At 36.9% G+C, this 144179-nt stretch overlaps 3 protein-coding genes across 17 annotated transcripts; all 3 read left to right on the forward strand.

Moving 5' to 3' along the window:
* Nucleotides 1-19097: 19097 nt before the first annotated feature.
* Nucleotides 19098-107240, forward strand: LOC126699718 (silicon efflux transporter LSI2-like). Of its 13 annotated transcripts, none has more exons than XM_050397678.1 (5): nt 19100-19400; nt 83298-84583; nt 84734-84923; nt 85047-85078; nt 106746-106818. In XM_050397678.1, the coding sequence occupies exons 2-4, from the start codon at nt 83393-83395 to the stop codon at nt 85067-85069; spliced, it is 1404 nt and encodes a 467-aa protein (XP_050253635.1). In that variant the 5' UTR covers nt 19100-19400; nt 83298-83392; the 3' UTR covers nt 85070-85078; nt 106746-106818. The 13 variants fall into 13 exon arrangements, with proteins under 13 accessions (XP_050253636.1, XP_050253635.1, XP_050253634.1 ...); XM_050397675.1 differs by lacking the exons at nt 83298-84583; nt 84734-84923; nt 85047-85078; nt 106746-106818 and adding exons at nt 19555-19747; nt 20550-21718; nt 21832-22021; nt 23366-23862 and having other exon boundaries at nt 19108-19400; XM_050397677.1 differs by lacking the exon at nt 106746-106818 and having other exon boundaries at nt 85047-85430.
* On the forward strand, nt 95996-100230 carry LOC126699722 (uncharacterized). Of its 3 annotated transcripts, XR_007646872.1 has the most exons (4): nt 96013-96270; nt 97549-97610; nt 98831-98901; nt 99634-99774. XR_007646872.1 is itself a non-coding variant. In XM_050397686.1 (3 exons), the coding sequence occupies exon 3, from the start codon at nt 99394-99396 to the stop codon at nt 100093-100095; it is 702 nt and encodes a 233-aa protein (XP_050253643.1). In that variant the 5' UTR covers nt 95996-96270; nt 97549-97610; nt 97873-99393; the 3' UTR covers nt 100096-100230. The 3 variants fall into 3 exon arrangements, 2 of the variants coding, with proteins under 2 accessions (XP_050253643.1, XP_050253642.1); XM_050397686.1 differs by having other exon boundaries at nt 95996-96270; nt 97873-100230; XM_050397685.1 differs by having other exon boundaries at nt 95999-96270; nt 98831-100230.
* A 15103-nt stretch (nt 107241-122343) lies between the features above and the next one.
* LOC126700746 (uncharacterized) lies at nt 122344-123381 on the forward strand. The gene is made up of 2 exons (XM_050398937.1): nt 122344-123093; nt 123148-123381. Exons 1-2 carry the CDS (start codon nt 122344-122346, stop codon nt 123379-123381), a joined length of 984 nt encoding a protein of 327 aa, XP_050254894.1.
* Nucleotides 123382-144179: the final 20798 nt, after the last annotated feature.

The following is a 144179-nucleotide window of genomic DNA, read 5'->3' on the forward strand; positions in this document are numbered from 1 at the left end:
TATTTTCCATTAATTTTATCAAAAGGGCCACAAGCATTTAGGTGAGAGTTTGTACTTGGAAAGGTAGGCTTGTTTGGTTGTGTTGTTTAAACAACACAACACATATTTCCACAATACTTAAAACCTTACTAGAACAATATTACAAACGGGCCTACTGGTATCAATGGTGAAGTCCAGATTTCAATTCGAGGAAGGTAAGATTTAAAAACAAGATTGGAAGAAAAAGAAAGTTGTAATACTAATATAATATAAATTTAAATTGTAATATATCTTTCTAATACTTGGTTAAATTTACTCTAGGGGTATCCACCGGAACCCAAAAACCAACCCACCCACCCACCCAAACCGATTGAGCCGACCCAAAAACCAGCTGACCCGACGCCGGTGACGGTCGGAGATGGGTCTTCGTCGACTTAAGGCGGGTCGAATTGCGAGTTTTCTTCTTCAAAACCCGATATACCCGATCTGATCGACAAAACCCATGAAAGAAGGCTAGATTTACCTAGATCTTTTCAGATTCATCGATATTTTAGTGAAGGTTTGGTAGTTTTTGGTTAGATCTAGTGAAGATCTAGGTTTTCTTACTTAGATCCGATGGTGAGATGAAGATTTTGCTCAAATTTAGGCTTGATGTGGTGCTTTTGCTTTGATTTTTACTTAGATCCGAGGATGAGATGAAGTTTTTGCTCAAATCTGGGCTTGATGTGGTGGTTTTGATCTTCGATCTGGCAAAGATCTGGTGGTTGTAACTCAGTACCAAGGCCGATCGACCCCACCATTGTCCATCAAAGATCGATCTAACTTAACCCGAGGTCGTCGACAATCAGTCGTTCAATCGTCCACCTGATGTAAGCGGGACGGTTGCGGGTTGGGCATAAACCCAACCCGTGGACAACCCTAATTTACTCAATTGCCCTTGACAATTTTTCATTTTTGCAACAATTTTTTTCCATATCTGATAATTTGATTATTCAAAATAATAATAAGGAAATGTTAATGAATGTCTAAGAGAATTGGTTTATGAACTATTTTTAAAAATATTTTATGAAAAAATGATAAAATAATTTACTTTTTTGACAGCTTTTTATATTTCTCATAAAAGTGGTATTAAAAACTTTTCTAATGTAGTTTATTAACAATTTAGGGCACCCGTTAACATGACCCATAATAATATACTTGGAGAATTGTCTACTTAGTGCCTTAATTGCTTTTAAAAAATTACATAGATTTCAATCTTTCTTTCTATATTCTTTTAATTATTTAACATATTTAATTTTATAACAAAAACCTAGAGTTTGAACTTTAAATAGTGAAAGATTCAGGAGATTGATCAAAAAAATATTAATGTAGAGATAGAGTCATTGGAGAATTATTGTTGTGAGAAAATAATATACAAATAGTGGACATTTTAAATTATTTTGAATATAAAATATAGGATTTGATTTAAACAAAAATGATGTCATGATATGGGATATAACACATTGAGTTTCAATTCCAGTAAAAGACTACTATTTCTATGGTAATTTTTTTTTTTTGTCACATGGCAAAGAAATAATCCCATTTTTAAAATAAGGAATACAAATACCACAAGAGAAATGCCAACTACTTCCACAATGTCTACTTCCGGATAATGTCAAAAATAGTTGTGGTAATAGCCTTCCTCAATCCTCACTCAATTAAGCTAATAATAGGCACAACTTTTTTTTTTTCTTTACAATATTTGGGTACAATTTTTTTTTTTTTTAGATTTCATTTTATACCTTAGTTTTTTATATTTAAATTCAACCATATAATTTTGTTGATCTAAATTCAACCATATTAATTTCAATGATAGTTAAATTTAAGGTTAAATTACAAATTGCACCCTTTAAGTTTACATAAAATTCAATCCAACTTTTTCACTTTATATTTGTTCAATTCAATCATTTAAGTTTCAGTTTTATTTAATTCAATCTCCTATTAGTTTCTGTAAAAATTGTGCCTCAAAACAACATAGTTTTAAATTTTTAATTAATAAATAAAAAATATTTGTTTCGAAAAAAATATAAAAAATTAAATTTATTTTATTTTCAACTCTTTAAAGGAAGAGAGAGACAAAGAGAGAGAAATATTTAATTTTGTTTTGCACATGATTAAATAACATAAACATCACTTTTTTTTTTTTTTTTTGGTAAGTGAGGAAAAGACGGGTATTAGGAAAGAAAAGAAAACAAAATTGAGAATGATGTTTGTTCTTCTCCAACCCAACCATGCGATAACAAGTTATTTCAACGCAGAAATCTTAAGTGGGTGTTTGGTGTGGGTGTTTGGTATGGTTGTTTAAACAAACGTTTTCAGTATTTAAATAACATTACACGTATTTTCACACACTTTTTCACCTATACATATTTTCACAAAACAACAACAATATTGCTAGAAATCTCTTTCCAAACAAGCCTTAATACAATAACTAAACAACGTGCTCCATTTCAACAAAAAAAATCACATAAGTAGATAAAGCAACCTCATCAATTCAAAATTCTGAGCTTGAATTATTCTTGGCTTTCGAAATCTTCACAAGCACCGCTTGTGCCTATGCTATGCCTATGGCCAATAGAGTAGGCCCAGACCTGAAAGACTAGCTTGATTGAGAGAGTACTGAGATAAATTTTGGAGCTAGTTTTGATATTTTTTTCCCTTCAAAATTTTATTAAATTAATTTTGGTAAAATAATATTTTGGTCTTGAATTTCACTAAGAATTTGTTTTTCTTTAAAAAGTTTTTTTTTTTTTTTTAACCCTAAACTTTATTTGCAAAGAGTTTCTTTAATAGTTTAGAAACAAAAAATAAATAAAAATTAAAAATTAAAAAAAAATTCGATAGTTTAAGGATAAAAACAAACTTTTGCTAAAGTTTAAGAACATAAATAAAACATTTTTAATAGTTTAGGAATGAAAAATGAAATTTTTAATAGTTTAGGGATGAAAAATGAGCTTCTTAAAGTTTAGAGATGAAATACAAACATTTGGTAAAGTTTAGAGACTAAAATATATTTTACCCAAATAAGTTATGTGGGGGCCGGTTAATCATTGAATTATTAAAATCGTGTTAACTGGGCCTGTGGCCCATGCGAAGACGTAAAACTATCTGAGGAGGCCCATATCAGGTTATAAGGGTAACCAAATGAAAAGAAGAGTAAATATCACGTGAAGTGAGTTCAGTATTCGTCCAAGGACAAAATCCTTCTCGGTAGTATGAGTCCGAGGACAACCTGAACGCCACATTGTTGCAAACACACCTCAGAGCTACATTACCACTGAAGGTGGGACATGGGACCAAGGATAAGAAAGAAAAGGTAAACAAATATCTTTAACAACAGCTGCCTCCGCATTAATTGCCTCTCAACCAACTCTCTGGCCGCATTAATGTGGAGGTGATGCCTAAACAATGATGAGGCAGCCTTACAGCTGCTGGTTGGAGGTTCCAGGAGGTGTTGGATGGGACAGGAAGGGATCCCCCGAACCCAACCTACATATGTGTGGTGAAGATGACACCAAGAGGGCAGTATATAACATGGAAGAATGCATTGAGAAAAAAGATCGGAACTTCTATACAAAGAGTACTTAGAAGAAAACCTTATGAAATAAAGAACTGAACTTGTTTCAAGGAGAAATTGATCCTTATATTAGTGCTAATCCATCTATAAACGTTAAGTTTAATCCATCTATTGTTGTAGACTTTTTCTCTCCATACACGGCTATTATGGACAGACTTTGGCTTCATACCCTGGGAGCACTCTCATCTACTCTACATCAGAAAGTGAAGTACCCATCTGGAGGCCAAGTATTGGAGATAGTAGGAAGCCAGGTTGCAGCTCGGCAGTGCCTGGTAGCGGCTATACAACATCGGCCAGAGGCAGAGACCTCGGCTATCGCCGATAATGGATTATAGCAATTAAAACCCCCAACATTACCCTTAGATGGACCAGCCGACGAGGTAAAATGTGAAGATTTGGAGAGGGTAATTGTTGCTGATGATCCGGAAAGATTCTTCCAGGTTGGGGCTAAACTGCCTTTGCAAAAGAAGGAGCGATTGCTGGAATTCCTCAGAGCAAATGTGGATGTGTTCGCATGGAGCCCATATGAAGCCCCAGGTATAGATCCAAATTTCATTTGTCATTGACTCAATGTGAATCCTTCCGTAATTCCCAAAAGACAACCACCTCGGCGACCATCAAAAGAGCATGCTGAAGCTGTCAGAAGTGAGGTGACCAAGCTCAAGCAGGCTGGGGCTATCAAAGAAGTTTTTTATCCTGAATGGTTGGCCAATACGGTGGTGGTAAAGAAGAAGACAGGAAAGTGGCGAGTGTGCGTGGACTTCACGGACCTTAATAAGGCTTGTCCCAAGGATCCATTTCCCATGCCGAAGATAGACCAGTTGGTGGATGCAACCGTTGGTCATCCTAGGATGAGTTTCTTGGATGCCTTCCAAGGATATCACCAAATACTGCTAGCATTGGACGATCAAGAGAAGACTGCTTTTGTCACCCCTATAACTATCATTACAAAGTGATGCCCTTTGGTTTGAAAAATGCAGGATCTACCTATCAACGGATGATGACTAAAATGTTCGAACCGCAACTGGGCAGAAACATTGAAATCTATATTGATGACATGGTAGTGAAGAGTAAGGTGGTGTCCGAGCATGTGGAAGATCTCACAAACATCTTCGGAATACTGAGAAAGCATAAGCTACGCCTGAATGCTTCAAAGTGTTCCTTTGGTGTAGCCTCCGGGAGGTTCCTGGGATACATGGTGACTCATAGAGGAATTGAAGTGAACCCAGATTAGATTAAGGCCATCAACGATTTACAAGCACCTCGGAATCCAAAAGAGGTGCAGAAACTGACTGGAATGACTGCTGCTTTGAACCGATTTTTCTCCAGATCGGCCGAGAGGTATCGTCCCTTTTTCCTTCTACTGCATAAGTGGAAAGGATTTGAATGGACCGAGGAGTGTGCTGTGGCATTTCGGCAGTTGAAGGAGTACCTGTCCAAGCCGCTTATTATGTCTAGTCCTGAGGTAGATGAGGTGCTGTTTGCTTATCTGGCAGTTGCCCCTCATGCAGTTAGTTTTGTCTTAATACGAGAGGACAGCGGCGTACAAAGACCAGTTTATTACGTAAGCAAGTCCCTTCATGAAGCCGAGGTGAGATACTTATCATTGGAAAAGGCCATCTTGGTGGTGGTCCATGCAACACGTAAACTTCCACATTACTTTCAAGCCCACACAGTGGTTGTCTTGACTCAATTACCTCTCAAGTCCATACTTAGAAGTGCAGATTACACTGGGAGAATTGCTAAGTAGGGCACAATCCTAGGTGCTTTTGACATCAAGTATATGCCTCGCATCTTTGTGAAAGGCCAGGTCCTTGCTAATCTGGTCGCTGAGTTCGCCGAGTGTCCAAAAGAAGCTAATATGAAGCAAAGTGACATGGATGAAAAATCGGTTGGTCTAATATCCACACAAGGTGGTTCCTCCTAGAGGGTATATGTGGACGGAGCAGCAAACCAATAGGGGGCAGGATTGGGGCTAGTTTTGATATCCCCTGAAGAGATCATCATTGAGAAATCCTTGAGGTTAGGATTCTCGGCTACTAACAACGAAGCAAAATACGAAGCTTTATTGATGGGAATGAGTATGGTCCAGAAAATGGGTGGAAAGATAGCAGAATTATTCTTGGATTCAAGATTGGTAGTCAGCCAAGTGAAAGGAGAACTGGAAGCCCGAGATCCAAGAATGCAGGGGTATTAGAGTCAAGTTAGGCGTATGCAAATGAAATTTGAATCTTTCGTCTTGTCGCACATCCCCCGAGGTGAAAATACCCATGCCAACTCCTTGGCAACCCTTGCCATCTCTTCAACACGGAATTTTCCTCGGGTGATAATCATCGAAGATCTGTATACACCCACTTCACCAGAAAAGGACGTACGTCAGGTTCATCAAGTTAATCTAGCACCGAGATAGATGGATCCCATATTGAAATTCCTCGAAAGTGACATCTTGCCCGAAGAGAAAATAGAAGCTGATAAAATACGGAAGAAAGCTCCTCAGTTTTGGTTATCCGAGGACAAAAAGCTATATAAACGGTCCTTTTCTGGGCCGTACCTACTTTGTGTACATCCCAAGATGTCAGAGTCACTCCTAGAGGAGCTACATGAAGGTATTTGTGGAAGTCATACAGGAAGAAGGTCCCTATCACACCGGGCCATTACTCAAGGATATTGGTGGCCGCATATGCAAAAGGAAGCGCAGGATTATGTCAGAAAATGCGACCAGTGTCAAAGGTTCGCCCCAAACATCCACCAGCCTGGAGGAATTCTTAACCCTTTGTCCAGCCCTTGGCCTTTTGCTCAATGGGGGCTAGATATTGTCGGTCATTTTTCTAAAGCCTTAGGAAACAAAAAGTATCTGCTAGTCGGCACGGATTACTTTACTAAATGGGTCGAAGCTGAATCCTTGGCTAACATCAGAGACGTAGATGTTAAGAGGTTTATTTGGAAGAATATTGTTGTGCAATTTGGAACTCCGCGCACTCTTGTCTCGGATAATGGCCTTCAATTTGATAGTAAGGCTTTCAGGCAATACTGTTCAGACTTAGGTATAAAAAATAGATATTCCACTCCGGCTTATCCTCAAGGGAATGGGCAAGCTAAAGCTGTTAACAAAGTAATAGTCAATGGACTTAAGAAGAGACTGGATGATGCAAAAGGAAAATGGGTAGAGGAATTGCCACATGTTCTCTGGACCTATCGAACAACGCCTCGACGATTAACAGTGGAAACTTCTTTTTCCATGACTTACGGAGCCGAGGCCGTCATCCCTCTGGAAACTGAATTCCCAACGTTAAGAACTAGTACATTTTCCTCGGACAGTAACGATGGGCTGTTGGGGAAAAGTTTAGACTTGATTGAAGAGCAAAGGGAGAGTGCAATGGTCCAATTGGCTTACTACCAGCATAAACTCAAGCAAGGCTATGAAGGCAATCATGGGAATAACCACTTCCCCTGTTTGTCTAGCGTCGGCCCATTCCCCTTGGGCTGCGTACCTCATACCCACCGTAGAGGGAATCCTATACTTAGAGCGGAAATCTCTCATACTTTCCTCGGACTCAACTAGACATCGAAACTTACCCTCCTTTTTCCCCATTTTCCTAAAGGATTTAGTAGAGAAATTAACGAGTTTAAGATGAAAGCGGTAAAGGTTTTAAGAAACTTACAGGTTTGAAAGAGGGTCCTCGGACAAGATTTAAGTATTTGTAGATGCCAGGAAAACGACGAAAAAGAGGAAAGACAGGTTCAGTGTATGAGCTCTAGAATTGTGTGATCGCTGAAGGTAAGAAAGAGAATTGATTTGAGAATTCCTTTATAGTCGTGCAGAAGTTATGAGCGGGAAAGTTCCCGCTCGCAAAACGAGATAGTTCCCGCTCGCAAAACGAGATAGACTCCCTACCGTTCGATTTACATCTTATCGCTGAACGTGGGAGACAGGGGCATCACTAAAATTTAATGCTGCCACGCTCGGGATGTTGAAGCATCAGGAGCATGCCCAAAACATAAAAGGGTATGGGCTTTGGCCCATCCGAGGACGTAAAACTATCCGAGGAGGCCCATATCAGGTTATAAGGGTAACCAAATGAAAAGGAGAGTAGATATCACGTGAGGTGAGTTCAGTATTCGTCCGATGACAAAATCCTTCTCGGCAGTATGAGTCCGAGGACGACCTGAACGCCACATTGTTGCCAACACACCTCAGAGCTACATTACCACTGAAGGTGGGACATGGGACCAAGGATAAGAAAGAAAAGGTAAACAAATATCTTTAATAACAGCTACCTCCGCATTAATTGCCTCTCAACCAACTCTCTAGCCGCATTAATGTGGAGGTGATGCCTGAACGGTGATGAGGCAGCCTTACAGCTGCTGGTTGGAGGTTCCAGGAGGTGTTGGATGGGACAGGAAGGGATCCCCCGAACCCAACCTACACGTGTGTGGTGAAGATGACACTAAGAGGGCAGTATATAACATGGAAGAATGCATTGAGAAAAAAGATCGGAACTTCTATACAAAGAGTACTTAGAAGAAAACCTTATGAAATAAAGAACTGAACTTGTTTCAAGGAGAAATTGATCCTTATATTAGTGCTAATCCATCTATAAACGTTAAGTTTAATCGTTTTTCTTTTGGAGTTAACCTAGTTCTTTGACATCCACGCTCTACAAATTTATTGTTTGGGCCTTTAACGTTCGAACCCAATACGAATTTGAGATCATTACAAATTGAGTCCTTACAAGTTATTTTAGGAAAAAAAATTTTTTTTTAAAAACAAAAAAAAAAAAAAAAAAAAAAAAATCAAAACTAGATCGTTTTGTAGTAACTAACAACACAAATATAAAGAAGACTAAAGAGTGGATTGAAATGAACAACGTAAAACTATATGATTGAATTAAATTTAATAATGTTCTCATTTAGTTAATTTAATTAAACATCTAAGATACAATAATTAAACATCTAAGATACAATAATTAAACAATTATACCTAAATTTGATCATTTCCATAATTATTTATTATTATTGCGGAGGGCAAGTTATTAATAGTTTAATACAATAATTATATATATATATATATATATATATATAATCAAAATCTCTAAAACTCTCACAATTTTTCAGGTCAACATAATATTTAAATAAAATTATTTTTGTTTAATCCAAACTTAACAGTGAGTGAAACTCTATCTCTCTAACAAGCCAACTTAAACTCAAACTCTTCATTATCATTTTTTTAAACAAAATTATTTTTGTTTAATCCAAACCTAACAATGAGTGAAATTCTATCTCTCTAATAAGTCCAACTTAAACTCAAAAATTGACAATTTATCTCTAAATTTGCTAGGTTAATCATGAATACTATAAAAGCAAAGCAAACCCCAATATTTTTTTTTTTTTAAAACCGAGTAGAGGTATGAGTTATTCTTATGTTATTTTCTTCTCCTCTACTTAATTTGTTATATATATATATATATATATATATATATATATATATATTGGTTTTCCATATATTTTTTGGTTTTCCATGTATTTTTTAAAAAGTAATTTTTGTACATGAACCACCAAACTTTCTTTAGCCGTTTTTTACAAGATAAAAAAGTTTGCAATAATTAAAATTATTCTTTCGAATGTAACCCATATTTCTCTCATATTTATCTATTGTTTAGTCATATATATATATATATATATATATATATATTTATATTTATATATATTTGTTTCAATAATTTCTAAGCAGTGAATCATCTGATTTTTTAATATTTTTTGGTCTTTCAAAAGTTTTAATATCTGAATTTTTGAGTTATTTTTTTGCAGTATCTGAAATTGTCTGACAAATTTTTTGTAAATCATTGCACATTTAAGCAATGACTTATTCATCAAATTATAACACAAGTTGAAGTCATATAAGAGCAAATCATACAATGATGTAATTTCTTAAATTTTTTATAAAATTATTTTAGTCTACCTCACAAATACGTAAGTTTCCGTGCATAATACAGGTTAGCGACTAGTTAAGAATAATAATGAACAATAAAAAAAATGAATAATAATTTTAGGAGCTCAATGTCACCACCAATAGTAAAAATATTTGTCCTTGGCATTACCATGAGAGCAATGCTAGGAACATAAAAAATTTCACAACTTTTGCCACAAATTGTCTTGTAATGAGTTATGAGTAATGGAGGTGTAGACCCACCATTTGACTTCTACCATTCACAACTTGCCATGTGACAAGTTATGACAATAATTGTGGAGTTTTTTTGGAGTTGTGTTAGGACCACCAAAAATGGCACAACTTTGTGCCACAACTCACCACGTGGTGAGTTGTGACTAGTGAAGAAGTGTTTGTTGGCCATGTGGGGACACTCCTTCACTAGTCACAACTCACCACATGGCGAGTTGTGGCACAAAGTTGTGTCATTTTCGGTGGTCCCAACAGTGGCAACTTTAAGAATTTTGTTTATGGAGGTCATTAAAAAAATTTTAATAAAAAAAGAACCTGAATACACTACAACAAAATGTATTTTTAGCGACGAAAATTAGTGAGGAAAATTTTTTTTTTGTCACTAAAAGTACAGCTTTAGCGACGAAATATGAATTTCAATGAAAAAAAATTATAACATACTATATGGTTTGAAATAACCTTACTTTTAAGGATAATCATTAACCTTTTTTTTTTTTTGGAAAAAAGGATAATCATTAACCCCACCATAACCAATCAAATTAATTCAACTAAAAAAAAAAATGAAAGAAATTAAATCTTCCTATAGTACACATATATCTTATGTTCTTTATCTATTTGCATCCGTCTGTCTCTTGTCATAAATTTTCGTGTCATTTTATTCCTACTTTACTCCTTTTATCCTTTTCCTATCGATTGGACGCTCAACTGGCTGTGCCCATGATCAAACCCATGAATGTGGACCATTGCTAATCGTGTGGCCCACCAAGGTGTGCTTAGTTTTTGGTCCTAAATAGTTGCAAAAGTCAATAATTACCAACCAGTGGTCCATCACAGCTTCTTTCATGGGCCCTTTCCTAGTAGGACTAGCATTCTAATGGTCTTTATAGTACTTCTCTTTGGAATTTGGACTTGTGCTTCTGACCAGAAAGAACTCTGCAAGTTAAAATTGTTGTCTTTTTACTGTCTATGGATATTGTTTTTTGGGCCTTTCTTTGTTAATGGATTTGTGTCATACAGGATTTTTAATTCCATTTTCGATTTGATGGGTTTTTTATTTATTTTTACAGGCATGGATCTCAATTGTGGATCATACTTGAAAGAACATACAAAGCAAGCTGTAGAGCAAAAAAAAAATTACCTGTGTCTGAAACAGACAGAGCCCTTTGTAACATTTTCTCCATTAGATTGAGATTAGGACTGTTTGATGGCAATCCAGCTAAACTGCCTTATGGCAACATTGGTCCAGACCAAGTGTGTTCCAAAAAGCACCAAGATCTAGCCTTGAAGCCGCTTAAAATGGCATTGTCTTATTAAAGAACCCTGATAGATTACTCCCATTGCCGAAATCAAAAACCTTGTCCCTTGCTGTAATAGGCCCCAATGCCAATGCACCACAAAGACTTCTAGGTAACTATGCAGGCGTTCCATGCAAATCTATTAGCCCACTTCAAGCATTGCAGAGTTGTGTTAAGAACACGATCTACCATCCGTGTTGTGATAATGTGGAATGTGCTTCAGCTACAATTGATGAAGCAGTCAAGATAGCAAAGGATGTGGATTATGTGGTTTTAATTATGGGACTGGACCAAACTCAAGAGAGGGAATCGCATGATCGAGTGCACTTAGAGCTTCCTGGGAAGCAACAGGAACTCTTAACTAATGTTGCAAGAGCAGCTAAGAAACCAGTTGTTTTCATTCTCCTTTCTGGATGTCCAATTGATATATCTTCAGCCCAAGGATGACAAAACCATTGGTAGCATCTTGTGGGCTGGTTATCCTGGTGAAGCTGGAGGAATTGCCCTTGCAAATATTAGCTATGGCGAACACAATCCAGGCGGACATTTACTTTATTATATACGCATTTACAAATTGATGTACTATCAATCACACCAAAAAAAAAAAAAAAAAAAAAATCCCTTAAAAACATTAAAAAATTTTAATTTTATGTTATTGAAGTAACACTAATCACATTATTTTCACACCAGTTTTTAAGCCTTTTGTAATAAAGTCGGTAGTAATTTTACTATTTTCCTTTACACATGCAGTTTATAAAAGAAATTCCACTAATTATAGAAAAATTATTCATTTCCTTCAAGTGCAGCTTTCATAGTGTACTTCATTTTACAATGCAGTTGGAAGATTGCCTGTGACTTGATATCCGCAAGAAAACTTCAGGCAAACATAGATGCGGGACAAAGGCACTTGCTGTTAGGGTTGATGAAGAGGTGTGTGTTTTTTCATTTTCTTAAACCTTAGAATATTATATGTTGTAACTAATTAACTATATCTATCTAACACTTAAATGTTAATTAATCAGAAAAATAATAATGACGGTCAAATTCCTGAATTGGCAAAAATCTTCAAAGATGTTCATTTCAATCCCAATACAAATATGCGGATACACCATGAGGATGAAGCGACATATGTATGTGTATCTTTTCATCCCTATCATGTTTGTAAAGCTATAACATATGTAGCATTAATGTTGTGATTGTCTGTTTCTTTCTCTCTTTCAAATGATAGGAAAATATTCTCAAAGTGCAAGAGAATCATTGTCAAAATCCTAATGCAATTCTTCTTACACAAGAGGAGATCTCAAACTTGGTTTTTAAGAAGAAGTCTGGTATTGTAAAAGGACTTGGCATGAGACTTTCCTCTTCTCTAGTAACCACCGCCTCATTTAATTCTTCGGTGGAGTATATCCAACGGCTAGAAAATGAGATAATTAAGCTCAAAGAGGCAAGAGCTAGGGACCAAGAGGAGCGAACTAGGGATCAAGAGGCACGAGCTAAGCAAGAAGAGATCCAAAAGAATATTATTATTGCATACAACATATTACCCTTTTATTGCATTAAACACACCAAACATGATGCTTGTCAACAGCACAAGAAAAGACTAAGTAATGCTACTTTCATGTATCAAATATATACAGTATTCTTTTTATAGTTCATAGAACTCATAATTATGCGGAATTCATATACTATAAGAGAGAGAATACATATGTATCTTATGCTTTGTTTGTTTCAGCGATGATGTGTTCTAGAAAATTAATTATTTTTCAAAAAGTATTTTCTATAAAGCTATTTGATTTTCTTATATTTTCTTAAATGAGTTAAAAAAAAAAAAAAAAAAAAAAAAAAAAAAAAAAAAACTTCTAACTTCCCTTATTTAGCTTGCTATGATATAGAGTTATTTTTCAAAAAAAAATTTAATAGAAAAAAAATCTCTAAAAATAAGTCATACTTTTTATGTTGACTAAAAATAATTTTCATTTGACTCATTTTTATTATGCTACCAAACACTAAAAAAAATAAGAAAAACTATCTTTACACCAGATTTTCCACTCAAAAGAAACAAAGCATTATTAAAATGAGATATATCTTCATCTTTCTTGTGTTGTACATAGAATAGGAAAGACTCCAAACAAGCCATCGCATGCCTAGGTCTGCCTATATATATATAAGCCTAGTAAATTTTTGAATGGGCTCGGCCTATAATAGTCAATACAATCGGAATTCAAATTCAACTATCAAATTAAAATTTCACATAGATTCATTTACCATAATAAAGATATAATAAAATTCAAATCTATCATCTTCCATATTCTAAAAATAATAATCTTTCACCCCCTGCCCCGAAAGGAATATATATAACTGAAGAAGTTAGAGTAAGTGTGTTTTAAGAGTCCCTATAATCTTTCCTCTTGATCCCTATAATCGATCATAATGTAACTCCAATTATATTAATGGTGCCATTTGTATTTATGGATCTATAGTTTTATGAAAATATTGATTGAAATTAATACCAAAACAAATCAAAATATTTTATTTGGAACAATATTGAATACAATTCTAAACTACTATTGTCTATTATGATTTGAATTTTTAATATAATTTTTTAAAAAAGTTTTTGATGTTTCAATCGTTTAAGTGCCCAAATTTTCAAATGATAAATGTTTGTTGTTTCCCTTCATTTTTCTAAGAATGAAGTTGACTTTGCTATGTAGTTTTCATTTTATACTAGGTTTTCAAAAAAAAAAAAAAAACTATAATCGAAATTTTCAGTTAAAAATTTGTGAAAAACCTTCTTTTTGACAACATTATGTTACAACAATAGAAGTCACCAAAACCGACATAAAGGTTTTCATTATTAAATATTATAGATATAGATTACATTCAATTTTCTTATAGAAACTCTACCAAGCCAATTCCCTACACGTATTGTAAAGCATTTGAAAAACAATCATGATTCTTAGAAAGCATTTGAAAAAACATTAGCAAGTGAATAATGTCGTTTAATGCAAGACCTACGTATTGTAAAGCATTTGAAAAACATATATACTACGTGTGGAAAAGCAAAGATTGAGTCTCATAATAATCTCCTTCTTGAAAGTTGGGTATTATTATAATTAATATATTACAACATATATACTACGTGTCTGGACCAAAAGCTTAAACTGATAGAAAATGATAAATTTAATTACTTAATTATTATTCTAACACTTCCTCCTTGTGAAGTAGGAAATTAATCCATTCCATGCTCCTCTTCCTTGGCTCAAGTGGTGAAAAGAGGAAACCATGCTAGGATCTCTTGATTTATCTGCTTGGAAAGAAGGATGCAGTAGTGGGAGTATTGGTTGCTTGGATTTGCTGGGACGTGAAATTTGGAAAAAAAAAAAAAGGACTGCAAATGTGACAGATATAAATCAAATCAAGTATCTTCCCTTCATTTTACAAAAATAGCTCCAACAAAGTAATTTCAAGATTCCAATACATTTCAACTTCTTTTATTTGACAAATTTATCAACATGAATGACATCTACCCAAATGGATCCTAAATCTGAATATTACATAGAGATAAGTATACGAGCATTAACAATAAACCTTACCCTAATTAATGAGGTTCTCTTAAGTCTAACATCATAATTAATGAGGCAAAAGACAAACCTTGGTAACAAACGAAAGCTCCTCATAGGTCGCTTTTAGGCTTTTTTCAAGCTCCTGCAACTAGCTTAGTGACTGACATAGGATCCACAACAACCAAAATAGCATTAAAAATCAAAAACAAGTTGGAGAGAGGGGTAGTTTTGTTCACTAATACCCAAAATCGTAATGCTAAACCAAAAATCAAAACATAAGTTTTTAAAAAAACTTACAGTTAGGGAGATTGAGAGAGAGGTTGTTTTGTTCCTGCAAGAAAACAACAAAATATCAAAATCCCATGAAGGAAATCCCTCAAAATCGAAACCCTGAACCTAAAATCGAAACCCTAAAACAAAAATCGAAACAAACAATTTAAAAAACTTACTATTAGTTGGCCTTGTGAGAGTGTCTTGAGTGAGATTGAGAATTGGAGAGAGAGAGGGAGAGACCTAAGGCAGCACCGGTGATGGAGAACTGGGCTTTGTTGGCGCTGGTAAGTAGGATCGGTGGTAGAAAGGGCATGAACAGCTAGGAGTCGCAAATTGGGTCTAACCACAGCTTAGGGTGTTCGAAAGGCTTAGATAGAGAGTGGCTTAGAGTGTTCGAAGAACTCAGGGGTATTTTTTTTTTTTTTATTTATACTGGGTCCTATAGCCGCATTTACATAAACACAGCATAGACATGCTTGAAGTCGCGTTTATATAAACACAACTTTAGGGGTGCCTATGGCAGCGTTTTAATCTTAAATGCAGCTTTAGGACATACTTAAAAAAAAAAAAAAAAAAAAAAAAAAAAAAAAAAAAAAAAAAAAAAATCAAATAGATAGCCTCATTTTTAAAACCCAGCTTAAGCCCAACCCAACAAAATGTAGCTGAATTTCCCAATAAACGCGACTACAGAGCTGATCTTGGGCTGCATTCAGTGCACGCGACTGTACTTCTGGTGCTGTAGTTGCGTTTGTGTGAAACGCGGCTCAAACACACTCTATAACTGCGTTTTTGTGAACGCAGCTAAAAAACACGTTTTTTGTAGTGTAGGTATAAATGTATTAGGTAATTTATACTCCAGTTGTGCCAATTAACTAAATCATTAAACCTAGATTATTTAATCTAATTATCAATATGGTTATGGTTAAACAACACAGCCAAACAGGCTAACCTTTCCAAGTACAAACTCTCAACTAAATGCCTGTGGCCCTTTAGATCAAATTAATGGAAAATAACATTGACTAAAATTGACCTTAGGACGCTTTAAGCATTTAACATTTATTTTGGGAAGTCAATCAATGTGCTAATGCACTTACCAACTTGGGTTCTATGCAATTCTAATATAATTATTTTGTAAGATATTTTACTGTCAATGGTGACTAACTCATTATCTTTTGACAAAGTTGAGAACTCTTTTATAGTAGAACAACATATGTTTAATATTATTCCTCTCGTTACCCAAAAAAAAAAAAAAAAACATTGATTGAAATGATGAGTCATAGTGCAATAAGATGTTTAGTAAGTGTCCTATAAAAAAATAGAAAGATATATAGTAACATTTATAACTGAAATGAGGAATCATTGTGCGATAAGATATAGTAACTTAGTCTAAGTGGTATGGCTAAGATATATAGTAACTTAGAAAGTGTTATGGCAAGTGGTAGTAATGCCCTATCGTGGGTTAATATCATATTTTGACTCTCTTTTTTAAACAATAAAATTTGGAATTTGGAGCATGTATTGTACAATTGCAATGTCTTGTTCTTTATATTAAAAAAAGCAAGATTTGAAATTTTGAATACATTATCTACATTGCTTTATTATATATATATATATATATATATATATATATTCCTATTAAGATACAATAGAATTTAAAACCTATGACACACATTTCTTAATTATTACTAAATTTATTAACAGATTAAGATGCTAATAAGTTTTTTTTAGGTATAAATGTGTTAGGTAATTTATACTCCAGTTACGCCAATTAACTAAATCATTAAACCTAGATTATTTAATCTAATTATCAATATGGCTATGGTTAATGCAGTTAAACACAAAATTGCATAATTAAATAAAAGTGTAAATAAAATTACACGCAATATGGTATCACTGGGAAAACCAATTGGAAAAATTCCGAATTAAAACTCTAATGAGGGCTTAACCTCCGACTCAAAGGAAAACATATCCACTATATAGAATTGAGTTTAATATATCGAGTTACTGACCAAAAAATAATAATAATAATACATAAAGTTTTACAATTTCCTTCTATAAGTATTCAAATTTTGAATTGTTATATGATATTTCATTATAAGTATCTATTGCCAATGTGGGTAGCTATGAGCCTATAATTATTTTATTTTGTTAAGTTTATCTAACATTTTTATTTTTATACAGTTTTTATTATCTATTTGTTATTGTTTTTATAAAAATATTTTAAACTAAATGACTAAACTAAACTCATTGGCTTTGTATTAATTATTGGTGCACACAACCACACTCATTCATACATAAAATTATACATTAGTGTCTACTTAACCAATCAAATGATTGGACAATCACTAACTTTACGTTTTTTTTTTCTTGAATTTTACTAACTTTATAACAAAAAGTTATTATAACATGATAACAAAATACACACATGTAACAAACCATATCTATTTCCTAATTATTAAATTATATATATTTATATTATAATGTACACACAAACATTCACATACATCATAATTCACACAAATAATATTATAACAAAAAGTAATACACACAATCTGTAAAGTTGTGATTTACAACTATGTTGTATGTTGTAATTATGTTCAATCTTTTATACCTTGTATTTCATGTGGGATTTATTTGTAAGGGATGTGTGTGAGAAAAAGAGTGTGAAGACTCAAGGCATTGAAGACTGAAGTGTTTTCGTAGGTAGCTCACGACTTAGCATTCCGCTAAGTAATGCATGTGCCCTTCATATGACTGGAATGCGAAGAGTCAGGACAGGATGGCGACAACTGGTTTTTGCGAGTGTCTCGCGGGAAGGAGTATCTTGCGAGTAAGGCCTTCCCGCGAGACAATTGCGAAACATTCTATTTTGCTAGACTGTCATTTCTAATACACACTTTTTGTGCCTACACTATTTATACTCATATTACCCACAGATATTGAGGAGTGCTTTAGAGAGAAAGCCTTAGCCACAAATCTTGAGAGTTAGAGATTGTTATACTCACAATTCTTTACACAATTACTTGTGAATTTTCCTCAACTCCTACCTCTCCATTTCCATACCATTGAGAGGTTAATAGCCCAAACACTTACCACACACTTTTAGAGTGTTCAGTGAGGTTTTGGTGCTGCTAGAAAGTATTGGAAGAACCCAGGTTTTGGCGGATGCAATCGAGCGTATTGCGGGATCCGGAGAGCTAGACAAGACACGGTTCCAAAAAGCCTTATTGGAGTAGGAGCTTAGAGGGCTTAAGTACATCGGGTAGATTAGGCTTGGAGGGTCTCTTGCTAACCCATGTATCCCAGCTGATTGTCTAGTGGATTGATTACCGCTTGGAGGGCGGCGGAGAGGTTTTACGCCGATTACTTCGATTTCCTCTTCGATAACACATCGGCGTGTTATCTTGTATTTGCATTCTTCTTCCCTACTCTTTTAACTTTCATATTACTGCTGTATTATATTGAATATGGCTTAGAGTAGTTTGTTTTTTTATACACTCGCATTTACTCTATTCCGTACTTAACATAAGTTAGAGTAAAATCTATCGAGCCATAATTTTTATTTGGGAGTCTTCTTGTGTTTTTAACACATTTTCGAGATTTCACAATCAATATTAAACACACTCACACACATAATATAAATTTATAAAAAATAGTAACATTTACAATTCACCAACACTTATCTTTTTATTCTTAGAATTAGAAATATAGTATTAAACTAACCAAAAAAAAAAAAAAATTTATATTTTGGCTAAGATCAAATGTGTAGCAGGATTTTTTTAAAAATAACAAAATCCTTCAAACTATTTTATTAGTAAGGAAACGTTTCAAACTATTTTCGTTTTTAGCAATTCGAGTCCAGCGAACTCGATTTTGCCATTTGAAAATGCATTTGGAAATCGAGTGTGAGACACTCGATTTTCAAACTCGAGTTTCTCACACTCGATTTTCAAGTACATTTTCAAATGACAAAATCGAATTCGCTGGACTCAAATTGCTAAAAACGAAAATAGTTTGAAACGTTACCTTACTAATAATATTGTTTTGGATTTATAGTTATTTTTTAAGAAAATCCTGTGTAGCACCGCCAAATACTTTACTCGGCCTTTTGACTAAGATCAAGTGTAGCCGCCCATGGGTCCCAGCACTTTCCATTTTTTTGTGGCCCTGACATTTTCCTTATCATGACGCCAAGACGTGTTGCTGTCACATGACATTCAGTGAAAAGAGAAGTACTAAGCTCCACTTTTATGTATCCTTGGAAGCTCCCAGTTTTTATATATGTCAGTCCGTTTGATGATTTGATCTCATTCTGTTCCGCTTCTTTTGGAAAACATGCATACAATCCATACATGCCACTGAATCTAATCCATTCCAAATGTTCAAGAAAAGATTTTTAACTTTTACATGCAAATAAGACCCGGTCCAAATTTGGAACTTGCAGTTTCCGTTGACTTCGTCTTGGTCCAGAAGTAGAGAACATACCTCTTTTTCAGGTTAGAAATTGTTTGTTTTTACACTTTTTTTCGTTTTCAGAGAGAGTTTTGGTATCTGGGTATTGCATATTTGGTTGAGATTTAGCTTAGAAATTGACTGAAATGGCTGTTCAAGAATCAAGTTGCATGCGATATAAATTGTGGGGTCATGCAGAGAATTTGTGAATTTCTGGTTTTTCGAGATTTACCTTGGAATCTGTTAAGAAGCTTGGTCAGAAGAGTAAAGGTGAAGCAGTGGTGAAGAAAGAAGGCAAGACTTGTGTAAGGAAGACGCAAAAGAAGGCAATGAGTCAAAACGACAGAAGCTTTTGTATTTTACTGAGAAAGCTACTTGTAGTATTAAAAGGGTAAGTGAAGCATGTGAGTTTTACATGAGAGAGTTGGCTGTTGGTTAGTTATTAGTGGACAGGTGTCTAATTCTTATTGGAGGCGTGTAATTAGGAAAGTTGTTATAGGCAGTTAGTTATCTTCCTGCTCTGTTGCCTTCTGTTAGAGTAGAAATCCATAGTATAAATGTAAGGTAGTGCAGTGTAATTCTTTCACTTCTTGTAATCACAGTAATTGAGCAATAAGAATTTTCTCTCTTACTCAGAAAATTCTCTCTCTGTTTCTCTCTGTTTCTTGTAGTTTCTTTGATGTTTTTTGCTTGATTTGAATACTCTGTTTAGCTTCTGATCTTTAACAGAATCTTACTGAGATGGTTATGGAAGTGACATTTCTTGGAAATAGTCGAATAATTCCTTCTGTTAATATCAATATTTATGGGAATTGCAATAGATACAAAGTATCATATTTAGCTAGATTCTGCTTTCTATTTGAATTCTGGCTTCTTCTCTTAAGAAGTTCTAGAAAGATAAGAACAAAGGAGGAAAAAAAAAGTCTATATTTTAGTTAGTATTAGTTGAACTCCCCAATCCCTTACATTTCTTGATTTTGAATGTTCTGTTACTTTATTATGCCTTATAATCTATTAATAGCTGCAACAACTTTACTTGCTTATCTTCCTAGTACTTGTTATACGCTTACTATTTGCCTTCTACCTGTTTAATTTTGCTATCTTGTAGCTTAAGTATCATGATATTGCATTGAATGAATGATAACTTCAGAAACACAGTTTAAATTAATAAATTGGTTTTTTCTTGCATGTAGATGTTGCAATAATATGACATCAGCTAAGGAATTTCATTAACATGGAGCCCTTGGAATAGTATATCAACAAGATTTTCTCTTGCTGGGCAGCAAAAATGGCTTTGGCTTCTCCTGTAAAAGTGGTTCTAGGCTCAATCGCTTTTGTAATCTTCTGGGTATTGGCGGTTTTCCCAGCTGTTCCTTTTCTACCAGTTGGGAGGACTGCAGGGTCCCTCCTGGGGGGCATGCTAATGGTCATATTTCAAGTCATAACTGCAGATCAAGCATATGCTGCAATTGATCTTCAAATCCTTGGTCTTCTCTTTGGGACCATGGTTGTCAGTGTATATCTTGAAAGGGCAGATATGTTCAAGTACTTGGGAAAGTTGCTCTCATGGAAGAGTAGAGGGCCAAAAGATTTAATTTGTCGAGTCTGCCTGATTTCTGCCATTTCAAGTGCTTTTTTTACTAATGATACCTCTTGTGTAGTTTTGACTGAATTTGTCTTGAAAATTGCAAGGCAGCATAATCTCCCACCTCATCCTTTCCTTCTTGCCCTGGCCTCTAGTGCAAATATTGGGTCGGCAGCAACTCCAATTGGCAACCCCCAAAACTTGGTTATAGCCGTTCAGAGCAAGATATCTTTTGGAAATTTTCTAAAAGGAATTCTCCCTGCAATGATCATGGGTGTAATTGTCAATGCCCTATTTCTTCTATGTATGTACTGGAAGTTGTTATCTATTGAAAAGGTTGAGGAAGATGTAGATTTAGAAGTTCTTGCAGAGGAGGAACTGAATTCTCATCGTTTTTCACCAGCCACAATGACACATTTTACACCCTTGAATTCTCCTGGACATGTTGAGAACCTTAGGAACCGATCAGTTCTGAGTGCAAATGAAATCCAAGGGGTTCCAAGTGGCACATTGGAGTCTGCAAGAAATTCTAATGCATCAAAAGAGGCAGCAAATGATGTATCTTCTCAGGTAAAGGAGGAAACAATCCCTTCAGAAGGAAAAGATGATTTGACCACGAGATGGAAAAAAATATTGTGGAAATCATGTGTTTACCTTGTTACTATAGGAATGTTGATTGCTTTGCTTCTGGATCTAAATATGTCGTGGACTGCAATTACTGCTGCGCTTGCTCTTATGGTTCTTGATTTCAAGGATGCTAGGCCAAGCCTTGAAAAGGTATAATCTGCAAGCACGTTTCTTTCTACCTTTAAATTATTTTTTCCCTATCAAAAAACTGTAAATCATAACTTTTTGGTGATTATGTCAAGTTTATTTCTCTTCTTTGCCAGGTCTCCTATTCTCTGTTAGTCTTCTTTTGTGGAATGTTTATCACAGTTGAAGGCTTTAACAAAACTGGAATCCCAAGTACTCTATGGGACTTTATGGAGCCCTATTCAAAAATCGACCGTGTTAGTGGGATAGCAATTCTCGCCATTATCATACTTGTCATGTCAAATTTGGTTTCAAATGTACCAACTGGTATGTTGATGGATTTCTTCCATATATATATATATATATATATATAATTTTTTTTTTCTTCTATTATCTGTTTCATAATTTTATTTATTTATTTATTTATTTTGGATATGTCAGATGAAATTAGCTTTTTGGACTACACTTGTTTGTAAGTCCGTTTTAAACAACTTTTTTCCTTATTGAATAAACGAGTTTGCCAAGCTTTCTTGTTAGAATTTCAAGCTGAACAGAGACTAATTCAACGTTGGGATGCATATAAGTTTGTTGCGCTGTCTTTAGATTTCTGGGGAATATGTTAGTGTATAATTTGGACTTTGCATACAGATTATCTCTTCGGGATATCATAGTATTCCCAGTTTTTATTTTTTAATTGCATATTTCTGGTTTTCACTTCTTCTCAAGATCCTTTCTCTACTTGAGACAAACTGACATTAACCTTTCTCAAGATTCTTCCCAATTTCACTTCTCAAAAAAAATACTTGAGACAACTGACATTAACCTTTCTCATGCATGTTCAAATCTTACTCAAGCTGATAGTACACCGCCATTTTACCGAACAGGTCTTTCAGTCTAAGAAGTGTCTTTCACTTCACTTTGTACACAAACTGGCACCCTCTGGGTCATTTCTCAAAGTCTCGGGATAATTGCAATGACAACAGCATTTCTCACCAAGTTGTTGTTTTCAATTGACATTTTGTAAAACCATAAACAATTTTTGGATATGCTTACCCCCTCAGAATTCTGCCATAGCATTCAATTAAACAACAAACATTCTGCAGTTTGTGCTAAAAGGAAAATTTCCTTTCAGTAACAAATGGATTTTTATACCAGTAATGATAACTGTGAGTTGACAAGGCTTTCAGTTAGCCATGGCCCTTGTGTACATAATATAGGGAGCAAGGGATGCTCTTGCACTGAATCTGTGAGACTGTTTTTCATAAATGAGCTGGTAGCCTGGTACTGTGGTTTAATCTTTCTTTCTGCATCTCTGATTAAGAATTGTTTTTCTTTCATGTACAACAACAAGAACAACGAACAAAGCCTTAGTCCCAAAATTTTGGGGTCACCTATGGATCCTTAATAGACTAGTTAGGTTTTTCTTTCATATATATAAAAAGTATCTAATGATTTTGGTGATACATCTCTAAGTTGATGCTGTATTCTGTTTGTTATGAACATTCTTGAGGTTCATGTTAATGTTCATTTCTTTCATTTCGTTTTTTTCCCCAACATTTTGTTGATTTATGATAAATTGTTTGTCTGCTGTAAGCCATTATTCGGCATCATAAAGGCCATTTTAAAACTATTTACACGAGAGTTCCTATAACTCATGTTAATATTGTGTAGTTCTCTTGCTTGGAGCACGAGTGGCAGCATTGGCAGCTGCAATTTCTGCAGCTGATGAGAAGAAGGCATGGCTAATCTTAGCTTGGGTCAGCACAGTAGCTGGGAACCTCTCATTATTGGGATCAGCTGCCAACATAATCGTGTGTGAGCAGGCTCGCCGAGCTCCCGAACATGGGTACACTTTATCCTTTTGGAGCCATCTCAAATTTGGAGTCCCCTCAACTCTTATAGTCACTGCCATTGGTTTGACACTTATAAGATGATGTTGATGCTCTTACACATGACACACAATGTTTTTATGTAATAAATTTTGTAGAGGAAGATTGTTTCAACATTTGAGTAGTTCAAAGCTGACAAATGTTGTTTTTCTCTTAATCTCTATTTAATCATAACGTTTTTCAATAGTTGCTAAGTGATTATTTCAGATAGACATCCAGAGAACAATGGGGTAAACTGTGCATCACTTGCCTATTTATACTATTAGTTTGACCAGGTCAGTGTTTGTTCAATTCTTCCTTTTCTTTTATTGCAAAAGAATTCTACATTTTTTTTTTTTTTTCAGTCTACCAAAATAAGGATGTACATCTCATAAATAGACATATGCATGTTTGCCGGAAATGAAAAACGAAATAAATATATCAAACAGGTCAAAGTTTAGAAAGAAGAAGCCTTTCTGAATTCAAACTACTATAATTATATATTCAAATCCCAATTCGATCTACTAATACTAGTCCGGCCTTAGTCACTTATATTTTGTGAAATCCAAACAAATTATAGTTTGTTTATTTTATAGTACTTAATTATATGAGGTCAATTTGAAATGTTCATTGTTGTAAGATAACATTTAACCGTATTCAAGAACTGATAGCCTAGAGTCCTATGGTTTATAACTCAACTAGTACTTCTTATTGTTTTTAATGAATGTATTCATTGTTTAAATCTCACTTTCCCCGTTGGACTATCAAATTGTAAAAAATAAATTTAAAATTGATAAACACAGTTAACATTAGTCATTCAATTTGTTTAAAACTTTAGTATACCAACAATGTGTGTACCAATTACTATTGTTTAGGATTTAGCATTGGCAACTTCTATATGAAAAATTATGTGTCAGGAGAGTTGAATATAATGTTATTAAGTTATTTATTTAATTCTTTTTTTTTTTTTTTTTTTTTTTTTTTTTTTAGAATCTAGTTAGGTAAGAGTTTGTCTAATGAATTGCATCAAGGAGTTAAAGTTCCTGAGGCCTGCACAAGCAAAGTTAGGACTCGATTGAGCAATCGTTGAAGTCAGGCAGAAATTTACATGATTCTCATTTAACCATCGCTCAAGTAAATTACATAGCTATTAGTCTTTAACTTGACTCAAAAACTGATTGAAGTGATGGTTCTTAACCTACCTTTAAATGCCCTTTGAGACACAAATTTTAAGATAAGATATTTGCTATACAAAGTAGATCTAAAGACTAAATTAATGTGCCTTTCTTCTTATTCTAAACAAAAAAACTTCCCATGTTGGTTCAATGTTAAGAACCCAACTTGTGAGCCTGAATTGATTCTTTGAAACCATAGAAATTGTCACCCTCTACTAGAGTTCATAATTGGTGTGGACGAGTTCTTTTGTGTAGAAGAAGTCTAGAGTTCAAATCCTAATGCTACTTTATTCTTTATTTTAATGGGTTTAGATTGTGGTGACATATTTGTGATTGCTTCATTATTGTGGTAGCAAACTATTATTGTTTGATTCTATATACAAGTGAGAGTCAATCCACTAATTAGAACACTTAAAGAGTCAAAATCAGTTTTTTCAATTGTCACCACTAATATATGTATTGATTAAGTATCACTAATAGTATTAATAACATTTAAATTATTTACATTGCAATGACTATTTTAATCTAATATTAAGGATAAGAAAGAAACAGTAAAGTTTATAGAATACATATGGTTTTTGTTAGATTATTAATATTAGAGGAAAGACTTTGGTGCGATGGTCACTCTAAAAGTATAAATGTTTTTCACATACATATACACTTAGATTATGCTAGAATATAAATTCTATCTTGTATCAAAAAAGTTAATAATCAATAAATTTTCAACATGAGGTTGTGTCATGTGACACAATTCTTTTATATTTTTTTTATGAACAAAAAAATGGATAGGGTGTGAACTGACATAAAAGAAATCATTTTTAGTTGCATTTATAATAATAAATTTACAATATGACATTCTTCCTCATATTTTGTTGCTTTAATAACAATTGACACAAAAGCTATAAAAATTAAATATTTATGAATTTACTAAAATTAATCTTAACCGTTTAAATGTTCTAACTTCCTTTTGTAATTAGAAAAATTACTAATAAAATAAATATGTTTATTTTATTATATTAATTATTTTAAATATAATGAAATTTTAATATCATTTTTCTAAGATTTATATGTGAAACAATTGATTTTTTTTTTATGTGAGAAAAAATTAATTTGAAATATATGGTATTCTTGATCAAATTTAGTTGTTTTTGCAACAATTGAAACAATGTCCAACAAAAAGGGGGGGAAAAAAAACAGTAACACAGAACAAAAAAATGTAAAATATATATATTTTAAGGATATTTTCATTTTTAGTAGGCATGAAACATGCCTATCTATATTAACTGCTATATCATGCAATTTTCAATTCGTAAAAAGAACACACACACACACACACACTTTTTTACAAGGAAAATTATTGAATTTTTTTTATTGTCTATTTTTTATATATCGATAGTTAGGGGTGAGGATTTGAACCCTTGATTTCTATGTTGGAAACACAATAAGGTATCAATTAGTTAAACTACAAGATTCTTGACAAAAATTATTGAAATATTGGAGAAAACTGATAATAAATTACACCACATTGTGCAAGAATTTAGCTAAGTTATATAATCAAATAAAACTGAAGTTTCCAAAAGGTTAAAACTCGAAATTTATTTGTGCTCCAATAGAATCCAATTTATAAAAACAAAAGCAGAAATTCATAAGGAAAATAACAATAGATAGCAATAGAATATATCATAAAGATTCTATACTAGAGTAACTTTGGAAAATATCGATTGGTGATGAGGAATAGTCTGACTAATAAGTTATGATATTCCTGATTCATCATTTTCTTGATTCAAAGAGCAAATGAAGCTCAATAATGCGAATAATGAGACTCAAATACTTGGAGTCTATTTGAATACCGCTTATTACTAAAAATTGAAAACTGAAAACACTGTAGCAAAATAATTTTTAAATGTGTGAATAGTACCATGGGACCTAATTTTAAAGCTATATTTGCTAAATTCTATACTTGCGGGTCCCGTGAACAGTGCATGGATCCACAAAAAAAAAATGCAGATGCGCAAAGCAACGCAAACACGTTGCTATCAAAACCCAGTCTTGATACCAAAATGATGTAACATGGTAAAATCATAAAAATTTTAAGGAGCCAAGTTAAATATATCAATAATTTTTATCTTCACAAAATAAAATAAATGTATAATTTATACATAAAGTAAGTCTTAATGTGATTTTATTATTATTATTATTGTAAGGACACAAAAATTAAACAGCCCAAGCCTACTTAGAGTAGTGAGGTTTGTACAGCTCAACTAGGCCCAAACAATAAATATTTGTAAGAGAGTGGGTTAAACAAAATGAGGGGCTTAGCCCGAAGATAAGGATAGTGTAAGAATGACTATAAATCAAAGTTTGAGTATATATAAGGCTTATTACAAGCTTGCCCGAGGAGGAAAATCTCTTTTCTCTATGTTCTTGTTCTAGATTCTGTTCTTTTTCTTCTCTTTTCTCTGAATCCCCTTCATCTGGAATTTTTCTTCCCCTTATATACTTCTCAACACTTCATATTTTGGCCCCTCATCTCCACCTACCCCTATTCTCATCATGACACCTGTCCCCTTAAACTTCTGATGAAGGTGGTAGAAGGAGTTGCTTAGCTGTGATCTCCACTGTTCAGGTTACTTCCTAATCAATGCAGCTGATAAAGTTGTTGCCAGTCATTTAATGCGAAGGCAGTAAGCTACTTCTCACTGGAAACTTCCCTTACCCTCCATGATTCTCTCTCCACAACCTGTCCTTCCCAACTGGAACTCCCAAAAGTTTTTTGTCTCTTCTCCTTCTCGGGTGGATTCCCTCGTTGGGCTTATGATGCCTTAATAATAATGATAATAGCTCAACGATCCCTTCCTCGATCCTCGAGCGCCCACAATAGCCCCCTAAAACCTTACTATTAACTTTGAGGTAAAAAGTAAGGTTTTAGTCATATATCCCACTTGATACGTGCCAAACGCGTTCCCATATGGTAACATCTTTTCACTTGTTATCAGCATGTTCTTGACACTTCTGTATCCATAATCCTGTATTTATTGTGTCAAGCGGCTACTTGTTCCCCCACGTTCTACAATGCGATGATGATCCTACAGTCTTTATTTACCTGCATTTATGAGCAAGAATTTTACCATTCATTTTTCACCCCTATATAAGGAGAGGTTAAGGCTAATTTGGCCTCATTTACTCATTTGGAAAATTTTCATTGAAGCAGTAGCCCGAGGAGAGACTCTACTATTGCTTGTAAGTGTGTTTGGATTCATATTCTTTTGCATATAGATTTTTTATTTCCTACACCATAAATCTCCATGGGTAGATTTGCTAGGCTAGTAGATACCCTTGAAGGCATGGCTGCCTTTAGAGCTCGATATAGGATCACTAACGGTGTTGAACTTCAACACTGTGAATTGGGCGAATGGCTGGTTATGAACAGACTTGCTAGCTCAATAGTGATTTCGATGATCGCCTTCATAGAAGGCGGGATAAAAATTCCTATGGAAAGAGTCACTAGAGACTTCTTGATAAACTACAGGCTGACCCCCACACAATACTCCCCCTACGTTTTTAGGGTCCTCGGCAACGTAGATATGATAAACCAAAAAATGGGGACTAACCTCACATGGCATGATATGAATTGAGTATACAACTGCCAAAAGGGGAAGGAAACCAAATACTACATCAAGTGTAGGGTCCCAACCGTTAGGTTAATACTCTATATGCCTGAGTCAAACAAGGAGATGGATGAGAACTTCCTTATCGTCTCAGGTGACTAGCATCATGGGTTGCACTGTCCCACCCAGGAAGGGGAACCAGGTAGGGTTCCCACAAATCTTAGATGCACGTAGGATTTTTATATTTACATAAAGAAAAATTTTTACAAGGTTTTTTCTCTAACCTGTGACTTATGTTACTTCTTTTTTGGCAGATGAATACCACATCGCCTCGAACAAGAACCTCGTGAATTTTCCCGAACTAAACCGGATCCTTAGGTCAGAAATTTTTCTACATAAAGACGGCTAACTCTTAGCGGTGCATATAATCCTCGGGTTTGAACCCATCTTTAAACGTTTCCAAAGCTCGAAGAGCGTAATTAAAGCTAAATAAAAGCGGTTAGCCTTAATTAACGTAGCAGTCCCCGGTTTTCTGCTAACAGATCCTCCTCCACCTAGAACGCAAGATGCCCAACTTCCAGCCCCGCTGGTAACGAAACTCCTTTATTCTCATGAGTAGCCTATATCCTCAGACGACAAGGATTCAGAGTGCACTTCTGAACCCACCCAAGAGGTGACAGACAAGGATTTCAAGGTCTTCTACCATAAAGAGGACCTTGAAGATTCCCCCAGCCCCTTCTAACGTCATTTACCTCCTGCCTAAGTCAGCACTAGCTAGGAGGAAGCTAACATACCTGAAAGGTTGGTGTTTCGAAGAAAAGACCCCAGACTTGCTGGCATTGCTTATAGCCCACACTGGGGGTGCCTCCCCAGCAGTTTCCATAGTTCCCCAACCACCCACTCCTGCCCCCACACGTGCGTTCTCTAGTGACGCCATAGACAAGAAAAGAAAAAGGGGCCAAGGGATTTGAGGATGTTGAAGAGGGAGAAGTCACACGTCCCTCAAAGCAGCCCTTATCCAAGGAGCCCCCAAAATCTAGGGCTCAGTAGAAAAAGAACTTCCCTTCTAGGACGTCCAAAGGCATAGAGAGAGAACAACAGCCGAAAGCTTCGGCCTAGAGGCCTTCGTTTGTGCTAAGCTTAGGGAGCCCTGTCATGGATGATGCCAATCTTAGGGATTCCCAGAAAGGAAGATCGGGCATTTTGGCAAAATGTATGGAAAAGGCTCTCCCTCTACCTGAAGATTTGTAAGAGCTTCGATCTTTTCGGAAACATAAGGTCTTCCTTTCATTAAAGAGAGACATTTCCAAGGTATATACTCACTCTCTTCTTTTCATAAGTTAATATAACACATGCAAAAATACTAATCCATATCAATTTTCTAGTTTGTGCAAGCAGCCTTTGTGGTTGAGGAATGGGTGGATCACACTGTAGACATCAAAATTTTATGATGAATTCATAACCGTCCGATTGTTCATAATAAAATATTTGTGATCAAATTAATTTTTAATTGATGATGTGGACGATCAGCAAATGAAATCAAGCGACGTGGCAACATCAAATGAAGAAAGCCATATGGCAGCGTCAGAAGAAAAGACCTATATGGAAAGTTCTTATTAAATGAAATACCAAATTAAATTCATATATAATTCAACTCTCAATAAATGCTGAGAGAAAATTCCAAATTAAATACCATTGAGTTGCCTATAAATAGAGGTTTCTCATATGAGAAAAGGGGAGAACACTTAGAGGGAAAACACTACCAACACTCTGCCAAAATAGAGAGTCATCTCTAAAGTTCACAAGAATTCCATTGCTCATCAAGGCCTATTCCTACTTCTTCAAATCAAAGTGGGGATTCTCCTTTAACCTAGTTCGAGACCAAGCCAGCGGCCCTCGCATCAAATCAAGCACATTCAACTATTCATTCAACTTGGAAACATCAAATCACGATTCAAGATCAAGCTTCATAGCCCCTTCGGATCATAACGTTTCTTGAAGATCGAATCAGAGGAGTTTTATTGTATTCTTTTATCGTAAAGAGTCATACAGAAGATTGTACTCACACATATACAAATCAATACAATTGATAATTTGTTACACTATTTCGTGATCGTGTGATTTATCTTTTACGAAAATCGTGTGTACAAATTTCTGGCACGCCCGGTGGGACCTCTCTGCCTCTCATCTCTTTCTCCATCCTAGAAATCTTCAAGTCTCCAATCTACCAAGATCAATGGCCTCAAAGAAGTCTCAGATGCCCAAGAATGCTACCCAGAGCATTGGAGGGTCAACAAGCAGCAGTACTTCCATAGGTCCCATGACTCGAAACAAAGCCAAGGCAATAAGGCTCCTCACATCACAAGAAGTTGAGGGAAAGGCTCCTATGATGAAACTCATAAGTGCTCCAGCCCAAGCAAAGACTATCATCTCCTTGAACACTTTAAGGACAAGAAAGCATACTTCCTCTAGAAGGGGAGATTCAACATTCGCTCCAGAGGACTCAACAATAGGGAGCGAATATCACTATTCTGCATCAGATGCTGGGTCGAGTACCCCTTCACAGGCAGGTTCTTCCCAAGGATCCCCCGAGAAGTCACTTCATCTATCTTCTCAGAGAATTCTTCTCATACAATAGCTATGGCGGCCATGATGACGGAGACTACCACCATTGACGAATAGATTGCTGAAATGGGACATGCCATAGCTAAGCTTACCAAGACCGTGGAGGAGAAAGACCTTCAAATTGCCATGCTTATGAACAAGCTCGAGGGTCAGAATCGAGGGGAGTCCAGCAAAGGTTATTCTCACACGCATCAGCATACATCCCAAGGATTTCATACATCTTCTCCAAAGAAGGTTAATGGTCCATAAGGGAGCTCCACCTCAATTTCATCTTTATCGGTCCAGCAACTATAGGACATGATAACGAACACCATTTGAGCTCAATATGGTGGGGCACCACAAAGCTCTCTGATGTATTCAAAACCATACACCAAGAGGATTGACATTTTACAAATGCCTGCGGGTTACCAACCTCCTAAGTTTCAGCAATTCGACAAAAGAGGGAATCCAAAGCAACATATCGCTCATTTCATCGAGACTATCAATAACGCTGGTACGGATGGGGACTTGCTCACTAAGCAATTCGTGCGTACTCTTCGAGGAAATGCCTTTGAATGGTACATGGATCTTGAGCCTAAGTCCATTGATAGTTGGGAGCAAATGGAAAGGGAATTCTTGAATCGTTTCTACAGTACCCAACGTACTGTAAGCATGTTGGAATTAACCAACACAAAGCAATGGAAGGATGAACATCAATCGTTGGTGCTCATTGAGTCTCGACTGCAAAGATCGCCTTTCTGAGTCTTCAGGAGTGGCGATGTGCATCCAAGGTATGCAGTGGGGGTTGCTTTATATCCTCCAAGGAATCAAACCTCACACCTTTGAAGAGCTTGCTACCCGAGCCCATGACATGGAGTTTAGTCTGTCTAGCCATGGAGAAAAGGGCTTGCCTGTTGACCAGCAACGTAAAGAGAAGAAAGATACGAGGAGGGGGGATAAGTCTTCCAGACCCATGGTTAAGGAATCTATGGCCATTGCTGTGGAGCCTGTGAAGATCTCCAGTAAAGAGAATAAGAGAATGGAGAAAAGGGCCGGTTTGATGCAAGAACGGGAGAAGCGTCGATTGACTTTGAAGGAGATGGAAGAAAAGACGTATCCATTTCCAGATGCCGACGTTCAAGGCATGCTCGAGGACTTATTAGAGAAGAATGTGATCAAGCTTCTAGAATGCAAGTGTCTAGAGGAAATGGGGCGTACCAACGACCCAAAATACTGCGTATACCATCGAGTTGTAAGTCACCCTGTGGAAAAATGTTTTGTTTTGAAGGACCTTATCTTAAGGCTTGCAAAGGAGGGTAAAATTCTTTTAGACCTAGATGAAACTGCTAAGGCGAATCATGCTACGTTCGCTATTGGATCCCCAATTTCTGTGAAGTCACCAACTCCAACGGAAGTGCAATCCACCTTGCCATCAACATTAAGGGCATATTGCAAGCACATCCAATTCGGAACACTTGAGCCTATGCATACGTTATGCTTCAACCCTCAAGATGATGATAGAACTGACGACAAATTGGCGAGTGACAAAGAGGGCTGGACTTTTGTGACTTACAAGAGATTCCGGAAGCAACGTAACCCAAAACCCCATATTCTTTACAAGAAAAAGGAACTCCAAGCAAGCAATTCAAAAGTTGCTCCCAAGGGAAAGGAGACAAATGGTTTGAAGAAACAAGGAGAGGGAGCTCGTTTGAATGAGTTATTGCAAAAGGAAGGCCCCCTGTCGGTCGCGCTGCGTGAGTTTTTCCTTAAAGGCTTTCTTACAGAGGGCCTAATGACAACCATTTACATGGTCTCTTGCCATGATGTTGATGATCAAGAAGACCTCACCGAAAAGGAGGAAAAAGTGAACCTTGAAGAAACCAAAGTAACCAAGGAAGGGGGAAGTGAAACCCATGCCTCGGAAGAAGCAATTGCTTTATGTGCTCACTGCCGTGACAAGATGACGTTCGCCGATGAGGATCTCCTATTGGGCTCCAAACCACACAATCAACCACTTTTTGTCTCAGGTTACACACGAGGGGAAAGAGTAAGCCGCATCCTCATAGATGACGGGCCTGCCGTCAACATAAAGCCCAAAGGAACAATGAGACGCCTAGGCATATCTGTGGAAGAGTTATCAAAAAGTCGACTCGTCATCCAAGGCTTCAACCAAGAAGGTCAAAGGGCAATCGGCACGATTCGGTAAGATGTGACTATCAATGAGTTGAAAGCAAGACCACTCTTCCATGTAATCGATTCGAAGACTTCTTATAACTTGTTGTTGGGACGACCGTGGATTCATGGGAATGGTGTTGTACCTTCCACATTACATCAATGCTTCAAGTATTGCGATGGAAAGCAAATAAAAGTGGTGACAGCAGATTTACAACCATTTACAGCAGCAGAATCTCACTTTGCAGACATCAAGTTTTACTTGGACTACGACACAACTTCCGATGTACCACAAGAAGAGTTTGCAGAAAAGAAGAAGGTAAAACGTAAGGAAGGAGGCGAGCCCCTCACGGAAGGTCCCCAACCTGACTCTGAAGTGAGACAGAAGTTTTGTGAAGAAAAGAAAGAGGTACCCCTGGTCTTACGATATGTGCCTGCGTCTAAACGGAAGGAAGGGCAATCCCCATTCGGGTTGATGATGGAGACTAAGGATAAGCACAAAAAACCTCTTCAAGAGGAAGATATCACTATCCTTAAAAGTGATCTCACCTTGCCATTACCAAAGTTAGACCAAGTGGCTTCAACAAAACCCCCACTCAAGGGTTTCACTAGAGCCACATGTAGCCTTGTTGAAGAAGATTCATTGCCAGTCAAAAGAACAGAAGAGGGTTTTGACCCTAAAGCGTATAAACTTTTGGCAAAATCAGGCTATGATTTCAAAAATCCTCCGCAATTGGGGCAACTTTACTCAGATTATGTGGAAGAGAAGTCTCATGGGCTTAACTCGACCCAAAGCAAATTGAAGCAACAAGGCTATGCAATCGAGATTCCTAGAACCGGGCTGGGGTATTCATCACAAAAGCCAGTTTGAATCTCGGCCAAAGGAAAAGGAAAAATGGCAACGTCTCAACACATCACCTTTGAAGTTGAGGAGGAGGGGAAGCCGAAGCCCGTGTCAAGATCTTCTGTATTTGACCGTCTAGGAACATCTGCTCCTCGAGAGTCAGTATTTAATAGATTAAGCATTCCTTTCCCTACAAAGGAAGGAACCTCACGTACACGTAGGTCGGCATTTGATAGGCTTAGGTCTACGAGTAGCTCAACTGACACCCCATGACCCAAGGAAGGGAAAAGTGATCTACAAAAGAGAAATGGCACCAAAGCTTACAGCCTTGTCCCTTCACGCATGAAACGTGAGTTGATTGTAGAAGTTAGTACAGGAAACTCCCTTAAAGTAAAGCGGCGAACTATTGTGCATACACAAGAGCTCGAGAAGCAAGTTGACGATGGGGAGGAGGACCACGAGACACTAGTCCTTCCTTCTTGCCACGTGACAGTGGAAACCGATTCCGAATCAGATGCATTAGATGATGAATCGAATGAAGCCCCTCAGGCAATAGAAGATGGGGGGCAAGCAACTGTAGATAAGCTCAAAGAATTAAACTTAGGGACTGATGAGGAACCTCGCCCAATCTACGTGAGTTTGCTTTTGACGCTGGAGGAAGAAAGTAAATACTTTGAGCTTTTAATGGAGTACAAAGATGTGTCCGCCTGGACGTACAAGGAGATGCCAGGTTTAGACCCAACAATTGCAGTTCACCGGTTGGCAATAAAGTAAGGAGTGCGCCCAATCAAGCAGGCCCAACGTCGGTTTCGACCCGAACTCCTCCCACAAATTAAGGCAGAAGTTAACAAACTCGAGCAGGCAGGATTCATCCGAGAGGTACAATTCCCGAAGTGGATTGCAAACATTGTCCTTGTCAAAAAGAAGAATGGACAAATTCAAGTTTGTGTTGATTTTTGAGACTTGAATAAAGTGTGCCCAAAGGATGACTTCCCACTCCCAAATACAGAGCTCATGGTTGATGCAACTATTGGTCATGAAGCATTATCATTCATGGATGGCTCATCAGGATACAACCAAATTTGAATGGCACCCGAAGATAAAGAGGTCACCGCTTTTCGAACTCCAAAGGCGATCTACTGTTATAAGATGATGCCTTTTGGGCTCAAGAATGTTGGCACGACATATCAACGGGCAATGCAACGAATTTTTGATGCCATACTCCACAAAATTGTGCAATGTTATGTTGACGATTTAGTTGTTAAGACAAAGAAAATAGGGGATCATTTACGGGACTTGCGCATCGTATTTAATCGACTAAGGAAATATCAACTCAAAATGAATCCTCTCAAATGCGCGTTTGGCGTCACGTTTGGGAAGTTTCTAGGCTTTATTGTTCGACAAATAGGTATTGAAGTGGACCAATCTAAAATAGATGCTATCCAAAGGATGCCCGAACCAAAGAACCTACGAGAGCTTCGAAGCTTACAAGGCCATCTTGCATACATTCAACGTTCCATATCGAATCTAGCAGGACGGTGTCAACCATTCAGTCGATTGATGAGGAAAGATGCCACCTTTGAATGGGATGAGGCTTGCAGGAATGCATTTGAAAGCATTAAAAGGTATTTGCTTAACCCACCTGTCTTAGGAGTGCCTATACCAAGAAAACCTCTAGTGATCTACATTGCTACACAGAACAATCACTTGGGGCCCTCTTAGCTCAGAAAAAATTAAGAAGAGAAAGAGAAAGCATTGTATTACCTTAGTCGAAAGCTAACTGGGGTAGAATTGAGGTATTCTCCAATAGAGAAGATGTGTCTTGCGCTTTTCTTCTCCATTCAAAAAGTAAGGCATTACATGCAAGCACACGTAATACATTTGGTTGCAAAGATAGATCCAGTACAATACGTCTTGTCTAGGGCAATCATGTCTGGTCGGTTGGCAAAATGGGTTGTGGCCTTTCAAGAGTTTGAAATCACATATGTGCCCCAAAAAGCCATCAAGGGGCAAGCACTAGCAAATTTCCTTATTGATCATCCTATTCCTGCTGATTGGGAGCTCTCAGATGACTTTCCAGATGAAGATGTATTGTACACTGAAGTCCTCCCACCTTGGATTATGTTCTTCGATGGGGCCGCACGACGAGAAGAATCCGGTGCTAGAGTTGTTTTCGTGTCGCCATAGAAACAAGTGTTACCATTCGCCTTTATGCTTAGTGAATCATGTTCAAACAACGTTGCTGAGTATCAAGCCCTCATTGCTGGCCTCCAAATGGTCCTTGATATGAAGATCTCATACTTAGAAGTCTACGGTGATTCCAAGTTGGTAATCTATCAACTTTTGACACACTACGAAGTTAAACATGAAGGGTTGATTCCTTACTTCTAGATGGCTACACGGCTAATTGAGAAGTTCGACAAAGTTTCCTTGGAGCATATCCCCAGAAACGAGAATAGGATGGCAGATGCTCTAGCCAACCTAGCCACCACGTTGGCTCTGTCGAAGGGTGAAAAGGCAAATGTCCTTGTTTGCAACCGTTGGGTGCTCTCTTACACGGAAGAATACTTGAGTGCAACGAACGCCATATCAATATCTATAGTGGAGGATGAGGATTGGCGCCAACCCCTGATTGATTACTTGGAACATGGTAAGCTACCTGAAGATCCCTGCCACAAGATTGAGGTACGGTGAAGGGCGCCTCATTTTATACACTACAAGGGCACATTTTACAGGAGATCTTTTGACGGTCTAATCTTACGATGTCTTGGCAAGGAAGAAGGTGATCAAGCCATGGAAGAAGCTCATTCGGGAGTGTGTGGTGCCTATCAGTCTGGCCCCAAACTGTATCATCGGATAAAACGAATGGGTTATTATTGGCCCACTATAGTCACAGATTGTATGGACTATGCAAAGACATGTGAAGCATGCCAACTCCATGCGAATTACATCCATCAGCTACCGGAGCCCCTGCACCCTATGGTCGCATCCTGGCCTTTCGATGCATGGGGACTCGATGTTGTAGGGCCATTGCCTAAGTCATCAAGGGGTCACCTGTACATATTAGCTACGACCAACTATTTTTCTAAATGGGTGGAAGCCGTACCCCTCAGGGAAGTAAAAAAGGAAAATGTTGTGAACTTCATCCGGACCCATTTGATCTATCAATATGGTGTCCCTCGCTATATCATCACGGATAAGGGTAAGCCATTCTACAATAGTTTGGTGACTCAACTATGCGAGAAGTTCAAGTTCAAGCAATACAAGTCGTCCATGTATAACGCGCCAGCCAACGATCTTGCTGAGGCTTTCAACAAGACACTTTGCAATTTGTTGAAAAAGGTAGTAGAGCGCTCAAAGAGGGATTGGCATGAAAAGATTGGAGAAACTTTATGGGCATATCGAACAACATAAAGGACACCCACACAAGCCACTCCATATTCATTAGTATATGGTGTCAAAGCAGTCCTACCTTTGGAGCGACAAATTCCATCACTTCGAATTGCCATCCAAGAAGGGCTCACAAATGAAGAAAATGCGTGATTAAGACTCGAAGAGTTGGAAGCACTTGATGAAAAGAGATTGGAAGCTCAACAACGTCTTTAATGCTACCAAGCGCGGCTTTCGCAAGCGTTCAACAAGAGAGTCTGACCTCAATCTTTCCAAGTAGGGGACCTAGTACTTGCAATACGAAGACCCATCAACACCTCTCACAAGACTGGGAACAAGTTCACATCAAAATGGGATGGCCCCTATGTTGTGCAGGAGATCTACACTAATGGTGCTTACAAGATAGTCAACAGAGATGGCCTGAGGGTAGGTCCCATAAATGCAAAGTTCCTGAAGCGATACTATGCATGAAGTTTTGAAGTTGCTCCTCGGTAAGAGCTTAAACTGCCCATTAAAATAAATAAATAAAATAAAATAAAAAATCCCGCTAAGTTGAAAACCTTGAAAGAGGCGACCTAGGCAAAAGTTAGGGACAAAAAAAAAAGGAAAAAAAATCCCACTAGGTTGAAAACCTTGAAAGAGGCGACCTAGGCAAAAGTTAGGGACAAAAAAAAAAAAAAGGAAAAAAAATCCCGCTAGGTTGAAAACCTTGAAAGAGGTGACCTAGGCAAAAGTTAGGGACAAAAAAAAAAGGAAAAAAAAAATCCCGCTAGGTTGAAAACCTTGAAAGAGGCGGCCTAGGCAAAAGTTAAGGAAAAAAAAAAGGGTCCTTTGAACTACGTTATGACTTGATCCCTTTTGGGTACATAGGCAACTTGGTATTCATTACTAAGTTCAGTCACATATGTACTTTAAAAAAAAAAGTCCTTTGAACTACGTTATGACTTGATCCCTTTTGGGTACGTAGGCAGCTTGGTATTTGTAACTAAGTTCAGTCACATATGTACTTAAAATAAAAAAAAATTAAAAAAAAAAAAAAAAAAAAGAAGGAGCAAGGAAGAAGTAAACATTGATCTTGAGATAAATGAATTTTTATTAATAAAGAGATAGGTGTCGTTACATTGTAATGACTACATCAATGAAAAAAAAAAAAGATTAACCTATCCAATCTAAATGCCTCAACTCCTCTTTACTAGTCTCTAGTAACTCTTGTAGCCCTCTAAGTTTTGCATCATCAGAAGCTTCTAAAGTTGGAGTAGCCTCAATCTTGGAAACCTCCCCCTTGATTTGAGAAATGATCACTTGTTGCTGGGCTAGCTCTGAATCACAGCGGGTGCTCGACGCTATAAACTCTGCCTTTTGCATTGAAAGCAACTCAAGTTCCTTCTTCAATTCAACCTCTCTAGCTAAGGCCTTGTCTAAGTTCTCCTTGATTGCAACTTTTTGATTGATCTTAATGGCTTCCGAGTCGAGGGCAAGAGTGAGACGATGTCGAGTGTCGGTGAGCTTCTATTCCTTATCTTCAAGCGTGATGCCTTATGAAAGAGCATGATGGAGGGAAGAATATCGGTCTGCATCATCCATATATTTTGAAATACGCTCTCTTAAAGGCGTTGCATCCACAACTTTTATTTGTGCGATAACTTGGAGAATCTTCTCGACTCCATCCCTAAGTGAAGTCATCAAAGTAAAAGGGGTTTTGATGACCTTCTCAATTAGGTCCCCTCCTAATGTTTTTGCACGCTGTCAATCGGCCTTCAAAATCAAATCATTGGGTTCAAACTTTGTGACAGTTGAAGTGGCTGGGATGCTCGAACTACACATAATGGATTTATTTCGAGTCACGTCCCTTGAAGGCATGTGAATAGGGTCGAAAGAAGGAGCGGCATTAGTCTTCCCCGAACGCGATGGGTCAATTGCCTTAGTAGCCAAATCGAAGGCTGTTGGACTTTGAATGGAAAACTCGCTCGTAGAAGGGCTAGTGGCAACTGGTGTACACTTCTCTCCTGCTCTTTTCAAAGGATAATTGTCATCCTGCATTGGAAGAATACCAAGACTGTCATTCTCAAAAAGTTCTTGGATACCAGAAATAGCTTCAAGGTCATCGTGAAGGTAACAAAGGTCTTTAATGGGTTCAAGATCAAAATCATCAAAAAAAGAATTAAAACTCACTTGTGCACTGCCACTAGAAGTGTTGGGAAGCAAATCCATGTCAACACCATGGTCAGTTGCCTAGGTGACCCCCTCATGATCCAAATTCTTGCTGGGATTGTCCCCCTGCCTTTTGTGTCTCCAGTTGGAATTTGAATTGCCACTGTTCCACTCAGAATCTGACGCATCCTTACCCTTGGTCACCTCCACGTCTTGAGGTGTTGAGACTATGCAAGAAGGCCCACGCTTAGGAGAATGTGCCTTGTCCACGCACGCCCCTCCTAAAGACTCATCGGTAGCCTCCGAAATCCCAAAAGAGGGCTTCCCATTGCTTCGGCGCTTCACGAGCTGAACTACTTCATTGGGCTGTTTTATTTTGAGTCTTATCTTGCTTGGGTTTACATTCCCAATCGGTTGCTCAGCCCTACTTGAAAAGAAACCATCAGATCTTCTAGCCCACCAATTCATATAGTCCTTCGTGCACGGAGCCCCATGCTCAGATGGGTAAGCAGGGATCAAGAACTTTGAATTGGTAACAAGACGAAGACATTGGCACCAGAAGCATACCACTTGCTCTAAGGTGACAGTGTGAAAGTCCTCATTAAGCTCCCCAGGGATGTGTTGATTGAAACCGAACTGTTGACCAAAGCGGTGAAGGCTATATGGTTTAACTATACATATACTTCTGCGACGAGAGGCCAAGTAGCTGGAGCATTGGCTAATGAAGTAATCTGCATAAGAGCTAGGTAGCTTGTCATCATCCACCAAAATATCTCAATGGCCTTTAAAAAGGCCCAAACGATGAAAATTGAAGCTACCAACGGCATGAAATAGCTTACAGGCCGTAACCTCGTCGTAATGCTTGGCTGCACCTTCTTCGGAGTATCTAAACATGTGCGGAACAGCCTTGGAGCGATACCCTTCAAGTTCAAAGTGAGTGTCGAAGTATTCGGCCAACCAAGCATTCAAGTAGTGTGCAGGAAAAGTGGCATCACATTTACTTGGAGTCTTAGAAGACACAATTTCATTTAAGCCCCTATAAATGTTGGCCAGGACTAGGACTGCAAGACAGTATCTCTTACCACGAGCCGTCACACTTGCGCTCTTGAAAACACCAAGCCTGATTAAGTTTGATCCCCCGTCGGGAAGAGCGAACTCACACAGCCAACATGAGATCAAAGCAGCTAACCAAGTCTCTTCTATAAGCCTTCTCTCCACTTTGAGCACATTGAAGGGAGCCTCATCTTCTTTAGTCAGAATTCTGGGGGCATCAATCTTACCAGAGGGGTTATGAGATTGCTTGCCTTTTGCTTTCCTCTGTATTGATCTTCTAGTCGGTGGCTTCTGATATTTAGACTCACCACGAAACCAAAACTTCACCCATGCAGCCGTAGTGACCAAGTGCGAACCACCCAGCTCAAGACTCAGGTGATGAAAGGCAGCAAATAGATGACGATAGCATGAGGGGAGCGATGATATGTCTTTCGAGTTTGGAACGACCTCTTCGTAGAATGAGCCGTACACGGGAAGCCCACCGATCGAATGTAGGTCCCATAAGCTAATGGAGACATCTCCTACAGACGTGTGTAACATGTTTGTAGCCGCACACCAACACTCTAGGAAGGCTTGCAGGACATGGGTGTTCTGATCATATGTGAATAATGATGCAAGCAGCGACTCGTAAAGATTGGCATCACTCAAGACTTTAGCAGTGCGGCTCAATATGTCTTCTAGCCACTGCCAATATTTAGGGAGGTAGGAAAACTCACCCCTATATTGGAGTGGAGGGGTCTTGGAAGAAGGTAGGGCCCATTGCACTTCTCCCGCACTTATCTGACGACCAAGGAGAGGAAATGGATCGACATGGTCTGTAGCTGAGTGAAGGTTGGAGGCCAAAGTAAACGTCCTCGAAAAGACATGCGAACCCTTTCTAGTCGGGTCGTGTAGTTCGTGAGATGCTTCGACCCACCATTGAGTTAGACTAGGAGGACGAGGAATGGTAGTAGACGAAGATGAAGGTACACTGCTACCAAGTGGATGCACTTTCAAGACAACGCCTTTCTCTAGGGGTTCGTTCGTAAAGCGCAAGAGAGTGATAGATTGATCATTGAGAGTCCTCGATGAGTCGTAAAGATGACCATGATGAAGCACACTTGATGGCAGCCACTTGGAGAAGAAGAAGCTCTTAGAGGTCACGACTTGAGCAAATGTAGAAGAGTCACAAGTCGAGCAAAGGGTTGGCAAGCCTGAATCACCTGACAGCAAACCAAAGAAAAGGATGAATAACTTATTCATTCAAATGCCCTTTACTAATAAATTTATAAAAATAAAATAATAATAATAATAATTAAAAAAAAAAAAAAAGGAGCACGTGCGGTCATGGCTTATTAGAACAGAGGGCATGTGGCATTGAGACTAAAAACCACAAGCAAGCTATATTAACATTCAAGCACCTAAAGCTATATTAACATACAAGTGGAAGTTTGCATGTTGTATACTAAGTCTAAAGGTAATGTGTACCGTGGCTTATTAACCATTAAATATAGTATTCAAGTTCAAAACCACAAAGAAGCCATCATGCTTCTCGTGAAATTGAAGTGTGGGGCGTGTCAATAATATGGCATGGGCTATTACATGCAAAACTATGGAAATCACGAAAGTGGGGCCTTCTCCCTTATAGAAGTGGGGCCGATGAACAAGCAAGTATTTCTTGGTACTAAGTGGGACACACAGAACTAGTGCATGTTCGTTGCTTACGGGAGCGTCAAAAAACATTGCGACAGTTTAAGCTCGGCAAATACAGGGAGTTGGAGTACCTAAAGTCAAAAGGGTCAGTGTCACGGCTTAAAGAGGACAGCTGATAGTTGCAAGACGAAGGCAGCGAGGATGTGCAGACGGAACTCTCGCGCCGTTGGTTGCAAGACGAAGGCAATGGCAAAGGCAGTCAGAAGGATGCACTGATGATGCTCTCGCACTGATGAAAGGATGCGCCGACGAAGCTCTTGCACTGATGATCACGGGACAAAGGCAGTGGCAAAGGGAGTCAGAAGGGTGCACCGATGATGCTCTCATACTGATGAAAGAATGCGCCGACAAAGCTCTTGCACTGATGATCACGGGATGAAGGCAGTGGCGAAGGGAGTCAAAAGGATGCACCAGCGAAGCTCTTGCAGTGATGAAAGGATGCACCGACAAAACTCTCGCACTGATGGCCGCAAGACGAAGGCAGTAAGAAGGTTGCGTAGATGAAGCACTCACACCAGCAGTGATGGAAAGATGCGCCGACAAAGCTCTCGCACTGATGACTACAAGACTAAGGTAGTGAGAAGGTTGCATAGATGAAGCACTCACACCAATCGTCTCGCACCAATGATGCTCTCGCTCTGATGGAAGGATGCACCGATGAAGTTCTTGCACTGATGATTGTGGGACGAAGGCAGTGGCAAAGGCAGTCAGAAGGATGCACCGATGAAGTTCTTGCGCTAATGGAAGGATGCGCCGACGAAGCTCTCGTGCTAGTGGCCGCAAGACGAAGGCAGTGAGAAGGTTGCGTAAATGAAGCACTCACACCGATGGTCGCGAGACAAGGGGCAGTGGAATGGATGCGCTGATGAAGCTTACAAACTCGGAGGTGACAAGAAGACCGCTGTTGCTCGAATCCGTCGGACGCCGAGACAAGAAGGACATGAGGCTAACTCGCTTGAAATTGATGCTCGGCTCACGCAGTGCCACTTCTATGACCTGCACAGAGTAAATCAAGTCGTTCAACACAAAATAATAATAAAGAAAATACAAAGACAAGCACAAAAAAGAATGGAAAAAGAGGAAGAATGCCTGCTACAACTGAAGAAAAGAAAAGAAAAAATAACTCAAGAAAAAAAAAAAAAAAAAAAAAAAACGGCGCTCAATTGCCTCTAACCCATGAAACATCACCCCCTTTTATAGAGGTGGCACTCGCAAGAAGCCCTAGTGTTTCGCAAGAGTGCAGCTAAAGAAAAGATATGCTTGCTGGGCAAGACAATTACGGCACTGACTTGCCTAACAAAACTAAGGTGGGCTTGCACTCCAAAGAGGATGTCCCTTGTGTGTGATCAGGCCCGCAAAGGTGAAAGTCCATTGTAAAAAAAAAAAAAAAAAAAAAAAAAAAGTTGCCACCAAAAGACATCTTGGATGGCAAAGCTGTAATATACAACATTGGGATGAAAAAAGCCCATACTTCACTTAGATGAAAGCCCTGTGTATCCGTAAAACCAAGTCCATTGTAAAAATAAATAAATAAAAATAAAAATAAAATAAAATGAAAGAATACTTCAAGACTCATCTTACTTGCATCAGAAAGACGCAAAGCCGAATCTTGAAATGGGGGCATTTGTAGACATCAAAATTTTATGATGAATTCACAACCGTCTGATTGTTCATAATAAAATATCTGTGATCAAATTAATTTCTAATTGATGATGTGAACGATCAGCAAATAAAATCAAGTCACGTGGCAACATCAAATGAAGAAAGCCATATGGCAGCGTTAGAAGAAAAGACCTATATGGAAAGTTCTTATTAAATGAAATACCAAATTAAATTCATATATAATTCAACTCTCAATAAATGCTAAGAGAAAATTCCAAATTAAATACCATTGAGTTGCCTATAAATAGAGGTTTCTCATATGAGAAAAGGGGAAAATACTTAGAGAGAAAACACTACCGACACTGCCAAAATAGAGAGTCATCTCTAAAGTTCACAAGAATTTCATTGCTCATCAAGGCCTATTCCTATTTCTTCAAATCAAAGTGGGGATTCTCCTTTAACCTAGTTCGAGACCAAGCCAGCGGCCCTCGCATCAAATCAAGCACATTCAACTATTCATTCAACTTGGAGACATCAAATCACGATTCAAGATCAAGCTTCATAGCCCCTTCGGATCGTAACGTTTCTTGGAAATCGAATCAGAGGAGTTTTATTGTATTCTTTCATTGTAAAGAGTCATACAGAAGATTGTACTTACATATATACAAATCAATACAATTGATAATTTGTTAAACTATTTCGTGATCGTGTGATTTATGTTTTACGAAAATTGTGTGTACACACGCCCTAGGCCAAGCTCATGAGGCTGAGGGCAAACTTAAAGGCCACTAAGAAGGCCCATGCCAAGACTAAGAAAAGGCTGAAGGACACTTTCTTCCAATCGGCCGAGGTAGAAAAATCAAGAAAAAAATGCTGAGTCTTCCTTGGCTTGGTTTGAGAAACAGGTAGAGGAGGCAAGGGCTTCTCAGAAGAAGGCTGAAAGTCAACTGGCCTTGGCCACGGTGAAGGCCAAACAACAACAAAAGCAGTTGGAGGCTAACGATCCTGAAAGGGCTAAGGCCGAGTAGGATGCCTATGATGCGGGCATGACTAAGACTGCTTAAAGTCTTACAACCTAGCTTAGGGATGTTGCTTGGGCCTTTTGCCTGGAGGTTTGTGGTGAAGCCCTGAACGCAGCTGGGGTTAGTGTTGAATCAGAGCTCCGAGCCCCTAATAAGGTATACTATCCCCCAACCTTACGTTCTGCAGAAAGGAGGGGACAAATAACACTGTAGCGGTACTGTAGCAGTACTATTTATGGGACCCACAACCACTTTATTCATAAAAAATATTAAAAATGGGTCCCACGGTACTATTTATACATTTAAAAATTATTTTGCTACAGTGTTTTCAGTTTTCAGTTTTCAATTTTCAGTTTCAGCAACAATAAGTTCAATCCAAACGGACTCTATATAGTTGATCATTTTTCAAAAGCAGCAATTTAGTCAGCAATTATTTGCATGTAAGGGGTTTTCAACTCCTCAAATTATCATTTCAAACAACAATTCTTTGCACATAACTTTTTCCTTTTTTGGTAATAATCCTCTTCACACATTATTATTGATTAATGCATAGAATAACATAATAATAATTACCCATTGAAACCCCATTTTCCTCTAGCAGTCAAGGACAAGAGATTGAAGTCGGCACAGGCTGGGACCCCATTGACACAGTTATAGGCACACATCATTCCACCAGCTTTCCCCCTACTGTACACAACTCTGGAAAGGAGGTTGGTATGTGTCTGCTAAATCTTGCAATGAGACCTGAAACCCAGATAAATAAGTAGCTAAAAAGCTTAATGTAATTGCTGTTACAGTGTTGTAGATAAAGATTTTGTACAGAAAATCTATTGAAGTGAGACTAACTTGACTTAAACACAAAAGAAAATGTTAAATAGATAATTTTAATACAATGTTTGTTGGTAATATATGAAGGCATCCGGTTAATGTAATCTATTTTATAAATTTTTTATTAAAAAAATTGTCAACCAAAATTAGTTTTCTATAAAAAAATTCTTAAAATCATTTACTAACACAGATCTTAAGGGCGTGGGTTAGTAAAAACCAAATATGAATGATGTGATAGTGATTATAATTTGATACCAATAGTATAATAAATAAACATTTTTAATTATTATTTATTTTATCTTATACTCAAAGTTCATATAATTGTTTTATTTAAAAAAAAAAAAAAATTCAAGTTCATACCATGGTACATTGGAGTAGTGCCCATAGTATCACTCAGGTCGGTAGTGTAGTCTAGTGAGTATTAAAGACAACACTGTCAGTCTGTCATAGGTTAATTATAATTATATACATGTTTATTGGAAATATCTATTTTGTCCCAAATGCATAGTTTTAAAAACCGAATCAGACTGGTTGGTCCGACCGGTTCAATCGAGAACTGGCCTTCAATCCGGTCCAGTTATGGCGTAAAACCGAAAATGGCCTAAAAATCGATAAATAGTAAAAACCAACCGGTTCAACTTGAGAACTGGAAACCGATGCGAACGAACTGGTTACTGACCGGTTTGTCCTTTCCCCACCTAAAACTACGTTGGTTTGTCATTTTTCACTCTCAGTGTTCTCTCACGCCTCTCAACTCTCAAGTCTCACCGTTTCACAAGTGGTGGAGCGGCTAGTGACAAGGCCTTTACCGAAGCAGAGACACCTAGTGACGCCGTTAAGCACCGTTTGGCTTATCAGTAACAGCCCAAATGCCGACAACCCATACAATGTCGACGCGTCCAAGGCGTACACGCAGTACATTCTCTCATCGTACTCATCAGGAACAACCTTAGCTTGTTCACACAGTACAGTACAATAGTCAAGTGTATGTGTTAGCTTAGCTAGCTTCAACTACATAGAGAGAGAGAGAGAGAGAGAGAGAGAGAGAGAGAGAGAGAGAGAGAGAGAGAGAGAGTTACCGTGCTACGACATCGTTCAGCGCCAATGGCAAAGATGAAAGCGATGAGGTGGAGAGAGATGATGATGGCTAAGATCGACACTGAGACAACCATTTCCACTATTATGCTTCTCTCTCAACTCACTCAATTTTTTTGGAACTGTTTGTGTTTCTTTCTCTTTTCTATTTTACTTGTATTTCTCTCTCTCTCTCTCTCTCTCTCTTCTCTCTCTTTACTTTGACTTTTTTTTTTTGGGTGACAAATTTTCAGCTTTTGATGATAATAAGCAATTATTGCTTATTTTAGTTTTGTGGTTGCTTTTTTGGATTCTTGTGAACAAATGGGAAAATGTTAATGTTGGGAAATTTAAACACCGGTTGATAGAATTAACAAGTTTTAAACCCAAGTTGTTAATTAGATTTATTATGAATAAAACTTGTTAAAACAAAAAAAAAAAAACATCAATATCATGTCAAAATCATGCACAGGGAAAATTAAATAAGATAAGATATGATGACCCAGGAAAACCAATGAAATAAACTAGTTTCACAGTAAAAAAACCTGGGGGGAAACCTTCCCGAAAAGCAATCCACTATAGTAAAGAGAAGTTTCAGATCTAGTACAAAACCTTTGTCCCTAGACTCTACAATCCCCGTAGATGAACTTACAACAAAACCCTTCTACTGCTTCAGAACCTTTGAACTCGTCAATATATGAACGCCACCCTTTTTGCACGGATCCTAGTACGTGACTAACCAATGATACATGGCTCCCAGTACGTGACTAACACACCAACTTGAAGAAGATTTTGGCTGCAAAGTTCTTCACTTCATCAACAATAAAGATCGAGAAGCACTTGGTTACAAAACCCTAAAGCGCAAAGACATAGTAGCTTTTTTCAGAAAGAATAAGGCATTGGTCACTTTTTGCATATGTTCTCCTTGTATTCTCTTATGTGACGGTCTCTAAAATAAGCTTTATATATGTCTAGGGTTGTGAGAAAAGAAACCCTACACAAATACATAAGCATGGGCCGAAAATCTGAATTCTCGTAACCTCGATAGATACCTCGATAGATAGTATCTGTCGAGCCTTATTAAACCTCGATAGATAGTATCTGTCAAGCCTTATTAAACCTCGATAGATAGCTATCTGTCGAGCAGGTAACGATCTATCTGTCTGCAGGTGTCGAGCTATCTATCCAGCTTTAGTAAACAGCTTTTCTTTACTTGTTTAATGGTCCAATCTTCATGGCTTTAATACTAGATTTGAACAACATGTTTCTTGAAGTATTAAACACATCCTAGATCTACCCAAATATAAGTAAAGTGCGTTTTGTCAAAAGATTAACCAATTACATAAAATAGTGACATATGTTCCTAACAAGTAAATCACATATGTCCTAACAGTTAAAGATTTAGAGCACTATAATTTTTGCTACTATTTGCTCACATATTTTTATCATAATGCTAATTGTGAAAGATAAAGTAAAAATGATGGGTTCACAATGACACCGCTCACAATTTATTTGTTATTTGCCATTTGGATGTAAATGTAATGACTAATGAACTTATTTATCTGGTTTTGTTGAAAGTTTATTATGTTAAGGATGATTGTTTTGTAATGTTATTATGTTAAATTCTTTAAAAAGATGTTATATACTTATATACTTGTTTTTTTTTAAAAGAAACATATTTATTACTATTAGTTTGTTAGTTTTAGTATATTAAAAATATTAATTATTTATATAATTTAAATAATTAATAATTAAATTATTTATGACGTCACCGATTCGACCATCGGTTGGACTCTGGTCCGGCTATAAAACCAATAATTAACTCCTTTTTCGGTTCTTTCACCGTACTAGTTTTTAAAACCCAAATGTACTACAACTTTTGTAAAAAAAGAATCCCATTTCTCTAGTGGCTTGCTTTTCTTTCACTAGTTTTCTTTTGAAGCTGCTTTTTTACCCCCAAACAGACGCAAAACTCAAAAGATAAACCGATGAAAAACAATTATTTATGTCATTAACTAAGAATCAATAAAACAAAACCCACAAATCATGAGCAAAAAACGCCATGAAACAATAAAAGCCCATCCACCAATCCAATTTGCATTAAATTCATTTTAAAACAAAAAAAAAAATAAGTAACGCACTTGTACCAAGGAGGAATCATTGAAACAAAAACAGAAACAAAAACAAGAGAGAGCAACCAAAAAAAAAAAAAAAACATTCTTGAAAAAGTAGAAATACTTACTTGAGCATCAAAATGAAACCGGTCCACACCATTCCAATCGTCCAAATCATAAGCAGTAAAATGCTTGCAACAAGCCGAAGCTTGAAGATGCTGATCAGGGTTTCCTTACTCACCATTTTTAGAGTCTCCTTGAACACCTCTCAATTTAAAACAAAGTGACTTCATATTGTTAACTAGGAAAAAAACTAAAAATAAATAATTGATGCAAACCAAACATTCAAAGCAATTACATGAATAACAATTAACTCAAAAAATTCAAAGCAATTACAATCACGCCAAAAAGATTCAAAGAATTAAAATAAAATTAAAAGAATTTTGAAAAAAAAGAAAAAGAAAAAGAAAAAAAGATGAACAGTGTGATTATGATGATGGAGGTGAAGAGGTAGAGAAGAGTACGGTGGTAGAGACGACAAGGAAGGTCACACAAACACGGAGGCGAGATCGCCGTTGGAGAGGAGACAATGGGTCGCTGAAGTTGCAAGAATCGAGACGCTGGGTCGCTCCGGGTGGAGATTCCAAGATTGTCGAACTGGTGGGAAGGTGAAGGGACGGCGAACCTATGGGAGGCGGCGTGGGTTAAATGAGCAAGGAGAATGGGTATCGACAGCGTGGGCAAGGAAAGTGTGCTCAGACTTTGGGGAAGTTATGAAGAAATAAAAGGGGGACATATATAGTCAGGTCTTTAGTGACGAAGTCCATTTTGTTCCAATAGGTATCAAGGTTTAAATGTTTTTAGCGACGAAATCCATTTCGTCGCTATAGCATACTTTTAGTGACGACTTGTGATTTCGTCGCTAAAACAATGGAATGTAAAACCACGATTACTTTTAGCGACGATTATTTTCTGTCGCTAAATCTTTTCATCGCTGATACTATCCACAACAATACCTACAATGATGAAATATTTTATCACAAAAAATTTCAACTTTTAGCTACGGAATATTTTGTCGCTATAGATTAATTAAGTTCGCACCAAAGTTTTCACTGCTGGCACCCATTTTTTAGATCACAATAGCGACGAAAATTATGTTTCGTCACTAAATGTTATAGTTTTTTTTTCATTATTAGTGACGAAATTCATATTTCATCGCTAAAGCTGTAATTTTAGTGACAAAAAACATTTCCTCACTAATTTTCATAGCTAAAAATACATTTTGTTGTAGTAAGAGGAGAATAGATGATATATATGAGCTGAAGAAGGGGGACCTTATTTGGATGTTTTAAAAATTAAGTAGGGAGAGGAGAATAGATACTCCTCCTCTTTATTTAGATGTTTTACAAATAAAAAATGGGAATAAAATGAAATGGTAAGACATCATTTAAATTACAATTATACCCCTCTTTTTATTCCATTTAATGAAATAGATATAAATTGTCAATATAATGGTAAATTTGAAAATTTATTTATTTTTAAATATAAGTTGAACTACAAATTTCCTCAATTTGGGGGAATTTAAAATGATAAACCTCCAAATCCCCTCTAATGCCTTCTCTATTCCTTTTAAAACACATCCAAACAAGGTTAATTAACACCACTCTTCCCCTTAAGGACAGACCCAAGATTTCAAGCTATTAGGGGGGCCGAAGATAAGGGAAAAATTTAAAAAAAAAAAAAAATTCAAATACACATCCATATAGTATTAAGAAACTTTCAACCAAAAAAAATACACAAAAATCATTGTTTCTTAATATATTAAAATGCAATCATCTACCAACAAAAACAAAAGACGCAAAACACTATTATTTCTTAATACACAAAACACTATTGTTTCTTTACATTTTTAAAAAAAAAAAAAAGATTTACATGCATGGGCTAGGTTAATGATTCATGATTTTGGAGGAGGGGACCAAGCTACAAAGTAAAGGGGCCCAAGTCTAAATTTTTTATTTTTTACTGAAAAATAAACTACTAAAAAAAAAATTTGGCCCAGGGGGTCCGGGCCCCCACTTGGGTCCGACCTTGCTCCCGCTCCTCTTAACTTCTTTCTCCTCCCCCTCCATCAAACACACTATTAGGCAATTGGCTAAGATCATAAATAAGGAAAAAATATCTTATGAAACGATCTCATAAGTCCTCTTTTGGACAACATGTGGATCCTACACACACACAAACGAGAAGTCTATATACATTTTCACTATTTTTCTCATCAACTTAAATAAACCTATTTGCCTTATTCCCCCCCCCCCCCAAAAAAAACTCTCTCTCTCTCTCTCTCTCTCTCTCTCTCTCTCTCTCTCTCTCTCATTTACTAAAAAAAAAAGTCATGAACAACCCACTTTTCTATTATCTCTAAACCTATTTTCACAGTTTACATTAAGATAAATAAGTTTATTTATTTTTATATATAATTAATGAGAAATTTTTTGAAATTCCATTTTTGATTGTGAATGTTGAGGTTATGAGATGAATGAAATGAAGTTGCAAAGAAAATAGCTTCTTTTGTTCTACATTTTTAAATTTACTTATGGAAAATATTATTCTCTTATTTATAAATACTTTCAAATTTAAATTTCTACATGAACATATTCTTTTATTTATAAATACTTTTAATTTTAAATTTCTACATGAACATATGATTCTAGTGTTGAGAAAATAAAACGCACCCAAATGACCCAATTACTACAACAAAATGTATTTTTAGTGACGAAAATTAGTGAGGAAATATTTTTCGTCACTAAAAATACAGCTTTAGTGACGAAATATGAATTTCGTCACTAATAATAAAAAAATTATAACATTTAGCAACGAAAAATAAATTTCGTCGCTATTATGATCTGAAAAATGGGTGCCATTGGAGGGAAACTTTGGCGCGAGCTTAATTAATCTATAGTGATGAAATATTTTGTCACTAAAAGTTGAAATTTTTAGTGAAGAAATATTTAGTAACTGTAGGTATTGCTATGGATAGTATTAGTGACGAAAATCCTTTCGTCGCTATAAGGAAGAATTAGCGACAAAAAATAGTCGTCACTAAAAATAATAATAGTTTTGCACTTCATTGTTTTAGTGACGAAATCACATTTCGTCACTAAAAGTATGCTATAATGACGAAATATGAATTTCGTCTCTAAAAATCTTTACAAAACCTAGGTTCTTTAGTGACGAAATTGACCTTCGTCACTAAAAACTTAAAAGCCTAATACTTTTTGCGACGAAGAGGAAGCAATAGCAACGAAACATTTTGTCGCTAAAGACTTCACTATAAATACCCCACCCCTGTTTTATTTCACTCTTCAGCTCCTAAATAACACAGCTCCCAAGTACACGGTTTTCTCTTACCAGCGCCACTCCCAAAAGATCCCAACTGACGCTAGTAAGAGAAAACCGTCGCCGATAAGAGCCCATTCACGACGGTAAGAGAAAACCGTTGCCAATAAGAGCCCATTCGCGATGGTAAGAGAAAACCGTCGTCGATCATCGCCGATTTGAGAGCATTCCGCTGTCGATTCTCTTTCCGAGCTCCGACCCTTTGCATTCCCCAATCTCCGACCCTTTGCCTTCCCCGATCTTTGACCCTTCGTCTTTTGACTCCAACCCTTCGCCTTCCCCGAGCTCTAACCCTTCGCATTCCTCGATCTCCGACCCTTCGCCTTCCCCGAGCTTCGACCCTTCGCCTTCCCCGAGTTCGAGCTCCGCCCCTTCGCCGATCCAGCTTCTGAGCTCCTGCCGAGTGTACCAAGTTTGTCTTGGTGAGTGATTCTTCAATCCTATCCTTTTTTTCTTTTTTTTTTCAATTTAACTTGATAGTATTCTATGGTTGATTTTGATCTTTGTGGCATTCATAGCGATTGCATTGATTTTTTTAATTTATAATTTATAATTTTCAATTTTTTTATTGTTCAATTTTGTGAAAATTTGATCTTGGTTGAGTATGGAATTAAATTGATTTTGTGATTATTTTGTGCTTATATGCTTGTTGTTACTGTGCTTTAATAAAAAGAATGGTTTTTTTTTTTTTTTTGGTATGTTTAAGTTCTTGGCTTTTGTGAGGTTGATGTATAAAAGATTTAATTTTTTTTATGTTTCTGAGTTTTGTTTGGTTGCAAAGAAAATGTGGGAGCTGGGTTTTTATGTTTAAGTGGTTACCTTTTGTGAAAGACTATGGCTATCAATTCATGTAACTTTGATGTGTTAGAGTTTTTTTTTTTTTTTTTTTTTTGTTTTCATTTATGTTTTGGTATGGATTAAAATTGAGAATTAATGCTTGAATGGTTTTCTTTTGGTTTGGTGTGTGAATGTTAGAGAGATTGGACGCGGACACTAGTGGAATACTGAGTACAATTTGTGATCATTCGTTTCAGTGTCCCTGCATTTCTAAATGGACTTACTTATCTTGCCAGGTGAGCTAATTCTTGATTCCACAAACATTTCCTCCTTTGTATTTTAAGTTCTTTATTGGAGAACTTGGTTGTTGAATATAAAGTTATCGTTAGTGTCAATGCACAAGAAAGTCCTTCATGAGCATGTCGTGCTTAAGACTTGTTCAATCCAATTTCTTGAATTTGGGGGTTCTCAAATGGCTCTATGCATACAATGATGGTGATGTTGGTACAAAGTAGTGCCATCCTGTTATCATCCCACCTGGTGTATTGTTGGTGCTTTAACGCCCTTTTTGTGTGGAATCTTATTTGCTTGGCCTTTTTGTTTTTATCTTGAAGCTCCAATTTCATTATATTATTTTGAATATTGTGAAACCCACATAATAATAAATAAATAAAAAGGTTTGTTCTTTAAGATTTAATTTCCTGGTTAAAATGTATTTGTTAAAAAAGTAAGTTAGTTTGCGTGTGTCTTTTGAGACATGTGGAGCTTATGAGGGGAAGGTAGAAAGTGGAAACGTAAAGTGCATTAGAAAGGTAAGAGTGCTTCGTTTTTTTTTTGACAATTGGAACCTACAATGTGTCACTTTTTGCAATAGAAGTGCAACTCATTCAGGCTTTTCTCCTCATCACTTTTCTGATTGTAGTAAACACTACCTGTATTACATGTGTACGCTATGAGTGTGTTTAGTAATTTATGAGAGGATCATTTTCAAGACTGAAGTACTTATAAATTTAACTTTTCTTTTGCAGGCTAAATACACATTATTTGTAATAACTTTGGATTTTTTCTGGAAGTTGTAAGCTTAACTTGAGCAAAGTAAGTAAATTTTAGTTAAAAACCTTATAAAACTCTATACTTGTGATGTTAGAAATTGGATTTGTGGTGGTATGTTGTGCTGGAGCAAGCAGGTGGCTTGCATGGTGTTATAAGGTGGTTTAAATACATATTGAGAGTGTTTTTCAATTCTTGCAAATGTGAATAAGCATTGTTGATTAGATGTGATGAATAGTATTTTATTTGATTTAAATACTTGTAAAACTCTATACTTGTGATGTTGGAAATTGATTTTGTGGTGAGTTGTTGTATTGGAGCAAGCGGGTGACTTGCATGGTATTATAAGGTGGTTTAAACTAATATTGGGAGTGTTTTTCATTTCTTGCAAATATGAATAAGTATTGTTGATTAGATGTGATGAATAGTATTTTATTTCATTTAAATACTTGTAAGCATTATAGTTGTGATGTTTGTGATTGTTTTTGTGGTGGTATGTTGTGTTGGAGCAAGTGGGTGACTTGCATGGTGTTATAAGGTGGTTTAAACTAATATTGGGAGTGTTTTTCATATCTTGCAAATGTTAATGAGTATTGTTGATTAGATGTGATGAATAGTACTTTAATTGATTTCAATACTTGTAAAAACTCTATACTTGTGATGTTTGTGATTGGCTTTGTGGTGGGTTTTTGATGTATTATTTGAAACTAATTGTATTATATTACACTTGAAAATTTATATTTGCTTTCTACAACTTATACATTAGGAGTTGTGATTTTAATTCATTGGTGTGGCTACTCTTAATGCATTGTTATAAATGTTTCTTATAAAATAGTTAATGTTTTTACTTTGCAATTTTAATGTAGTATTGTTTTTATATTTGGACAGATTTCTTATTGGTGGCTTTAGGGGATTTACTTTTGGCATTACTTGAAGACATATAAAGACATCTTCTGTTGGTTCTAATTATATTATGCTACACTTTTTGTATTGTTATAAAACATCTTAAGTTATTGTATGTGTTGTGAACAATTATTGTATGGAAGGAGTTTGAATTGGATACTTATTTTATTTTTTACTTGTGGAATGTATGGATCTTTTTTTATAAATGTGTTGTTGAAATAAATGTGTTATTCAAATGTGAGGTTTTAATAATGTAATGACAGGTTACAGGTTAATATCAAAGCTATAAAAAAAAATAAAAACAAAAAATAAGTTTTAGTGATGAATTTTTTCGTTGCTAAATATAGCAAAATTTTGTAAGAAATGGTTTTAGTAACGAAAATTTTTGTCGCTATATGTGCCTGAATTTTCTTAAAAATAGTTTTAGTGACGAAATAATTTCGTCACTAAATAGTGTTTTTAGTAAGGAAAGCATTTAGTGACGAAATGTTTTCGTCACTAAAAGTTTTTTTTTTTTTTTAAATCAAATTGGACTTTTAGTGACGAAATTTTTCGTCACCAGGACTTTTAGTGACAGGGCTACAGTGACGAAATGAGTTTCGTCACTAAAAGTCCAATTTCGTCACTAAAGGTCCTTAGTGATGAAAAACTGGACTTTTAGTGACAAATTTTTTCGTCATTGAAAATACATTTTGTTGTAGTGCAACATTGAGAGAGAGAGAGAGAGTGATGAAAAACTGGACTTTTAGTGACAAATTTTTTCGTCATTGAAAATACATTTTGTTGTAGTGCAACATTGAGAGAGAGAGAGAGAGAGAGAGAGGTAAGTGAGCCTCATAAAAGAATTTTTTGGAAATTTTTTTATTAACAATAAAAATATAACATACTTAATTAGTAATTTTTTTTTTTCAAAAATTAAGAAGAATAGATTTTAAATAAAAACTATAATCTAAATAATTAAATAAATATTACTTATTACTTATTTTTCTTTGAGAAATACTTATTACTGTTTATATATAATAAAATATCTCGCTTAAATTTATTATCTCAGACATCAAATTATATTGAACCAATCCTTGAAAACAACTTTAATTTTGGGGATCACAAGTTGACAAGATTATGGTCTCGTAAGCTAACTCGATTAGGATTGCGATTGAACCATGGATATATAAATCTAATCCAACAAAAGTTTTTCCCCTAGAATTTTCTTTAGTTTGAAATTTGAACAGAAAATTTTGAAAAGTTCTTTGAATGTATGGTATCAATTATTTTAATTTATTTTATGTATACTTATTGCAAATGTTCAAAGTTGTGATCTCAAAGTGAGGATTGGAGTGCTTCACAATTGCATTTTTGTCAAAGAAAACAGAAAATTCTTGTTTTGTACACTAACTAAAAAGGGCCAAAAGAGATTATTGAAACCATTAGTTGTTGAATTCTTAAGTATTAGGTTTCAAATAAATTATAGTAAATATTGGAGGGAAGACGATTTCCTCCCCATTCCCCCAAGAACATACAAATGCATGGTCCAAGAAGAATGAAAGGAAGAAAATCTACCTCACAGTTTGTAATGGCAAGGCACGTCTTACCAAGGAAATGGTCATGTTTTCCACAAGTTTTACTGTCATCCGTTAGCATTGAGCAACAATTCCAACAATCCCAGTTTCTCTTGGGTAAGCCTCAAGCAATTACAATTAATCCTTTGCATGCCTTTGACCACTACCACGTGTTGCCACTTGCCAAGTCATATTTGAGTGTTGACACATTTCAATATTTTCATATTAATGAAAAAGAACATTATTTTTTGTTAAGGGGGGACCAAGATTTTATTTTAAATTGAAGGTTGACCAAAATTTTAATTCTTTGTCCCAGCCGTCCATGCATGTAAAGAACCACTTATCAACGTTTAATTCGTTTCCTTATCATGAATATTGATTGTAAAACTAATTCACAATTTTCACTACTTTTGATGGTGCTGAAAAATACTAAGTACAAATAAAATGAGCCTATTTTACCTTGGAATTGGATTACTCAAGTATGCCATTTGAAGTTTTGAACATACTGATGAATTCTATTACAAATGTTTACAAAAAAAAAAAAAAAGAGCTCTATAACAAATTAATAATACATATTCAGATATTCTACTTGTAAAAGTAATATGATGCCATGGAGGGTGAGAGATATTAGTAGTTTAAAACCCTATTATATGCCTAAAATTAAAAAATAAATAAATTCCACATCCCGTGGACTACCTACCCTACTAGGAGAAATTCCATATTTTAGTTTCTGCCTTTTACTTTTTCCAGTTCTAGTGTTAAATTTGTGCAAGAAATTTGATACCATAAAAAAAAAAAAAAAAAAAAAAAAAAAAAAAAAAACTCCTTATAAAATGTAAGAGAAAAATCGTTACACAGTCTTATTGAGGGGATTCTAGCCTTTTGCCCCTATTGGGCAAAATATTTGGCAATATGCCCCCTATTTCCAAACTATATAAGGGCGTGCCCCTATTTCGATACTCGACCACCCAATAATTGAGTTACTTTAATAACTCGACTATTATAAAGACGAGTTATGGGCAGGTTCTTGCCACGATGGCGATCCAGCGTGGCTTTTGAGCAATAAAATATTTCCGCATAACTATTTAGAACTCGGCAATGTATAACTATTTAGAACTTGGAATTTTGAATATAACGTCTCCAAAACAGTTTGTCTCCCTCCCTCAGTCTAATCAGTAGCCATCCTCAATCCATTCTGTCTCCCACCCTCAATCCGTTTTGTCCCTCCCTCAATCCGTTCAGAGTAGACCTTTTCCAAGTTCACAGCTTCATGTTCTCTTATTTCTACTCGTAGGTCAAAGCTCAATGCAAACCCACACCCCAAACCCACACCCAAAACTCTCACCATAGCCGAAGGTCAACCCAATCCATCTTTAGAGTTAAAGGATTAGAAACGTATTAAGGTAATTTGTAAATGCTGAGTTCAATTTTTTTTTCCCTTTGCATGTAATTTGAGATAAGTGTGGCTTGTGCATGTACTCTAATTTGAGTGTGGCTTCTTAAGTTTTTCTCTATTTCTCTATTCATTATTATTGTTGCCATTTTAGCTTTGTTGGGTTTGGTTTTGAACTGGGTTTTGATGCATAACTAGGGCACAAATTCATGTAAAATACAGTTGTCATGACAATGGTGTTCATTATTAGGGAAAATTGCTTTTTAATTCATATAATTTGAAACTGTATCAAATCAAACTCTATAATTTCAACAGAAAGTTTAAAAAAAAAAAAAAAAATCTAATCTAATTAATCTTTACCCTGGAACTATATTGTATTTGGGTTTTAACATGGATTGTGGGTCTAATTTGTTCTCTTAAAGTAGGAGCTTTAAAATATAATTTTTCCAAATACTTCTAATAAATTGACTAGAGTTCAACTACATGTGATTGTATTGATTATTGTAGAAAAAATAGTATTATCTTTTCCAATAATAATTCAATCATGTCACTGATTGGTCAATGCAAACAAATGATTAAATTTAATTTGTGAAATTAAGGTTGAACAACTTCAGATTTGTATCTAAGTTTACCTATAAAATGTCCAGGAATTTGATATAGATTCTATTACAAAATGAACGAGTAGGTCAGTAGCTAACCAGAGCACCAAACATACATAACATTCAACTTTATTAGCTAACAAGTTCATGTATACCTTTCCTACCACCAACTTTATTAATTAGTACTTATACTACTAGTATTTACTATCACATATATTGAACACTATATTAAACTCAAAAGACTTTCTTTCTATCCTCTCCAACCCTAATAGCTACTGGTAGGTTGAATTGCTGCACACTGTCTGTCCACAACCTCGATCAGCTTGTTGGCTATAGCAATTGCATACACAGAAGACCCTTCATATATTTGACAAATTAAACCAAAAAAACAAATGCAAACATAAATTTATAATGTTAAACTGAACCAAATTTTATGGCACACCGAGAACTATTGACGAGGACATTTATGTAGACATACATAGTATATTGGTTACTAATTACCTTGGTGTTGAATAAGAAGCTATAGAAATCACCAATGTGGCCTCCAGCAACATGGTGAAGATCAAGCTGAAGGTCGTCGAGGACTTTAGACACAAATAGCAAGCAATTGTTCTTACGCTGAACTAGCTTGATGGTAACCTCATCATCGATAATACGAACATCAACCTCAGTGTCTTTGGATTTTCTTTGAAGCCATGAGCTTCTCAAAGATCCATTGTAGGACTAGTCAGGGTCACCACTGATGATGCCAAAAAAGTCACCAGTGAGCCACATGGTTCTTACACACTCGAAACGACACCTGCACAACAAAAAGAGAAGACCTAGCAGAGAGCACCAATGTGGTGTCGGCCAAATACCCTCTAAAGGTCAAGTTAGAACTTCTCACAACTCTAAAGTGCTAGAACGGGGTCAATTATGCGTACCTTGGTTTGCGAGAGTATTGGTGCTTTTATAGTAGTAAAAGATTGACCTCTCTTCCTTGGTTTAGAAGTCTTTTCCTTATAGGAGTCTCTTTGGGCATATTTGGCTAAATCCTTTCCTTATAGGAATCCCTTTGAGTAGCACCAAACATGAAGGGCAAGACTTTTCCTTATATATGCAATCGTGGGTAGCAAGCAAACCGCTATCAGGACCATCAGCTTATTGCACTCCCTTCAGCTTTATAGGTGTCGGCTTATTGATGGCGTCAGCCTTTTGGTGCGACTTGCTGACTCCCTTTACTACCCCTATTAGATCTCCTCTTGTCGACAACTACCAATGGAAGCTGACAGTTTTACCTGTAATCGTCAGCTTGCAATGGAAGCTAATGGTTTTACTTGTAATCGTTAGCTTATGCCTGCTTATGCCTTAATATGATTAAGCACTATTTTTATCCATATCAGCTGCCCCCTACTCCATATCCTCGTCGCTTTTAACTGACGGGTTATGGAGTTAAGTTTTTCATTAGTTAATTGTCTTTTGGTCAAGGGGGCGAAAGTCATTTATGGGCGACTCCTCGAGCAGCCATCATTAAATGCTCAGACACGTGTCGCATCTCGGTTGGCTCCGCTTCTGGACAAGGACATCGCTTCGTCTTCCATGCATTTCCCCCTTATATATAACTCACCTCCTCCCCTCATTTCTCCTATTTCATACTTGTTGATTTCTGGAGAGAGAAAACCCGTCACTTTTACCCCGTTGATTTACTGACTCTGTTGCCTATGCTATTACCGTCACTTTCGGAATCATCTCCTGCTCAGAAGACATACTTGTAAGTTCTCTTTCTTCCTTGTATTTTATTCCAACCGATTAACTTCCTAGTGAGGTCATCATCTTAGGTTCTTAGAATTGATCTATCACTTGTAGGTAGTCAGATGTCGAGTGACGAGAAGAGTGAACAGTCATCAGTCCGCGATGGAGCGAGATATGACGACATCTTTGGTTTAGACAATGAGTCCGAGGGCTTCTCACATTTGTCAGAGAGGGAAACGTCAGTCCAATCTCCTGACGACAATGTCGAGAGTTATATTGAGGAAAATGAGGAAGTAGTGGATGAAGGGGAGGATGAGGTAGAAGAGGGAGAAAGAGAGAGTGGAAGTGACGGGAGCGAAGATGAAGGTGATGAGGAATCCTGTGAAGGGACCTCAGAGGGTCCTGGAGATAATCGTCCCTTCATTCTCCCTGAGGATTGGGCCGTCAACAAATTTCTACCTATGATGAGTGATAGGGTTTTTAAGGAGTTGCGTCCTCGTTACTAGATCCCAGACCATATCCCAATTTGTCTCCCTAGGGAAAACGAAAGGTGCTATTCAAGGAGGGCCGCAGACGTCGGCATGTACGATGCCATGTTTACTGCAGGGCTTAAACTACCACTAACGGCTTTGCACCGTCAGCTGGCTGATTTTTTGGGTCTATCTGTCAGCTAGATTGCCTCGAATGCCTGGAGGATCTTTATAAGTGCTGAGATCTTATGGGGTCGTCTGAGCAGAGGGAACCGTTAGCTTTCCCTGGACGAGTTCTTTTACTGCTACAGACCTCAGCACATCGTGTCTTCTAAAGGGACTTATCATTTTACCACCCAGGAGAAGGGTTTGAAACTAGTGTCTGATATGCCAGACTCTAACAAAAATTGGAAAAGTAGATATTTCTTTATCAAAGGGACGGATTGGGTGTGTCATCAGGAAGAATGGGAGACGATGCCCCGTGGTTATTTTGACAACACTTGGGCTTTCATCAAGGATTCAAGTTAATTCCGTCTACTCTTCTTCCTTTGTTTTGTTCTAATGCTTCTAACACCATCTATTCCCTTGTTTTCAACTAGTACTCGTCCTCACATAACTGACGAGCAGGAGGAATTCATTCATCGGGTTCTTGATATTCCTTTTGTGCAACGAAAGTGTAAGGACTTAATCACCCTTGACACTCTTCATTTGTACTACGGGGGCCTGGACCCGACACCTAAAGCTCGCAGATTGGACGAACTCATCGTCGTAAGTAGATTTTCTATCATTCTTGTCAGTTTTGTTCTTACTGTCTACTTTCATAATACATGTCAGTTGTCTTTTGCAGAAATGGATGTAGCTAAGCAAAGGGTAAGGGCGGTTGCTGCCTGTAAGAAAGAAGAAGAGAGAAAGGCTAAGGGAAAAAAGGGGTCGTCCTCGTCAGTCCCCAAGGCCATCTCTAAAGGTTTGGCCAAAGGAAGACTAACGGGGAGAATGACCATCTGCCTAAAAAGGTAGCTGTCACTCCTGGGGATGCGCACTCCAAGAAGTTGCCTCCCAAGCCAGGTCCTGGTACGGGTAAGGAGATGATGACTTCAACTGGTCCCGTTATTGAGGGACCCTTTTACCTTCTCACTCATAAGGACAACGCTGTCGAGGAAGTGAAGACCCTTATAAAGCCGACAGATGTGGATCCTTGTGTTGAGCTAGGCACAGAGGAGCTGGGGGAGTCAGCTCTTTTTGACCTTACCCGAGTAAGCCCACTTCCCTGGTTGATTTTATCATGTCTTTTTCTGTTTTTTTTTTTTTTTTTTTACTGACGACTATACCTTTCTTCAGGCCTTGGTGCGTGTTAAGGCACTTCAAGACCAGTGTGTCGCCAAGGAAGGGATCGTTACCAGGGTCAGGAAGCACAATTCCAACTTATTGGACCAACAGAAGCAGTATAAGGAGGTCGTCCATACTCTGAACGCTGAGTTGGAGGCGACAAGGGAGAAGTTGGAAGGGGCAGGTAGTCGAAACAATGAGCTAGAGGAAGAGTTGACGACCTTACACAAGTAGGTGGAAAAGGATGGAGCTGACGCTATTCAAGAATTCAAAACGTCGCAATCATACATCGATTCTTGGGTTGATTATTATGGCACTGGGTTTGATGATTGCCTCAAGCAAGTCCTATTAGCCTTCCCAGAGTTGGACCTATCCAGGATCACTATGTAAGAGTTTGTGCCGACAACACCTGCTGGCAACACCGTCGCTGATGAGGGTGACGACCCTAAAGATGATAGCGTCGTTTTGGCTCAACCTACTGCAAATCCTCATGTTCCTACTTCCAACCCATCAATTGAGCTTTTTGACGTAGAAAATCCTCCTACTCGGGATAAAGAAGATGGGATTTCCACTGATACCCTTGCCGCTTAGTCCTATCCTTATTCTATCTAATTTGTGGACAATGTATTTAAGTGCCCTTTTTGTTTTTTGGGCTTTTATTTGTAAACGATTTACTCTTATTTGTGGTACTTTGTACCCGTTGCTTTTATCTATTGATATGTTATGTGTTGAATGCCCAAAAATGAATTCGTCGGTCTATAGTCCCTACTATCTTTGCAAACTTGTCCACTTCATGGATTAATGATGGACTTTTCCTTTTTAAGGCTATGATGAGCCCGTCAATTTATAGGCTCGTCTATCTTATGGGCAATCAACTTATATTCTTTGTAATTTTGAGCTCGTCTATCTTATCTATTGAGTTTGATAAACTCGTCGATTTCATGAGTTCGGCTATGGACTTTGATTTATTTTGATAACTTTTATGATCTTGTCCACTCTTATGACGAACTCGCCATTCTTTGTAATTTCGTTAACTTTATAGCTTTGTCTACTTGATGAACTCATCGGCTTTGTAGTCTTGTCCATGTTTAGGACTTGAAGAACTCATCGTTTTTTCTATGGATTTGTCCATATTTGGACTTGGTTCTTGCTCATTCGAGGGATTTTAACCATGCTTCATCCTCTTGGGATGAGTCCGTCCACCTTATGGACTTAGAGTCATCCACTTTTTGTGGACTTAAGGTCGTCCACTTTAAGGACTTAGAGACTTGTCCATTTCATGGACTTCATGAATTTTTTTATTCTTTTTAGGGTGAAGCCGTCTACTTTTTGGACTTGAGGTCATCCACTTTATGAACTTAAAGTCATCCACTTAAAAGTCGTCCACTTTCAACCATGCTTCATCCTTTTTGGATGAGTCCATCCACCTTATGGACTTAGAGTCGTCCACTTTTTGTGAACTTAAGGTCGTCCACTTTAAGGACTTAGAGACTTGTCCATTTCATGGACTTTATGAATTTTTTATGAATTTTAGGATGAAGCCATCTACTTTGTGGGCTTGAGGTCGTCCACTTTTATGAACTTAAAGTCGTCCATTTGTTGTGAACTAAAAGTCGTCCACTTGTTGTGGACTAAAAGTTGTCCACTTGTTGTGAACTAAAAACTTGTAGATAGAAACTCCAGCCATTTTTAAATAAACTCCTCTTATTGCCATGCATTTGTAGAGAAAATAGTTCTTAAAAAGAAAAAGTCCTGCCCTTTGGGCTTAAAAATGGTGTCGTAGCAAAAATTAAAGTAAATGATAAAACTGAGGAGTATAACTAAATTTAACTACGATGAACTGTAAATAAAAGGGGGCGTCGTCATCTCTATTTGTAGTACTTCCATAAGTACTCGGTGTTCCATGGATGTGGCAGCTTCCATCCGTTTAACGTCTCTAGGTGGTAAGTGTCTTTCCTCTGCCATGACGTGATTCGGTAAGGTCCTTCCCAATTGGGGTCGAGCGTCCCTTGGGTAGGGTCTCTAATAGCGCCCATAACTTTCCTTAGAACGAGATCTCTAACCCGAAAGTCTCTGTGTTGGACCCGGGAGTTGTAATGCTTAGCCATGTGGTCCTGGTACCGTGCAAGCCTTTGTTCTGTCGTTGCCCTGATTTCGTCTACTAGATCAAGCTGTAGTCGTATGGCCTCATCGTTCTTACTCTCATCATGGTTGTGTACCCTATAATTTGTGAGTCCGACTTCGGCCGGGATGACTGCTTAGCTCCCGTATGTTAGCTGGAATGGTGTCTCTCCTGTAGGCATTCTTGCCGTTGTCCTGTATGCCCATAGTATGCTTGGTAACTCTTCAGGCCATATACCCTTTGCCCCCCTCAAACCGAGTCTTGATAATCTTGAGCAAGGATCAGTTCGTGACTTCTACCAGTCCGTTAGCTTGAGGGTGAGCGGGGGAGGAGAAGTGGTTTCTTATCCCTAACTGCGAGCAAAAGTCCCGGAAGGAGTCATTGTCGAATTGCTTCCTGTTATCTAAGATTAAGAATCTACGGATCCCAAACCTACATACGATGCATCTCCAAATGAAATTCCATATGTTCTTCTCCGTAATGTTGGCCAAGGCTTCAACTTCCACCCACTTTGTAAAGTAGTCAATGCCCACTACCAGGAACTTCAACTGTCGTACTGCTGTAGGGAATGGTCCCATGATGTCTAGTCCCCACTGAGCAAACGGCCATGGGGCCATCATCGTGGTCAACTCTTCGGTTGGTTGTCTAATGATATTGCTGAACCTTTGGCACTTGTCGCAGGTCTTGACATAAGCCTCGGTGTCCTTCTGCATGGTGGGCCAATAGTACCCTGCTCACACTAGCTTGTGCACTAATGATCTTGACCTCGAATGGTTTCCGCAAACTCCCTCGTGTACCTCTCTCATGACGTAATCTGCCTCTTCAGCACCCAAGCACCTCAGATATGGACGGGAGAAGCCTCTTTTGTACAAGACATCTTTTATCAAGATGAACCGCGCTGCTTAGACCTTCAGCTTTCTTACGGCCTCCCTCCCGTCTGGCAAGACGCTATTCTTCAAATACGAAGCTATCGGTGTGGTCCAGTTACTTTCAGTATCTATCTCCTGCACGTCGTCTGAATCTATTAGTGGGGAAAGTTGAACAAAAGAGAGTACATTATCAAAGGTGATCATATTTTCTGTTGAAGCGGCTTTGGCAAGGCGGTCGGCTTGCTTATTCTCTCCACTGGGGATTTGGATGATTTTGGCCATCAGGTCGTCTACTCTTTTTCTTACTTAATCCAGATACCTCTTCATCCTTTCGCCCTTGCACTCATAGTCCCCATTCACTTGATTAGTAACGACCTGAGAGTCGCAGTAAATGACTACATTCGTGGCTCCTATTGCTTTGGCAAGATCGAGTCCTGCTACTAGTGCTTCGTATTCTGCTTCATTATTGGTGGTGGGGAAGTCGAGATGGACCATACATTCAACCATGTCCCCTTCGGGTGACAGTAGTACAATGCCAGCCCCCCTGGCCTGTTTATTGGATGATCCGTCCGTATGTATGCTCCACAGAGGAGACTCTTTTGCCCCCTTGTCCTCATCGCTGGTAAATTCTGCTATGAAGTCCACGACGATCTGTCCTTTAATGGCAGTTCGTGGGCAATACTGGATGTCAAACTCGCTCAACTCTATGGCCCATAACGCCAATCGACCAGCGGCTTCAGGGTTGCTCATCGCCCACCTCAAGGGCTTGTCGGTCAGGACAATCACCGTGTGGTCTTGAAAGCACAATTTGAATTTGTGGGCTACCGTAACCAATGCAAAGGCAAGTTTCTCCATGGGCGGATATCTTTCTTCGGCATCGCGAAGCGCCCGGCTGGCGTAATACACAGGCTTTTGCACTCTTTCTTCTTCTTTGACCAAGGCAACGCTGACGATGGCAGGGGAGACGGCCAGGTAGAGGAAAAGCTCTTCACCTGATTGCGAAGGACTTAGCAGCGGTGGGGATGAAAGATAAGCTTTTAATTCCTCGAATGCTTGCTGACACTCGGCAGTCTATTCGAAAGATTTCTTCAACGTGCGAAAGAAGGGTAAACATTTGTCCGTTGCCCTCGACACGAATCTATTCAGCGCTGCTATTTTGCCGTTGAGGCTTTATACTTCCTTCACATTTCTTGGGGGCGCCATCTCCATTATGGCCCGGATCTTGTCCGAGTTGGCCTCAATGCCCCTTTAAGACACCATGAATCCTAGTCCTAGGAATTTTCCTGCCGTCACTCCAAAGGTGCACTTTCCTGGATTGCGCTTCATGTTGTAAGAGCGAAGGGTGTTGAATGTTTCCCTGAGGTCTTCTAAGTGATCTTCCTCCCTTCGGGTTTTTACTAGCATGTCATCAACGTAGACTTGGACATTTCTCCGATTTGCTACGCGATCGTCTTGTTCATAAGCCTCTAATATGTCGTACCTGCGTTTTTTAGGCCGAATGGCATCACTTTATAACAGAAGAGGCCTTGGCTAGTCACGAACGAAGTTTTCTCCTAATCATCTTCGTGCATTCGGATTTAGTTGTAACCTGAGAAAGCGTCCATAAAGCTTAACAGTTGATGCTGAGCCGTAGAGTCCACTAGAATGTCGACCCGCAGAAGAGGATAGCTGTCTTTGGGGCATGCTTTGTTTAGGTTGGTGAAGTTCACACACATCCTCCACTTTCCACTAGCTTTCTTAACCATCACTACGTTTGCCAATCAGTCGAGGTAGTAAACCACCCTAATGAAGCTCGCCTCCTGTAGTTTACGGACCTCTTCTACTATGGCCTAATCTCGCTCTAGGGCGAACACCTGCTTCTTCTATCGGATGGGTGGAAAGGAGGGCGACACATTCAGCCTTTGTTCTATGACTGAAGGGTCTATCCCCGGCATGTCTTCGTGGCTCCAGGCGAATACGTCCCGATTATTTCTAAGAAAAGTTGTAAGCGCTTGGCGGACCGCGGGATTAGCGAGGGTTCCAATTTTGGTCGTTCGGTCAAGATTGGAGTCATCAAGAAGTATCTTTTCAAGCTTCTCTACGGGCTCCGTAGCCATCCGGTGTTCTTCTATGTTCATGGTTTGGAAGTGGTCATCCATTTCCATCATGGCCACGTAGCACTCGCGTGCGGCCACCTGATTTCCGCGTAGCTCTCCCACTCTATAGTTGGTAGGGAACTTAATCATTAGATGGTAGGTTGAGGTTACAGCCTTCCACGAATTGAGGGTGGGTCGTCTGAGGATAACATTGTAAGCGGACGAGCAGTCGACCACTAGGAATGTTACGTCCTTGGTGATCTGCTGAGGGTAGTCGTCTACCATTACAAATAATGTGACCACGCCTAGGGGGAACACCTTTGTTCCTCCAAAACCAACGAGCGGGGCATTCGTCGGAATCAATCTTTCCTTGTCAATCCTCATCTACTAGAACGTCGGGTAGTATAGGATATCTACCGAGCTGCCATTGTCGACCAACACCCAGTGCATGTTGTAGTCTCCTACTCGTATGCTGATAACAAGCGTGTTGTCGTGCGGGTGGTGAAGAAGTCACGCATCTTCTTCCAAGAACTCGATAATGGGGCCTTCTCTCTGTGCTATCTTTGGTACGGAGCCCGTCAGCTGAACATTCTGAACCATCCTAAGGTAAGTTTTGCGGGCCTTTTTGGATGACCCAGTAGTCGCTGTTCCTCTTATGATCATCCTTATGTCCCCTATAGGGGGTCTAGGACGTTCATTATCCCGTCAGGGGTGTTGCTCTTGAAGGGGTGGATCTGCTCTCTCCTTGCTGAGGAACTTCGTCAATTTCCCTTGTCTAATAAGGACCTTAATCTGCTACTTTAAGTCATAGCAATCGGCTGTGTCATGACCGTGGTCACGGTGGAAGCGGCAATATTTGTTTCTAGATTGCTTGTTGGGGTCTCCCTTCAACTTTCTGGGGAATGTCAGAGCCCTCTCATCCTTGATTTGCATTAGGACTTGATCTATCAGGGTGGTTAATGGAGTGAAGCTTGTAAACCTTCCTCCTAGGGGTTTAGAGCGCCTTTCATCCCTCTAGTCCCCTGTTCTTGCCTTCTTCCGCCCTTGGTCCTGCCGTGTGTCTTCCTGTCTCTCCCTTTTCCTGGGTTTTTCCTCCCGAGCCAGCAGCACGTCTTCAGCATTCATGTACTTGGTGGCCCTATAGAGTACTTCCGACATGGTCTTTGGGTCGTTCTTGTACAAGGAGAACAAAAACTTACCCTTTAGTAATCCATTCATGAAGGCTGCTACAAGTATTTTGTCGCCGACTTCATCGATCGAGAGTGCTTCCTTATTGAAGTAAGTTATGTAGGATCTCAGTGTCTCGTCCTCTCGCTGTTTGATGCTCATCAAGCATGCTGTGGACTTCTTATACCTATATCCCCCGATGAAGTGCATAGTAAACTGAACGCTCAGCTCCTTGAAAATGCTGATGGAGTTGGGCGTCAGTCGGCTGAACCACACCCTTGCAGGGCCCTTTCAGCGTCGTAGGGAAGGCCTTACACATGATTTCATCTGCTACTCCTTGAAGGTGCATCAAGGTCTTGAAGGTCTCTAGGTGATCTAAAGGGTCCTTGACTCCGTCATAACTATCTGTGGCATGCGAAACTTATGCGGTAGGGGGAAGGAATTGATGGAGGCAGTGAACGGTGAGTCAGTTCGGTTAACAAGATCGTCAAGATCACTGGACACTCACCCCTTGAGGGCATTCATCATAACCTCCATCAGTTCCTTTATTGCCTGCATCTCCACAACAATATGTGGTGGAGCCGTATCCATGAGGGATGGGAGGCTCATATTTTGTCGCTCCGGTTTGCTTAGAGTGTTGCTACCTTCCGGTCTCTCTCGGTCTCGTCATTCAACGCTAGTACCTTCTTGGTCTTCTTCCTAGGTGCCATGTCCCGCATTCCTTTGGCGTAACTGCTCTTCCAAATCGTGGTTCTATTTAGTGAGGCATTCCACGGCCGCGGCAAGGGTCTGCACTTGTCTCTCAAGGGCCGTCGCATGTGGTTCGTCTCCCTGAACGTTGTTGGTGGTCGCCATCAATCGAGTAAGTACCATGCAACTCTTTGTCCGAGAAGTGTTTGCTATGACTTACGAATCTACTATGATGTTGGTTTCCCACAGACGACGCCAACTAATGATGCCGAATAAGTCACCAGTGAGCCACACGATTCTTACACACTCAAAACGACACCTGCACAATAAAAAGAGAAGACCTAGCAGAGAGCACCGGTGTAGCGCCGGCCAAATACCCTCCGAAGGTCAAGTTAGAACTTCTCATAACTCTAAAGTGCTAGAGTGGGGTCAATTATGCGTACCTTGATTTGCGAGGGTATTGGTGCTTTTATAATAGTAGGGGATTGACCTCTCTTCCTTGGTTTAGAAGTCTTTTCCTTATAGGAGTTTCTTTGGACATATTTGGCGGAATCCTTTCCTTATAAGAATCCCTTTGAGTAACACCAAACATGAAGGGCGAGACTTTTCCTTATATATGCAATCGTGGGTGGCAAGCAAACCGCTATTAGGACCGTCAGCTTATTGCACTCCCTTCAACTTTATAGGTGTCAGTTTATTGATTGCGTCAACCTTTTGGTGCGACCTGCCGACTCCCTTCACTATCCCTATCAGATCTCCTCTTGTCGACAAGTACCAATGGAAGCTTACAGTTTTACCTATAATTGTCAACTTACAATAGAAGCTGAAGGTTTTACCTGTAATCGTCAACTTATGCCTGCTTATGCCTTAATATGATTAAACACTATTTTTATCCATATCAACCACCAAGTAGCTTCATGCTACAGCTCTCCGAATCCCCAGACCTGTACTTAGATTCGGTCTTTTGCATTGACCCATCAGACACATGGATTGTGTCTCAATTACGTTTCTTGATTTCTCTAACAAAAGGAATAGCTAGCCTAAATTTTACAATTTAAAAAATAATATTCATCTTGAAAGCTAGCTAGAGACTTCACTTTCATGACTCGACTGTGTGGATGCTATTGGTAATGGGATTACATTTTAGATAGTATGTACTCCACACTCCATCCAAGTTTCTTATTATGAATCTTGAAAGAGTTAAGGTTCGAATTTTCTCAATAAAAAGAGTTAAGGTTCGAATTTTCCTTCACTTGTTGTAAGAGGAAAAAAAAAAAAAAACTAATTATTTAGTTATAAAATTGATGATTTTTTTTTTCTAACTAATTTGAAGAATAAGAGAAATAGAAAAGATTCATTATCCATAATCTCAAAATTGTTAACTCTTGGGACTGTATTCATAAAAATAAATAATAATAATAAAAAATTCAAAAGAAAAGAAAGCAAAGCTCTTGGACTGTTATGGTCACCAATTCAATGTTCATTTGACACATAACTATGCACACACCATCATTTGATGGTATAGGTCTCACAATTGTTTAATCCATTTAATTAAGCTCAATATTAATTTGATTATTATTAGTTGCCTCCAAAGCTGTGCTTGTGACTGAGATGTCCATTACACTAGAGTCTTTAATGGCACCTTTACCTACTTCCATGTTTGTCTCCCCCTTTTTTCTTGAAAAAACTCCTCATAGCCACTAACTTACTATGAACCCTTTTCACTTCTTACTTTATGAAATAAAATTTCTTTTAGAATGTGATGTCAAGTACGGAGGTACTTAAAGATTAGGGGGAAAAGTAAAAGGAAAGAACTTTACACTTTGTTTAAAGAAGGGACATTCTACTTCTGAGGTGTTCAATGAAATAATGAAGACTGATAGGTGGCATGGCTTGTTTAGAGGTAATTTGGTTAATAAGGTATTGATCCTATTTGGGTACCTTTTAATTCTAGAGCTATGTTTTAGTGTTTTACAATGGTGTTTTTTGTGGTGCTTGATTGGTTCTTTGGTTTGCATTTTGCTGTGTTTATTTGTTGGTTTACTTAGTTGATTTAGACATTGATTCTCATGTTGGTTGGTTAGGTTGCTTATACATTCTTCAACTGTGTCCTTTTTGTTTATGCCTTGTAGCCATGAACTTTAGGATGAAGTTAGGCATATATGCTCAGGCTAGGTGTTTTATATTTTACTGTTTTACTTTAACTCTTTATTGATATGATTAAATGGATTGAAAATCAGTGTATATATAGATGCATGATGTATAATTCAGTTGAGCAATTATATCTTTGAAGATTTTCTGTCAAATCTCTCTCTCACTCTATTTTTGTGAGTTTGTTCTAGATCCCTGGGGTAGCACAGCTGGGTGGGGACAGGGTCATTAGTTTGAGTCCCTCCTTTTCCCTTTTCCCCCTTCCCTTGGGACCAAAACTTACTAAAAAATTAATTAAAAAAAGCTTTACGTTCCCACCATTTTGTATTTTTTTAAATATCTTTATCTTTTCAAAAGTTGTTTTCTGTCTAAAGTTGCATGTTAGTTGTTATGATACTTTCATAGTTAATATGCAAGTTCTATGTTTTTTGCAAGCTGCATGTTAGTTGTTATGATACTTTCATAGTTAATATGCAAATTCTATGTTTCTGTCTAAAGCTGCATGACTATGTTGGAAATTATGAATGTTTATAATTGCAAGTCCTAGTTGTATTGTTAATGTCTGCCTGCTATCAATGGTTTATTAACATGATTGCATGCGTGTTAGATATGCAGCAATTGCCAAATATGGATCTTGGATCTGCGGTTGGTACACAGTTGACGCAACAGCCAGCTCATCGATCCACGACGTTGTGGGAGACACCTACCGTCGGTCAGGTACGTAGTTGTACTGAACTTAGGACATGTCGAAATCATTTCTTTTTCTTTCTGTAGGGTTCTTTGATTATTTGTAAATAGATGTTGGAAGCAGAATTTTAGGTAGGGTTCTTTTGGTTTAGGCAAAATTTTATTTAATCCAAAGAAAAAATGGTATGAAGCAGAAATAATCGTGAATTTAAAATGATGATTTCATTAACAGCATCAAGTCTTATTTCCAGATATATTGAAACTACTAATGCTACAAAAAATATTAAACATCAGTAGTGGCTAATGAAAAGGTATATTCAAAGTCAGTAGATCTCATTTAAAAGTTATAGTAATCAATTAAAAAGAATCCGCTACCATTATTTTTCCAAATGTGCACACACAAATAGGCATGGCTACACATAAGACAACTAACTTTGATTCCTGATTCCCTACTCCATTTGGCATAGTGAGTCACTTTGTTCATTCATTTCAAAACATAATGCCCATCACTTTAGTGCTAATTTTAAACAATGTCATTGATCTTAAATTGATCCTATCTGCTATTAAGGTAGAGTGAATAACCAGTTAACATCATAACTAACATATTGCAAAATGTTCGTAACTAACTAGTTAACCTACTGTTTCTTGCATATTATTATTATGTAGCATTCTTATAGTTATTTTGTGTGTGGGTAGTGCCAGGTGTGCTAAAGTGCAGGCGCCAATCTTGCTAGTAACCCTGGCATGGGCTAGACCCACAGATTGCCCATTACATAGCTGAGGCGGGTTTTGAAGGGTTATTTAAGGTTCCAAACATGGAAGTTGATCACGCATTGATCACAACACTGGTTGAGTGTTGGCGTTTGGAGACACACACATTCCACTTATCGCATGGAGAGATGGGTATCACCTTACAAGACATTGAGGTGATGCTAGGGGTTCCTGTTGATGGGTTGTCAGTGACTAGGAGTGTGAAGCTGGAGTGGCCTGCATTGTGTCGTGATTTACTAGGTCATCTTCCTCTAGACCCAGTACCGCATCCCCATGAAAACATGTTTATCCATGCTAGGGCGAGGTTAAGAGTTAGTTGGTTAAAGGAACAGTTTAGAGGTCCCCTACCTGCAGATGCTACTAATGAGGTAGTGCAGCAACATGCGCGCTATCACATGCTGGTGTGGTTGGCATCCATTCTGTTTATGGATAAGTCGGTAGACCGGGTGTCGGTGATACCTCTACAGTTCCTAAACCCAATTAGTAATGCGAAGAGGTACAGTTGGGGTAGTGGAGCATTAGCCTAGCTATACAGGCACCTATGCAAGCCATCAGAGATGAAGGTGAAGCAGATTGGAGAAGCACTGATGTTGGTGCAACTGTGGGGGTATTCGAGGTTCCCAGTTATATGCCCTGTTACGAGACCACCACAACTGCCGGTGGAGGTAGGTCTCCTCACCAGGAGGTATGTTATTTGATTAATTACTTTGATACATTTGTCATGCCATTTGTCATTCACCATGCATGTGTATCAAAACAACATAAATAATTCAAGCTTTTTATTTTTTTTTATTTGTTTCTTCTTGTCTTTTCCCATTGTACTAATAATAAAAGATATTTGTTTTTTCTTCTTTCGGTGCTGTAACAAAATTAATGAGGAATAGGTATGAGAATAGACTCTTGTCTAGCAATTGATACAAGTTCTTGCAGTAAAGCAAGTGATATGGACAATGAGTAGAAAATTACATAAGTATTTGAAAAGTATAAGAATAGAATTATCGAAACACAGAAACTTTTAAGGGGAAAAAGGCAGAGCTACACATACCATATTTCTCAATATTGTCAAAGAGCTTCACTATATCATTCTTCAATGTAACAATCTGCTAATGATAACCATATGTAAGATATGGAATATTGAAGTATACACAGGTAGATGACACATCCACATTACAAGCAACAAACATTAGCAAAGACAACTATAGATAAGAGTAAGATTTCATACAAATATTACATATATACACATGTAGGTATACACTCTTTTGTATTATATGCAAGTGCACCAGGATACCAGCAAACAGTAAAGGCATGAACAAAATGGAAGTATATATAGGGTCTGTTTGGATAGAACTTATTTTACTGAAACTGAAAACTGAAAACACTGTAGCAAAATAAATTTTAAATGTGTGAATAGTACTGTGGGACCCATTTTTAATGAAAAAGTTGATAAAAAGTGGAGTTTGTGAGTCCGTGAACAGTGCACTTATGCACTGTTCACAGTTGAAAAGTCAACAAAACCGGCTCTAAAAAAAAAAAAAAAATCTGAAAACGCGCAAAGTTGAAAACGTGAACGTAGACGTGCTATCCAAACTGCACCATAATGGAAAATTAGAGCCCCATTTATGAGCAGTCTTCCAGCCTTAGTTGCTGTAACGAGTCATTTAAGTTCAGCTTGGATGAGGAATAGGGCATGGATGGGTACTACAGGGGGATCAATTAAAATTTACCCCCGCAGGCAGTGGTAGTATTGTCCCTCAATTCACCCAAAAAGGCTATTAAATTCTTCTCAACACCAACATTATTAAAATAGGGGGGAAAAGAAAAAAGTATACAAACCTAAAAAAGGTTCCATTTAGAATTTTCAAATTCAAGAACATAAGCACTGATTAAAATCAGTACGCACAGTATTTGTTAAGAACATGGCTGCAACTAACAATATAGGGAAAATTGCCAAATTAGTTGAAGCTAGTAGTTTTTTTATTGGAAGTTGGAACTAATACTTTCAAATAGGGTCATTACCATTGCTGGTCCCACTGAAGTAATACTTTCAAATAATCATTGAGAAATGATAACTTCAAACTACACTACCATTCTGTTAAGAACACATGAGAAGAATCACCATGTAACTACCTAAGCACCATGGAAATAATCAAATGCCAGTTTTATGAATTTTGGTAAAGCACCATCTTATCAAAATTTCACGGACATACTTATAAACATTTCCCTACACATAATGATGTTGACTTCATTGGAAGATGACTACTAGATTTATAAAAGTTGTGGCAGATAAAATACCTCATGGAATAGCAATCTAGAAACTTTTAAAAGCAACACCTTGATGCAGCACAAAATACTCTGAAAAAAAACATTTTGCAAAAAAACAAAGAACCTAAGAATCAACACCAAGCAGGATAGAAACCTAAAAATCATCAACTAGGGTGCCTAGAATCAATACTAAGGTATCAGAAAATTTCCAATAGAAATTTAATTATCAATAACTTGTCACCATAGGAGTACAATAGCTCTATAGACTACTAGGATAAATCCTAACTCAAATTGATGTGGGCCAAAATCCAATCTTTGAATTTTTTTAAGAAAAAAATAATCATGACTCTAGGAAATTAATTAAAATATTAATAACTTAGATAGCTAAAAAAGACGTAAAATAAAATCCAATGGACTAATGGTAAAATACAATTGACACTTAAAATTAAATAAAACTTATTACAATAAAGTTTTATTGACTCTGAGTCACAACTACTCCCGGAGGTAAGTAAACACAAAAAGACTTGATCAACAATAAATAGTACAATATTAGATTGTTGACTCAGAGCAGTGGCGTCAGAATTGAAACTGATACACGTGAAAGGCTAGAAACAAAGCAATCATCAATCACACAGTCTACACACATGACTCTACACCATGTCCAGTCAAACAAAAATTCAAATTTCACAAATATCCTAATATAATTTAATTTAATTAAACCCATCACTACTGTCAAGCATCAAATCAACTTTATCACATGCTTAGAAAATATCTAAGACTCGGAGCAAACACTAACAAATATGACAAACGTCCTAATCTAATAAAATAATCAAGAAGGAAAGGTCAACAATAAAACAGTATATACAAACCAAATTCTGCAGCCAAACACGAAATTCAACGTTTTCAAATAAAGTTCACAGTTTTAACCGATACCATTAAACACAAACCCAGTTTTGCCAAAACTTTGCGCCTAGTAAAAGCAATTGCCGATAAAGTGTTTTTAACCATCACAAAATTCTTTTCACCGTCAATCATAAATGTAAATTAAAATATATAAAATTTACTTTAGGATTATTAGATATATTTCAAAATTTTACTTTTGTGGTAATGTAAAATGAACCATACACAAATCTAAAAATAAGCAATATTAACACAAAATAAGTAATAGGCAATACAATAAATATACACTGCATATATAAAAGAAATCTACAATATAATTAAAATTCAAAGATCAAATGCGTGAAGAATGAATTATTCAGATCAAGTCTTGTGTTTGACACAATCTCCTTAAAGCAGATTTCATCCCTCACACAATCACTATAGTGCTTTGAAACTCACGGACGTCTGTCTTCTAAGATAAAATGATCTATAGTACGAAAATGAAGCACATAAGGTTGTGCTCTACAAACTACTCAATGTCTCTTTCTCTCTCTTTGACACAAAATGAATGACCAAAAGTTCTCACTTTTTTTGAGTTTTTTTTTTTTATTTGAGTTTTTTGTTTTTTTTAAAAAAAAATCTTTTTCATGAATGAGGAACAATAAAATTATATGTAACTTAAAATTGAAACAATGTTTCAAAGATAACTACGGTATATAGACTTACTAACTCAAAATAAAATAATAAAATATTATTATAAATTGGATAAGTGGGCCTAGTCCACACATGTCTAAACCCCAACTTAATATCCAGCCCAAACTCATATTCTCTATCATTTCCAATGTGAGACTCAAGGATTTTCATCACTTATAATAATATCTTCAAGTGAATATAGAAAATATCAATTTCTTATTCGCTCCATACTATTTTTCCAACATTGGGTAAGTGAGGAAAAGACAAGTATTAGGAAAGAAAAGAAAACAAAATTGAGAATGATGTTTGTTCTCCTCAACCCAACCATGAGATGGCATGTTATTTCAACGCAGGAATCTTAAGTGGGTGTTTGGTATTGTTGTTTAAACAACTGTTTTCAGTATTTAAATAACATTACACTTATTTTCACACACTTTTTCACCTATACATATTTTCACAAAACAACAACAATATTGCTAGAAATCTCTTTCTAAACAGGCCTTAATACAATAATTGAACAATGTGCTCCATTTCAACCCAAAAAAAAAATCACATAAGTGGATAGAACAACCTCATCAATTTAGAATTCTGAGCCCGAATTCTTCTTGGCTTTCGAAACCTTCACAAGCGGCGCTTGTGCCTATGCTATGCCTATGGCCTATAGAGTAGGCCCAGACCTAAAAGACTAGCTTGATTGAGAGAGTACTAAGATAAATTTTGGAGCTAGTTTTGATTTTTTTTTTCCCTTCAAAATTTTATTAAAATAATTTTGGTAAAATAAAATTTTGGTCTTGAATTTCACTAAGAATTTGTTTTTCTTTAAAAATCTTTTTTTTTCACCCCTAAACTTTGTTTGTAAAGAGTTTCTTTAATAGTTTTTTAAAAAATAAAGATTAAAAAAAAGGCGAAAAACACATTTTAGTCCCTACATTTTCAGGCGATTCTCATTTTAGTCCCTAAATTTTATTTTTACCGTTTTTAGTCCCTATCCTGAAAAACACTTTTTATTTTGGTCCCTGCCGTTACATCAGAAACGGAAATTGCATAGCTGGTAAACGACATGCACTGTTGGCCTGACGTGGCCATTAAAATAATAATAAAAAATGTCATGTCAGCATTTAAATTAAAAAATTAATTTATTAATTTTAACTAAATAAAAAAAATTAAAAACATAATTAAAAACTAAAAATCATATGAATTGAGATCTAAATGTGTCTTGAACAAGAACAACAAGAACACAAACCCAAAAATTAAAAAAACAAACAAAAAAAAGAAGAAGGTATTTTTCACTATTTATCCACCTGACACTTCTTCTATTAACTAAAACTAGAACCGGATAATAAAAAAACTCTCCTTCCCCGAAAACTCATCTCTCAAAAACGTTAGTCCCCAAAAACCATCTCCCCTAACACTATTGAAAAAACAATCATTAGCGTAAAAGAAAAACCCAAACTGAAAAACCCTTTTGAACCCATAGCTAACGCATCAATTTCTGGGTTTGGATCGTCAAATCCGTAGATCTCAGTCTCTCTATCCTTCCTCATTCTCGAATCGAAGCTTAGATTTTTTTTATTTTTTTATTTTTTGTGGAGAACCAAACGATCCTCACTCTCAGATCGGCATGGAGCTTAGATCAGTATGGATTGTGAGATATCTCCATTGAGTGAAACGAAAAATAAATCAGTAAGTTATGGTTTGGGTAAGTGATTGTTCTGATTTGGTATTTGTTGGGTGGTGGATTTCTGGGTTGATCTGAGCATGACCGGAGCTGGGTGTGTGCTGTGATGTGTGCGTGGGTTTGGATCGGTGGGTTTCTCAGTAGGATTCTAGGTTGATCTGGGCGTGACCGAAATTGGGTGTGTGCTGTGATGTGTGTGTGGGTTTGGATCGGCGGAGATCGGAGTGGGTTTGAACTAATGCTTTGATGAGTTTTTTTTTTTTTTTTTTTTTTTTAATTTCTGGGTTTGTGTTCTTGGATTTGAGCTTGTGTTCTTGTTGTTCTTGTTCAAGATATACTTAGATCTTAATTCATATAATTTTTAGTTTTAAATTCTGTTTTTTAATTTTTTTTATTTAGTTAAAATTAATAAATTAATTTTTTTAATCTAAATGCTGAGGCATTTTTTATTATTATTTTAATGGTCACGTCAGGCCAACAGTGCATGCCATTTGCCAGCTATGCAATTTCCGTTTCTGATGTAACAGCAGGGACCAAAATAAAAAGTGTTTTTCAGGATAGGGACTAAAAACGGTAAAAATAAAATTTAGGGACTAAAATGGGAATCTCCTGAAAATGTAGGGACTAAAATGTGTTTTTCGCCTAAAAAAAATCGATAGTTTAGGGATAAAAAAACTTTTGCTAAAGTTTAAGAACATAAATAAAACATTTTTAATAGTTTAGGGATAAAAATAAAATTTTTAATAGTTTAGGGATGAAAAATGAGCTTCTTAAAGTTTAGAAATGAAATACAAATATTTGGTAAAGTTTAGAGACTAAAATAGTATTTTACCCAAATAAGTTATTTTAGGAAAAACTTTTTGTTAAAAAAAAGACAAAAAAAAAAAAAAAAAATCAAAACTAGATCGTTTTGTAGTAACTAACAACACAAATATAACGAAGACTAAAGAGAGGATTGAAATGAACAACGTAAAACTATATGAATGAATTAAATTTAATAATGTGCTCATTTAGTTAATTTAATTAAACATCTAAGATACAATAATTAAACAATTATACCTGAATTTGATCATTTCCATAATTATTTATTATTATTGAGGAGGGCAAGTTATTAATAGTTTAATACAGTAATTATATATATATATATATATATATATATATATATATATATTTATATATATAACTGAAACCTTTGAAACTCTCACAATTTTTCACGTTAGCACAATATTTAAATAAAATTATTTTTGTTTAGTCCAAACTTATTAACAAAGAGTGAAACTCTATCTCTCTAACAAATCTAACTTAAACTTTAACTCTTCATTATCATTTTTTTAAACAAAATTATTTTTGTTTAATCCAAACTTAACAACGAGTGAAACTCTATCTCTCTAATAAGTCTAACTTAAACTCAAACTCAAAAATTGATGATTTATCTCTAAATTTGCTAGGTTAATCATGAATACTATAAAAGCAGAGCAAACTCCAATATATTTTTTTTAAAAGCTGAGTAGAGATATGAGCTATTCTTATGTTATTTTCTTCTCCTCTACTTAATTTGTTATATATATATATATATATATATATATATTTATGGTTTTTCATGTATTTTTAAAAAAGTAATTTTTGTACATGAACCACCAACTCTGTTTAGCCGTTTTTTACAAGATAAAAAAGCTTGCAATAATTGAAATTATTCTTTCGAATGTAACTCATATTTCTCTTATATTTATCTATTGTTCAATCATATATATTTTGTTTTGTTTCAATAATTTCTAAGCAATGAATCATCTGATTTTTTAATATTTTTTAGTCTTTCAAAAGTTTTAATATATGAATTTTTGAGTTATTTTTTTACAGTATCTGAAATTGTATGACAATTTTTTTTTAAGTCATTGCACGTTCAAGCAATGACTTCTTCATCAAATTATAACTCAAATTTAAGTCATACAAGAGCAAATCATGTAATGGTGTAATTTCTTAAATTTTTTATAAAATTATTTTAGTCTACCTCACAAATAGGTAAGTTTCCGTGTATAGTACGGGTTAGTGACTAGTTAAGAATAATAATGAATAATAAAAAAAAGAATAATAATTTTACAAGCTCAAGTCACCACCAATAGTAAAAATATTTGCCCTTGACATTACCATGAGAGCAATGCTAGAGACACAAAAAAATTTCACAACTTTTGCTACAACTAACTATCATGTGACTAGTTATGAGTAGTGGAGGTGTGGACCTACCATTTGACATCTATCATTCACAATTTGCCATGTGACAAGTTGTGACAATAATTGTGGAATTTTTTTGGAGTTGTGCTAGGACCACCAAAAATGGCACAACTTTGTGCCACAACTCGCCACATGGCGAGTTGTGACTGGTGAAGAAGTGTCTATGGGTCATGTGAGGATATTTCTTCACTAGTCAAAACTCGCCACATGGCGAGTTGTGGCACAAGGTTATGCCATTTTCGGTGGTCCCAGTAGGGCTTTAAGAATTTGTTTAAGAAAGTCATTAAAAAATTTTAATAAAAAAAAAAAACTTGAATATATCGAGTTACCGATCAAAAAAAAAAAAAAAAAATTTAATACATGAAATTTTACAATTTCCTTCTACAAGTATTCAAATTTTAAATTGTTATATGATAGTTCATTATAAGTATCTATTGCCAATGTGGGTAGCTATGAGCCTGTAATCATTTTATTTTGTTAAGTTTATCTAACATTTTTATTTTTATTCAGTTTTTATTATCTATTTGTTATTATTTTTATGAAAATATTTTAAACTAAATGACTAAACTAAACTCATTGGTTTTGTATTAATTATTGGCATACACAACCACACTCATTCATATATAAAATTATACACTAGTGTCTACTTAACCAATCAAATGCTTGGACAATCACTAACTTAATGTTTTTTTTTCTTGAATTTTACTAACTTAATAACAAAAAAGTTATCATAACATGATAACAATATACACACATGTAACAAACCATATCTATTTCCTAATTATTAAATTATATATATATTTATATTATAATATACACACAAACATTCTTATACATCATAATTCACATAAATAATATTATAACAAAAAGTAATGCACGCAATCAATATTAGATATACTTACACATATAATATAAGTTTATAAAAAAATAGTGACACTTACAATTTACAAACACTTACTTTTTATTCTTAAAATGGAAAATACTTATAATAAGAGTGCGTAAAATTTAAGTTAAGGTGTGCATATATATTTTTAAGGAAAAAATTATAATATTAAACTAAAAAAAAAATTTATATATAATTTTTTTTTTTTTTGGTGCGAAATAATGAAACGCCTAGAATAGTGTAGGCTACACTGTGTAGCGCCATTCAACCAAAAAAAAAAAGAAAAAAAAGAAAAAGAATAGTGTAGCGCCGCCTATGGGTCCCAGCAGTTTCGATTTTTTTTGTCCTGACATTTTCCTTACCATGAGGCCATGACGTCTTACTGTTACACGACATTCCGGTGTAGTCAGTTTCGTATCGTACGGCCGATATTTTCCGTACCGATGGCTGAAACAGTACAGAAAAATCCTCACTCCGTACGGATTTAAATCTCGACAGTACCGGAAGCGTTCCGGCTGTACCGGCCGAAATACCGGATTTCGGCCGGAAAATAGATCCTGGCCCAAACAGAAACGCAGATTTCTTTGTAGTTTTTCACTCACCTAAGATAATTTCCCAACAAATTTCATGATCTGATGCATCTTTCATGTATCTCGGTCTCTTTCTACTTAGCTTTCCATTTTTCTTCGTTGTCACTGCTTCCTTTGATGTTCTTCTTCTTCTTCGGTTTTTTATTTTTTATTTTTTTATTTTTTATTTTATTATTATTATTTTTTTTATGTCTTTACTGTTTTTCAAAGATTTTGAGTTTTGCTTTGGGTGCCCATGTGTTGACTGACCAAAGGTAAGGAGTTGACTGACTTTTTGAAATTTGAAATTAGATGAGACTCAGTGGAGGTAAACATGTGGAGGAGATAAAATGAAGGTAAAAATAAAGGAGGATAAATTGCAAAAGTAAAAAAAGGATGAGTGGGGGTGAAGAAAAAAAAAGGTTACGTATCGAAATATACTTGAGACAACTGACATTATCTTAACATTCAGTGAAAAGAGAAGTACTAAGCTCCACTTTTATGTATCCTTGGAAGCTCCCAGTTTTTATATATGTCAGTCCGTTTGATGATTTGATCTTATTCTGTTCCACTTCTTTTGGAAAACATACATACAATACATACATGCCACTGAATCTAATCCATTCCAAATGTTCAAGAAAAGATTTTTAACTTTTACATGCAAATAAGACCCGCTCCAAATTTGGAACTTGCAGTTTCCGTTGACTTCTTCTTGGTCCAGAAGTAGAGAACATACCTCTTTTTCAGATTAGAAATTGTTTGTTTTTACATTTTTTTTTTTTTCGTTTTCAGAGAGAGTTTTGGTATCTGGGTATTGCATATTTGGTTGAGATTTAGCTTAGAAATTGACTGAAATGGCTGTTCAAGAATCAAGTTGCATGCGATATAAATTGTGGGGTCATGCACAAAGTCAGTCTGACATTTTTGCATTTGATCATACGTGTGGCGCTTTATTAGATTCATATCAATGTATGCTTTTACAGTTCTTTGCACTGAGAATTTGTGAATTTCTGGTTTTTCGAGGTTTACCTTGGAATCTTACTGAGATGGTTATGGAAGTGACATTTCTTGAAAATAGTCGAATAATTTCTTCTGTTAATATCAAGATTTATGAGTATTGCAATAGATACAAAGTATCATATTTGGCTAGATTCTGCTTTCTATTTGAATTCTGGCTTCTTCTCTTAAGAAGTTCTAGAAAAATAAGAACAAAGGAGGAAAAAAAGAGTCTTTATTGTTAGTTAGTATTAGTTGAACTCCCCAACCCTTACATTTCTTGATTTTGAATGTTCTGTTACTTTATTATGCCTTATAATCTATTTATAGCTGCAACAACTTTATTTGCTTATCTCCCTAGCACTTGTTATACGCTTACTATTTGTATCATGATATTGCATTGAATGAATGATAACTTCAGAAACACAGTTTAAATTAATTAATTGGTTTTTTCTAACCAGGGTATTTCTTTTCTTGCATCTAGATGTTGCAATAATATGGCATCAGCTAGGGAATTTCATTAACATAGAGCCCTTGGAAAAGTATAACAACAAGATTTTCTCTTGCTGAGCAGCAAAAATGGCTTTGGCTTCTCCTGTAAAAGTGGGTCTAGGCTCAATTGCTTTTGCAATCTTCTGGGTATTGGCGGTTTGCTCAGCTGTTCCATTTCTACCGGTTGGGAGGACTGAAGGGTCCCTCCTGGGGGGCATGCTAATGGTCATATTTCAAGTCATAACTGCAGATCAAGCATATGATGCAATTGATCTTCAAATCCTTGGTCTTCTATTTGGGACCATGGTTGTCAGTGTATATCTTGAAAGGGCAGATATGTTCAAGTACTTGGGAAAGTTGCTCTCATGGAAGAGTAGAGGGGCAAAGGATTTAATATGTCGAGTCTGCCTGATTTCTGCCATTTCAAGTGCTTTTTTTACTAATGATACCTCTTGTGTAGTTTTGACTGAATTTGTCTTGAAAATTGCAAGGCAGCATAATCTCCCACCTCATCCTTTCCTTCTTGCCCTGGCCTCTAGTGCAAATATTGGGTCGGCAGCAACTCCAATTGGCAACCCCCAAAACTTGGTTATAGCCGTTCAGAGCAAGATATCTTTTAGGCATTTTCTAAAAGGAATTCTCCCTGCAATGATCATGGGTGTAATTGTCAATGCCCTACTTCTTCTATGTATGTACTGGAAGTTGTTATCTATTGAAAAGGATGAGGAAGATGCAGCTGTAGAACTTCTTGCAGAGGAGGAAGTGAATTCTCATCGTTTTTCACCAGCCACAATGTCACATTTTAAATCCTTCAATTCTCCGGAATGGAACTCTAGATGGGAAGTTATGGCTGTGCAAAGCTCTCCTGGCATGAGTGTTCCGATGGGACAGGTTGAGAACCTTAGGAACCGATCAATTCCAAGTGCGAATGAAATCCAAGGGGTTCCTAGTGGCACATTGGAGTCTGCAAGAAATTCTAATGCACCAAAAGAGGCAGCAAATGATGTATCTTCTCAGGTAAAGGAGGAAACAATCCCTTCAAAGGGAGTGGCATCATTGGATAGACTAAGAGATGTACTTTCTGGACTGTCTTCAGAAGGAAAAGATAATTTGACCACGAGATGGAAAAAAATATTGTGGAAATCAGGTGTTTACCTCGTTACTATAGGAATGTTGATTGCTTTGCTTCTGGATCTAAATATGTCGTGGACTGCAATTACTGCTGCGCTAGCTCTTATGGTTCTTGATTTCAGGGATGTTAGGACAAGCCTTGAAAAGGTATAATTTGCAAGCACGTTGCTTTCTACCTTTAAATTATTTTTTTTTCCCTATCAAAAAACTGTAAATCATAACTTGTAGGTGATTATGACCATTGATTGCATGTTGGAGAGTTTACCATATGTCAAGTTTATCTCTCTTCTTTGCCAGGTCTCCTATTCTCTGTTAGTTTTCTTTTGTGGAATGTTTATCACAGTTGAAGGCTTTAACAAAACTGGAATCCCAAGTACTCTATGGGACTTTATGGAGCCCTATTCAAAAATCGATCATGTTAGTGGGATAGCAATTCTCGCCATTGTCATACTTGTCATGTCAAATTTGGCTTCAAATGTACCAACTGGTATGTTGATGGATTTCTTCCATATATATATATAGATATATATATATATATATATATATATATATTTTTTTTTTTTTCCTTCTATTATCTGTTTCATAATTTTTTTTTTTTTGGATATGTCAGATGAAATTAGCTTTTTGGACTAACACTTGTTTGTAAGTCCGTTTTAAACAACTTTTTTCCTTATTGAATAAAACGAGTTTCCCAAGCTTTCTTGTTAGAATTTCAAGCTGTACAGAGACTAATTCAACATTGGGATGCATATAAGTTTGTTGCGCTGTCTTTAGATTTCTGGGGAATATGTTACTGTATAATTTGGACTTTGCATACAGATTATCTCTTCGGGATATCATAGTATTCCCAGTTTTTATTTTTTAATTGCATATTTCTGGTTTTCACTTCTTCTCAAGATCCTTTCTCTACTTGAGACAAACTGACATTAACCTTTCTCAAGATTCTTCCCAATTTCACTTCTCAAAAAAAATACTTGAGACAACTGACATTAACCTTTCTCATGCATGTTAAAATCTTACTCAAGCTAATAGTACACCACCATTTTACTGAACAGGTCTTTCAGTCTAAGAAGTGTCTTTCACTTCACTTTGTACACAAAGTGGCACCCTTCTGGGTCATTTCTCAAAGTCTCGGGATAATTGCAACGACAACAGCATTTCTCACCATGTTGTTGTTTTCAATTGAAATTTTGTAAAACCATAAACAATTTTTGGATATGCTTAACCCCTCAGAATTCTGCCATAGCATTCAATTAAACAACAAACATTCTGCAGTTTGTGCTAGAAGGAAAGTTTCCTTTCAGTAACAAGGGATTTTTATACCAGTAATGATAACTGTGAGTTGACAAGGCTCTCAGTTATCCATGGCCCTTGTGTACATAATATAGGAACAAGGGATGCTCTTGCACTGAATCTGTGAGATTGTTTTTCATAAATGAGCTGGTAGTCTGGTACTGTGGTTTAATCTTTCTTTCTGCATCTCTGATTAAGAATTGTTTTTCTTTCATGTACAACAACAAGAACAACGAACAAAGCCTTAGTCCCAAAATTTTGGGGTCACCTATGGATCCTTAATAGACTAGTTAGGTTTTTCTTTTATATAAAAAGTATCTAATGATTTTGGGGAAACATCTCTAAGTTGATGTTGTATTCCGTTTGTTATGAACATTCTTGAGGTTCATGTCAATGTTCATTTCTTTCATTTCGTTTTTTTCCCCGACATTTTGTTGATTTATGATAAATTGTTTGTCTGCTGTAAGCCATTATTCGGCATCATAAAGGCCATTTTAAAACTATTTACATGAGAGTTCCTATAACGCATGTTAATATTGTGTAGTTCTCTTTCTTGGAGCACGAGTGGCAGCATCGGCAGCTGCAGTTTCTGCAGCTGATGAGAAGAAGGCATGGCTAATCTTAGCTTGGGTCAGCACAGTAGCTGGGAACCTCTCATTATTGGGATCAGCTGCCAACATAATCGTGTGTGAGCAGGCTCGCCGAGCTCCCCAACTTGAGTACAATTTATCCTTTTGGAGCCATCTCAAATTTGGAGTCCCCTCGACTCTTATAGTCACTGCCATTGGTTTGACACTTATAAGATGATGTTGATGCTCTTACACATGACACACAATGTTTTTATGTAATAAATTTTGTAGAGGAAGATTGTTTCAACATTTGAGCAGTTCAAAGTTGACAAATGTTGTTTTTCTCTTAATCTCTATTTAATCATAACGTTTTTCAATAGTTGCTGAGTGATTATTTCAAATAGACATCCACAGAACAATGGGGTGAACTGTGCATCACTTGCCTGTTTATACTATTAGTTTGACCAGCTCATGTTTGTTCAATTCTTCCTTTTCTTTTATTGCAAAAGAATTCTACTCTCTCTCTCTCTCTCTCTCTCTCTCTCTCTTTTTTAGTCTACCAAAATAAGGATGTACATCTCATAAATAGACATGCATGTTTGTCGGAAATGAAAAACAAAATAAATATATCAAACAGGTCAGAGTTTAGAAAGAAGAAGCCTTTCTGAATTCAAACTACTATAATTATATATTCAAATCCCAATTCGATCTACTAATACTATTCAAGCCTTAGTCACTTATATTTTGAGAAATCTAGACAAATTATAGTTTGTTTATTTTATAGTACCTAATTATATGATGTCAATTTGAAATGTTCATTGTTGTAAGATAACATTTAACCATATTCAAGAATTGATAGCCTAGAGTCCTATAGTTTATAGCTCAACTAGTACTTTTTAATGTTTTTAATGAATGTATTCAGTGTTTAAATCTCACTTGCCCGTTGGACTATCAAATTATAAAAAATAAATTTAAAATTGATAAACACAGTTAACATTAGTCATTCAATTTGTTTAAAACTTTAGTATACCAACAATGTGTGTACCAATTACTATTGTTTAGGATTTAGTATTGGCAACTTCTATATGAAAAATTATGTGTCAAAAGAGTTGAATTTAATGTTATTAAGTTTTTTTTTGGCAACTATAGTTTGTTTATTTTATAGTACCTAATTATATGAGGTCAATTTGAAATGTTCATTGTTGTAAGATAACATTTAACCATATTCAAGAATTGATAGCCTAGAGTCCTATAGTTTATAGCTCAACTAGTACTTTTTAATGTTTTTAATGAATGTATTCAGTGTTTAAATCTCACTTGCCCGTTGGACTATCAAATTATAAAAAATAAATTTAAAATTGATAAACACAGTTAACATTAGTCATTCAATTTGTTTAAAACTTTAGTATACCAACAATGTGTGTACCAATTACTATTGTTTAGGATTTAGTATTGGCAACTTCTATATGAAAAATTATGTGTCAAAAGAGTTGAATTTAATGTTATTAAGTTATTTGTTTAATTCTTTTTTTTTTTTTTTTTTTTTTTTTTTTTTTTTTTTGAGAATCTAGTTAGGTAAGAGTTTGTGTAATGAATTGCATCAAGGAGTTAAAGTTCTTGAGGCCTTCACAAGCAAAGTTAGGACTCGATTGAGCAATCGTTGAAGTCAGGCAAAAATTTACATGATTTTCATTTAACCATCGCTCAAGTAAATTACATAGCTATTAGTCTTTAACTTGACTCAAAAATTGATTGAAGTGATGATTCTTAACCTACCTTTAAATGCCCTCTGAGACACTAATTTTAAGATAAGATATTTGCTATACAAAGTAGATCTAAAGACTAAATGTGCCTTTCTTCTTCTTCTAAACAAAAAACTTCCCATGTTGGTTCAATGTTAAGAACCCAACTTGTGAGCCTGAATTGATTCCATTGAAACCATAGAAATTGTCACCCTCTATTAGTAAGCTCTCGGACCTACTATAGTTCATAATTGGTGTGGACGAGTTCGTTTGTGTAGAAGAAGTCTAGAGTTCAAATCCTCATGCTACTTTATTCTTTATTTTAATGGGTTTAGATTGTGGTGACATATTTGTGATTGCTTCATTATTGTGGTAGCAAACTATTATTGTTTGATTCTGTATATAGGTGAGAGTCAATCCACTAATTAGAACACTAAAAGAGTCAAAATCAGTTTTTTCAACTGTCACCACTAATATATGTATTGGTTAAGTATCACTGATAGTACTAATAACATTTAAATTATTTACATCGCAGTGACTGTTTTAATCTAATATTAAGGATAAGAAAGAAATAGTAAAGTTTATAGAATACATATGGCTTTTGTTAGATTATTAATATTAGAGGAAAGGCTTTGGTGTGGTGGTCACTTCACAAGTATAACTGTTTGTGGGGTGTGGGAGGCAAGGGTCGGAGTTCGAGTCTCCAGGAGGGAGTTTCACATACATATACACTTAGATTAGGTTAGAGTAGAAATTATATCTTGTATAAAAAAAGTTAATAATCAATAAATTTTCAACATGAAGTTGTGTCACGTGACACAATTCTTTTATATTTTTTTTATGAACAAAAAAATGGATAGGGTGTGAACTGACATAAAATAAATCATTTTTAGTTGCAATTATAATAATAAATTTAGAATATGACATTCTTCCTCATATTTTGTTGCTTTAATAACAATTGACACAAAAACCATAAAAATTAAATATTTTTGAATTTACTAAAATTAATCTTAACCATTTAAATGTTCTAACTCCCTTATGTAATTAGAAAAATTACTAATAAAATAAATATTTTTATTTTATTATATTAATTATTTTAAGCATAATGAAATTTTAATATCAATTTTCTATGATTTATATGTGAAACAATTGATTTTTTTTTTTTTGTGAGAAAAAATTAATTTGAAATATAGTATTCTTGATCAAATTTAGTTGTTTTTGAAACAATTGAAATAGTGTCCAACAAAAAAAAAAAAAAAAAAAAAAAAAAAAAAAAAAAAAAAAAAAACAGTAACACACAACAAAAAAATGTAAAAAAAAAAAAAAAATATATATATATATATATATATATATTAAGGATATTTTCATTTTTAGTAAGCATGAAACATGCCTATCTATATTAACTGCTATATCATGTAATTTTCAATTCGTAAAAACACACACTTTTTTACAAGGAAAATTATTGATTTTTTTTTTTATTTTTTTTATATCAATAGTTAGGGGTGAGGATTTGAACCCTCGATTTCTATGTTGGAAACACAATAAGGTATCAATCAATTAAACTACAAAATTCTTGGCGAAAATTATTGAAATATTGGAGAAAACTGATAATAAATTACACCACATTGTGCAAGAATTTAGCTAATTTATATAATCAGATAGAACTGAAGTTTCCCAAAGGTTAAAACTTGAAATTTATTTGTGCTCCAATAGAATCCAATTTATAAACACAAAAGAAGAAATTCATAAGGAAAATAACAATAGATAGTAGTAGAATATATCATAAAGCTAGATTCTATACTAGAGTAACTTTGTAAAATATCGATTGGTGATGAGGAATAGTCCGACTGATAAGTTATAATATTCCTGATTCATCATTTTCTTGATTCAAAGAGCAAATGAAGCTCAATATTGCAAACAATGAGATTCGGATACTTGGGGTCTATTTGGATACAGCTTATTGCTGAAAATTGAAAACACTGTAGCAAAATAATTTTTAAATGTGTGAATAGTACCGTGGGACTCAGTTTTAAAATTATATTTGCTAAATTCTATACTTGTGGGTTTGCGGGTCCCTTGAACATGGGACCCACAAAAAAATTGCAGACGCGCAAAGCAATGCAAACGCATTGCTATCAAAACCCAGTCTTGATACGAAAATGATGTAACATGGTAAAATCATAGAATTTTTAAGGAGCCAAGTTAAATATATCAATAATTTTTATCTTCACAAAATAAAACAAATGTATAATTTATACATAAAGTAAGTCTTAATGTGATTTATTATTATTATTATTATTATTATTATTATTATTATTATTGTAAGGACACAAAAATTAAACAGCCCAAGCCTACTTAGAGTAGTGAGGTTTATGCAGCTCAACTAGGCCCAAATCAATAGATATTTGTAAGAGAGTGGGTTAAACAAAAAATCAATAGATATTTGTAAGAGAGTGGGTTAAACAAAATGAGGGGCATAGCCCGAGGACAAGGATAGGGTAAGAATGACTATAAATCAAAGTTTGAGTATATATAAGGCTTATTACAAGCTTGCCTGAGAAGGAAAATCTCTTCTCTCTATGTTCTTGTTCTAGATTCTGTTCTTTTTCTTTTCTTTTCTCCAGATCCCCTTCATCTGGAATTTTTCTTCCCCTTATATACTTCTCAGCACTTCATATCTTGGCCCTTCATCTTCACCTACCCATATTCTCATCATGACACCTGTCCCCTTAAACTTCTGATGAAGGTGGTAGAAGGAGTTGCTTGCTGTGATCTCCACTATTCAGGTCACTTCCTCATCAATGCAGCTGATAAAGTTGTTGCTAGTCATTTAATGCAGAGGCAGTAAGCTACTTCTCACTAGAGACTTCCCTTACCCTCTATGATTCTCTCTCCACAACCTGTCCTTCCCAACTAGAACTCCCAAAAGTCTTTTGTCTCTTCTCCTCCTCGGGTGGATTCCCTTGTTGGTTTTATGATGCCTTAATAATAATGATAACAGCTTAACGATTCCTTCCTCGGTCCTCGAGCGCCCATAATAGCCCCTTAAAACCTTACTATTAACTTTGAGGTAAAAAGTAAGGTTTTAGTCATATATCCCACTTGATACGTGCCAAACGCATTCCCACGTGGTAACGTCTTTTCACTTGTTATCAGCACGTTCCTGATGCTTCGGTATTCACGATCCCATATTTATTGTGTCAAGCAGCTGCTTGTTCCCCCACGTTCTACAATGTGATGATGATCCTACGGTCCTTATTTACCTGCATTTATGAGTAGGAATTTTACCACTCATTTTTCACCCCCATATAAGGAGAGGTTGAGGCTGATTTGGCCTCATTTACTCATTTGGCAAATTTTTGTTGAAGCAGCAGCTCGAGGAGAGACTTTTCTATTGCTTGTAGGTGTGTTTGGATTCATATTCTTTTGCACGTAGATTTTTTATTTCCTACACCATAAATCTCCATGGGTAGATTTGCTAAGCTAGTAGATACCCTTGAAGGCATGGCTGCCTTTAGGGCTCGATATAGGATCCCTAACGGTGTTGAACTTCAATACTGTGAACTGGGCGAATGGATGGTTATGAACAGACCTGCTGGCTCAATAGTGATTCCAATGATCGCCTTCATAGAAGGCGGGATAGAAATTCCTATGGGAAGGGTCACTAATGACTTCTTGATGAACTACAGGCTGACCCCCACACAATGCTCCCCTTACATTTTTAGGGTCCTCAGCAGCGTAGATATGATAAACCAAAAAATGGGGACTAACCTCACATGGCATGATGTGAATTGGGTATACAACTGCCAAAAAGGAAAGGAAACCAAATACTACATCAAATGTAGAGTCCTAGTCGTTAGGTTAATATCTTGTATGCATGAGTCAAACAAGGGGATGGATGAGAACTTCCTTATCGTCTCGGGTGACTGGCATCATGGGTTGCACTATCCCACCCAAGAAGGGGAACCAGGTAGGGTTCCCACAAATCTTAGATGCGTGTAGGATTTTTATATTTACATAAAGAAAAATTTTTACAAGGTTTTTTCTCTAACCTGTGACTTATATTACTTCTTTTTTGGTAGATGAATACCTCATCGCCTCGAACAAGAACCTCGTGAATTTTCCCAACCTAAATCGGATCCTTAGGTCAGAAATTTTTCTACATAAAGACTGCCAACTCTTGGCAGTGCATATAATCCTCGGGTTTGAACACATCTTTAAATGCTTCTAAAGCCCGAAGAACGTAATTAAAGCTAAAGAAAAGCGGTTAGCCTTAATTGACGTAGTAGTCCCCAATTTTCTACTAACAGATCCTCCTCCACCTAGAATGCAAGACGCCATACCCTCAGATAACGAGGATACAGAGTGCACTCCCGAACCCACCCAAGAGGTGATAGACAAGGATTTCGAGGTCTTCTACCATCAAGAGGACCCCAAAGAATTCCCCGGTCCCTCCTAACGTCATTTACCTCCTGCCCAAGTCAGCACTAGCCAGGAGGAAGCTAACATACCTGAAGGGTTGGTGTTTCGAAGAAAAGACCCCAGACTTACTGGCATTGCTCATAGCCCACGCTAGGGGTGCCTCCCCAGTAGTTTCCATAGTGCCTCAACCACCCACTCCTGCCCTCACGCGTGCATTCTCTGCTGATGCCATAGACAAGAAAAGAAAAAGGGGCCAAAGGGGTAAGGGATCTAAGGATGTTGAAGAGGGAGAAGTCATACATCCCTCAAAGTAGCCTTCATCCAAGGAGCCCCTAAAATCTAGGGCTTAGCAGAAAAAGAACGTCCCTTCTGGGACGTCCAAAGGCTTAAAGAGAGAACAATAGTCGAAAGCCTCGGCATGGAGGCCTTCATTTGTGCTAAGCTTAGGAAGCCCTGTCATGGATGATGCCAATCTCAGGGATCCCCAGAAAGGAAGATCAGGCATTTTGGCAAAATGTATGGAAAAGGCTCTCCCTCTACCTGAAAACATGCAGGAGCTTCGATCTTTTTGGAAACGTGAAGTCTTCCTTTCATTAAAGAGAGACATTGCCAAGGTATATACTCACTCTCTTCTTTTCATAAGTTAATATAACACGTGCAAGGATACTAACCTATAGCAATTTTCTAGTTTGTGCAAGCAGCCTTTGTGGCTGAGGAATAGGTGAACCACGCCCTGGGCCAAGCTCGTGAGGTTGGGGGCAAACTCGAGGCCACTGAGAAGGCCCATGCCAAGACTGAGAAGAGGCTGGAGGACACTTTCTTCCACCTAGCTGAGGTAGAAAAATCAAGAAAAAATACTGAGTTTGCCTTGGCTTGGTTTGAGAAACAGGTAGAGGAGGCAAGGGCTTCTCAAAAGAAGGCCGAAAGTCAGCTGGCCTTGGCCATGGTGAAGGCCAAACAACAACAGAAGTAGCTAGAGGCTAAGGATGCTGAAAGGGCTAAGGCCGAGTAGGATGCCTATGATGCAAGCATGACTAAGACTGCATAAAGTCTTACAGCTAAGCTTAGGGATGTTGCTTAGGCCTTTTGCCTAGAGGTCTGGGGTGAAGCCCTAAACGCAGCTGGGGTTAGTGTTGAATCAGAGTTTCGAGCCCCTAATAAGGCATACTATCCCCCAACCTTACATTTTGCTCCTAGTCTTCCTCAATCCCCAGTTAATCCCGACCCTGCCTCTACCTCGGATCAACCTACCTCCACATTAGCTGCCACACCTTCTACAAAGCAAGGGCACGATTAACCAACTCCAATAGCTATTGTGGATGTGGAATCTGAGGAGGTAATTGAAGTTAAGCAACTAAAGAGGAAGAAGAAGGAGAAGGAGAAAGAAAAAGAGAAAGAGAAAGAGAAAGAAAAAGAGGCAACAACCTAACTTAGTTATAGGTTGAGCTTTTTAGCCAATTTTGTAATCAGGCTTAAGTGTAGTTAACGTCTCATCCTTCTCTTATTGTAGTCCAACTCCTGAACTTTAATAAAAATATTTGATTTTCACTTTGCACTTTTTCATCTATTTAAGTTTAATTAGTGTCTCTAGCATTAGTGTTTTTTTGGATTTTCTAATAGTGGATATTCTATAATTCAAAGTTCTATAGAAATTAGAATTTTGCTTTCTTTTTAGCAAGAGATAGTCTCTGGAACCATTTTGGGCATATCTTTTAATGATACATCTTTGTGGTTTTTGTGGTCAATTCTCTTTTTTCATTGCAAAGCTCAATCGGGGTTCTTCTCTATATATCTAAAAGTCATTCTAGAAACAATTTTCAGACTATTTGTTATCTTGGTCGTAAAGTCCAATGATTGATTAACTGTTTTTGTTTTTTGCCCCTATCTCACATTGGATTTAGAAATCTTACTCTTTTGAAAAGTAAAATGTGATTAGCCAGTCCTTGGCATTTAAAATTGCATGGAACATTGGGATGGTGCAGGGACCACTCTATTGGCAACACATTGTAGATTTACGAAGCACATTGCCATGCATTTACCAATATTACGTTGTTTTAGTTGATAAAGCCAGATATTTTTATGTACAAATTAATATGTGCTAATCAGGATTGCTTCTTAGTTACCATGTTATTATTGGGTTAAACTGATTAGTTTTTGAGTTTTTAGAGTGATATTATGTTCATGAGTTTTTTTAATTAGCTATAGATTTTTATTGTTTGTGTTTTAAAAAATAAACAGAGACAAAAATGAGATGAATTCTCCTATTGCATAACAACTACGTCAACATTTGGTATTAACAAGTTCTGCAAAGATCTACGAATTGAAGTTATTGCAAATATTAGTTATTCTCTAAAAAATTACTTCACAACAAAGAAAAATCAAGAGCAATCACAACCTTCTAGTAAAGAGATACATGTAGTGGTTTCAAAGGTGTCTAGACTCACTTGGCTTGAAATATTCAAAATAATTAAAAAGCTAATACATGGAAGTGTAGAGGAAGTATTTAAAAAGTCCTTCAAATGATGACGATAAGGACTAGACACAACTTCTGCTTAGTCCCCCATTAGTTATAATCTCGAGTGTTAGATTTTTCTTTTAGATGTTATGTAAAAGACACATATACTTTATTTGTTTATCTTGATATAGAACTTTTTAGCTGTGAAGAACTTCAAACCAATTTTTTTAGTTTGAGATTTTGAATGTTGTGAAAAAACTCGTGTTTGGGGCTCTCTCTTTCTCTCTAGAACATTTTAGTTGACAAGACATTTTTTTAGATGGTTATGATGGAAGATATATAGTCATCATCTTGTCAATTGGCTATGTAGAAGGTTTAAAAATAATAATAACTCAAACACAACCTTATAAAGGAGTTCATGGATTTGGAGCTACTGTCAGTAAGTTCTACATGAAGTAGCAAATTAAAATAGAATTCTTCTATTTGTAAACTCCAATTCTATATAGTGGATATGTTTTCCTTTGTGTCAGTGGTTAAGCCCTCATGAGAGTTTTAATTCGGAATTTTTCCAATTGGTTTTTCCAGCGAGACCATATTGCATGTAATTTTATTTACGCTTTTATTTAATTATGCAATTTTGTGTTTGACTGCATTAACCATAGCTGTAACACCCCGACTCAATTTTTATAATTAAACTATGAGTTTAAGTGGTTAAGTATTATTAATATTTTAAGCCACTTACTTACCAAAATTAATATAAGAGTATTTAATAAACATATTATTTTATAATGTCATTGAATAAGAATTGTAAAGATTATAAATAATTGAAATGACTATTTGTATTATAAATATATACTTAGCATGTACAAAACTATATTAAGTGTGTTAAGTTATTACATACATAGTTGGTATTTTAATTAAGCATGATGCATGAGATAGTATAGTGGAAATTCCACCCACATGCAACCAATTGAAATTCAACACATAATGCCAAAGTTTCATGCATGTGAACAAACGCAAAGACCAAGACTTGGACATGCAATCACCAAGCTCCACCTCACCTCTTCCTTGACTTTCTCAAAAAAATAGAACATCCAAGAAGCCATCTTCCTCTCTAGTTTCTACGGGTAAACACACAAATCTGAAATTTCAGCTCACTTTGCTCTCTTTTTCTCTCAAGGAAAGTGCTAGGAAGCTCTCTTGAGTCTTCCCTCAAGTCCACAGGTTCACACACCAAAAGAAAACTCATTTCTTCATATTCTCTCAAAGGAACCAGAAAACTCTCTCAAGCTCTCTACCATTCTTTCAGGAGTGGTTCTATGTCTATTTTTCCCCTTAAGAACCATAAACTTGGTAAGGGTTCTAGCTACTCTCCTCTTAGAATCCATGTTTTCCTTTAAATAATTTTAGTAATGGTATTTGTAAGTCTATATATATATATATATATATATATATATGCTGTTTTAAGAAGCTTTGAAATTGTGTTGGTGATTTGTTGAAGGTAGGTTAGGGTTTTTACTAATTAATGATTTTATAGGATTAAGGAAGTAAGAAAAAGTTAGGATGAGTATTTTGATGCTGCTGCTGGGATTTTTGGTTGTGTGTATTTTGCTCTAAATGGTTAAGTGACTGTATGTAAGTGTTTTATAACATGTCTAATGAGCGTATAAAAATCCCCATATGAAAATACCATCGTTTGATAATTGTTTGTGAATTTACAATAAAACGTTGCAAAGCTGTCACTGTGACAGATTCTGTGTTCATGCATGGTAAATTATGTATTAAATTGTATATAGTGAATTTGGATGCTAGGGATAATTCCTATGAAACCTAAGACACTTGAGGTTGTTAGTGAATTGGTCTCACAGCATTTGGATTAATATAAAAATAATGGTTTAATTTATAAGTTGCATGAAATTCTGTCAAGACAGATTTGAGTATTCTGTCTTACGTGATTTTTAGTAAATCATGGGTTTATGTTTTGACTCCGAAATTTTTATGGTATATACTGGACATATATTGGAGTGGTTATGTAAAATTTCATGACAATTGGATATGTGTGGAAAGCCCATTTATATTTTACAAATGGAGCATACACTGCTGAAATGAGCAGTGAACAACATATGCTACACCTGACTTTGAGGATTTAATTCCAAAGTTAGGGTGAATGTTTTGAGCTATAATTTAATATGCTTATTTTTTGGTATGTCTTGATCATATATTAATTTTGTGTAACTTTTTTTGAGGTTTAGTACTCAAAGGAGGGGTTCTAAACCATGCGACGGTTGTATTTATGAAGCTGTTTTTTCCGACGTGTTGTATGTTACTATATGAATGTATATAGTTACATGACCATGCTTAAAGGATTTTATATTCATGCATGCATTATTGCCCTAATCTCAAAGCACCTTTTGAAATAAGGTTGGCTCTTCTAGAGATATGGGATTAATATAAGAATGTTGGTTTCTCTAGGATTTTGTACCTGTTGTTTAATGAATGTATTTTTGTTTGTGGGAACCTCATTGAGGTGGGATTAGGATTTCCTTGATTCTAAGAGATAGGCTTTGAGATGAATGTGTAAGTTTATGTTAAAGAATAATGGATGGTAATAAGCTTTGATATTTGGTTTAGGTGTTACCAATATCCAAGTCTAAGCTCCTTCAACTGTAGGCTCTCGGTTCCTTTGCTTTCAGGTAAGAGATAAGTTATATGGGTATTTGGTAAGTCATGAGGTTATTTTGAAGTATATTATGCATTAAAAGGTTTTTTATTAGAGATATGGCATATAATCATTATTCTGACAAAGATATATTCATGAGCTTTCGAAAACTTATGTATATGATTTAAGCATATTGATGCTATTACTGATTCCACGAACATGATGTGTGCTATTATTATGAAATGTTATGCAAAATAAGAAATTTCAGTATGATGTAAAGTATGAAATGTTTTCAGGTTATGTCCTCTGGTGATCTAAACTCGGCTAGTAGGGGTTAATTACTGGCTTTCCATGGAAAAATGTTATCTGTTTGGCCATTTAAAGTAGAGGAAATGGGGTTGCCCGTAACTCTAGGCCATTTAAAGTAGAGGAAATGGAGTTGCTTGTAACTCTAATCTGAACAAGGCCTTCTCCCCAATGTCTACGGACGGCGGGGAGGAATAAAACCTTGAGGAGATATGCCATCAGGCCTCTCAAAGAGGACAATATCATGCACACGAGGTCACCCAAATGTGATGAGGCCTTCTCTGTACAGACTTATCAGATATGGACTAACAAATATGTTATGAATAGCTATGTTATGTTATTAATCATGAGAGAATTATTTTGTTAAAATGCTGTGAAAAGTAAAAGCTCTCATGGCAAGAAGAAGTTTCTAATGAAAAGAAAAGCTGTTCATCAAAGATAAAAGTTTCTGAAGTTCTGTTATGCTATAAAGATAAAGTTTCTGATGAAAGTACAAGTTATGTTTAAAAGTTATCAGCTACCTGTTCTTTATGAAATGTTAAGTTTTATGACTATAAAATTTATAATATTTTTCAGGAAAAGGTTTATAAAGAAAGGTTTTCTTATTGAGTCAAGATGTTTCTAGTTTAATACAAAGTTGCCGATTATCTTATTTAAGTTAAAATGATTATTTTGTAATGAGAATATACATATGGTGACTTTGTAGGAAATGAAAAAAGTTTAATTCAAAAGGTTTTGGTAATATTAATCTGATAAGAAAAATGAGAACAATTATTTTCTATGAAGAGCGTATAGGTTATTTTTATGAATAGTATAAAATACTATGCATGAAAAGATGTTCTCCTAATATTCATAGAAAGAAATGATCTGATTTACATGCATTCTTATTAAATTTTCATATATCTTACCTTTACTGAGTTGTGTAGCTCACCCCTTCCACTTTTTCAGTTAACAGGTTTTATTTTGGAGCAGAGGGAGCCTTAGTCGAGTTTTGGAAGGAGCTAGTTTTAGTTTTATATGTATAGATCCTAAATTTAGCAATATGATGTTTAGATTTGTAGCATTGTGTATTTTAGGATCAAATGAAAGTTGTGTACCTTAAAGTATTAAGAGATGTATTATATAAAAGTATATAAATTAAATGACTAGTGGATTATGTTATATTTTGAGTACGGTGTAGATGCTATGACTATTAAGTAAAAAAATTATATCAAGAAGTAAATAAACAAGTATGAAAAGAAAAAGAGAAGCTTTTGGAAAAGTTTTGTAAAAGTTAAGTTGGTTCTTGTTAATATCAGGTTTAAGCTTGATATTAGCATGCCATTCATGGTCATAAATCCGGGTATCGGGTTTAGGGCGTGACAATAGCCATATTGATAATTAGATTAAATAATCTAGGTTTAATGATTTCGTTAATTGGCACAACCGGAGTATAAATTACCTAACACATTTATACCTAAAAAAACTTATTAGCATCTTAATTTGATAATAAATTTAGTAATAATTAAGAAATGTGTGTCATAGGTTTTAAATTCTATTGTATCTTAATAGGAAAAATATTTATATATATATTGAAAAGGATCATGGGTGTAATTGTCAATGACCTACTTCTTCTATGTATGTACTGGAAGTTGTTATCTATTGAAAAGGATGAGGAAGATGTAGCTATAGAACTTCTTGCAGAGGAGGAACTGAATTCTCATCGTTTTTCACCAGCCACAATGACACATTTTACACCCTTGAATTCTCAGGAATGGAACTCTAGATTGGAAGTTATGGTTGTGCAAAGCTCTCCTGGCATGAGTGTTCCCATGGGACATGTTGAGAACCTTAGGAGCCGATCAATTCCGAGCGAGAATGAAATCCATGGGGTTCCTAGTGGTACATTGGAGTCTGCAAGAAATTCTAATGCATCAAAAGAGGCAGCAAATGATGTATCTTCTCAGGTAAAGGAGGAAACAATCCCTTCAAAGAGAGTTGCATCATTGGATAGACTAAGGGATGTACTTTCTGTACTGTCTTCAGAAGGAAAAGATGATTTGACCACGAGATGGAAAAAAATATTGTGGAAATCATGTGTTTACCTTGTTACTACAGGAATGTTGATTGCTTTGCTTCTGGGTCTAAATATGTCATGGATTGCAATTACTACTGCGTTTGCTCTTTTAGGTCTTGATTTCAGGGATGCTAGGACAAGCCTTGAAAAGTTATAATCTACAAGCACGTTGCTTTCTACCTTTAAATTATTTTTTCCCTATCAAAAAATTGTAAATCATAACTTGTTGGTGATTATGACCATTGATTGCTTGTTGGAGAGTTTACTATATGTCAAGTTTATTTCTCTTCTTTGCCAGGTCTCCTATTCTCTGTTAGTTTTCTTTTGTGGAATGTTTATCACAGTTGAAGGCTTTAACAAAACTGGAATCCCAAGTACTCTATGGGACTTTATGGAGCCCTATTCAAAAATCGATCATGTTAGTGGGATAGCAATTCTCGCCATTGTCATACTTGTCATGTCAAATTTGGCTTCAAATGTACCAACTGGTATGTTGATGGATTTCTTCCATATATATATATATATATATATATATTTTTTTTTTCTTCTATTATCTGTTTCATAATTTTTTTTTTTTGGATATGTCAGATGAAATTAACTTTTTGGACTAACACTTGTTTGTAAGTCCGTTTTAAACAACTTTTTTCCTTATTGAATAAATCGAGTTTGCCAAGCTTTCTTGTTAGAATTTCAAGCTGTGCAGAGACTAATTCAACATTGGGATGCATATAAGTTTGTTGCGCTATCTTTAGATTTCTGGGGAATATGTTAGTGTATAATTTGGACTTTGCATACAGATTATCTCTTCAGGATATCATAGTATTCCCAGTTTTTATTTTTTAATTGCATATTTCTAGTTTTCACTTCTTCTCAAGATCCTTTCTCTAGTTGAGACAAACTGACATTAACCTTTCTCAAGATTCTTCCCAATTTCACTTCTCAAAAAAAATACTTGAGACAACTGACATTAACCTTTCTCATGCATGTTCAAATCTTACTCAAGCTGATAGTACACCACCATTTTACTGAACAGGTCTTTCAGTCTAAGAAGTGTCTTTCACTTCCCTTTGTACACAAACTGGCACCCTTTTGGGTCATTTCTCAGATCTCGAGATAATTGCAACGACAACAGCATTTCTCACCAAGTTGTTGTTTTCAATTGACATTTTGTAAAACCATAAACAATTTTTGGATATGCTTACCCCCTCAGAATTCTGCCATAGCATTCAATTAAACAACAAACATTTTGCAGTTTGTGCTAGAAGGAAAATTTCCTTTCAGTAACAAAGGGATTTTTATACTAGTAATTGTAGGGAATTTAACCAAAATCCCAACCTGTGAGAAACAAAAAAAAAAAAAAAAAATAGAGAAAACACACGCCAAAGAAAACAATCACACGCACAAGACAATATTGACGTGGTTCGACAATTTACCTACGTTCACGGAGTTACAGGGATTTCACTATTATCAGGGAAAAGTACATTACAATGTGCGGCTACAATATTTTTCACTCTATATAAACACGGCAACCGACTCACAATAATAACCCTAATCACCAAAGTCGGTTCCACAATGGGCTAAACGGGCCAAAAAAAATTTTTTGGGGGGCGTTGCCCCTGGACCCCCAGGAGGCTTGTACATGAGCGCTCCGACTTGGGCCTATCGGCCCAAGCCTCCGCTTCATGGACTAAGCCTCAGTAAATCTCCCATTAAAAACCACGCAATATTATTTGGGTCGGGTCGGGTCGAGTCGTAGAACCGGATCAAACAAAACTAGGCACCACAAAGCCCAATAAATCTCCCACTTGGAGACTAGTTCAATCACCAACATCAACCGCAATCTTCCAAAAACACAATCCCCTCATCCCTGCAACTCATTCTCCTGTTCTCAAGCTAGAAGGCCAACTGAAGCTGCACACAGCTTCAACTTCTCAATAGTGGCACCCTTAGTCAACATGTCTGCCGGGTTCTTAGATCCACAAATCTTCTCAAGTATTACCAACTTATCTTCAACAAGGTAACAGATAAAGTGGTATTTTGTCTGTATATGCTTCGACTTTGATTGAAAAGCCGAATTTTTAACAAGAAAAATTGCACTCTGACTGTCACTGTGTAGAATGCCCATCTCCTGCTTCTTACCCAATTCATCTAAGAAACCATGTAGCCAAATCATCTCCTTTCCAGCTTCAGTTGCTGCAACATACTCAGCTTCTGTAGTAGACAAAGTAACAATCTTCTGTAGATTTGAAGCCCATGATATAGTTGTACCACCCAGAGTAAAAACAAACCCAGTTGTACTCTTTCTACTATCAATATCACCAACAAAATCAGCATCTACATAACCCTGTAGTTTCAAACTTGCACCTGTGAAGCAAAGACATGTATCTGATGAACCCTTCAAATATCTCAAAATCCACTTGACTGCCTCCCAATGCTGCTTTCTAGGCCTACTCATGAATCTACTCACAACTCCCACTGCATGTGCAATGTCTGGCCTTGTACACACCATAGCATACATCAAGCTACCAATGGCTGAGGCATAGGGCACCTTGCTCATATGGTCCCTTTCTTCTTCTGTCTTCGGTGACTGTTCTTTGCTTAGTTTGAAATGACTACCCAAGGGTGTGCTCACTGGTTTAGCTTCATTTATGTTGAACCTACTGAGAACTTTCTTCACATACTCTGGCTGTGAAAGTTTCAATGTACCATTAGCCCTGTCTCTAATGATTCTCATACCAAGAATTTGTTTTGCAGCTCCCAAATCCTTCATTGCAAACTATTTGGACAATTTCTTCTTTAAATTATTAATCTCCTTAATGCTAGACCCTGCAATAAGCATATCATCCACATACAATAGTAATATGATGTAAGAATTGTCAAAAGATTTAACATAGCAACAATGATCAACTTCACATCTGTTGAACCCAATTCTATGTATAAAACTGTCAAATTTCTTGTACCACTGTCCAGGAGCTTGTTTTAGGCCATACAAGCTCTTTCTCAGTTTGCAAACTAGATTCTCTTGTCCCTGAACAATGAACCCTTTTGGCTGAATCATGTAAAGGTCTTCCTCCAAGTCACCATGAAGGAATGTCGTCTTCACATCTAACTACTCAAGATGTAAATTTTCTGCAGCCACTATTCCCAGTACCAGTCTAATTGTTGACATCTTCACAACTGGAGAAAATATCTCTGTGTAGTCAATGCCTTCCTTTTGCTGGAACCCTTTAACAACTAATCTGGCCTTGTAACATTTGCTACCATTATGCTCATTCTTTATTCTGTATACCCACTCATTGTGCAAAGCCTTCTTTCCTACTGGCAATTCATTCAGTTCCCATGTCTGATTCCCTAACAAGGAATCCATCTCATCCTTCATGGCTAACTCCCACTTGCTTGAATTCTCATCTTGCAAGGCTTCATCATAACACTCTGGCTCACCACCATCAGTCAACAAGAGATAATTTAAAATAGGTGAATAACACTGTGGAGGTCTAATGTTCCTGGAAGATTTGCGAACTTCAGCTACAAGTGTACTCAGATCTACCTGTGAATTTATATTTTCCTTATCTTCTTCACCCCTTTTCTAGACAGTATTTTCAGTTAATTCATCTAAGTTGACAAACTCAGATTTCTTTTGATCTATCTCTGTAACATCTAACACTACAGTTGATCTATCCTTATACATAACATGTTCATTAAATATCACATTTCTACTTCTAATGATTTTCCTGTTTTGTTCATCCCAAAACCTATAGCCAAATTTCTCATCACCATAGCCAATGAAAAAACATATTTTAGACTTTGCATTAAGTTTACTACGAGCATCAGAATCAATATGAACATAAGAAACACAACCAAACACTTTTAAGTGTGAAAACTTTACCTCTTTACCGCTCCAAACCTCCTCAAGAAGTCTGAACTCCATGGGAACTGATGGTCCTCAGTTTATCAAGTAAGCTGCAGTGCTAACAGCATTAGCCTAGAAAGTATTTGGTAGTCCAGCATGCAACATCATATTCCTAGCATGCTCATTGAGAGTTCTGTTCATGCGCTCAACCACACCATTTTGCTGTGGTGTCCCAGGAATGGTCTTCTCCATCCTAATTCCTTGTGCAGCACAATACTCACTGAACCCTCCATCTATGTACTCTCCTCCATTATCTGACCTCAAACATTTTACTTTCAAACTTGTTTCTGTCTCAACCATGGCCTCCACTTCTTAAAAGTTTCAAATACATCAAATTTATTTTTCAGAAAATAAACTCATACCTTTCTGCTTGAGTCATCAATAAAAGTGATGTAGTACCTTGAACCTCCGAGGGATGCAATCGGAGAAGGCCCCTACAAATCAGTGTGTACTAGTTCCGATTTTTCAGCTTTCGGTGTCCTGCCAGTTTTCAAGAAGCTCACCTTTTTTTGCTTTCCTAAGATGCAACTTTCACACATGTCAAAATCAATGGACTTCAATTTTGGTAGTTTTCCTTTTAACAGCAGCATCTTCATCCCTTTCTCACTCATGTGACCAAGTCTGCGGTGCCATAGGCTTGTATCAGTACTTGCATCAGCAACTGCAATTGTGTCTCTTGGACATGAGGTCATATATAGAGTACCAGTCTTCTTTCCACGAGCCAATACCCTAACTCCCTTTGTAACCTTCCAAGTACCACCAATAAATAGTATTGCATGTCCTTCATCATCAAGTTGTCCAACAGAAATTAGATTCCTCCTCAAGTCAGGAATATGTCGAACCTTCTCCAGTAACCAAACAAATCCATTGGGCAACAATATCCGAACGTCTCCCATACCTACAACATCCAAGGCTGAACCATCAGCCAAATGCACCTTACCAAAATCACCTGCAACATAATTTTGTATGATTTCTCGGTGTGGAGTGGTATGAAACGAAGCTCCTGAATCCAAAACCCAATCATCAAGTGGACTATCTACAGCAATAAGTAATGCATCATGTACCTCTTCTGTTACAGCATTAGCAGAATCATCTTCATTCTTCTTTTTAGGACTTTTGCATTGCCTCCTAAAGTGACCTGTTTTCCCATAGTTCCAGCATTATACTTGTCGGCCTGATTTAGATTTGCTTTTGCTTCGATTAAAATTTTTGGATTTTGATCTACCCCGGTCTGAATTTCTGTCATTACCTCTGCCTCTTGTCTCAAGGTTTAGGACAGAACCAGATCCTGAGGTTTCGCTTGCATCTCTTCTGCGAATCTCCTCAGCCAAAATTAAATCTCGTATATCATTGTACTTGAGCTTTTCCTTTCCTATAGAATTGCTTACTGCCATCCTCATTGCCACCCAACTGTTTGGCAAAGAAGCCAAGACGATCAGAGCACGAATCTCATCATCATAATCAATTTCTACAGACGACAATTGATTTGTGATAGTGTGAAATTCGTTCAAATGTTGTGCTACTGATGCATTCTCTGCCATCTTCAAATTGAACAATTTCCTCATCAGATGCACTTTGTTGTTTGCAAATGGCTTTTCATACATACCGGAAAAAGCCTTCATCAGATCTGTTGTGGTCTTCTCCTTTACAACATTGTGTGCAACAGACCTAGACAGAGTTAACCTAATAACTCCCAAAACCTGTCTGTCAAGAAGCGCCCATTCTTCAACCTTCATAGCCTTAGGTTTTGTCCCCAAAAGAGGCAAATGCAATTTCCTCCCATAGAGATAATCTTCAATCTGCATCCTCCAATACGTGAAGTTTGTGCCATCAAACTTTTCTATTCCAGACGCCTTTCTTGCTTCCTCTGCCATTACTCCCACTCAAACCTAACCCTAAGCTCTGATACCAATTGTAGGGAATTAGGCCGAATTCCCAATCTGTGAGAAACAATAAAATAAAATAAAAAAATAGAGAAAACACATGCCAAAGAAAACAATCACACACACAAGACAATATTTACGTGGTTCGGCAATTTGCCTACGTCTACGGAGTTGCAAGGATTTCACTATTATCAAGGAAAAGTACAATACAATGTGCAGCTACAATATTTTTCACTCTATATAAACACAACAACCGACTCACAATAATAACCCTAATCACCAAAGTCAGTTCCACAATGGGCTAAACGGGCCAAAAAAAAATTTTTGGGGGGCGTTGCCCCCAGACCCCCAGGAGGCTTGTCCATGAGCGCTGAGGCTTAGGCCTATCGACTCAAGCCTCCGCTCCATGGACTAAGCTTCAGTAAATCTCCCATTAAAAACCACACAATATTATTCGGGTCGGGTCGTAGAACCAGATAAAAAAAAACTAGGCTCCACATAGTAATGATAACTGTGAATTGACAAGGCTCTCAGTTATCCATGGCCCTTGTGTACATAATATAGGAAACAAGGGAAGCTCTTGCACTGAATCTGTGAGATTTTTTTTCATAAATGACCTGGTAGCCTAGTACTATGGTTTAATCTTTCTTTTTGCATCTCTGATTAAGAATTGTTTTTCTTTCATGTACAACAACAAGAACAACGAACAAAGCCTTAGTCCCAAAATTTTGGGGTCACCTATGGATCCTTAATAGACTAATTAGGTTTTTCTTTCATATAAAAAGTATCTAATGATTTTGGTGAAACATCTCTAAGTTGATGCTGTATTCTGTTTGTTATGAACATTCTTGAGGTTCATGTTAATGTTCATTTCTTTCATTTTGTTTTTTTCCCCAACATTTTGTTGATTTATGATAAATTGTTTGTTTGATGTAAGCCATTATTCGGCATCATAAAGGCCGTTTTAAAACTATTTACACGAGAGTTCCTATAACTCATGTTAATATTGTGTAGTTCTCTTGCTTGGAGCACGAGTGGCAGCATTGGCAGCTGCAGTTTCTGCAGCTGATGAGAAGAAGGCATGGCTAATCTTAGCTTGGGTCAGCACAGTAGCTGGGAACCTCTCATTATTGGGATCAGCTGCCAACATAATCGTGTGTGAGCAGGCTCGCCGAGCTCCCGAACTTGGGTACACTTTATCCTTTTGGAGCCATCTCAAATTTGGAGTCCCCTCAACTCTTATAGTCACTGCCATTGGTTTGACACTTATAAGATGATGTTGATGCTCTTACACATGACACAATGTTTTTATGTAATAAATTTTGTAGAGGAAGATTGTTTCAACATTTGAGCAGTTCAAAGCTGACAAATGTTGTTTTTCTCTTAATCTCTATTTAATTATAACGTTTTTCAATAGTTGCTGAGTGATTATTTCAGATAGACATCCACTGAACAATGGGGTGAACTGTGCATCACTTGCCTATTTATACTATTAGTTTGACCAGCTCAGTGTTTGTTCAATTCTTCCTTTTCTTTTATTGCAAAAGAATTCTACTTTTTTTTCCTCTCTCCTATATTTTTTATTTTTTATTTTTTCAATCTACCAAAATAAGGATGTAAATCTCATAAATAGACATATGCATGTTTGTCAAAAATGAAAAACGAAATAAAAATATCAAACAGGTCAGAGTTTAGAAAGAAGAAGCCTTTCTAAATTCAAACTACTATAATTATATATTCAAATCCCAATTCGATCTTGTAATACTAATTCTGGCCTTAGTCACTTATATTTTGAGAAATCCAAACAAATTATAGTTTGTTTATTTTATAGTACTTAATTATATGAGGTCAATTTGGAATGTTCATTGTTGTAAGATAACATTTAACCATATTCAAGAATTGATAGCCTAAAGTCCTATAGTTTTTAGCTCAACTAGTACTTATTAATGTTTCTAATAAATGTATTCAATGTTTAAATCTCACTTTCCCCGTTGGACTATCAAATTATAAAAAATTAATTTAAAATTGATAAACACAGTTAGCATTAGTTAGTCAATTTGTTTAAAACTTTAGTATACCAACAATGTGTGTACCAATTACTATTGTTTAGGATTTAGTACTGGCAACTTCTATATGAAAAATTTTGTGTCAGGATAGTTGAATTTAATGTTATTAAGTTATTTATTTAATTCTTTTTCTTTTTTCCTTTTTTTTTTTAAGAATCTAGTTAGGCAGGAGTTTGTGTAATGAATTGCATCAAGGAGTTAAAGTTCCTGAGGCCTGCACAAGAAAAGTTAGGACTCGATTGAGCAATTGTTGAAGTCAGGCAGAAATTTACATGATTCTCATTTAACCATCGCTCAAGTAAATTACATAGCTATTAGTCTTTAACTTGACTCAAAAACTTATTGAAGTGATGATTCTTAACCTACCTTTAAATGCCCTCTGAGACACAAATTTTAAGATAAGATATTTGTTATACAAAGTAGATCTAAAGACTAAATGTGCCTTTCTTATTATTCTAAAAAAAAAAAACTTCCCATGTTGGTTCAATGTTAAGAACCCAACTTGTGAGCCTGAATCTATTCCATTGAAACCATAGAAATTGTCACCCTCTATTAGTAACCTCACAGACCTACTAGAGTTCATAATTGGTGTGGACGAGTTCGTTTGTGTAGAAGAAGTCTAGAGTTCATATCCTAATGCTACTTTATTCTTTATTTTAATGAGTTTAGATTGTGGTGACATATTTGTGATTGCTTCATTATTGTGGTCGCAAACTATTATTGTTTGATTCTGTATACAAGTGAGAGTCAATCCACTAATTAGAACACTTAAAGAGTCAAAATCGGTTTTTTCAACTGTCACCACTAATATATGTATTGGTTAAGTATCACTGATAGTATTAATAACATTTAAATTATTTACATTGCAATGACTGTTTTAATCTAATATAAAGGATAAGAAAGAAACAGTAAAGTTAATAGAATACATATTTCTTTTGTTAGATTATTAATATTAGAGGAAAGGCTTTGGTGCAGTGGTTACTCCACAAGTATAAATGTTTCTGAGGTGTGGGGGGCAAGGGTCGGGGTTCGAGTCTCTAGAAGGGAGTTTCATAGACATATATACTTAGATTAGGCTAGTTTTTTTTTTTTTTTTTTTTTTTTTTTAATATACCTTGAAAAATTTTGAGTTTTAAATTAATATGGATTTTTTAACCACCCTAGAAAAAAACTTGACCATCCTTAAAAAAAAAAAAATAAATAAAAAAAACTTGAACACCTTTAATAACAATTGAGCCCATCAAAAATAAAATTAAACCTCTCTAAAATTTTGGTCCATTGAATGTTGAAAAAAAAAATTGCAAAAAATGCAATGTTCATAATATTTTCGTAACAAATCCTAAATAGCAGGTTGTTACTGATAAAAAAAATAATTTTAATGATAAGTTCAAATTAGAATCAGTAAAAACTTACCACCTAAGCTTTGTTGTGAAAGTGTTGCAAAAATGTTATGGACATAGCACTTCTCAAAAATTGTCCAAACAAACAAATTAGCCTAAAATCTCAAATCAAATGTTTAATTGTGATTTTTTAAATTGTGTTTTTAAATGACATATTTTAAAATCGCTAAATTTTTATATATAAAAAATGCACACTTTTTAAATAGCTAGTTTTTTAGTGCTTGCTTTAGTCTTTAGCCGAATTTGTTGGATTTATGTGATATATATTTTCAAAAAGATAATGCATTTTGTTTATATTAGTACTTATTTAGGCAATATATTAGTAATTGAATGAGAGGTCAATAACTTAATAATTACTTGATTGTGTATATTAAAAAAGATGTAGCTGATAATATTAATAGTGAAACTATCATATCACACATGATTTCAAAATATGAAAACTTATGAAATGAAATTTTAAAACTTTATGTATTTGCGTATGTTTTTATTTTGTAACGTTAATATATTCAAGTTTTATTATAATTATTTTTTTTTAATGACCACATTGAAAAGAATTTCTGGAGCCGCCATAGGGTTTGAAATTTTAAACCCATTTGGATCAATCATAACAAGATGCAGTCTTCACAAAAGTGCATTCTAATCTAATCATCCTTGAAATTTGGTGTTACATGTAGCCCCAGTATAACATTATCAGACCACTATTTTTTCACATAGAATAATAGGTTTTTTGAACAAATAAAACCAAAAGATTAGGAATTTTTTTTTTAAGCCTCTAAAAGTAAATCAAACTTATCAAAGTACTTTTTAGCTTGTTCACGTAGTGAAGTTGTTTAACATATGTGTGCGAGGGCGCGCGAGCGTGAGCGCGTATGTATAGTTTTTCCACTTTAAAAGTAAAAGAATGAAAAAAAAAAAAAAAATCTAAACTTTAATAATTTACTCAAGCGTGCCTTTTGTTTATGGCATTTGATATTTGCTGAATAGAAGTGTGCCTTCTAGCTAATGAATGACCTTTGTTCTAATTTTTGGATAAAAAGATAGCGTAATCTCTGAGCTTAGTTGTCCCTATTATTAGTGGATTGAATTATTGTCACTCTTTCTAAGAAATTCGGAGGAAAATAGAACACCGTCTTTATTGTAGAGTGGCCTGAGTGGAAGTTAGTGTTTTTTTGGATTTTCTAATAGTGTAAATTCTATTCTAATAGTGGAAATTCTATAATTCAAAGTTCTATAGAATGTAAAATTTCGCTTTCTTTTTAGCAAGAGATAGTCTCTGGAACCATTTTGGTGTTGACACTCCATTTTGCAACCTACATTTAACCTCACATGGAGGATAAAAGGGTAATTTCACCTTGGAAATATGCATCTTGATTTTGATCACTAGACCCTTAATCTCATTTCACCAAAACGATATTTATGTTGTAAAGATCAAATTGACTGGCCATAAACCCTAATCGGACCATCAGATTAAAAGTTATCATCAAATCAAGTTCTAATGGCCGGGATGCACTATCATAAATTGAATCTGACTATATGTGATTATGAACAATTGATTTCAATTGGTTATAAGTATAATCAATTTGAGAACGATGATGTGTCATAATTTGATTGGTTAGGAATACATTTTATAGTAAGGTTGCACACACCTAATTAACTAGATAGTTAAACATTAATTATTCAATGAGTAATTTGTGCAATTATTTTTTAATTAGGGTAAATTTGGGACCAATTAAGTTTGAAATGGGAGTAATTGGAGCCATTTAATGTTAATTGGGAGCTAATTTGGGACCTATTAATATTAATTGTGCTGAAATTATTTTCTAACAAATGACCTCTTCTCACCATTTTATCGATATCTCTCAGAATATTTTTAATCTGTGAATGAGGTTAATTTTTCCAAAAACTAGACATCCAGGGCTTCAATTTGAGCACAAGAACGAGACAATTTCGAACAAAATTGAGTTAGATATGATTATTCGAAGTTGGCTCTACAAGTTGTTATAGCAGCTACGGGAAAACCGAATTTTGGCTTGCTTCTCACTCCCACCAATCTTTCCATTTAATGCACTAGATTTCCCCCAAGGCTAAAATGAGGCCTAGGTTCATGATTCTTTGTCAACCCTCATTAAATGGCATTCCATTCATATTTCTACCACCACTACTATATAAAACCCCCCTCTCCTTCATTCTAGGACAAACAAAAAACCCCCTCTCTTCCCCTCTCTTGAGTTATAGTGAAGTTGAGTAGTCTTGTCATATCTTGGTCTTCCTGAAACTCAAGGTATTGAGTGAGACTCACTCTTCCTCTCCTAACTCTTCTTTTCCTCCACCCTTAGGACCTCTACCAAAAGTCTCCTCCTCCACTATATGAATCTTGCATGAAGGTATAATCCCTTTCCCTAACTTGTTTTTTGTGTTGCAATGATGAGAATTTAGGATTAAAGCATGATAGTAACTATTTAAATTCTCTTGAATATGTTTAAATGTTCTTATATATTCTTCATATGTTCTTGATTGTTCATCACATGTTCATGCATAACACTAATTTTAATCTTAAATCCACATCAAAAATATGAAAAACATGTTTGTTTAATAATCCTTTCAAATCCTTGAATCTAAGATATCACCATTCACACACATTCACGAGAGTTTATTTTTCAATCCAAATGCAATGCTTAATAAATTGAATTACGGTTTATCACATGCACACATATTAAATTCAACATGCAAATTGATTGATAACATATTGGATAATATGATATGAATGTTGGCCACCATAGTCTAGAAGACCGGTTTCACCGGACAAGGTAGGTGCCTTACACCTTCCCACCTTGTAACATAGCCTCCGAGCTTAGATCAAAAGTTAGTAGATCAAATGCTTAACCATGTAATTTTTTATTTTTAGATTGTAACTAGGAAACAAAGCCATGTACTTTATCTTAGATTGTATCTAGGACCAAAGCCATATAATTTTCCTATGATCAATGTAAATTCAATTACAAATTAATAAAATGGGAATTTTTCAATTTTGGTTTTCTTATTTATTCCAATAATTAAATAAGTGGCGACTCCATTGTAAAACCCTTAATCTAAATGGGAAAATATAACTAGTCGAACCTCCATTTTGAGAGGCAATAACACGACTCCACCCATTCACGTGAGTTTAGCCCAACATCCTATAAAAAACAGGCCGGGGGTGCGGTCTCTCACATTTGGGCATATCTTTTAATGATACATCTTTGTGGTTTTTGTGGTCAATTCTCATTTTTCATTGCAAAGCTCAATTGGGGTTCTTCTCTATATATCTAAAAGTCATTCTAGAAACAATTTTCAAACTTTTTGTTATCTTGGTCATAAAGTCCAATGATTGAATAACTGTTTTTTTTTTTTTTTTTGCCCCTATCTCACATTGGATTTAGAAATCTTACTCTTTTGATAAGTAAAATGTGATTAGCCAGTCCTTGGCATTTAAAATTGCATGGAACATTGGGATGGTGCAGGGACCACTCTATTGGCAACACATTGTAGATTTACGAAGCACATTGCCATGCATTTACCAATATTATGTTGTTTTAGTTGATAAAGCCGGATATTTTTATGTACAAATTAATATGTGCTAATCAGGATTGTTTCTTAGTTATCCATATTATTATTGGGTTAAACTAATTAGTTTTTGAGTTTTTAGAGTGATATTATGTGCATGAGTTTTTTAATTAGCTATAGATTTTTATTGTTTGTCTTTTAAAAAATAAACAGAGACAAAAATGAGATGAATTCTCCTATTGCATAACAACTATGTCAACATTTGGTATTAACAAGTTTTGTAAAGATCTACTAATTGAAGTTATTGCAAATATTAGTTATTCTCTAAAAAATTACTTCACAGCAAAGAAAAATCAAGAGCAATCACAACCTTCTAGTAAAGAGATACATGTAGTGGTTTCAAAGGTGTCTAGACTCACTTGGCTTGAAATATTCAAAATAATTAAAAAGCTAATACATGGAAGTGTAGAGGACTTTTAAGTATTTAAAAAGTCCTTCAAATGATGACGATAAGGACTAGACACGACTTCTACTTAGTTCCCCATTAGTTATAATCTTGAGTGTTAGATTGTTCTTTTAGATGTTATGTAAAAGACACATATACTTTATTTGTTTATCTTGATATAAAACTTTTTAGCTGTGAAGAACTTCAAACCAATTTATTAGTTTGAGATTTTGAATGTTGTGAAAAAACTCGTGTTTGGGGCTCTCTATCTCTATCTCTATCTCTCTCTAGAACATTTTAGTTGACAAGATATTTTTTTAGTTGGCTATGATGGAAGATATCTAGTCATTATCTTGTCAATTGGCTATGTAGAAGGTTTAAAAATAATAATAATTCAAACACAACCTTATAAAGGAGTTCATGGATTTGGAGCTACTGTTAGTAAGTTCTACATGAAGTAGCAAATTAAAATAGAATTCTTCTACTTGTAAACTCCAATTCTATATAGTGGATATGTTTTCCTTTGAGTCTGTGGTTAAGCCCTCATAAGAGTTTTAATTCAGAATTTTTCCAATTGGTTTTTCCAGCGCTACCATATTGCGTGTAATTTTATTTACTCTGTTATTTAATTATGGAATTTTGTGTTTGACTGCATTAACCATAGCCATATTGATAATTAGATTAAATAATCTAGGTTTAATGATTTAGTTAATTGGCACAACCGGAGTATAAATTACCTAACACATTTATACCTAAAAAAACTGATTAGCATCTTAATTTGATAATAAATTTAGTAATAATTAAGAAATGTGTGTCATAGGTTTTAAATTCTATTGTATCTTAATAGGAAAAATAAAATATAATAATAATAATAATAATAATAATAATAATAATAATGTAGATAATGTATTCAAAATTTCAAATCTTGCTTTTTTTAATATAAAGTACAAGACATTGCAATTGTACAATAGATGCTCCGAATTCCAAATTTTATTGTTTAAAAAAGAGAGTCAAAATATGATATTAACCCACGATAGGGCATTACTACCACTTGCCATACCACTTTCTAAGTTACTATATATCTTAGCCATACCACTTAGACTAAGTTACTATATCTTATCACACAATGACTCCTCATTTCAGTTGTTACTATATATCTTTCTGTTTTTTTATAGGACACTTACTAAACATCTTATTGCACTATGACTCATCATTCCAATCAACGTTTTTTTTTTTTGGGTAACGAGAAGAATAATATATATATATATATATATATATATATATATATTTGATGAAAGAGAGGAATAATATTAAACATATGTTGTTCTACTATAAAAGAGTTCTCAACTTTGTCAAAAGATAATGAGTTAGCCACCATTGGCAGTAAAATATCTTACAAAAAAAATAATATTAGAATTGCATAGAACCCAAGTTGGTAAGTGCATTAGCACATTGATTGACTTCCCTAAATAAATGTTAAAGGCTTAAAGCCTCCTGAGGTCAATTTCAGTCAATGTTATTTTCCATTAATTTTATCTAAAGGGCCACAAGCCTTTAGGTGAGAGTTTGTACTTGGAGAGGTTGGCCTGTTTGGTTGTATTGTTTAAACAATAGTTTTTGTTGTTTAACCATAGCCACATTGATAATTAGATTAAATAATCTAGGTTTAATGATTTAGTTAATTGGCACAACCGGAGTATAAATTACCTAACACATTTATACCTACACTACAAAAAACGTGTTTTTTAGCTACGTTCTTTTAAGTTATGTTTACAAAAACGCAACTATAGAGTGTGTTTGAGCCGCATTTCACGCAAACGCAGCTACAGCGCCAGAAGTATAGCCGCGTGCACTAAACGCAGCCCAAGATCAGCTCTGTATTCGCGTTTATAGGGAAATTCAGCTGCGTTTTGCTAGGTTAGGCTTAAGCAGCATTTTAAAAACGCGACTATAGATCGATCTTTTTATTTATTTATTTATTTATTTATTTATAAATATGTCCTTAATCTGCGTTTACACAACATGGCTATAGGTCTGTCCTAAAGCTACGTTTAAGAGTAAAATGCAGCCATAGGCACCCCTGAAGCTGCGTTTATATAAACGCGGCTTCAAGCATGTCTATGCTACGTTTATGTAAACACGGCTACAGGACCCAGTATAAAAACAAAAAACACCCTTGAGTTCTTCGAACACTCTAAGCCATTCTCTGTCTAAGCCCTTTGAACACCCTAAGCCGTGGTTAGACCCAATCTGCGACTCCCAACTATTCACGCCCTCTCTATCACCGATCCTACTCACCGACACTGACAAAGCCCAGTCCTCCATCACTGGCGCTGCCTTGGGTCTCTCCCTCTCTCTCTCTCTCTCCAACTCTCAATCTCACTCAAGACACTCTCAAGGCCGACTAGTAGTAAGTTTTTTAAATTTTGATTTTTGTTTTAGGGTTTCCATTTTTGGTTTAGGGTTTCGACTTTTGGTTCAAGGTTTCGATTTTAGGTTTAGGGTTTCGATTTTCGATTTTGTGTTTCGATTTTGGGTTAAAATGGACTTTTTTGAGGGATTTACTTCATGGGATTTTGATATTTTGTTGTTTTCTTGCAGGAACAAAACAACCTCTCTCTCAATCTCACTTGGACCTCTCTCAATCTCCCTAACGGTAAGTTTTAAAAAAAACTTATGTTTTGATTTTTGGTTTAGCATTATGATTTTGGGTATTAGTGAACAAAACTACCCCTCTCCAACTTGTTTTTTTTTTTAATGCTATTTTGGTTGTTGTGGATCCTATGTCTGTCACTAAGCTAGTTACAGGAGCTTGAAAAAGGCCTAAAAGCCACCTGTGAGGAGCTTTCGTTTGTTACCAAGGTTTGTCTTTTGCCTCATTAATTATGATGTTAGACTTAAGAGAACCTCATTAATTAGGGTAAGGTTTATTGTTAATGCTCGTATACTTATCTCTATGTAATATTCAGATTTAGGATCCATTTGGGTAGATGTCATTCATGTTGATAACTTTTTCAGATAAAAGAAGTTGAAATGTATTAGAATCTTGAAATTACTTTGTTGGAGCTATTTTTGTAAAATGAAGGGAAGATACTTGATTTGATTTATATCTGTCACATTTATAGTTCTTTTTTTTTCCAAATTTCACATCCTAGCTAATCCAAGCAACCAATACTCCCACTATTGCATCCTTCTTTCCAAGCAGATAAATCAAGAGATCCTAGCATGGTTTCCTCTTTTCACCACTTGAGCCAAGGAAGAGGAGCATGTAATGGATTAATTTCCTACTTCACAAGGGGGAAGTGTTAGAATAATAATTAAGTAATTAAATTCATCATTTTCTATTAGTTTAAGCTTTTGGTCCAAACACGTAGTATATATGTTGTAATTTATAAATTATAATAATACCCAACTTTAAAGAAAGAGATTATTATGAGACTCAGTGAGCGTTTGGGTAGAAATTATTCTACCCTTGCATCTACGTTTCTGGCGTTTCACGCCTTTTTTTTTTTTTTTTTTTTTCAGCTCCTCTTGCACTGTTCATGGGTCATGAACAGTGCAATTAGGCAAATGCACAGTAATTTCATTAATGAACAGTAACCGGATGCACTGTTCACGGGACCCACAACCACTTTATTCAGAAAAAAAAATATTAAAAATGAGTCCTACGACACTATTTACACATTTAAAAATTATTTTGCTACAATATTTTTAGTTTTCAGTTTTCAGCAAAATAAGCTATATCCAAACGTTTTCACGTGACCCAATTTTCAGTTTTCAATTTTCAATCTTTACTTTTCCACACATTTTACCGAAACACGTATAGATACTTTTCTTGCATCAAACGACAGTAATTATTCATATGCACATGTCAATGTCAGTATGTTACTTAGCACAAAATAATTAACTAGAAAAACATATGTTTTTCAAATGCTTTACAATACATAGGTCTTGCATTAAACGACATTATTCACAGGCTTATGTTTTTTCAAATGCTTTCTAAGAATCACGATTGTTCTTCAAATGCTTTACAATACATCTAGGGAATTGGCTTGGTAGAGTTTCTATAAGAAAATTGAATGTAATCTATATCTATAATATTTAATAATGAAAACCTTTATCATAATGTTGCCAAAAAAGAAGGTTTTTCACTAATTTTTAACTGAAAATTTAGATTATAGTTTTTTTTTTTGAAAACATAGTATAAAATTAAAACTACATAGCAAAGTCAAGTTCATTCTTAGAAAAATGAAGGGAAACAACAAACATTTATCATTTGAAAATTTGGCACTTAAACGATTGAAACATCAAAAACTTTTTAAAAAAATTATATTAAAAATTAAAATCATAATAGACAATAGTAGTTTAGAATTGCATTCAATATTGTTCCAAATAAAATATTTTGATTTTTTTTGGTATTAATTTTAGTCAATATTTTCATAAAACTATAGATACATAATTACAAATGGCGCCATTAATATAATTGGAGTTACATTATGATCGATTATAGGGATCAAGAGGAAAGATTATAGGGACTCTTAAAACACACTTACTCTAACTTCTTCAGTTATATATATTCCTTTCGGGGCGGGGGGTGAAAGATTATTATTTTTAGAATATGGAAGATGATAGATTTGAATCTTATTATATCTTTATTATGGTAAATGAATCTATGTGAAATTTTAATTTGACAGTTGAATTTGAATTTGAATTCCGATTGTATTGACTATTATAGGCCGAGCCCATTCAAAAATTTACTGGGCTCATATATATATATATATAGGCAGGCCTAGGCATGCGATGGCTCATGTGGAGTATTTCCTATTCTATGTACAACACAAGAAAGATGAAGATATATCTCATTTTAATAATGCTTTGTTTGTTTTGAGTGGAAAATCTGGTGTAAAGATAGTAGTGTTTGGTAGCATAATAAAAATAAGTCAAATGAAAACTATTTTTTGTCAACATAAAAAGTATGACTTATATTTAGAGATTTTTTTTCTATTAAATTTTTTTTTGAAAAACAACTCTATCTCATAGCAAGCTAAATAAGGGAAGTTAGAAGATTATTTTTCAACTCATTTAAGAAAATATAAGAAAATCAAATAGCTTTATAGAAAATGCCTTTTGAAAAATGATTCATTTTCTAGAAAACATCATCGCTGAAACAAAGAAAGCGTAAGATACATATGTATTCTCTCTCTTATAGTATATGAGTTCCGCATAATTATGAGTTCTATGAACTATAAAAAGAATACTCTATATATTTGATACATGAGAGTAGCATTACTTAGTCTTTTCTTGTGCTGTTGACAAACATCATGTTTGGTGTGTTTAATGCAATAAAAGGGTAATATGTTGTATGCGAGTAGATGTAATATCATAATTACAAGATTCTAAATTTTCTCTTATTTATATGTTAGCTCTTATTGTATTTTCCAGCAACAAAACCAAGTTTTAGGCAATTTTGAATGTTCTATTTATATTTTATACATATGAAATGATGGTATGAACTATGAAAACAACATGGCTAGCTCTTATTAAGTTCTTAAAGTGTTTTTTGGAAGTTTGGAGGGAGATCACTACAACAAAATGTATTTTCAGTGATGAAAAAATTTGTCACTAAAAGTCCGGACCTTTAGCGACGAAATCTACTAATTAGCAACGAAACTCATTTCATCACTGAAACCCTGTCGCTAAATGTCCTAGCGATGAAAAGTTTCATCACTAAAAGTCCGATTTGTTTAAAAAAACAAAAACTTTTAGCGACGAAAACGTTTCGTCGCTAAATGTTTTCCTCGCTAAAAACACTATTTAGTAACGAAAATATTTCGTCACTAAAAACAATTTAGTTTATTAAATCATATTTAGTGACGAAATTCTTCGTCACTAAAACTATCTTTAAGAAAATCCAAGCACATATAGCGACAAAAATTTTCGTCCCTAAAACTATTTCTTACAAAATTTTGCTACATTCAGCAATGAAATATTTCGTCACTAAAAAAATTTTTTGTTGCTATATTTGTGACGGAAAAATTCATCACTAAAACTTATTTTCTATTTTTATTTTTTTCATGGCTTTGATATTAACCTGTAACCTGTCATTACATTATTAAAACCTCACATTTGAATAACACATTTATAAAAAAAAAAAAAAAAAAAAAAAAGATCCATACATTCCACAAGTAAAAAATAAAACAAGTATCTAATTCAAACTCATTCCATACAATAATTGTTTGTAACACATACAATAACTCAAGATGTTTTATAACAATACAAAAAGTGTAGCATAATATAATTAGAACTAATGGAAGATGTCTTCATATGTCTTCAAGTAATGCCAAAAGTAAATCCCCTAAAAGCCACCAATAAGAAATCTGCACAAATATAAAAACAATACTACATTAAAATTGTAAAGTAAAAACATTATCTATGTTATAAGAAACATTTCTAACAATGCATTAAGAGTAGCCGCACCAATGAATTAAAATCACAATTCCTAATGTATAAGTTATAGAAAGCAAATATAGATTTTCAAGTGTAATATAATGCAATTAGTTTCAAATAATGCATCAAAAAAAGTAGTCACACCATGTAGTGTGGGTCAATTGCTAAAATAAAGTACTAACCAATAAGTTTTTAACTTATGAACCACCCCCATAGGTAAGAGCGTCATCATAACCCTTGCTCCTCAAAAAGTTAAGAATATTCTTTTGGACCTCTTCTTGCTTAGCTCATGCCTCTTGGTCCCTACCTCGCTCCTCTTGGTCCCTAGCTCTTGCCTCTTTGAGCTCAATTATCTCATTTTCTAGCCGTTGGATATACTCCACCGAAGAATTTGATGAGGCAGTGGTTACTAAAGAAGAGGAAGGTCTCATGCCAAGTCCTTTTACAATATCGAACTTCTTCTTAAAAGCCAAGTTTGAGACCTCCTCTTGTGTAAGGGGAATTGCATTAGGATCTTGACAATGATCCTCTTGCACTTTGAGAATATTTTCCTATCATTTGAAAGAGAGAAAGAAACAAACAATCACAACATTAATACTACATATGTTATAGCTTTACAAACATGATAGGGATGGAATGATACACATACATATGTTGCTTCATCCTCATGGTGTATCCACATATTTGTATTTGGATTGAAATGAACATCTTTAAAGATTTTTGCCAATTCGGGAACTTGACCGTCATTATTATTTGTCTAATTAATTAACATTCGAGTATTAGATAGATATAGTTAATTAATCACAACATATAATATACTAAGGTTTAAAAAAATGAAAAAACAAGTACCTCCTTATCAACCCTAGCAGCAAGTGCCTTTGTCCCGCATCTATGTTTGCCTGAAGTTTTCTCGTGGATACCAAGTCACAGGCAATCTTCCACCTGCATTGCAAAATGAAGTACACTATGAAAGCTGCACTTGAGGGAAATGAATAATTTTTCTTCTATAATTTTTCTTTTATAATTAGTGGAATTTCTTTTATAATCTTTCTTCTATAATTAGTGGAATTTCTATAGATTTGCATGGAACGCCTGCATAGTTACCTAGAACTGTTTGTGGTGCATTGGCATTGGGGCCTATTACAGCAAGGGACAAGGTTTTTAATTTTGGTAATGGGAGTAATCTATCAGGGTTCTTTAATAAGACAATGCCATTTTAAGCGGCTTCAAGGGCTAGATCTTGGTGCTTTTTGGAACACACTTGGTCTGGACCAATGTTGCCATAAGGCAGTTTAGCTGGATTGGACCAGCTATTGGTAATTATTGACTTTTGCAACTATTTAGGACAAAAAACTAAGCACACCTTGGTGGGCCACACGATTAGTAATGGTCCACATTCATGGGTTTGATCATGTGTACAACCAGTCGAGGGTCCAATTGATAGGAAAAGGATAAAAGGAGTAAAGTAGGAATAAAATGATGCGAAAATTTATGACAAGAGACAGACGCAAGCAAATAGATAAAGAAAATAAGATATATGTGCACTATAGGAAGATTTAATTTCTTTTTTTCTTTTTTTTTTATAGTTGAATTAATTTGATTGGTTATAGTGGGGTTAATGATTATCCTTAAAAGTAAGGTTATTTCAAACCATATGGATTATGACCAAAAAAAAATAAAACGAAAAGTTAAAAATATTGTTATAATCTCTATATTTTGATAAGAGCCCATCACCTCTATCATCAATTCAGTAATCAAAATTGATTGCAAATTAAAAATAATAGAGACCAAATTAATGGTTAAATCTCAAAATTGTAATTTTTGTGATTAACAAAAATAAAGAACAATATTTGTTTCTAGCATTAGGTAAGAAAATAAGAAATGGGATCCCACCATACCAACTTTCAAGACATCAATGATAGGAGTGACGAGTTTACGTTCCCTTGACAAAGTCAACGCTAATGACGAGGTCATCCCTATTGACGAGGAAATCAGTCATCACTGACGAGGGCAAGAAAATCATTCAATGAAGTCAGCCAGTGACTTGAGCAGTTACGAAACCAGCCGAGCAGACCGTTAGGAGCCTATTATAAGCCCCATTATTGGGCAGGAGGCGTTACTAAGAAAGGCATTAACACCCCCAACGGCTAGCAACCAAAATCAAATATATAAAGCCCTCACATTGTTAGCAGAAGGTATATATATTCACACTCTAAGAAAGTACCCATTTTTATCTTGTTCCTCCATTCTCATTTCACAAAGTGCTTTTCTGTTCTAACTTTGGCATCGGAGGCGTTGTGGCAGGCACCACATCGGTGACCCTCATAGAAGATACATTCGCACTAACAAGGAGTTCCATCTGCCCACCTCGACTGACGAATTCACGCTTCATCAGTTTGGCGCCATCTGTGGGGACGACATTTTCAGATTCATATTTGAAAATATAGCTTCCATCAACCCTCTACATTCAGATGGAACCCAATCCAGATTCTGCAGCGTTAGCCCAGCAAGTTCAAGCCCTTGCAGCCACCATTGAAGAACTCACCAAGCAAAACCAGGAAATGAAGCTACGACTCCAGCAGGTCCAACAGGCTCAACAGGAAGAGAATCGGTCCAAAGGTAACTTGGAAGGAGAAGGGGATAGCCACAGGAGGGGTACCCCTCAGAGGCCAACTACTCCGGATGAATAGAATTCAAATCTCCTTCGAGAAATGAGGAAGGAGATGGACGAACTGAGGAGCGCCATTAAGGAGAAGACGAACCGAAGTGTAGACAGAATGGTAAGGGCCACGGATTCGCCTTTCACCATGGCGGTACTTGAATGCCCTGTACCGTCAAAGTTTCTCTTACCTCAACTTGAGCCATTCGACGGACTCAAAGACCCTCAGGATCACCTTAATACCTTCAAGACGACTCTAGGTCTTCAACAACCACCGGACGAAATACTGTGTCGGTCCTTTCCCACCACTCTCAAAGGAGCTGCAAGGGAATGGTTCACAAAGCTGCTGACTTCGTCCGTAGACAGCTTCGAGCAGTTGAACAATGCCTTCTTGCATCATTTCATAGGGGGACAATGTTCAAAGAGGCCAGCAAACCACTTACTCACCATTAGGCAGGGAGAGAAGGAAACTCTGAGGTCGTACATGAAACGCTTTACTCGGGAGACTTTGGAGGTGGACGAAGCCGATGACAAGGTGCAGCTAACGACCTTCAAAGCGGGACTGAGATCCAGAGATCTCGTGGCCTCCCTCGCAAAGAATCCACCAAAAACGATGGCAGAAATGCTCCTGAAGGCACAGAAGTACATGAATGCTGAGGATGCTTTAGCAGCCATAAAGGATGTAGGGAAGCCAGGAGACAAGGCAAAGAAAGAAGATGGCCGTAAGGGTCAAAAGAGAGAGCGTCCAGATTGTTGGAACAATGACGGGAATAAGAAGAGAGATGATAAAGGTCCTCGGACGGTAAGATTTACTCCTTTGGTTATGCTAGTTGACAAAATTTTAACGCAGATCAAGGACGAGCATTATCTCAAATGGCCAAGACCATTGCACTCATCCCCCAATGTCCGTGACAAGAACAAGTACTGCCGATTCCACAAAGATCACGGCCACAACACTGAAGATTGTAGAGTCCTAAAGGAGCAGATAGAGGAGTTGATACGGAAAGGGAAATTACAGAAATATGTGAAGAAGGGAGAATATAGTCAGTTTAGGGAAGGTAACAAAAACCAGCATGGGTCCTCTTCCTAAGATGACGACCGCCCGTCCTAACCTCTGCAGGATGTGATCGGGGAGATAAAGACGATTACAGGAGGGCCATTCTCAGGGGGATCATTTAAATCCCTCAAGAAAGCACACCAGAGGCAAGTAAATAGTGTCCACACCATACCTCCTTCTAAGCAATGACGAACAAACAGGGACATGTCCTTCAATGAAGGAGATGCTAGTGGAGTGAAACAGCCCCACAATGATCCTTTGGTCATAATGCTGAATATAGAGGGATTCAATACCAAGAGAATCCTCGTGGACAACGAAAGCTCTGCAGACATCATCTACCTCCCCGCCTTCCAGCAGCTAAGGCTAGATCCAAGGAGACTGCGCCCGTTTGACTCCCCTCTCGTCAACTTCAGTGGAGACAGGGTATACCCTAAGGGCATAGTGACGTTGACAATAACAGTGGGGGCCTACTCGGTGCAATTGACCCGTCAGTTAGACTTCCTTGTGGTGGACTGTCCCCAATCCTACAATGTCATCATTGGCAGGCCCACACTCAACAAATGGAAAGCGGCCACGTCCACCTACTGTTTGAAGGTGAAGTTCCCAACAGATAACGGTGTTGGCGAAGTAAAAGGAGATCAAGTCCTGGCCAGAGAATGTTATCAAGCCGTCCTGGCTGCGAAAGAGAACCACACATGGATGATTGAAGAGAAGGACGAAGACAAAATGGAAGCCCTGGAAATAGTGGAACTGGCTGAAGGAGAAGCGAACAAGACGACAAAGATAGGGACGACGCTAAGCCCTGAGATGAGAACAAAACTTATCCAATTCCTTAAAAAGAATATAGACGTCTTCACATGGAGCCACGAGGACATGCCGGGCATAGCTCCAGAAGTCATCCAGCATAAGTTGAATGTGGATCCGGAGCAAAAACCCATCCAGCAAAGGCGAAGAGTCTTCGCCCCAGAACAAGATCAGGCAGTTGCAGACGAAGTTACCAAACTATTGGCGGCAGGGTTCATCAGGGAAGTGTACTATCCTGAGTGGCTCACGAACGTCGTCCTAGTGAAGAAAGCAAGTGGAAAATGGAGGATGTGTGTAGACTTCACAGACCTGAACAAGGCGTGCCCAAAGGACAGCTTCCCTCTACCGAGAATAGACCAGCTTATGGATTCTACAGTCGGGCACAAGTTACTAACGTTCATGGACGCTTTCTCGGGATATAACCAGATAAGGATGGCTAAGGAAGATCGGGAGAAGACTGCTTTCATCACGAGTCAAGGACTCTATTGTTACAAGGTAATGCCTTTCGGATTAAAGAATGCCAGAGCTACATACCAGAGGCTAGTGAACAAAATGTTCGGCCAACAGATCAGAAGGAACATGGAAGTATATGTGGACGATATGCTCGTCAAAAGTAAGGAAGAGCTCACACACTTGGACGACCTGAAGGGGACATTTACCACCCTCAAAAAATACCAGATGAGGTTGAATCCAGGTAAGTGTGTTTTTGGGGTAGCCTCAGGGAAATTCCTGGGATTCATGGTGTCCCAAAGACGAATAGAAGCAAACCCAGAGAAAGTGCAAGCCATCATCAACATGACGTCACCCAGGACCGTCAAGGAAGTTCAAAAACTCACAGGAAGGATAGCAGCTTTAAACAGGTTCGTCTCCAGAGCTACAGACAAATGTCTACCCTTTTTCAAGACCTTGAAACAGGCTTTCGCCTGGACCGACAAATGCGAAGCAGCGTTCCAGGAACTAAAGCGTTACCTGAGCAGTCCACCCCTCTTAAGCCCGTCCAAAGAAGGGGAAGACCTATACTTATACCTGGCAGTGTCAGCCTCGGCAGTAAGTGCAGCCCTGATTAGAGAAAAGGGCGCAAAGCAACTCCCAGTTTACTACGTCAGCCAAGCCTTCCAAGGGGCTGAATCCAGGTATCCAAGGATTGAAAAGATCGCATTTGCGTTAATAGTAGCCTCGCGCAAGCTAAGGCAATACTTTCAGGCAAACCCCATCCTTGTAATGACGGACCAACCGATCAAGAAATCAATGAACAAGCCTGAGGCAGCCGGAAGAATGGTCTAGTGGGCCACTGAACTTAGTCAATTTGACATCGAGTACCATCCCAGAACAGCAATCAAGGCGCAAGCTCTAGCGGACTTCATCGCAGAGTTCACCCTTCCGGACGAAGACAGCCTTACCGACGGAGTTGATAGATGGATGATACGAACTGATGGTTCGTCAGCCCAAAGAAGGGGGGGAGTAGGGGTTGTCATAACCACCCCCGATGGAGAGGTGGTGAAGTATGGGGTCCAACTAAAATTTCTGGCTACTAACAATGAAGCTGAATACGAAGGGATACTGACGGGATTGAGGCTTAGAAAGGCACTTGGAGCTAAGAACCTGTTAATCCAAAATGATTCGAAGCTAGTGATTGGGCAGATCAGAGGGGAGTACGAAGCGAAGGAAGAAAGGATGCAGAAGTACCTCAGGCTGACGAAACATCTAACTTGGGAGTTCGACACAATGGAGTTCGTGCAGATCCCAAGAAGTCAAAATATAGGGGCAGACGAAGTCTCAAAGCTAGCGTCATCAGAAAAAAGGGAGATTAGCATGGATTTGGTGATGGAGGTCCAGAAATACCCCAGCATTGAAGAGGTCCCAACATTTACCATCCAGAGCGCAAACAGCTGGATGACACCCATAATGTCCTTCCTCTAGGACGGGCACCTCCCTCAGAACACAGAAGAAGCTAAAAAGGTCAAGAAGAGGGCGGCCAGGTTCACGATCCTTAATGACGCCTTATACAAGAGAGGCTTCTCTATGCCTTACTTGAAGTGTGTCAACGAAGAAGAAGCTAGATACATACTGGAAGAAATCCATAGAGGAGTTTGCGGCGACCACGCTGGCCCTAGATCCCTGGTGAATAAGGTAGTACGAACAGGATATTTTTGGCCAACTATGCAGGTGGATGTTGTTGAAATCGTCAAGAGGTGTGACAAGTGCCAGCGATACAGGAATGTGCAATGGCTTCCAACAGAGAGACTAACGACGATAGCCTCCCCGTGGCCATTTGCACAATGGGGGATCGACATCGTCGGCCCATTACCCCAAGGTAAAGGTCAGGTAAAGTTCCTACTAGTTGCTATTGATTACTTCACAAAATGGGTTGAAGCAGAGGCTCTAGCAACGATCACCGAGGCAAGAATTCGGAGCTTTATGTGGAAGAATATAAAACTGCAGGTTCGGGATTCCCTTGACAATTATATCAGATAATGGGAGGCAGTTCGACAACCAAGGTTTCAGAGACTTCTGTTCAAACCTTGGAATCAAGAATCAATTCTCGTCCCCGGGGCATCCCCAGGCAAACGGACAGACGGAAGTGACGAATCGAACGCTGCTCAAGATTATCAAAACCAAGCTGGACAATGCGAAGGGTGCCTGGCCAGAAGAATTACCTAATGTCCTGTGGGCTTACAGAACCACAGCAAGAACCCCAACAGGAGAGACCCCCTTCAGGCTTACCTATGGCACAGAAGCAGTAATCCCAGTTGAAGTGGGAGTAACAAGCGTCAGACGAGGGACGTTCAAAGAAGGGTGCAATGACGATGAATTGCGACTCAACTTGGACTGTCTGGACGAAGTAAGAGACAATGCATCCAGCAAGATGACGAAGTACTAGCTGAAGATGGCCGAATACTACAATAAGCGGGTTAAACTCAGACGACTGGACATAGGAGACCTCGTTCTGCGCAAGACCACCACAGCAACTAAAGACCCTACCCAAGGAAAGCTGGGTCCCACATGGGAAAGGCCTTACTGAGTCATTCACTACTCAAGACAAGGCAGTTACCACCTAGAAACCATGGACGGACAAAGACTCTCTCAACCATGGAACATTGAGCATTTAAAAAAGTACCACCAGTAGATGTAATAAACGGATATGTTCATTCTTGAAGTTAATAAAAGAATTATTCCTCTAATGTCTTTGTGTAAGCAGGTCTAGTCAATCGTAAGGCATATAAAAGCTAAGTAATAAGATTCCGCCTTAACGGATGTAAGTTACTGACGATCCCTCCAACGGGTATAAGGCATATAAAAGCTAAGTAACAAGATTCTGCCTTGACGGATGTAACTTACTGACGATCCCTCCAACGGGTATAAGGCATATAAAAGCTAAGTGATAAAATTATGCCAAGGCGGATGTAAATCACTAACGAAGCCTGAGTGACAAGATTCCTTAAATGGATGTAGATCACCAAAAAATGGCTAAGTGACAAGATTCCTTAAATGGATGTACGTCACCAAAAAATGGCTAAGTGATAAGATTCCGCCTTGACGGATGTAAGTCACTAACGAAGCCATAAACGCAATAAATATCCCTTGAATGTGTATAAGTCAAGTAAGAAGACCCCGCCTCGACGGGAACAAGCCACTAACGCAGGCACAATCCTTTAGCAGGTGCAAGTGACAAGATCCCGCTTGACGGATTCAGGCTACCAACGAATCCACAAAAAAAAAAAAAAAAAAAAAAGGAGAAAAAGAAAAGGGACAAGAACCTTGCAACAAATCAAAACAACACTCAGGCTGTATCCAAGCCCTTCTAAATGGTCGTGAGTAAGTAACAAATCATTGACGAATGGAGAGATCACAGCTAAGAAATTTATGCTAAGTACAAGGTATGGATGAACTCAAAACACCACAAACATGTCAGGTACCAACAAAAGCACAATCATCCAAACAGGTAAGTGCGAAATCATAAAGTCAATTAAAGCCCAAAAACAGCGGGCAATTATCCTTGTTCTTTCTAAAGACCCATAAAACACTGGGCCAAGAAACATTATTCTCAAAATAGATTAAAAAAAAACTGCTATCAAAAAGCCCAAAACATAAAGGGCATACACAACAAGATAAATTTTTACACAAGTGTCAGGTCCGGGCCAATAGGAACGTCAGCAGAAAGATCGTCAACAGCAGGAACGTCACCAGATGGGAGGGAATCACCAGGGGCATCACCTTGCCGAAGTCTGGGCAGCCTCGTCCACAGCCATCTCTTGATCCACCACTTCAAGGTCCAGGCTCGGCAGGTCGACTCCAGTAGGATGCTTGACAAGGTACCTCCGTAGGAGCTCGAAGCCCTTGAAGTACCAACAGAAGAGCACTGTGGAGTACTCCTCAGTTTGCTAGAAGGCTTCGACGGACCTAGCAGCAATGGTTTTGAGCTTTTCTTTGGCCACCTAAAGCTGGTCGTCCTTCTCAAGGTTTAGCTGACACTCAACCCTAAGATCGGCATTCAAGGCCTTGACGTTTTCCCTCAGAGTGGTAGCTTCGTCCATTGAATCGATAAGCTTCTTCTTCAACGTGGAGTTCTCCTTCTCCAAAGCCTCCATCCTGGATGCCAGAGATGCCACCTTAGCCTCTTGAGTAAGGCACTCCGAAGCAAGGTAAAGGCTCTCCCCCAACACCTGATGAAGGAAACTAAGTCCATTAGTAAAAAAAAAAAAACATATAAGGGGAACAAAGGGAATGCAAAAGTGTTTTTACCTGGACGATCCTGTGCACGTGCTAACTCGCAACTACGTTAAGGGGCACTCTGGAAAAGACCTTGAGGTCCTCAGCATTCACAACACCGTGTGCTCGCTCCACAGCCACACCCTCGTCATCCCAGATGAACGAACCCATTTTCTCCTTCTCCTTCTCCTTACTCGACACTCGTTGCCTTTTGGAGGAAGGGGTAGGGATTTCCTTAATCGAGGTAGCCGGAGAAGCCGTCCGTACATTCTCAACTCCAGAGACGATGGGAGTGGCGTCTGTAGCTGGGGGAACGGACGGACCCTTCCCCGTGATACGAACCACCCTCTTCCCAATATTCACCAAAGGTTTGTCCTTCTTGGACCTCATCTTAGCGTACATGTCCTTGTTAAACCTGGTTGTCATCTCTTTAAAAAAAAAAAAAAAAAAAAAAAAAAAAAAAAAAAACCTCAGAGATCCAAGTACAGACGAGAAAATGAATACTGACGAAGTCAATATTTACTCTTCTTTTCCTCAATATTGATGCTGCGCAAGACGTAAGGAGATGGGTCCGGGCCTAAGCAATAGAATGCAAGCGTCCGTGGGTCCACAAGGTCCTCCCAACTTTCAATCGATTTGGCGTATTCTATTGCCTTCTCAACACGACCCTGGTACTTGCTCTTTAACTTGGGGCGTCTTTTAACTGCCAAGAGAAATGACCAAAGGGATTAGGGACGACCACATATGCAAAATGAAGATTAACAGACGAGGAGAAACATTGACACACCTAAGTTTGGGGTTCCCCACTGACGAAGCAACCTTGGGATATCACCCCAAGCCTCGCTAGAAGGGGTCTCAAAATCGTCCCCGGACATGAAAAAGAAACGGGACTTCCAATACCTGAATGACGAGGCTAAACCCTTGACGATTCTAGTCCTCCTCGCCCAAGGGACTAGCTCATACTACCCGTACTCTTTTAACTCTTTTAGGCGGTAAAGGTAGACGAGCTCACTCACCTTGATCATATCCTCGTTAGTGGCCAACCATATCTCCATACAGTTGATCACTATCCTCCATGAATTGGGCATAAGTTGCCCGAGAGCAATACCAAAATAACCTAAAAACTCCATCACCAACGGATGGACGGGTAGTCTAAGCCCACAAGTGAAAGCAGCCTCGTAGAAGCATACTTCACCAGGGAAGAAGTGGCAGGCCCGATCCTCAGTACCGGGCCGACGAACACGGACTCGCGCAGGAAACTGAAATCTATCCTTGAACCTAGCCACGGTGTCAGCGTCCAGCCCACACTCCTCCCCAAGGGCATAAAAAGCCCTAACCTGACGAGGGACGGAGACTGCTGTATCGCCTTCCACCGAGCTTTCACTGGATGACAACCCAGTTTCTAGATCGCTAGATCTCACCTCCGACATCCTTTTCGTTTCGCCCTCAAACCAAGCAAGTGACTGGCCTAATATTGGAGATAGTTCCCCTAAAACTACACTCAACCCACAACCTTCAAAAATATAGTCCCCAACCAAAGGGAAAAAGTCACCGGAAACACCCAAAGCCGCCCCTAAACGAGCAAAAAAGAAAGAGACCGAGGGGCAAGCTACCCTAACCTCAACAGAACTGACCATGAAAAGGGAATACAATCCTAAAAACCCAAAAATCAAACACAAAAAAAAAAAAAACAAAAGCAAAGGGCAAAAGAAAAATCAGGAACTCTGAAAGTTCAAAAACGTGTACAAAAACACTTTTGAACGTTTAGACCCCCAAAAACCAACTTAACCAACACAAGCAATATGTTAAACAACTAGTGTGCGGAAACTTAACATATGCTATAATATGAAATTGGTTAAACAACTATCTAAGCCATAACAAAATAAACCACAACAGATAATGTAAAGGCAGAGATAGAGAGGAAGGAAGATGCAAACACAGAGATAACACCCGGATGTGTTATCGAAGAGGAAACCGAAGACCTCGGCGAAAAACCTCTCCACCGCCCTCCAAGCGGTAATCAATCCACTAGAAAATACAGTTGGGATACAAGGACAGCAATAGACCCTCCAAGCCTAATCTACCCAATGCACCTAAGCCCTCCAAGCTTCTTGCTCCAACGAGGTTGCGCCGAACCTTTTTCTTTTCTAGCTTTCTGGATTCCGCTACTACACTGTAGCATCAACCAATAAAGATTGGCTCCTTCCTAACTGCTTCCCAGAACTCCAAACGTCTGTCTCACAGAGATGATAATGGTGAGAACCAGGTTTGGTATAATGCCTCTCAAGGATTTGACAATGGAGAGGAAGAGAGTGAGGGAATTTGATGAGACTCTAAGGTAGAGATTGTGGGTAAAACAATCTGGTTTTTCTTTAGGGTTTCTCTCTCAAAATTCTCTCTGGAAGCTCTCTTTCAATCGTGGGTTAAAAGGGTATTTATACTGGAGTGAAGAGGAATGCGAAACGTCAGGTTTTTCCAAAACAGGGGTGGCTCGCGGCTTGACCTCGCGGCTTGACCAAGTCGCGAGATCCAGTCGCGAGTTAACCGTATGGCCAGTTGTCCTGTTTTGTCTTGTAGTGCTCCAGCTAGCATGACTGTTCATCTTCCAGCACGCTTGGCACGTGTGCATCTTCTGGCGGGTTGAAACCGCGAGTCCACCCGCGAGTCCCAGCCGCGACACTCTGTTTTCTTGCACACTCTTGAGCAATCTTCACACTATCTCACTCACTACCCTTACAACAATCCCACCTAAATACAGGGTTACTAAATGCTGAATTACAAGCAAATTTGGCACGGAATAAAGCCAATTAGATGGTTGAATAAATTCAACCTTACAATCTCCCCCTTTGGCTATTCCGTGATAAAACCCTAAAACAGACTCTAGACTTAACATGTGAGTTGGGAACAGTTGATCAAAACTCACTCACACCTAACTCTAGAAGCTGTGAAGCACTTGAATCATATGAACATAAACTCCTGAAACACAACAATACACCATGATCATTGTAAGCAGAAAATTATAAATGCATATGAAACAGGCAATATGAGATCAAGCAAAAATGGAGTTAATAAACAAACCATGGCTTGATCAACCAAGTGAACACCACAAGGTAGTGATCACAGTGCTCATTCACATTTGGAATGAACACAAGGACATACAAGTTAACAAGCACAAGGCAAGACACTTGTATGCACAACACTCAACCAATGCATAGCTCACATGGCATATGCATCTAGGAACAATCCTACAAGGGCACAAGAGTGACAGTACAACAACCACAATGCAGAACATTTAGATTAAAGTACTGATTTCAACATAGCATAAAGGCTGCACTTAAGCATGGTACATACCATAAAGCCTACAAACTATGCATAAAACAATAACCCTGAAAGCTTACAAAAGCATATGGGTACAAACCAACAAATACCTGAATAACATCATCAAACATATATTAAAGTTTAAACCAAGTATATGAAAATAGTTAGAAACAGTTATACACCAAAACACAGTGTATCAAAACCATAAAAACCATAAGTTTAGAAGATAAGACAAAAAGCAAAAGTATGACAAAAGTATGTGTGTACTCCCCCTATCACTATGCACACTTCCCTTTGAACTTTTCTCCCCCTTACTGAATGCTCTCCCCCTTTTTGTCACGAATAGCTAAAGACTCTCGTCCAACTTTCGTTGAATTTCATCTAGCTGATTCTCCATAGTCTCGAGGCGCATTTGGACATGGTTGTTTGTGGAGTAGAGAAGTGCCACAAGCTCATCAACGCGTTTCTGAATGTGCTCAAGTACACTGCCGACTCTGTCAGTATGAGAAGCAGTTTGTGCTTGTGGAATACCAGCCGGTGAAACTTCAGGAACAGCATGAGATGCAGATGTGGTATGTGCAGGTGTCTCTGAGTCAGGGGCAGATGAAGTAACCGGAGAGATGTGAGCACTTCGTGGTGATTTGGAGGAGTGACTCCTGCTCGCTTGAAGAGTGAACAAAGAAATGGGACGTTGACGAGTCAACATTTTACCATCTGCAGGAGGAGTAATGCCAGCACTAAGAATAAGTTTCATGACGAGACTGCAAAATGGAATGATTCCTCGAGCTGTAGATCGACATGCGGTCTTCCTCAAGTTGTAGTAGATGTGAGCACATATATCAATGGGGGCTCCGGTAATGAGATCACACAGAAATATAGCTCTCCCAAGATTGATGAATGTAGTGTTGGACAGTGGATAGAGATTGGTGAACATGATCAACTTCAGTGTGGTCAGCTCAGGTGCAAACTTTGCGGTGCTGATGGAAGTTCCTGCACTGGATACCTCATGATCATGTCCTAGGATTTGTAAAATTTCTCCAACCTCTGGATTTCGTTCATCATAGGGAGTTAAATTCACATTCTGAGGTCTGGTGATGCCGAGAAGATTTGCGATGGAGTCTGGGGTAACACTAAACTCTGTTCCTCTGACCCAGAAAACGAGGATAGGTCCAAGATCAGATGCATTGGAGAAGCATTCCTTGACCAGCTCATCCATTGGATCATCAAAGTTTCCGAACAAGTTTGCCCAGTCTCGTTTCTCAAAGATTCGAGGGATGAAAGTAGTCCCTAAGGTGTTGAACTCTACTACCCGCTCCACTATAGTTGTTGACTTGTCAAACACATTTGAGTAGGCGTGTGAGTTAAGGGGAACTCTGAATCTATCCTCATTGGGATCTTGAGATGCTTGAGATGATAGACGAGTCCTTTTAGCAACTGGGGTTGCTGGTTCGTCAGCAACAATGTCTTTACCCCTGGTAGATTGACGAGACATCTGCAAAAGAACAGGCCAACAGAAAAGAACCAAGCAACAATACCCCACAAAAGATTGTCAACAAGATTCAGTATAAACAATATTTCGATATAAAAACCCAGACTGAATATAGTGTAGACCCAACCAAAACTTCCAACAATACACAGAAGCACAAACTAGTACGTGCATCAAACTTGGTAAAAGTGCACCAAGAGAAAGAAAGACACCACAACTGTCATTGAGACAGGTTAACATGACCATGATATGCAATTAGAAACAGCATTTGAACATTTTGAGCAGATAGCATAAATCACTCCATCAGAGGAAAGAACATAGGGAGAATATTTCAAACATGAAGAAAGCAAACATCCACACGGGAGCACGTTGATGGGAGACATACATTATGATATCATAACCACTCAGTGACCAAAAACAAACACCAACATCAATATTCAGGCAAGTGTAATGAGTAAGTCACATAGACACCAAACCCATTTCAGAAAAGATTCTCAGATTCAATAATAAGCAAAAATCAGAACAATGAAAAACACATTGTGATTGCTCAGCATGAAAACAGGTGAGAACAATATCAAACAAGACACTCCATACCCATTACACATAGAGATAAGTATAACGAATACAATACCAGTCCAAACAGCAACAGAAATATGCAGGAAAAAAAAAATGAGATTGAGAAGACAAAACCCATACCTTTTCTTGATGATTTGGAGAAGGAACGAAACACCAAAGGGGTTTGAAAAATGGAATCACGAAGAGTTTTGGGAGGAAACAACAATTTTAAGAAAAGATGAACAGTTACAAAATTTCGAGGGAAAACTGAAAGAGGTTTAAAAACTGCTCCTGTTTCTGCAAAACACGCGATTTTCGCGACTGGATTAAGTCGCCACACAGTCGCCAGCTCAAGCCGCCAAAGCACTCAAGAACAAAATTTTGAAAAATTTTTCTAAGTGTTTTTCGCGACTGGAAGGTCTACCCGCGAGTGAGTCGCGAGCTGAGCCGCGAAAATCTCTGAGTGAATCTCGCGACTGGACCTTCCACTCGCGAACAAGTCGCCAAAACTGACCAGCGAAGATGCGACTGAGGCTCGCGACTTGACACACCCGCGACTGAGCCGCCAAAACAGGGCAAAACTGTATTTTTGAAATTATCAGATTTTTCCAACAAAACACTTTCCAAAAACACCTAAAACACTCAAAAATCTTTTTGTGCTTGAATTAACAAAGATTGAGCATGTGAAAACACATTTTATCAAGTACAATCACACAAATGAATATGGCATTTATTGAACATAAACTTGTGTGTTGTGTGTGGATATCAACAATGAGATAGTCCTTTGTCTAATGTGAAGCTTCAATGATCAATTCAACCAAGGCATACACAATTAGCACTAGATCATGTGACCAATCTCAATTATAGAAATATGAATATATGACTTCCCACACAACTTGATAACTTAACTTGGAGCTTTTCATTTGACTCCACTTTCAGCCATAACATTTGATCTTTTGAGGCAATCATCTCTCATTGTGAGAGGGATAGACAACATTTCTCTTTTGAAGAACAGGCCTTTGGCCTTTTTGAAAGAAATTTCACTTTTAATATAAGGTCGCTTACCCTTTTTCCTAGTCAAATACTAGAATGTGCGACAGGCTTTTGCAGCTCAATATCTCTTTTCATTTGGAGATTTACATTTGGTGAGCTCTTTTTAGCAAAAAAAAAAATAAAAAATGGGAAGGGATATAGACACAAGTCTATGCATGTTTCAAGATCAACATAACCATTCACTAATCATTCATGACAAGTTTGAAGATCTATTTACAACAATCACATAGATTTCAAGATTTTTCCCACAGTGATATGAGTGCATGAAAACAAGCAATGCTCGAAAATGCACAAAGCCATTAGTACAAAGGTACAAGGCAAAACGAGTTTTAAGACAAAACTCAACAAAGTAGATCAAGCTTTTTGATTTTCAAATTTTTATGTAATTTTTTGGATTTTTGACTCAAGAAACAAAAAGATTGATAAAACACAATTAAGAAAAATTCACAAGAAGCATAAACAAGCAAACAACCAAAATCAAAAACAACAAGCAAACCAAACAAACATAGTCACAAAGCATAGGAAGTATTAATGCATGGACATGTTGTAATGCTTATGCATGAGTACCCCTTTTCACCCACACGTCACTTGCGTTTGGGGTGATTTCCTTAAAGGATTGGGTACGGGAGTTAGGGCTTTCAAACCTTCGTGAGAAGCTTTCCAAGCAGTTGGTGAATGCACCAATCATCTTCATCACGTTCATCATTCCGGGATCTCCATTTTGCTCTCTAGGTTGATCCCCTGCCCAAGTTCTCCTATCAATTCTTGGTCCTCCTGACCTTTGAGGAGTTGCACTGTTCTTTGCTCTCAGCTTTTGGCAATTTGGTCGAGTGTGCCCTTGAAGTCCGCAATAATGGCACACATACATTCCTTTAGGACCTCTTTGTGGTCGTGGACGTGACTTGGCACGAGACTCAGACCTGCCCACATATTGATTACGATGATTCAGCATCCGTTGGTCCACCACATTCTTCTTCTCCTCCACCTCGAGCTTCACACCAGTAGGGTCAGCTACAACTGGATCTTTGGCTTTGACAAACTTCACTTCTTTGGTGACATTTCCAGTTGAACTACTTCCTCCGGTATATCCCAGTCCGGATTTTTCTGAGAAGCTCTTTTGAGAAGATATAACATCGTCAAGCTTCTTGGTGGTGACCCTCTCTATTTTTGCATTTGCTTGAACAACCTCATTCTCAAGAAATCTCACTTTAGTGTAAGCTTCGGACAGCTCACCATTCAGAGTTTCAATCTCGCATTTGGCCTCCCTATACCGGATTAGGAGACTTTTGTAGTCCTCCTCAGCCTTCTTCATCTTTCTCACAGCAGCCTTGGCCACCCTTGTGTATTCACCCGACTTCTCCAAGAGTGAGTTGTAATTTTCTTGAAGAGTTGCTGTGCTTTCTTCTTCTTCAGCTTCCGATTCTTCAACAATTCCTAGTGAGTCATCCTCACTATGTTCTCCAAGGTCTTAAACAAGCAAATTCAATTCATCCGAAGACTCAACATGAGCAATAGTCATGAAAGCTGAGTAGTTCCCTTCTCCATCACAACTCTCTTCAGATTCTGAGTCGGATGAGTCTGAATCACTCAAGGTCGTGGCATACACCTTGCCTTTCGATTTCAAATAATTAGGACATTCCTTCTTGAAGTGTCCATGCCCGTTGCATTCAAAACAAGTGACACCTTGTGTGGATTGGGATTCTTTTCCATCTTTCCTTTGGAAATCCCTCTTCTCCCTTCCAGAATTTTGGAATTTTCTCTTATCATCAAATTTTCCATTGTTTTTGAATTTCAAAAACTTTCTGAAATTTTTAACAAGATAGGCTACATCTTTGTCCACCATATCTTCTCCCGATGAGCCTTGATCTTCCACCTTCTCATTAGTGGTCTTTAGAGCAAGGGATTTGCCCTTCCGTTGATTTGGCAGCGACATCTCATAGGTCTGTAGAGAACCAACCAGCTCCTGCACCTTGATGTCGTCAAGATCCTTGCTCTCTTCAATGGCTGTCACTTTAGCACGAAAACTCTCCGGCAATGATCGGAGGATCTTCCTGACAATCTTTGAGTCCTCCATCTTCTCCCCCAAGTTAAACTTACTAACAACCACTTCATTTAACTTCCCATAGAAAGAGTCGAAAGACTCATCCTCACTCATCTTGAGTTCCTCAAACCGAGTGGTCAGCATTTGTAACTTGGTATCTTTCACTTTCTTCGTGCCTTCATAAGTTGTTTCCAGAATCTCCCATGCATCTTTGGCAATGGTAATGTGAGAAATCCTGTGAAATTCATCTGGAGACACACCACAGAAAATAGCATTTAGTGCTTTACTGTTAGCATTAGATGCAGCAAGTGCTGCCTTATCCCATGTGGATTTGGCTGCCTCAGGTTTGGTCCAACCAATCTCAACAGCATCCCACACGGATTCATCAATAGAGCATAAAAAAGCTCTCATACGAACCTTCCGAAACGCATAATTACTTCCATCAAAATATGGAGGTGCATTAAGGGATTGAGACCTATCCATCTCAAAAAGAAAGGGAGTCAAGGATCACACAATGGTAATGAAACCAAACAGCTGTGTACCCGCTCTGATACCAATTGAAAGTTCAAAAACGTGTACAAAAACACTTTTGAACGTTTAGACCCCCAAAAACCAACTTAACCAACACAAGCAATATGTTAAACAACTAGTGTGCGGAAACTTAACATATGCTATAATATGAAATTGGTTAAACAACTATCTAAGCCATAACAAAATAAACCACAGCAGATAATGTAAAGGCAGAGATAGAGAGGAAGGAAGATGCAAACACAGAGATAACACCCGGATGTGTTATCGAAGAGGAAACCAAAGACCTCGGCGAAAAACCTCTCCGCCGCCCTCCAAGCGGTAATCAATCCACTAGAAAATACAGTTGGGATACAAGGACAGCAATAGACCCTCCAAGCCTAATCTACCCAATGCACCTAAGCCCCCCAAGCTTCTTGCTCCAACGAGGTTGCGCCGAACCTTTTTCTTTTCTAGCTTTCCGGATTCCGCTACTACACCGTAGTATCAACCAATAAAGATTGGCTCCTTCCTAACTGCTTCCCAGAACTCCAAACGTCTGTCTCACAGAGATGATAATGGTGAGAACCAGGTTTGGTATAATGCCTCTCAAGGATTTGACAATGGAGAGGAAGAGAGTGAGGGAATTTGATGAGACTCTAAGGTAGAGATTGTGGGTGAAACAATCTGGTTTTTCTTTAGGGTTTCTCTCTCAAAATTCTCTCTGGAAGCTCTCTTTCAATCGTGGGTTAAAAGGGTATTTATACTAGAGTGAAGAGGAATGCGAAACGTCAGGTTTTTCCAAAACAGGGGTGGCTCGCGGCTTGACCTCGTGGCTTGACCAAGTCGCGAGATCCAGTCGCGAGTTAACCGTATGGCCAGTTGTCCTGTTTTGTCCTGTAGTACTCCAGCTAGCATGACTGTTCATCTTCCAGCACGCTTGGCACGTGTGCATCTTCTGGCGGGTTGAAACCGCGAGTCCACCCGCGAGTCCCAGCCGCGACACTCTGTTTTCTTGCACACTCTTGAGCAATCTTCACACTATCTCACTCACTACCCTTACAACAATCCCACCTAAATACAGGGTTACTAAATGCTGAATTACAAGCAAATTTGGCACGGAATAAAGCCAATTAGATGGTTGAATAAATTCAACCTTACAAACTCATAAGAAGATTATTGAGGAAAGGGGAACAGAAGAGGAATAAAAGAGTAGCGTACCTTGAAGAGTAAAACGATTGAAGCCAGGAAAATTCGAAGAGAGACGTTGCCGGAGCAAGGTCGAAGCAATCGCAGGAATAAACGAGAAAAATAATACTCAGAGCAAAAATTAAAGTGAAGGAAAAGAAAAGTTTTGAAACCAAAAATCCAAGGAAACTAAAAAATAGTAGGAAACCCAAGGGTCATGCCATTAACGCCCTCAATTAGCATGCGTCACGTGGCCACATTGCGTGTTGCGCCACCACCATGCATTAAATTCGGAGTAGAACCCCAAGAGTGACAAGCAACTCAGGAAAACTCTTTATCTTCTATGGTCCTCATGACACGTCACAGACGACCACAGAACCTGGGGGGCAACTGATAGGAGTGACGAGTTTACGTTCCCTTGACGAAGTCAACGCTAATGACAAGGTCATCCCTATTGACGAGGAAATCAGTCATCACTAACGAGGGCAAGAAAATCATTCAATGAAGCTAGCCAGTGACTTGAGCAGTTACGAAACCAGCCGAGCAGACCGTTGGGGGCCTATTAAAAGCCCCATTATTGGGCAAGAGGCGTTACTAAGAAAGGCATTAACACCCCAACGGCTAGCAACCAAAATCACATATATAAAGCCCTCACATTGTTAGCAGAAAGTATATATATTCACACTCTAAGAAAGTACCCATTTTTATCTTGTTCCTCCATTCTCATTTCACAAAGTGCTTTTCTGTTCTAACTTTGGCATCGGAGGCGTTGTGGCAGGCACCACACCGGTGACCCTCATAGAAGATACATTCGCGCTGACAAGGAGTTCCATCTTCCCACCTCGACTTACGAATTCACGCTTCATCAATCAACAACAGCATCTTTTGGTGTTTTGGTATATCCATGACTATCGAACATGATTTTGACTGCATCATAATCTGACACTATGTAGCTAATCATTTTTCAAAAGTAGCAATTTCGTCAGCAATTATTTGCATGTAAGGGGTTTTCAACTCCTCAAATTATCATTTCAAACAACAATTCTTTGCACATAACTTTTTCTTTTTTGGTAATCCTCTTCACACGTTGTTATTGATTAATGCATAGAATAACATAATGATAATTACCCATTGAAACCCCATTTTCCTCTAGCAGTCAAGAATAAGAGATTGAAGTCGGCACAGGCTGGGACCCCATTGACACAGTTATAGGCACACATTATTCCACTAGCTTTCCCCTGCTCTACACAACTCTGTAAAGGAGGTTGGTAGGTGTCTGCTAAATCTTGCAATGAGACCTGAAACCCAGGTAAAATATCAGTAGCTAAAAGCTGAATGTAATTGTTGTTACAGTGTTGTAGATAAAGATTTTGTACAGAAAATCTGTTGAAGTGAAACTAACTTAACTTAAACACAAAAGAAAATGTTAAATAGATAATTTTAATACAATGTTTATTGGTAATATATGAAGGCATCCGGTTAAGGTAATCTATTTTATAAATTTTTTATAAAAAAATTGTCGACCAAAATTAGTTTTCTATAAAAAAAAATTCTTAAAATGATTTACTAACATAGATCTTAAGGGCGTGGGTTAGTAAAAACCAAATATGAATGATGTGATAATGATTATAATTTGATACCAATAATATAATAAATAAATAAATATTTTTAATTATTATTTATTTTATCTTATACTCAAAGTTCATATAATTGTTTTATTTTAAAAAAAAAAATTCAAGTTCATACCATGGTGCATTGGAGTAGTGCCCATAGTATCACTCAGGTCGGTAGAGTAGTCTAGTGTGTATTAAATTCATTAATAAAACTTTTTCACAACCAAACAGGATGCGGTTTTGTAAACACTAAAGACAACACTATCAGTCTGTCACAGGTTAATTATAATTATATAAATGTTTATTGGAAATATCTATTTTGTCCCAAATGTACTACAACTTTTGTAAAAAAAGATGGCGTAAATACACTTTTAACCCCTACATTTTAATTTTACCACATTTAGTCCTTAAATCAATTAACGCGTGTTATTTTCGTCCTTTCTGTCATTCAACCGATAGAAATATCTGAAGTGGCATGCTAAACGCTAACGTGGCAAAATAATAATAATAATAAATACCATATCAGCATCTATGTCAGCATCTAATTTTAAAAAATATATATTAATTTTAACAAAATTAAAAAACAAAAAACAAAATTTAAAACATAAAAATACATCAAATTTGAATAAAAATAAATAAGAAGATGAACCCAGATCACAAGAACACAAGAACATGAACCCAAATCATAAGATCACAAGAACACGAACCCATATAATAAGAACACAAACCCAAATAACAAGAACAGTACTCAAAGAATTTCTATTCCAAAATTTGTATACATTCTTCCACCAAAAATTAATTGCAAATTAAATAAAAAAAATGGGTGTTGTGTTCTTCCACAAAAATCAAAACCTAAACCATCAAACCCAATGACCACCACTACAATCTGCCACACTAACCCATATCCACCAGCACCAAACCCGAATGACCTCCAGCACCACCACTACTAGATCCATCACCACTAAATCCTACAATCAAATTTCAACCACAACTCAAACATATTTTGAACCATTGAACAACCCAAACCCCCCACACCATCACGAATCAAAGAAAGAGGCACCGAGTGGGTGAGTCCAAGAAAAGAAGAGATAGAGGGAGAGATCAAGGAGGTTACCTTGATGGTGGCTGATGGCGATGAATGGTGAGGAAGGAAACCACAACCACCACCACTGATCTGAGTTTCACAACACATACAAGGGGCAGATGCTGTGTTGCCCATCGTTTTCTTTGATCCATGTTGCCCACCAAGCACCGAAGCCTCCATGATCAAAACCCAGAAGAGGGATAAGCAGACCTACTCGCCGTTGGTTTGATAATTTTTGGATTTGATTATTTTTTTTAGGTTTGAGAAAACCCAAAGGCGGTCACCAAGGATTGCAAGGCAGTAACCAACCGCGTCTCCGGTAAGTCCAAAGGCTACGCCTTATTCTCTTCAATCACCGGAGTGGTGCCCGAAAGGCTCTCAAGCAACCCCAAAAGCAGATCGGCAATCGCACCACCCCATGGTCGAGATCCATGGCCACACCCATCAGTTTTTGATATTTGAACATAAACACAAGATCAAAAATTCAAAATTTGAAAAGAAACAAGAACCAAGAGAGAGAAAAAGAGAGTCATGGATTTGAAAAGAAAGAAGGAAAAGAAAGATACAAACACAAATAGAGCAAGTAATGGATCTGGAAAGAACGAAGAAAAAGAAGTATAAAATGAGAGTGAATGAGAGTCGACCACGGCTGGGATAGCTCTTTTCATGTTTATTGTTCATGTTTAATTTGATACGGATCTATAGTTTGTTATTGTGTTCTTTGTGTTTTTAAATTTGATCTAAATTTATGTATTATTGTTTTTAAATCTGTTTTTTTTTTTTTTTTAGTTAAAATTGATAAATTATTCTTAAAAAAAAATTAGATGCTGATGTGGCATTTGTTATAATATTTTAATTCCTCTGTCAGCCACTTCAGATATTTTCGTCGGCTGACTGATGGAAAGGATGAAAATAACACGCGTTAATTGGTTTAGAGATTAAAAGTGGTAAAATTAAAATGTAGAGACTAAAATGGAAAAAAGCCAAAATGTAGGGACTAAAAATGCATTTACGCAAAAAAAGAATCCCATTTCTCTGGTGGCTTACTTTTCTTTTACTAGTTTTCTTTCGAAGCTGCTTTTTTACCCCCAAACAGACACAAAACTCAAAAGATAAACTGATGAAAAACAATTATTTCTATCATTAACTAAGAATTAATTAAACAAAACCCACAAATCATGAGCACAAAATGCCATGACACAATAAAAGCCCATCCACCAATCCAATTTGCATTAAATTCATTTTAAAACAAAAAAAGTAACGCACTTGTACCAAGGAGGAATCATTGAAACAAAAACAAAAACAAAAACAGGAAAGAGCAAAAAAAAAAAAAAACATTCTTGAGAAAGTAGAAACACTTACCCGAGCATCAAAATGAAATCGGTCCACACCATTCCAATTGTCCAAATCATAAGCATTAAAATGCTTGCAACAAGCCGAAGCTTGAAGATACTGATCAGGGTTTCCTTGCTCACCATTTTTAGAGTTTCCTTGAACACCTCTCAATTTAAAGTGAAGCAACTTCATAGTGTTAACTAGGAAAAAAACTAAAAATAAAAAATTGATGCAAACCAAACATTCAAAGCAATTACATGAATAACAATTAACTTGAAAAATTAAAAGCAATTTCAATCACACCAAAGAGATTCAAAGAATTAAAATAAAATTAAAAGAATTTTGAAAAAAAAAAAGAAAAAGAAAAAAAGATGAACAGTGTGATTATGATGATGGAGGTGAAGAGGTAGAGAAGATAATGGGGGTAGAGATGACGAGGAAGGTCACGCGAATGTGGAGGCGAGATCATCGTTGGAGAGGAGATGATGGGTCGCTGAGGTCACGAGAATCGAGACGCCAGGTGAGGAGACGATAGGTCACTCCGTGTGGAGATTTCGAGATCAACGAGTTCAGCGAACCGGTGGGAAGGTGAAGGGACGGCAAACCGGTGGGAGGTGGTGTGGGTCAGGTGAGCAAGGAGAATGGGTATTGACGATGTGGGCAAGGAGAGTGTGCTCAAACTTTAGGGAAGTTATGAAGAAATAAAAGGGGGGTATATATATATATAGTCAGGTCTTTAGCAACGAAGTCCATTTCATTGCAATAGGTATCAGGGTTTAAATGTTTTTAGCGACGAAGTCCATTTCATCGCTATAGCATACTTTTAGTGACGACTTGTGATTTCGTCACTAAAACAATGGAATGTAAAACCACGATTACTTTTAGCGACATTTATTTTCCGTCGCTCAATCTTCCTTATAGCGACGAAATGATTTTTGTCACTAATACTATCCATAGCAATACCTACAATGACGAAATATTTTGTCACTACAAATTTCAACTTTTAGCGACAGAATATTTCGTCGCTATAGATTAATTAAGTTCACGCCAAAGTTTTCGCTATTGGCACCCATTTTTCAGATCACAATAGCGACAAAAATTATGTTTCGTCGCTAAATGTTATAATTTTTTTTTCAT

Source organism: Quercus robur, chromosome 9 (genome assembly GCF_932294415.1).
Source record: "Quercus robur chromosome 9, dhQueRobu3.1, whole genome shotgun sequence".
NCBI classification, from domain to species: Eukaryota; Viridiplantae; Streptophyta; class Magnoliopsida; order Fagales; family Fagaceae; genus Quercus; species Quercus robur.

Coding starts and splice junctions, on each gene's coding strand:
- LOC126699722 (XM_050397686.1), top strand. CDS start 99,394: ATGTGTGTCATAGGTTTTAAATTCTATTGTATCTTAATAGGAAAAATA.
- LOC126700746 (XM_050398937.1), top strand. CDS start 122,344: ATGAGGAAGGAGATGGACGAACTGAGGAGCGCCATTAAGGAGAAGACG. Junction 123,094..123,147: donor ATGATAAAGGTCCTCGGACG/GTAAGATTTACT, acceptor ACGCAGATCAAG/GACGAGCATTATCTCAAATG.
- LOC126699718 (XM_050397670.1), top strand. CDS start 83,393: ATGGCTTTGGCTTCTCCTGTAAAAGTGGGTCTAGGCTCAATTGCTTTT. Junction 84,584..100,236: donor TTAGGACAAGCCTTGAAAAG/GTATAATTTGCA, acceptor CTTCTTTGCCAG/GTCTCCTATTCTCTGTTAGT. Junction 100,427..106,745: donor GGCTTCAAATGTACCAACTG/GTATGTTGATGG, acceptor AATATTGTGTAG/TTCTCTTGCTTGGAGCACGA.